This window comes from Lontra canadensis, unplaced genomic scaffold (genome assembly GCF_010015895.1).
Source record: "Lontra canadensis isolate GAN:19392208 unplaced genomic scaffold, GSC_riverotter_1.0 scaffold100, whole genome shotgun sequence".
Taxonomy (NCBI): domain Eukaryota; kingdom Metazoa; phylum Chordata; class Mammalia; order Carnivora; family Mustelidae; genus Lontra; species Lontra canadensis.
In genome coordinates, this window is record NW_022631094.1 from 3178184 (window position 1) to 3322362 (window position 144179).

At 37.4% G+C, this 144179-nt stretch overlaps 1 protein-coding gene and 2 long non-coding RNA genes across 7 annotated transcripts; 1 reads left to right on the forward strand and 2 right to left on the reverse strand.

The window, feature by feature from the left end:
• Window positions 1-69: 69 nt before the first annotated feature.
• Window positions 70-13562, reverse strand: LOC116855246. The gene is made up of 4 exons (XR_004380313.1): window positions 13489-13562; window positions 8026-8036; window positions 6054-6057; window positions 70-80 (listed from the first exon to the last, which is right to left on the reverse strand). It is a non-coding gene; the product is annotated as an uncharacterized LOC116855246 (long non-coding RNA).
• A 15860-nt stretch (window positions 13563-29422) lies between these two features.
• On the reverse strand, window positions 29423-117701 carry EPC1 (enhancer of polycomb homolog 1). 4 transcript variants are annotated; one of them, XM_032837846.1, is made up of 16 exons: window positions 93017-93117; window positions 69859-70005; window positions 57473-57632; window positions 47471-47616; window positions 46882-47088; window positions 46353-46501; window positions 45312-45471; window positions 43706-43882; window positions 43533-43622; window positions 43291-43439; window positions 41766-42118; window positions 34361-34479; window positions 34194-34280; window positions 33239-33380; window positions 32538-32901; window positions 29423-30806 (listed from the first exon to the last, which is right to left on the reverse strand). In XM_032837846.1, exons 2-16 carry the CDS (start codon window positions 69961-69963, stop codon window positions 30734-30736), a joined length of 2481 nt encoding a protein of 826 aa, XP_032693737.1. In that variant the 5' UTR covers window positions 69964-70005; window positions 93017-93117; the 3' UTR covers window positions 29423-30733. The 4 variants fall into 4 exon arrangements, with proteins under 4 accessions (XP_032693737.1, XP_032693738.1, XP_032693736.1 ...); XM_032837847.1 differs by lacking the exons at window positions 69859-70005; window positions 93017-93117 and adding an exon at window positions 117415-117701; XM_032837845.1 differs by lacking the exon at window positions 69859-70005 and having other exon boundaries at window positions 93017-93463.
• On the forward strand, window positions 78405-102207 carry LOC116855271. 2 transcript variants are annotated; one of them, XR_004380326.1, is made up of 4 exons: window positions 78405-78492; window positions 97053-97131; window positions 98624-98990; window positions 101897-102207. It is a non-coding gene; the product is annotated as an uncharacterized LOC116855271 (long non-coding RNA). The 2 variants fall into 2 exon arrangements; XR_004380325.1 differs by lacking the exon at window positions 101897-102207 and having other exon boundaries at window positions 98624-99464.
• Window positions 117702-144179: the final 26478 nt, after the last annotated feature.

Below are 144179 nucleotides of genomic sequence, written 5' to 3' on the forward strand. Positions count from 1 at the left end.
TTTAAAAAAATTATTTATTTGACAGAGAGACAGAGAGTACAAGCAGGAGATCAGCAGAGGGAGAGGGAGAAGCAGGCTCCCTACTGAGCAGCGAACCCACTGTGGGGCTCGATCCCAGGACCCAGGATTATGACCTGAGCTGAAGGCAGATGCATAACTGCCTGAGCCACCCAGGTGCCCCTACCTGATGGTTTTAGTATCCATTAATATTATGCTGTGAGTTACAGAATGGTGGTTTTCTATTTTATCATTCTTCCTGTATTTATTAACTGGCATGCAGTAAAGAAAAATTCTTTCCCTCCACTTTTCTGCATCTATTTTTGTGACTATCCCTACAGATTCATGGATTGTTAAAGTTCAGTAAGTTGTAATCAATAAACTTAATGATTCATTCTTCCTTCTTTCCTTCTCAAATTGTCTCAGATTTGGCTTACAGGATCTCCTTCAAACCAACTTCTATGCCCTTTTTGACATGACCTTATTAGTCTTTGAGCCCTTTCTTCTTTTGGGAGCAAGATATTGATGTTTCATGTTTACCTTCCACTTTCCCTGTCTCAGGGTCTGGAGTAAGTCAAGAGGATTCCTAATTTCTCCAATTCCTTTTAATGGGCAATGGTATTCAGAAATCAAGAATAGACATTAGATATGTTCAATGTTCTGTAATGTTGTTGTTTTAAGACCATTTCTATGGACAGAGCTAGGAAATAAACACAAACAGATACACACCTACACAAAACTGTGAATTTATAGAAAAAAAATTATATTCTTGAGGACAGAGAGCCTTTTTCAGAAAGATAAAACTCAGAAGTCATAAAGGGAAGGTCGACATGTTTGACAATGAACAGCTCTGCACAGTATGCTTGCAAGTTCAAGAAGTGATCATTGGATCATACTCCTTGTGAGTTTCCAATTTTGAGACATGGTGGTGGAGGAAAACTGTCCCCAGAATTTGTTAGCTGTCCTAATTTAGCATTTTTGAAATCTTACACCTGATCCCAGGTTTGGTTACCTCTAGGAGTTTGATTTCTCTTTATTGAACCTCTTCTGCTTCCCTTGGACGGAAAGGGGAAGGGTCCATCATGGGCATATCTGGGTGCTGAATGGCCACTCCGTGGGCAGTACAGAGGAAGGATTAGAGATGCTAAATATTTTAGAGATAAAATGATAAATTTCTTCTTTTGTAATTCTGCCAAGGTCAGCCCTGGGTTGAGGTGTTATGAAGTGGCCTTGGTAGCACCTGTTAGCATCTGTCCTTGCTCAGGAGTCTAAAGGACATATGACAGTTCCTCAAAAGATTAAGCATAGAGTTGCATTTAATCCAATTATTCCATTTCCAGATACATACATAAAAGAACTAAAAACAGAGATTCAAACAGATACCTGGATGCCCATGTTCATAACAGCATTATTACCGTTATTCACAATAGCCAAAAGATGGTACAAACCCACATGTTCGTGAACAGATGAATAAACAAACTGTAGTATATACATCCAATGGGATGTTATTTGAGCTTAAAAAGGAATGAAATTCTGATCCATGCTATAACATGGATGAATCTTGAGGACATCATACTGCACAAAATAAGCCAGGCATAAAAGGACAAATATTGTTTGTTTCCTCTTATATGATGTTACAGACTGAATGATGTTCTACAATTCGTATGTTGAAGCCCCAACTCCCAATGTTTGGTGATAAGACCTTTATGAAAATAATTGCAGTTAAAGGAGGTCATAACAAACCATAAGAGACTCTTAATGTCATAAAAAAAACTGAGGGGGGTCGGGGGGAAGGGGGCGGGAGAGGGTGGTTGGGTTATGGACATTGGGGAGGGTATGTGCTATGGTGAGTGCTGTGAAGTGTGTAAACCTGGTGATTCACAGACTTGTACCCCTGGGGCTAATAATACATTATATGTTTATTAAAAAATAAAAAAATTTTTTAAAAAAGGAGGTCGTAATAAATCTCTGATCCAGTAAGACTAGTGTCCTTGTGAACTGGTCATGAGCACCGGGTTTTGTATAAAAATGTTGAATCACTATATTGTACACCCAAAAATAATATCACACTGTATGTTAACTAACTGGAATTTAAATAAAAGCTAAAAAAATAAAAAAAGACTTGTGTTCTTATAAGATGAGACACCAGAGAGTTTTCTCTTTCTCCGTCTTCCTCTCTCTCTCTCTCTCACTCACTCTCTCTTCCTCTCCTTTCCTCCCTACCTGCTATGTGAGAACAGGTGAGAAGGTGGCCATCTGCAAACCAGGAAGAGAGCTGTCACCTCAACCACACTGGCACCCTGATCTCGGACTCCCAGCCTCCAGAACTGTGAGGAAATAAACGTCTGTTGGTTAAGCCACACAGTCTCTCCTATTTTGTTATGGCAGCCTGAGCTGACTGACATCTGAGGGAACCAGAGGAGTCAGATTCATAGAGATAGATTGTAGACCAGGGGTTAGCAGGGTGTAGGAGCGCTGCCAGCCCTGATGCCATCATGTTCTTCTGTCGGGCACATGGATCGGAAACCATTTTTGATAACTACCCTGTGGCCTCACCATCATGCTCCTCACTCTATAGAAGCTGTGGGTTGAGGTCCGGGCTGGATGGGGAAGAGCTGTGCGGTACCACCTGGACCGTGCATCCATCTCCCCACTGCCTGATGGCTCCTGTCTATAACTCACCCTAAAACAAAACTTGGTGTGAATGGTATGGAGTGGCTTGCTTCATTTTTCCATATTAAAGTGCCTTACTGATTTTCCTCTACCTTCTAAAAACTGGAGTAGTCAGCAAGATACGGAAAACAAAATGAGAGTGGATAAACAGGTGTGCCTGGGGAAAGCCCATTGTTCTTGGGTGAAGGGGGGAGGAACCCATTGAATTGGAATTGGAGCTATTGAGTTGCTTGAGCAAAGGGGCGGAGGAGGGTTGGCAGCTTGGGTGTTACAACTATGGGATACTGGGGGGGATGGTATTATGTTAACTGGGTTTAAAATGTTAGAGATGGCCTCAGTTGCTGCTTGGCCTGTCTCAGACAGAAATACAGAGATTGTGTGCCTCAGGCAGGAGTGAGAATTGCAGGTGCTTAGCTAATTTAATTGACTGGATAAATGTTAGCATTGAGATAACCTAGACTAACGAAGGGGATGCTCCCTCCCCTCCATTACTCTGAACCTCTATGGAAGAACTACAAGAAATTGAATGTGAACTGGGAATGAAGTACGCCATTTATGCCCAGCATTCTAGAAGCCCAGATGAAGAATTAGTTTCCCCTGGGATGAATGACGCTATCTTATATTCAACCCTGGGGTCATGTGTGGGACTTTAGTATCTGTCGTTGCTGCAACCGCTGTGGAGGCCGACTTGAGTGAAACTGAATCTGTCATTAAGGAAAATAGACGGATGGAAAAATGGGGAAGAACAAAAGGTCCTGCCACAATATAATGGTGGAAAGGGGGCCCATTAAGGCTCTCATAAACAAGTACGGCAAGATCTAATATTATCTCGGACCTGGAGAGACAATGTAAAGAAACAACCCAATGAGGTCTTCTAAGCTTATGGAAGGCATTGCCTAAGAGAAAGTTCTCCTTTGAAGGCAGGCTCAAAAAGCCAGATGCATCGCCAAGTGCCCTTCCACTGATGAAGGGATTTCAGGGTTGGCTATTCCCACCCCTAGAGACTAGGTGTCAGGCAGCATTGTCCTCTAGGGCCTGCAACAGCAGGTGACCGGAGGCCCCATGTTGAGTTAACCATTCACTGGTCTTGCACTAACAACCAGACTATACTAGCTCTAACAGACACTGGAGCTAAATGCATACTTATCTAGGGAAAGCCCTCAAAATTTCAGGGAGAAATAAAGGCTTTCAGTGTTTATGGGGGGGGGGGTGCAAATTATCAAGGTTTGACAACAATTCTATCCCCTACAGATTGGCAGGCTTCATCCTGGATGTTTCCTAGTGCATATTTCACCCATTCTGAGTGTATTTTGGGCACAGATTTTTGAATCTAACTACAATGACTAGTGAATTCCAGTTGTGTATCCAAGTAGTGAAACTTGTTCTCACCCGTCATGCAAAACGGGAACCTATATAACCGCCTGTTCCCAGAGAGTAATAAACATAAAACAATATAAGCTATGGGGTGGGGTGGGGAGGGCATGATGAGATTATGGACATTAAAGAATTAGAAAAGGCAGGGGTAATCCGGACTACTCAAGCCCATTCATTAGTCTAGTTTGACCTATAAAGAAATCTAATGGGACCTGGTGAATGACTATAGATTATCAGGAACTCAATAAAGTTACTCTGCCCATCTTGCAGAGGTGCCTCATACAGACTTGTTAGAAGAAGATCATGATATCCATTAGACATATCATCATGTATTGGGCCTACGAAGCCCTTTTCAACATTCCAACAGGACTTGAACCTGGAGTCCAATTTGCCTTCATGTGGAATAGGAGAAATGGACCTTCCAGGCATTGCCCCCAAAGGTACCTCCATAGTCCCATGATTGGTCCCAGGACAGCAGCCAGAGATTTGGAACAATGGATATTGCCAGAGGAGATGGTGCCTTTATCATTAGGTAGATGATGTCATGTTAACTTGGGATGATATTCTCCTTGTCTCAAGTAGCTGTGTCATTACAGGCATACTTCAAGTCAGGAGGAGATCTGTGGGCTGGGTTGTTCAAGGAAGGCCCTAGTGTCATCTGGTTGGGTAAGACAAAGTGATGCCAGATGAGGTCAATGATGAGATACAAGCCTTCCCCACAGACGCTCACTGGTTTAAAAGGTTACTGGGAGACCTTTTGTTCCCCATCGAGAGCAGATATTAAGACCTTCGTATACCTTGGTTAAGAAGGGAAGCTGATGGGATTGGGGTACTCACCAACAAGAGGCTTTCTTAAAGGCAGAAATGGTCGTAAAACATATCGATGGGGGTACTGATGCCAGAGGTGAGCTGTGAATTCGATGTGGGTTCATATCCAGAAGGGTCCAGCTGGGGCTTGCGGCACTGACATGATGGGAAAGGAATCCCATAAGGATTCGGGTCTCATTTACGGAAGGGAACAGAAACCAGGTATAGTCTTCTCGAGAAGTAGCTGTCAGTTGTCTATCCTGCACTGCAACAGATGGAAGGACCGACCACCAACCTGCCTGTGATGACAGGAACCTTCCTGCCAGAGTGAGAATGAATTAAGAATATGTTTAGCAGGCTGAAGACTGCCTGTGCCCAGAAAAGCACCTGAGAGAAATGGTACATTTACCCCCTACAGGAGAGAAGCACACACATGCCACTGCCTGCCGTCCTGTGCCTTGGTTATAGGGCTGGTCACTTATGGCCCCCCCAGCCCAGCAGTATGCCTCCCCTGCCCCAAGTAAAAGAAGGGGAAGGCTGGCTCCTGGAGGACACGTAGCACGCTGATGGCAGTGCCAGGAAAGCCACCTGTCTGGCATTTCTTGGTCACCAACTGGATCCTGATGTACTTTGCTTGGAAAAAGGAACTCAAAGTAGGGAGCAGAACGGAAAGCAGTAAGGATTGCATTGACGGGTGAACTTGTGCCCATCAGTGTGACCGCCAGCAGCCGGGCAGTGTGGAAGGGCTGAACAACACGGCTGCTACTGTGGTGCAGAGAAGGCTGGGCTACATGAAACACACCCCCGTGGGGAGCAGGACTACGGAAGGGTACTGGGGAACATGCACCGAACCCGAGGCCGCTTTCCAAACAGGGCATGTGTCTGCTCGCTCGGTATCCACGCTGCAGGGCCATCGAGAGTCAGAGGAGTTGGCCTGAGCCCGAGCCCTTCTGCGGAGGAAGTGCTGATCCCGCCTGATGGAGCAGAACGGGCCCACCGTAAATCAGGACACTGCGATCCTAACACCACTCGGGGAATAGTAAAAGGATTATGTTTGCCTTTAAAATCTGCAAGCTGGGGGTGCCTGGGTGGCTCAGTGGGTTAAAGCCTCTGCCTTCCGCTCAGGTCATGGTCTCAGGGTCCTGGGATCGAGCCTCGCATTGGGCTCTCTGCTCAGTGGGGAGCCTGCGTCCCCCCGCCACCTGCCTCTCTGCCTACTTGTGATCTCTGTCTGTCAAATAAATAAATAAAATCTTAAAAAAAAAATAAAATAAAATCCGCAAGCTGCTGACAAGGACTGCCCCCAGTGCCCTGCCACGGTGGTGGCTGTGGTGATATATACCTGGGGTGTAAGGGGGTGCTCCGTGCCCTGTTTCTCACTGCAAATAGACAATATAGGTCCCTTTGCTGATATCCCAAGGGCACAAGTAGATGCTGACCTGTGTCACATTGCCACAGGAGTTTACAGGACTTTGCCTGGAGAAGAGCGCATCAGGCTGCCCCTGCAGAGGGATGAACAAAACTAGAGGGCATGGGCCAACACCAACTCAGATAGTGATCAGGGGACACGGTCTACCAGCCATGATGCCCAAGCCCAGGCAGAGGCCCCGGACGTATGATGGACTTCCCACTTGCCCTCCAGTCCCACTGCTGCTGGCCCGATGGAAAGGACGAAGGGACCAATGAAAACCATGTGAAAGAACTGATCTCTCAGAGGATGGTCTCCAAGACTAACACAGGCTGTTCGACTCCTTAACCTCACCCGGGGCATGTGAACGTCTAAGCAGCCACGGCCCCTCAGCTGGCTCTCTGGCCGCAGGTGCTGTGAGGTGGCTCGAGGCCTGTCCCTGGAGGGGGGACTCACTTTGCAATTGCCCGGAGACCTCACACATGGTAAGACTTCAGTGCATCGGAAATTAGTTTGGAGTGTGCCCCCCACCCCACCCAAACCAGGTGGCTTGGTGTCCTGATCCCTTGGGCCGAGGGCTCACGTCTGGTATTAACCCCTTGTTGTACATTGGTCAGGGCCCAAGACACACACAAATAACCGTTGTTGAACCTCTGATCTTGGCACTGAGGTAGGGTTGTCAGTATGGGTCCCAACCAAAATGCCTCTCGATATAGACGTATCCTCTGATAATATTAAGGGGCAAACTGCATGGTATTATCACCCAGGGGAACTACCGAAGCCAAGGGCAGTGTTGGCTCAAGGGGACCAAACCACTACCATGTTGTTGCTCAATGAAGATTTGCCATCTCTGTGGCCTGTAAGCCATTTGTCTTCTCACCTCCGGCCTCGCAGTGTGGATGCTTCCGATCCTGTTGCATCAGGAAGCACCTTCTGGTCACAGGCCACCATTTACCATGAAGGTACAATTGCCCTGACTGTCGGGTCTGAGGAGACGACCTGTGTTCCAGGCCGCTGGGAAATCTCCAGTTTCTATTTCTGTGGTAGCAAAGGGAGAGGGATGCAGGCTGCCTCCTGCTATCTGGCCGTTGGATCATCGTGGCAGAGCTGTGTGCAAAGATTGCACAGGCCACGGAGATGTTGGGGGTGGCACGTGGGAGCGTGGCCAACACTGACTCTGTCTTTGGCTCTGCAGCTCGCTCTCCCCTCTGCGGCACAGGGGCTCCCTCTGGAGATAACTATCCTGTGACCTCACCACTGGGCCCCTCCATAAAATCATGGGCTGAGGGCTGGGCTGGGCGGGGAATGACTGTGTAGTACCACCCGGATCATCCGACCATCTGTCCGGGCGCCCCTGTCAGTAAGTTACAGTGAAACGCAGTGTGGGGCCTCCTGGGCAGCTCTGTCTGTTAAGCTTCTGCCTTTGGCTCAGGTCATGATCTCGGGGTGCTCCCTGCTCCGCTCTCCCTCCTCTTTCTCCCTCTGCCTCTCCCCCCTGCTCTCATGTCTCTCTATGTACCTCTCTATCTCTCTGTCTCAAATGAATAAATAAGATCTTTTTTAAAAAACTCAGTGTAAACCGTATGGAGGGGCTTGCTTTGTTTTTTGATATCGAAGTGCCTTCTCAGTCTGAAGGACACTTTCCTGACACTCTTCCATCTTCTAACAGGGTCGGGGGGAGCGGGAATGAATTTGGTACAGAGTTTTAATGTAGGATGATGGGCGGTAGTGATGGTTGCAAATGATGAGAATGTACTTAATGCCACTGAACTGTATACTTAAAAATGGCTAAAATAGTAAATGTTATGTTAGGCATGTTTTGCCACAATTTTTTTAAAAAGGGTCTTTTAAAAATATATATATTTTATTTATTTAATTGAGAGACAGAGAGAGAGAGGGCATATCAGCAGAGGGGCAGAGAGATGGGGAGAAGCAGACTCCCCACTGAACTGGGAGCCCCATGAGGGGCTTGATCCCAGAACCCTGAGATCATGACTTGAGCAGAGGGCAGATGCTTAACTGACTGAGCCACCCAGGTTTTTGTTTTTGTTTTTTTTTAGTAGGAGGAAAAACTCCAAAACAACAAAGGATGTAAGGGACATCTGGCCCATCTGAAACCCCAATACTACATGATCATCCCGGCCATAGTGTCGCCTTTCCCATCCCCTCACCACGGGCACAGTGAAGATGTCCTCCCACCAGGGCCTTTGGAATCACATAGCTCAGCAAATGACAAACTGGAGAACATTTTAAGTTCCTTCTAAATGAGCTCTAGAGCTCTGCTGTCACTGAATTTAAAAGTCGTTTCCCCGAGAGGGAAAGAAACATTGAGAAGAAGAAAATGTTTGCAGCTGGAGCTTGAATTAGCAGTTTTGTCTCCAAAGACCGGAAAACACCTGGTCCTAGCAGACTTTCTATTGAATTTTATATGGTTTTCAAAAATAGACTAATTCTTAGCTGACTGGCAAGATTGAGTTATGTTAGGTTGTCTAACAATTTTATCTGAGCTCAAGCATCACACAATATTTTTTAGCAGGGAGAAAACTACACAAAATTACTGTCCTATCTTTCCTAGATCAGGTTGTAACTTTGATAACTCAGGAAGCTTATAACAGAGCAAAGCACATATTATTGAAGAACCCCCGAGGGCATGCAATTGATTTAAAAAAACCTTCAAACTCCAGAGCCTTGTTACTCTGAGCCCGTTCTCAGACCGGCAACGTTAGCAGTTTCCCTGAGCTTGTTAGAAGACCCACTAAGACCCAGTGAATCGGAACCTGTATTTTAACAAAATTTCTAGGAATGCTAATTAAAGTTTGAGAAGCCTTGCTATTGATCACTGTTTCTCAGAGGGTGGTTTTTAGACCTACCCCAGCAAAATTGCCTGGGAATACTTATTAAAAATGCATGTTCCTGGATCCTGCCCAAGACCCATGAAAATCATCCCATATGATTCTTGGGCAAACTAGCTTGACAACCACTGCTGTAGCTGTAAAAAAAAAAAAAAAAAAAAAAAAAAAAAGTGTGTTTTAAAAAGCTACTCTGAGGGGTGCCTTGGTGGTTCAGTCAGTTAAGCTTCTACCTTTGCCTCAGCTCATGATCATGGGGCTCTGGGATCGACTCCCACATGGGGCTCCCTGTTCAGTGGGGAGTCTGCTTTACCTTCTCCCTCTGCCCCTCCCCAACTCTCGCTCATGTGCTCTCTCTCTCTCTTAAAAAACTAAATAAAATCTTAAAAAAAAAGAAAAAGCTACTCTGGCGATTCAGATACTCTCCCCCATCCCCCAAAACTCCCTCCTCTGGGAACCACTCTTAAGAACGTGAGGTTTCTCAGTGAGCCTGCGATGGGGGTAGAGAGAAGCAAAACTCTCAGTGATAGTGGGATCTGAGGGGCTCTGACTCCACACACCCAGTGTGAATGAATTTTTAAGGATGTTTCTTTGTCTGAGTCCATTTTCTCAATCTCAACTTCTCTCTCTCTCTCTCTCTCTCTCTCACACACACACACACACACACACAGGCACGCACACATGTTCCTTGATGGGTTTAAGATAAGACTGGGAGTCAGAGGCAGATGACCTTTGCACATGAACCCTCAGAGGGGTAATTCTAGGCTGACGTGGGGTTCAGCCCTGTCACCACACTTGTCTCTGAGCAGCTGCCCAATGCCTTGTGAGGACTCGGTGTGGCTCTAATCGCCTTCCTCTCCCCACGTTAGACTGCAGCCTTCCTGTTCCTGATGTGGCAGCTTCTCCCTCATCATGTGTATCATGAGACCTAACGAGCACCAGGCAGCATCTCCCACCGGTTTGCAGTCACGTCCATGTCATCATTTGGCTCTTGCCTTGTGCCTCACTTGGGGCACATGCGCACATCCGGGGAGCCATCCTGCACAGGCCCTTTCAGCCAACGCTGCAAAATTCATTTGTCGACGCAGACCTTTCCGAGCCGGTCACCCCATTATGAACGTCATCCTATTGGCCTGAGATAAAGGCCAGGAGTCTGGGAGGAGAAGGACCCAAGGCCTCTGGACACAGTGGCCATCACGTGGAGAAGGGGGACATAGCAGAGGTCACTTACTTCGCGGGTTGGGAACCTTAGAGGAAGGCCTACGCTGGCCATTATTTCTCACCCCAGCGCTCCAACTAGCTATGGGGCCTGGATCAAAGTGACAGAAAGCTGACTGGACGCTGGAGCTGGAAGGGACCATGCAGAAGGTCTGTCAGGCCCATCTTGAGCATAGGAGCACACTGACAGCCTGAGGGGCAGGGCAACCACAGTGAAGTGGGCCGTGGGAGTGTGTCGGAGGGGGTCATCTGGAGGACGTGCCCTCCAGTGGACCCGAGAGCTGGATGTGGGCAATGAAAGTCTCACCCCCTCCCTCATCCTTGGAACATATGTTCAGCCTCCTAGTCCCACCCTAGCAGCTATTTCAAGGACATAGTCTTGAGAGAGTAAATTGTTGAGACCATCTAGACCCAATGCATGACTGAAACCAGTGAAGCCTTCTCTATAAACTTTTAAGATCTGGGTGCAAAATGTGGATGCAAAAACATACTCATTTTGTGACTACCCAAGACATGCCCCATTTGTAGGTTCTTTTGCTAAAATGGCCACATACCAATTGGGAGTGGTCTGCCTCTTCAGTCTCTCCTTGCCTCCTGGGTTTCAAGATTTCATTGATCCAGGGAACACCTGTAGTTCTAAACTGACACATGGGCAAAGAGTGACCGGAGCTGTGACACTGATCTCACAGGGCTGTGCACCATGAAATATATCTGCCTTCACGTGGAAGCCGGAAGACTGGCTCAGTAAGCGTTGAGTCCTCATCTCGCATGTAACAGTAAATGTCATATCTACAACAGGACGGCAGTAGCACTTTGGGAAAATGGGCTTTAACGTTAGACATGGGCTCACATGTGGCCTTTCTAGTCATTTGCTCATGGGACAGAGGGCAAGTGACAATTCTAAGAGTTGCAGCCCCCACATCTGGAAAATGGGGCTAATTCTGTTGTTGGAAAATAGTGTTGTTAGAAGAGTTAATGGGGTACTGTGTATAAACTTTGGTGTTTTGCAAACTTGAACGAGCCTATGCATTCTGGTTCTATGCTGCTCTGGCGTTGTCAAGAATCTGCAGTGCCAACAAGTTCCCAGGTACAGCTGACGCAGCTGGACACGGGCCACACTCCAGGTAGCAAGGCTATAAAGCACTTACCAAGTGGGAGACCCAAGTTTCTTTTTAAATTTGTAACCTAAAAAATTTTGGAATAATGATGTCCTTGCAAAAAATAAAAATGAAAGCAGCACAAAGAACTCCCCAAAACCCTTTAGCCAACTTCCCCAAATGTGAGTATCTTCTATATCATCATCGTACTATTATCAAAACAAGGAAACTGACCTTGAAACAATACTATTAACTAGGCTTCAGGTATTTTTTTAAATTTCTCCAGTTGCCTCACTCATGCCTTTTTTTCTGGACCGGGATCCATGCAGGGTCACAAATCCTAGGTCACTGTCTTGTCTCTTCCGTCTCCTTTGACGTGGGACAGATTACATGAGAGACTTCTTTGCAGACGGCCATCACGACAATGACAACCCACCTGAATTTCATACTCATCTTTGAATTCTCTGGTTTTCAGAATTTAGTGTTCGTAAGAAGCACCCAGGGAGATTGTTTTACATGTTTGTTCCCAGAGAAACGAAGTCTGTAAAGCATTCGGCCGACCAGATTCTGCGAAACCATGCCCAGGAGCCGCTGGCTCTGCTTTACTGAGCACTTGCCTGGGATCACTCCTGATACAAGGACAAGCTCTGTTCCTTTAGAATATATTTTTTAAAGATTTTATTTATTTATTTGACGGAGAGCGAGAGAGGGAACTCAAGCAGGAGGAGTGGGAAAGGGAGAAGCAGGCTCCCCACGGAGCAAGGAACCCCATGCAGGGCTCAATCCCAGGACCCTGAGATCATGACCTGAGCCGAAGGCAGAGGCCTAACAGACTGAGCCACCCAGGCACCTCTTTAGAATATTTTTTAAAGCCTGACAGTGATATAGTGACATTTTTAGAGATGGTATAGACCTCCTCTCCCCACTCTGCTTCCTTTCATAACAAAAGAGGAAGTCCAAGGGCGTGCCCTGTTTTGCACTTCGCCAAGTCACTTGACATGCCCTTTGGTTTTCCCTGTTTTCTGGGCAGTTCTGGGTTCGCACCTCCTCAAAGTTTGCCACAAGGGGGCACCAGTGACTTCCTCCCAGACCTCAGACTGCAAATCAAAATGGCCAAATTGGCAAGCAATTAGCAAGAGTTTGAAGAGTCATGGGATGTTTTATCAGGCAGTCTTTACTACCTATGGCCTTGAAGATCTGGATCTTTCCCCCTCGGAACACATTAGGATGGATCCCAGAACTGCTGACTTTGGGCCACGGCTCCATTGATAATGATTAAAGAGGTTATGAACATGGAGATGTGGGGGGTGCCAGGTTGGGCTGGGCCTGGGGACTTCAGCCTGCGGGGTTTGGTCTAGGCTGTGCTGGGCAGAAAGGGTAGTTGTGAATAACGTGGCAGTTGTGTAGAGGCTCAAATAAAGACTTGTGGTTTTGATACACTGTCTCCATCGAGTCCTAATGATCTTTTTCATACATTCTTTCTCCCTGAGAGCAGGGAACAAAAATAACACTCGGCATGGGATCTCAGCACTCACCTTCATCAACTCCCAGCACCGTCCAAGGGGCTTAGAAAAGAAGGGCCTAGGTCAGTGACTATGTCAGGCCATAGTCACCCTATGTCAGTGATTAGTGTGTTTTTCAGTGGCAGAGAGGGCCCAAACCTACCTCTCTGCAAGATTATCGGTGTGCTGGGGAAGGTTCACCAACCAGCACTCCAAACAAACAACTAACGATTTTTAACTTTTATCTATTTCTGTGGGGATAAATACCTTCCTCCTGGCTGATTTCAAGCTGTCAAGGCGACCTTACTAAATGCCAGGCTGAGAAGAGATGCGGAGAAGCCCCCCTGTATAGAGTGTGTTTACCACATAAATATAACAGATGTGACCCCAAGGGCACATATTAGAGTAAAAACAGTAAAATAACTACAAAGTTATTGGATCTGAGTTCCTTGTTCTTAACATCTTTTAGTGGTGCTAAACATACATGACATAAAACTTACCATCCTTACCCTTGGGGCAAGTAATACAATATATGTTAATAAAAATAAAAAATTTATAAAAACCTTACCATCTTAACTATTTGTAAGTGTACAGTTCAGTAGGGTTATGTCTATTCCCCTTGTTGCGCAATCCACCTGCAGAACCGTCCTCACCTTGTAGAACTCAATCTCAGTATCCAAGCAACTCCTGTTTCCCCCTCCCTTAGCCCCCGGCAGCCACCATTCTACTTTTTGTTTCTATGAGTTTGACGACTTTGGGTACTTATGTAAGTGGAATCACACAGTATTTGTCCTTTCGTGGCTGTTTTATTTCACTTAGCATAATGTTTTCAAGATTTATCCATACTGCAGGATGGGACAGAATTTCCTTCTTTTTAAAGACTGGATTGTATTCCAGTGTATGTAAATAACACATTTTCTTTTCTTTCTTTTTTTTTTTTTAATATTTTATTTATTTATTTAACAGAGAGAGACAGAGAGAGAGATCACAAGTAGGCAGAGAGGCAGGCAGAGTGTGGGGGGAAGCAGGCTCCCCGCGGAGCAGAGGGCCTAACATGAGGCTCAATCCCAGGACCCTGAGATCATAACCTGAGCTGAAGACAGAGGTTTAACCCACTGAGCCACCCAGGTGCCCCAATAACACATTTTCTTTATCCACTCGTCTGTTCATGAACACTTGGGATGCTTCTACCCATTGGCTATCATGAATAATACTGCTATGTATATGGTGTATAACTCTTTGAGATACTGCTATACATATATGTGTAATATATATATGTATGTGTGTATATATATTAGAAATATATTACGTATATAATATTATATATTATATATATACATATATATTATGTATATATATGTGTATATATGTATATTATGTATATATATATATATGTACATATGTGTGTGTGTGTGTGTAACCAGAGTGTGATTGCTGGACTATATGGCAATTCCATTTTTAGTTTTTGGAGGGGCCGCCATACTGTTTTCCATAGCAGCTGCACCATTTTACATTTTTTGCTAACAGTGCACAAGGGTTCTAATTTCTCTACTTCCTCACCATTTGTTATTTTCTGCTTTTAAAAAAAAATAGTCACTATCCTAATGGGTATGAAGTGGTATCTCCTTGTGGTATTGCTTTGTATTTCTCTAATTCTCTAATTTCTCTAATTCTCTAATGATAAGTGATGTTGAACATCTTTTCATATGCTTATGGATATTTGTGTAACTTTTCTGGAGAAACTCCTACTCAAGTGTTTTGCTTTTTTTGTTTGTTTGTTTCTTTTCCATTTTATTTTATTTTATTTCTTTTCAGTGTTCCAGCATTCATTGTTTATGCATCACACCCAGTGCTCCACGCAATACGTGCCCTCCACAATACCCACCACCAGGCTCACCCAACCCCTAAACCACCTCCCCTCTAAAACCTTCAGTTTGTTTCTCAGAGTCCACAGTCTCCCATGGTTTGTCTCCCCCTCCAATTTCCCCCAACTCACTTCTCTGCTCCATCTCCCAGTGTCCTTCGTGTTTCTTTGTTTTTTTATTGTTTTTTTTGTTGTTGTTGTTGTTATAGGAGTATTGCATATATTTTTGATATTAATCCCTTATCAGATATATGATTTGAAAGCATTTTCCCCCATTCTATAGACTGCCTTTTTTACTCTGTTGATGGCATCCTTTGATGCATAGAAAGTTTTAATCTTGATGTAGTCTAATATATCAATTTTTACTTTTGTTCCCTATGCTTTTGGTGTCATATTCAAGAAATCATTGCTAAATCCAATGTCATGAAGGATCCCCCCCTATGTTTCCTTTAAGAGTTTTATAGTTTTAGGTCTTACATGTAGGTCTTTGATCCATTTTGAGTTAATTTGTGTATATGGTGTAAGGTCCCAAAACTACTTTTTGAAAAGAGTATGCTTTTCCCATTGAATGGTCTTGGCACTCCTGTCAAAATTCATGTGGCCATATAAATGAGGGTTTATTTCTGGACACTCTATTCTAGTCCATTGGTCTATGTGTCTGTCTTTATGCCAACAACACGGATTTGTTTATTGTAGCTTTGTTGGTAACTTTGAAATCAGGAAGTGTGAGATCTCCAACTTTGTTGCTTTTCAAGATTGTTTTGGCTATTCAGCATCCCTTGAGATTCCATATGAATTTTAGGCTGGACTTTTCTTTTCTGAAAAAATTGGCATTTGGAATTTGAGAAGGACTGCACAGATTCTCTAGGTCACTTTGGATTGAACAATGATAATGTTAACAATGTTAAGTCTTCCAGTCCATGAACACAAGCTCTTCTTTCATTTATTGTTGACTGCTTAATGTCTTTCAGCAATGTTTTGTAGTTTTCAGTGTATATGTCTTTCACCTTCTTGGATAAATTTATTCCTAAGTATTTCATTCTTTTGGACACTATTGTAAATGAATTACTTTTAAAATTGATTTTCAGATTGTTGATTGTTGGTGTATGAAACACTACTACTTTCATGCTGATTTTGTCTCCTACAACTTTGTTGAATTGGTTTGTTCTAAAAAGTTGTTTTTTTTTTTTTAAAGACTTTATTTATTTATTTGAGAGAGAGAGAGACACTACAAGTGTGGTGAAGGGCAGAGGAAGAAGCAGAGTCCATGCTGAGCAGGGAGCCCGATGGTGGGACTCAATCCCAGGACTCCAGGATCATGACCTGAGCCAAAGGCAGATGAATGACTGAACCACCCAGGTGACCTCTAACAAGTTTTTTGAGGAATCTTTAGAGTTCTCTGTGTGAAAAGTCATGCCATCTCAGAAGATATGAACAGACACTTCTCCAATGAAGACATACAAATGGCTATCAGACACATGAAAAAATGTTCATCATCACTAGCCATCAGGGAGATTCAAATTAAAACCACATTGAGATGCCACCTTACACCACTGAGAATGGCCAAAATTAGCAAGACAGGAAACAACATGTGTTGGAGGGGATGTGGAGAAAGGGGAACCCTCTTACACTGCTGGTGGGAATGCAAGTTGGTGCAGGTACTTTGGAGAACAGTGTGGAGATGCCTCAAGAAATTAAAAATAGAGCTTCCCTATGACCCTGCCATTGCACTACTGGGTATTTACCCCAAAGATACAGATGTAGTGAAAAGAAGGGCCATCTGTACCCCAATGTTTATAGCAGCAATGGCCACGGTCGCCAAACTGTGGAAAGAACCAAGATGCCCTTCAATGGACGAATGGATAAGGAAGATGTGGTCCATATACACTATGGAGTATTATGCATCCATCAGAAAGGATGAATACCCAACTTTTGTAGCAACATGGATGGGACTGGAAGAGATTATGCTGAGTGAAATAAGTCAAACAGAGAGAGTCAATTATCATATGGTTTCACTTATTGGTGGAGCATAACAAATAGCATGGAGGACAAGAGGAGATGGAGAGGAGAAGGAAGTTGAGGGAAATTGGAAGGGGAGGTGAACCATGAGAGACTATGGACTCTGAAAAACAATCTGAGGGGTTTAAAGGGGTGGGGGGTGGGAGGTTGGGGGAACCAGGTGGTGGGTATTGGAGAGGGCATGGAGCACAGGGTGTGGTGCAAAAACAATGAATACTGTTATGCTGAAAAGAAATAAAAATTTAAAAAAAAAGTCATGCCATCTATAAGCAGAGATTATTTTATTATTTTCTTTCCAGTTTGCATGCATTTTTTTTTTTCTTTAATTCTTTTTCTTACCTAATTGCTCTGGCTAGGACTTCCAGTATTATTCTGAATAGAAGTGGTGAAAGCAAGCAACCTTGTGTTGTTTCTGATACTAGAGGAAAAGCTTTCAGTCTTTCATCATTGAGTATGATGTTAGTGGCATTGTCATCTAGATCTTTATTATGTTGAGATTGTTTTCTTCTATTCCTAGTTTGTTGAGTGTTTTTGTCATGAGAAAGGGTTGAATTTGTCAAATGCCTTTTCTGTGTCAATTGAGATAATGTATTTTTCCCCATCATTCTGTGAATGTGTTATATTGATTGATTTTTATATGTTGAACCATCATTGCATTTCTAGAATAAATCCCACTTGTCCTGGTATATTATCCTTTTAAAGTGCTATTGAATTCTGTTTAACATTTTGCATTAATATTTATTAGGGATAGTGTTCTGTAGTTTTTTCTTGTATTATTATCTTTGTTATTATATAATTTATTTACCTGTAAGCTTATATAATTTATTTTTTTAATACTGTTTAACAACCAGTTCATAAAATTCCTGAAAATCTAACAATTGGTTCTCATAAGTCAGTGTGGTTCTAACACATTACTGGCTAGATTTTGTGTCTCTTTTCCTTTTGCAATTTGGGGCACATTAAATTGAGAGACTTGCTTAATTGTGCTTAATCACAGGAACAGCAAGAGATAAAGAGTACATCTGTATGTCAACTTACTTGGCGAAGAAATAAAGGTCCAGAGCAAGTATTAAGTTGTAAATTGTTTTCCCAGCCCCCATCTGACTGCATCGTCTTGACAGAATTCAGTTATTTTTAAGGGAAGGCACTATAGATTTTATCTCTTTTTCTCTCTCTTTTGTTTAACATTGGCCCAATTGAATACTTTACTTTTATGATCTCATTCAATTGTCTCAACAAGTAGGTACTATTATTTCTCTCATTTTAGAGATTAAAAACACTGAAGTTTAGATAGGTTCAGTAACTCACACAAAGTCACACAGCTACATAGATGTACAGTCAGGATTTGAACCAGAGCTGCCAGGGTTTCAGTTGTCATCTGATCATGATTGACTCATGGTAGGATATAAATTGCCCCATTGGATGTTGACTGTTGATGTATAACTGTGTTTCTGTCTTCGAATACAGAGTATCTACAGCTCTGGCTCCATCTACGTTCTATCCACACCTTCTTAGGAACTATGGGGTAAATTTCAGCCCAAGGACTGAACAAAGACACACTTGGACTATGGGAAAGGATGTAAGTGTCTCAGGTATCAGTCGCCTAGCTATGCCATACAGCCACTTTTGGGATGTTTCCTACTTGGTCATAATGTAGTATCCTTCAAATATATTTAAAACATTTGATTTATTAAAATTTTTTAAAGATTTTTTTTGTATTGATGTTTATGTTTTTCTGTATTGATCTGTAGTTTCTTCTTTTTTAAAAAAATTATTTCTTCTGGACGGAGCTTTGGCAATTTGTATCTTTTAAGGAATTTTTCTACTTCACCTAAGTTGTCAAATTTATTGACATATAATTTTTAATTTCCTTATCATTTTAATTTCAGTAGAATCTGTAGTGATATTTCCTCCCATACTCCTCATACTCCATACTTCTTTCTCTTTATTCTAATTAGTCTGACTGGAGATTTATCAATTTTACTGAGTTACAGAGCCAGTTTTTGGTATCATTGATTTTCTGTATTGTTTTACTTTTTAAAAATTTCTTTGATTTCCATTCTGATACTCATTATTTCCTTTCTTCTACTTGCTTTAGATTTAATTTGCATTTCTTATTCTGGTTTCCTCTGGGGGTAGAAACTTAGGTCATTGATTTCTTTCTCCCTTTTGCTATAAGTTTCCTTCTAAGCACTGTTTTAACTATATCTCACAACTTTTGATATGTGTACTTCCATTTTCCTTTAGTTCAAAATGTCCTAATTCTTTTGATTTCTGCTTTGACACATATATTTAGAAGTTTGTCATTTAGTTTCCAAATATTTAAGATTCTAGATTTCTGTTAATAATCCTAATTTAATTCCATAGTGTTTAGTGAAAATACTTTGTACGATTTAGTGCCTTTTAAATTTATTGTTACTTGTTTTATGGCCCACGGTATGGTTTATCTTGATAAATATTTCATGTGCACTTAGAAGCAGATGTGTACTTACAGTTGTTGGACAAAGTGTAAAAATGTCAATTAGGTCAAGTTGGTTGATGGGGGAACTGAGTGATTCATCATTTACATGTAACATGCAGTGCTCAGCACAAAAAGGACTCTCCTTTTTTTGTCGTTGTAGTTTTTTTTTTTTTTTTTTGAATATTTTATTTATTTATTTGACAGAGAGGAGAGAGAGCACAGTAGGGGGAGCAGTAGGCAGAAGGAAAGGGAGAAGTAGGCTCTCCAAGCCGACAGCCTGATGTGGGGCTCGATCCCAGGACCCTGGGATCATGACCCGAGCCAAAGGCAGACATTTAACAACTGAGCCACCCAGGAGCCCCAACAAGTACCTTCCTTAATACCCCATCACCCATTTAGCTTATCCCCTACCCACCTCCTGTCCATCAACCCTCAGTTTGTTCTCAGATAGTTAAGAGTCTATTATGGTTTGCTTCACTCTCTTATTGGCAATATCTTCTATTCTGAAATTTACTTTGTCTAGTGTATTAATATAGTTACTCTAGATTTCTTCTGATTAGTGTTAACATGATTTATCCTGTTTGTGTTTTTAGATTTATAAATATCTTATAGGCATGTGTAGATGGATTTTTTTCGTTAAAATTTAAAAAAAAAAGATTCATCTATTTTAAAGAAAGAGAGAGAAAGAGAGTGTTTGTGGGAGGTAAGGGCAGAAGGAGAGGGAGAGAATAACTAAGTAGATTCTGCTCTGAGCCCAGAGCCCAATGGGGGGCTCGATCTCACAACCCAAACTGAAACCAAGAGTCAGTTGCTCAACAAACCACATCACCCAGGTTTTTCTTTCTTATACAGTTGAACAATCTTTGCCTTTCCATTAGGTTGTTTAGCTCATTAACAATTAATATTATTTATGGGTTTGGGTTTAAATCTACTATGTTCATATTTGTTTTCTATTTACTCTGCCACTTTTCTTCTTTTTCTGCTTTCTTTTGGGTTAGTAGAATCTTGTTTATGATTTTACTTTATCTTCTTTCCTGGCTTAATTAGCTATAACTCTTTGTTATTTCAGTCGTTGCTTTTGGACTCCTGGTATACATCTTTAATTCATTATAGTCTACCTTCAAGTTATATTATACCACTTCAAGTATAGCATAAGACTCTTTACTCCTGTCCTTCTCATGACCTTTGTACTATTGTCATGTATTTTCTTTTTGCCATAATGCCATGATACACTGTTATTTTTGCTTCAAAAAGTCAATTATCTTTTAAAAAGACTTAAAAAAATAAAGAAAAGGGGTTTTTATATGTACATACATACTTTTCATTTCTTTTTTTTTAAACCTTTTTTTTAAAGGGGGTGAGAGGGAGAGAATCTTAAGCAAGCTCCATGCCCAGCATGGAGCCCCACGTGGAGTTTGATCTCAAAATCCCAAGATCAAGATCTGAGCAGAAATCAACAGTTGGACGCTTAACTGACTGAGCTACCCAGGTGCCCCCATATTTTCCATTTCTAATGTTCTTTATTTGTATATATATCCAGATTTTAATCTAATATTTTCATCTGCTTCAATGAAAGCTTTAATATTTCTGGTAATGGATGTCTGCTTGTGATGAAGTCTGTCAGTTTTGTATATCTGAAAAAAAATTTCACCTTCACCTTCAAAAGGTAATTTTGCCAAGTATAGAATTCTAGATTAATAGGTTTTTTGTTCAATAAACATATTGCTCATCTGTTTTAGCTTTCATGTCTTCCATGAATATCTGCTTTCAGTGAATACCTGCTGTAATTCTTATTTTTGTTTGTGTGGGTTTTTTTTTAACTAGTTGTTTTATTTATTTACTTTTTTACTAGTTGTTTTAGGAAACTTTCTCTTTATCAATGATATTAAGCAATTTTTTAATGATATGCTTTAATGAATTTTCTTTCTTTCTTTCTTTCTTTCTTTCTTTCTTTCTTGGTTTGGGCCTATTGATTTTCTTAGGTCTGTAAATTGTTTTGATCATATTTGGAAAGGTTTTGGTCATTATTTAAGTATGGCCCTCCTTTCCTATCTTTCCTATACTCCAATTATGTATATATTAGAAATTATACCACAGCTGATCCTTTTTTTTTAAATATTTTCTTCACCCATGTCTTATTTTGGATTGCTTTTATTGTCATGTTTTCAATTTCACTAGTCTTTTCTTTCTTTTTTTTTTTTTTTTTATTTGACAGAGATCACAAGCAGGCAGAGAGGCAGGCAGAGAGAGAGGTGGAGGCAGGCTCTCTGCTTAGCAGAGATGCGGGGCTCGATCCCAGGAGCCTGGGATCATGACCTGAGCTGAAGGCAGAGGCTTTAACCCACTGAGCCACCCAGGCGCCCCTCACTAGTCTTTTCTTCTGCAGTATCTAATCTACTCTTAATTTCATCTTAAACATTGTATTTTTTGCATCTTGAAGTTCTATCTGAGTCTTTGTAATATTTTCAATGTCTGCACTTACTATACTCAAGTTTTCCTTTAATTTCTGGAACATATAAAATATAGTTCTAACAGATTTTACATTTTTTTAATCAACTAATTCTTTCATCTGTGCCATTTAGAACTCTTCCACATGATTCTTCTCCTGATTCAGTTGTATTTCCCTGCTTCTTTCCCTGCTTCTTTGCATGCCAGATAATTCTGAATTGGATGCCAGAAATTGTGAGTTTTACTTTGTGGGGTGCTAAGATTATTATTTTTTTAGATTTTATTTATTTTTTTAGATTTTGTTTATTTATTTATTTGAGAGATGTAGAGTACAGAAGCAGGAGTGAGCATGAGCAGGGGGAGGGGCAGAAGGAAAGGAAGAAGCAGGGTCCCTACTGAGCAGGGAGCTCAACGTAGGACTTAATCCCAGGTCACTGAGATCATGACCTGAGCTGAAAGTGGATGCTTAACTGACTCAGCCACCTAGGTTCCCCTAAAAAAACCTTTTTTTTTTTTTAATTTTATTTTTAAAGATTTTTACTTTTTCAATCATGAGAGACAGAATGAGAGAGAGAGAGGCAGAGGGAGAAGCAGGCTTCCCACTGAGCAGGGAGCCTGATGTGGGACTCAGATCCCAGGACCCGGGGATCATGACCTGAACCAAAGGCAGATGCCCAAACATCTGTGCCACCCAAGCACCCCACCCCTAAAAATTTTTAATTTAAAAATTTAAGAATTTTAAAAATTTTAAAAAATTCTCGAGCTTGGTTTTGGGAAGTAGAGTTCTTGGAAATGATTTCATTCTTTTGAAGTTAGCTTTTCAGATTAGGCAGATCCAGTGCAGCCAGTCTAATTTGCCCTGCTCTTGAGGCAATAACCTTCTGAGTACTCTGCCTGATGCCTCATGAATAATGAGGGTTTCCACTGTACAAAATCTTCTCCCAGTCCTGACTAAGCTTTAAGAATTGTTGCCTCTAAATCTTTCTGGTGGCTTTTCCTCATCCTTGTGCAGTTTCTTCACACACATGCATTAAGTTTACCACTGAATAATCAGGGAGGACCTCTGCAAACCTCTGGTGTTTTTCTTTTCAGCACTCTGTAGTACTTGTTTGGTGAATTCTGGCTCTTGACCTCTTGGACTTCTAGTTCCATCTCCTCAACTCTCTCTCCTCAACTGCTAGGCTCTGAGTTCCTCCTCCTTGCAGTGTCCCCTCAGAACTCAACTGATTTTTTTTTCTCTCTCTCAGGGCTCACTATCCTCTGTTGCCTATGTTTGATACCTAAAAATGAGTATTTTATGTACTTTGTTTGGTTTTGTGTTTTAGGTGAGAGAGTAAATCTGATCTTTGTTACTCCATCTTGGCCAGAATTAGAGACTCACATTCAGAGTTTTAGGCATGATTTAAAGACTCTAACAGTTTGATTTAGAAATACAGATTTTATAATGTGTGTGCAGCACAGTTGGTATAATGTATCTGCTGAATAAATGAATTTTTGTACAAATTGGAGTTAATAAAATTGGTTTACAACCAGCTTTATGTCTTCATTCTAATTTTACCATTATATAAAATACTAATTTGTACATGACTAAGGTTAGTTTTTCTTGTGATTTTAAACTCTTTGAATGTCCTACATTGGTTTTATGGACCAAGTACTTTATTATTTCCACAAAAAATTTAGAAAACAACAAAAACATAAGATTGGGTTTTACTAAATGAGATTTAGTAATTATGTCTTTTTAATATTTTACCTTTCAGTTCAGCCCCCAAATTCATAATAATCAAACTATCAGGATGTCATTTATGTCTCGACTATGAAATTTCTTGGAAGGCCAACAAGTAACACAAAGATTTGCTGCTTCACTTTAGAAAAGGGTGGGCAGTTGTAAGAATTTCTTCCACCTTCAAACCTGATGAAGAAAGAGGAAACATTTCTTCCTAGAAGCGAAACCTCTTCGGTTTTTACAGCTCTTAGCTTTGAAAGTACAAGATTCTACATATGGTTTGTATTATTTATCTGCAAATGTAATACTTTGGACTTGTCCTCATGAAAGCTAGACTGTTATTTAAAATATGGGCTTTGGTTACCTATGTGGACTCAGGAGTGAAAATGGTTGGGAGTTATATCCCACCTGAGGTAGGTTGCTTTCTCATCTGTAAACTGTGCAGTGGGGAGTTGGGAGTGCGCCATTTACATGAGCCCACATATTTAATAGGAGCATAAACCGAACAACTATACCCAGTGGCCTTGGTTGCGAGGATTACATGAGATGATGCAAACATAGTGCTTTAAGCATTGAGCTCTTGGTAAGTGCTCAATAACCATTGGCTATTATTAGGGCCAGAGTAGAAAATGTGAAGGGGAAAATGGCCAAAGATGGTCTTCGATCATGTGAAGAAGTTTGGAACTCGCCTCCAAGAGTATTCAACATAATCAGATTTGGGTTTTAGAAAGAATGCTCTGGCAGCAGAATGAGATTGGGGAAGGTTTAGAATTAAGACTGGGAGCAAGGAGAGCAGTTAGGGAACCACAGCAGTAGTCCAGAAGAGAGATTATGGTGGTCTGAACAATGTGGCAGTAATAGAGATGCAAAGAAGTGTAACAATTTTTAAAAATCATTTTTACCTGATGAATGTGGAAGGTTAGGTAGAAGGAAAAAAATTAAGGATCTCAGGTTTCTTGCTCAGTATGATGGGTAAATGGTGGTGCCATTTACTAAGATAGAGAATACCAGAGAAGAACCAAATTGCACATGTGGATTCTTAAGGGGCGAGGAGGAAGAGGAAAGATGACCTTAGCGTGGAACATACGGAGTTTGAAGTGTGATAAAAGTTTACATGCGATGATGCAAACACAGTGCTTTAAGCAGTGCTGGCACTTGGTAAGTGTTTAATAACCATTGGCTATTATTAGGGCCAGAGTAGAAAATGTGAAGGGGAAAATGGCCAAAGATGGTCTTCGATCATGTGAAGAAGTTTGGACCTCACTTCCAAGAGTATTCAACATAATCAGATTTGGGTTTATTTCAAGTGGAAATAATTGATATATATATATGGCTTTGGACCATCACTGTCTATTAGAACGTTCTGTAGTGACGTAAATGTGTCCAATATGGTGGCTACTATGCCAAATGGCCTTTGAGGATTAGAAATGTGGCTTGTGGACTGAGGAGCTGAATCTTTAATTTTGCTTAATTTTAATTAATTTACATTTAAGTTGCCATGTGGTTAGTAGTTAGCATATGGAATTGCACAGGCATGGAGTTTAGAATCAAGAACTCAAGTAATAAATAGTAAATCTGACAAGTCAAATCAGATTAGTCTAAGGGAAATCAGATGGTTTTATGATGGCTACTTTGGAATAAAGATTTATCTTAAAGAATCCCTAGTTTGACCATAACAGCATATCAGTTTTATTACATATATTAAACCTGTTTTGAACTTAATTTAGCTAACTTCTAAGCACAGTTGATTAAGTTAAATTTACTCACTGTAAGCTTACATAGTTCTTCCTCCAATCATAAATATTTTCTTGTGTGTGGGTGTGAGGTAGGGAGACTCTCTTGTTTTCTAGAATTTCAGTATCTGGTGAACAAAATCAAGTTCATTCTCCGTATATCCATCGTAATGACTTGAGTCATAGCTTGTTTCATCTTTCTAGACTAGAGACCAAATGTTTTCAATCTATCCACAATATAATTCTCTTACATCCATGATCATTCTAGCTACTTTTTCAGGAAACCTAAGGATTTTTTTTCCTTGAGATAGACAAACAAGAATTAAAAAAAAAAAAAATCCATTCTAGCTACTTAAAACAATGGCTTGATACAAGGGTAAATTTTGTTTTGTTTTTTACTACCTTTAGTAGGATGTTTGGAGCCACAAAGTATCGAGATATAGCAGGTTGAATGGTGGCCTCAAATATATACCCAAGTCCTAATCCCCACAACCTGTGAATATTACCTTCCAGGGAAAATGGTGTGATTAAATTAAGGACTTTGAAGGGTTTATCCTGGGTCATGTGGGCGGGCCCTAAAGCAACTGCATGTAAACTATAAAAGATGGAGGGAGTTTTCAGACACACCCAAGAGAAGGAAAGGAAACATGAACACAGAAATGGACAGAGTCTGGAGTGCTGCTACCATAGACGGGAATGCCAGGCAGCTATCAGAAGCTGGAAGAGGCAATAAACAGATTCTCGCCTAGAGTGTCCAATGCAAAGGGAGCATAGGCCTATGGACAAGCTTGATTTCAGCTCACCAAAAACTTATTTTGGACTTCTGGTCTTCAGAACTGTGAGAGAATAAATCTCTGTTGTCTTAAAGCCATCATTTGCTAATTTATTATTACAGCCACAGGTAGCTAATACATGTGGTCAGCAATCAAGTCTTCAGTAAAGATGAATGCTCTGTGATACTAATAGTCCTAAATACCAACCCCCTTTTGATTTATAGAACTACAGAAGTAGGGTGGATTGTTCTCTAAGACTGGATTCTCTTCCAAAATGCAGTTATACATTTGCCTATATGAAACTTTTTTTTTCTTTTGTGCCTAATTTTTCAGAATATACTCTTGTGAGAAAATACTAGAATTGTCATCTGGCTCTTCCAGTGATGACCAATGCATACCCTATGAAAATGTCCCCTACACTGAGGGTAGGGACTTCAGTCATTGCTGGGTTCCCAGCATCTAATAGTGCCTGGCACAGTTCATAAATGTTGCATCAATGTGCTATTTGTCCATTTCTCTATTGCCACTTTTTCCAAACTTTTTAAAAACAGCAGAATCCTTTTGTTGAATTTATATTTTATAAAGAACATCAATATATAAAATAGATACAAGTAAATCTGTTCTTAGTAAGGAGTGTGGAATCCCGCAATCCTGCTTACCTGTCTGTAACATTACACATTAATGTTGTAGCATATTATACATTGTTACAATATTCACAGAACTCTTAAATCTGGGGTTCAGAAAACACTATTTACATAGTTCTTTTCAAGAAACAAAATTTATATTTAAGTAAGAAGTCCGTTTGGGAGGATTTTTGGGCTTCTGCTCATGAAATGAACAAAGTGTAACAAATACCAGGGTAACAGAATTAGCAGTTCTTTAGGAGCACAACAGGGACAAAGGTTACTAAGAAATTATGTTAGAAGTCTGTTTCTGGGTTTAGCCACTAAGTAGGGGGAAGCAAATAGCAACAGCTTTGGAATTTGGCAGTTGAGTTCAAATCCTGGTCTGCCACTCACTGTATGTATAACTTTGAGTGAATCTCACCTATAATATGGTGATAATCCTTGCATCTATATAAAAAGATTATTGTAAGGATTAAATGAAATAATGAAATAATTACTATGCATAGGATGTTACACTGTAAATATTCAATAAACGATAGTTTTCAATAGACTAGATGTCAAAGTTCCCTTGATCTATTTGTCTCTTTCTCTAAGATCTTAGTGTTTAAATTGTTCTGTTGTATTATCCTTCACTTTTGGCTATTATGAACTTGGTAATGAAGGCTATAAAAAAAAACATAAGAAATGTAGAGGCTGGAGTCTCCGTTTTGAATAAACTTCATTATTTTAAAATGTGAACATATGAATTAGTATTCTCTCTGCATCTCAGTGTTGGTATGCTAAAATGAAGGCGTGCCACATGGATGTTGATGATTACTTGACTGTCTCTTCCCTACCTCACTGCAAGACTCATTTCAAATTCCTAAGGTTATGCTTGATGAAGACTCATTTTCTTGTTCTTCAATCCATTTCTAAATTTGCCCATGAACAGTAGGCATTACAAGGGTACTTCGGGAGCCCAGGCCTCACTCTCTCTGCTAGACTTTTGTTTAGAAATTTTAATTCTAACTACTTTTGTGTACATTTAAGCCAGCAGTTTGAATTTTAGTCACACTTACCAGCCACTAGCACCAAAATGCAGCTTTTTGTCTTTTCTCCTTAAAGAATGTAGAACAGAATTAAGACAAGTAGTTATATACATTGGAAGTCTATCCCTTTGAGACAGGGAGTTCTCTTAAAGGTAAGAATGATAAATGTATTTTTACATCAAGATTTAATCCCACGGTCTTGGGAATCTCACCGATTCATGGCTTTAAACTTCATCTGTGAAGAGAACTCTCAGGGTTTGACCTCCAGCCCAGACCTCTCTTCCAAATTCCAGATTTTATATGCAACTGCTTGCTTAACAACTCTATCTGGATGTCTAATGGAGATCTCTAACAGCTCAAAACCGAGCTTCTCCCAAACCCACTCCCTTCCACAGTGTTCTCAACTGTGGCCAATTGCTCAGGCTTAAAACTTGGGTGAGCTTTAAATCTTCATTCTCTCATGTACCTCACGTCTATTCAGTGAACAAAATTTACTGGGCTGACCTTTAAAATATGAAGAGAATCCAAATATTTCTCACTGCTGACACAAAGCAGAGATTGGACTTGGGTCCTCTCAAAGCTGACTGTGAAATCAGCATCCCTAGGCTGCCTCTACATTCAAAACAAACAAACAAACAAACCCCAAACCAAACCACAACAAACAAAAATACTAACAGAAAAAAACAACAAAAACCCAACAACTCTTTTGTCTCTTGAGCAGACTATTTTGCAGGAATGTGGAGGGAGGCTGCTTACTACAAAGACAGACCAAACCAGCCTGCACCAAGATGGACCCCAGCGCTGACATTTCACCAACTTTCCTCATTGTAATACTAAAACCATGCCTGGGGGTAGAGCCTTAACACGTTAATTGGATACATGATGCACCAAGAAGCATGACCTTTAGGGGCACAGGTGCGAATAAATCCCTGCCTCTACATGTTGAGACATCACTCTTTACCCACCTGAGTTTCATCTTTAAAAAACTCTCCATGTTGGGGAGTCAGCCTGAGGGAGGGATCTTTCCTTTGTGCTGGAGCACAAGCCCCTGTAAAGCCCTGCCTGGAACTCCCTTTTGGCCTCTTCTCAATTTCTGTTGCTTAGACAGCCCATGGGCCCACTAGGGTATCCTTACTATCCTTGTCACTCTTGTCTCTCGCCTGGATTTGCTTCCTCACTGGGCTGCCCCATAGTCAATTCTAACACTGAAGTCAGATGCACCTGTTCATATCACATCACTTCTCTGCTTCAAACTCCTTTCTCAGAGGAAAAGCCAAAGTCCTTAAAAATCACCTACCAGGCCCTCCATCAGCAGATTTCCCATTACACCTTAACCGACCCTACACTCCTCTTTCCCTCTGCACAGTCATGGTGCTGTTCCTTTAGCAAGCCAGGTACACTCCAAACTCAGGATCTTTGTACTTATCCTCTGCCTGGCAAGCTCCTCCCCCAATTCAAGTCTCTGATCAATAGTGACCATGTAGTCACCATGTCTGTGAGATTTTCTTTGCCCACCCTGCTTGAAACAGAAACCTCCACCCCGCCCTAGCACAGCTTCTCCCCATTCCCTGAATTTTTTCCCTAATACTTATCATAATACAATTTAAACCTTATCAATGAGATTACAAATTCCACGAGGGCATGCCTTTTCCCACTGTTCCAGGATCTAAGCATATGTAATCATTTAATAATCACTGTTGAAAAAAATGAACTTAAAGTCATCACCTCCCATTCCCATGTCCCATCTTTACTGAGTGATTTTAATTGAAGTCACACGAAGTTCTTGGGTTGGAAATAAAAGCAAAAGACCACTACACATTAGTTTGTCAACATGTAATGCCCTGGGTTTATTTTGTGAGAATTCTATCACAATTTTTCCAGGTGGGATTAAAAACCTTAAGGATAATGTATGCCATTGGACTGGGCATTCAGACTTCGGTACTGACAAAGCACTAGTAGTAGTCTGTTAAGTACCATTCTCTTCACAGAAGAGAGGTCAAATATTTCCAAAGGAAGGCACCCGATATTTGTGGTTCTGGCCTTGCAGCCTTCTGGAGAATCTTAAAAGGAAAAAAGCTGGCTGGCTGTTTTTAGAAACTGGAATGATGATACACGTACAGCAATTACTGCATTCTTCTCCCTTATATCCTTTTTGTAAGAACAAGTAAAGAATGAAGTCTTTTAAACAATTCGACAATAAAAAAGTACAATTTTTTTTTTTTGTGCTAAAAAAAGGGCAAGACAACATAAACTCCAGTTGTAAGGACTCCATTTGCATACTTGATTTAACACTTTTTGGTGTGGAAGGAAATGGGACTACTGGGCTGTTTGTAGAGCAGCAACATAACATTAGTGCTTGAAGTACCAGAAACTGCCCACAGCTTTGTGGGCAAGTGGGGATGGGAAGATTCAAGAGACTTCATTTTTAGCTTGTTACTTGTCCTAATGATAGTAGACCAGGAAGATCCCCATTTAACAGTACATTCCCCATTTTTTTTAAAAACTGATGCCTTTTTTTTTTTTTTTTTTTTTGTAAAATTCTGTATGTATGTCACCATTTTTTTCACATGATACACAGAAAACTCAGGGACCCAGAGGGGAACCAAGTTATGTTATACCATTTACAAAATACCAAGGAGTCCACAGCTACCTAACACATTTACTACAGCACAGGAACCAATGAAGGTACAGTGTACAAAAAACTGTAAACACGGCACAATAAATAGATAAAACAGCAGGTTCCGCACCATGCACATGATGTGATGACACTTCATCTCTATACAATCTCACATCTCACACTCTTTGTTGCAATTTATTTCCCTCCCACCCCCCACCCCCAAGTGCAAAGCATCACAAATGAACATTTCTGTATTCAAGTAACATATATACAAGGGTATTACAAATATGCAGTACTGTACAGATAATTGCTGTATTCTTAATTTACAGATGTTGATTTTCTCCTATTAACAATAAGAAAAGAAAAACTGAAGCATGAGAGATGAGCATTGCTGTCAAGTCCCCACAGCTGCCACAGAAACGCATGTGCTGCATTCCGTCATCCCTTGCGTTCAAAACGCTACTGATGCATAGCACCGAGTCGAGTCCCCAGGCTGCAGCTCGGCTCCTGAGGAAGCTACGTCACCTCCATCGCTACTGTGTTGTCTGCTATGTTGTTCAGTGCTGGCTTTTCTGATTCATGATTTTCCCTGTTGAAACAAAGTTCAATTCAATTACCCATCAGCAACAAACGGAACAAAACACAAATTCAATAAATCAAGACTATCTTCCCTATAAAAAAAGGAAGAATTTTTAATCAGAGGAAGAAATGTGACTCTCTGGGGCTAAGACACAAGTAGAGGACTATGGGCTCTTATAGTGTATTATTAGGCATATACGACCGGAAGTCAGGCTGTTGTCCACCATCAATTCCATGGTCAACTATATGACCAACAAAACTGTAAGAGCAGCCAAGCAACCCGACTGTCAAAAACATAAAGAATTCCCAATTTAGCCGATAGTTTCACTTTCCTCTTCTTCTAAACCTTTCACAAAAGTTTTGAAAAAGGAACAGATATGACTGAGGTTCATTCCTGTCAGGACTTCATATGTGCCATTGAGCAGGACAGCTACTGAGCTGGCAATTAGAAGACCAGGGTCATAGCCGTTCTAGCACCTACACTGCTGAGCGTGCTTGGAGAAATCCATTAACTTCTCTGGATCTCATTTCCCTCATCTTTAAAACAAAGGGACTAAAATATGAAATGAAATGAAAACCAGGTATTATACATTTAAGAACTATAACTGATTAGTTATGACTAGACCCAGAATGCTAGTAAGAATGGCTCTGAATGGAGCAGATGATGACTATTAAGCTGAGAAGCAGACAGGGATGCATGGGTTTGGAAACTTAAGGCTACTGTCCGTTGCTGCAAAGCCTGCTCCTCCTCCCTCCTGGGCCACTCCCAGCTGAGGAAGTCTACCTATCAGCCTGGCATCCAAGCTGTTCCAAAGTCTGCCCTCCTCCTACCATTCCAACTTCAACTACCAGCCTTCCCAAACCTCTAGACAAACTAGTCGTTAACCTCTGAACACATTTGTGTTTGTCAGATTCTCTTCTTCTTTTCTGCTCAACCAAGATCAAATCTGATCTTATTTTGTAGAACTTTCCCAGAATACCACTGGTGTGAAAAGATTTCTCCTTATATTGAAATTATAGCCATAATCTATACAATTAATTTGACAAGGATATGATGCTTTGTAACACAGGAATGATTTTCACTTATTATTTACATTACTTAATTTTTACACTTTTATGCTTGTCTTCTAAACTAAAAATCCCTTGTCTTTCTCTTTTTGTTTCCCTCATAGTACTTTGTAAATAGCAGGACTCTAATTACCATTAATAGTTAAAACAGGAGAGCCCCATCAGACATTGTAAACCATCTGAAAGCCAACAAGACAAATTAGCTAAAAAAATAAGTCTGAGTAAAAGTTGACCTGGCATTAATACTGTAAGCCTAGGCTTTACATTATTTACATTATTAAGAGCAGCTTAGCATAAGCCACGGGTGGATTAAATCAATTGTTCACATGAGAAGCTACGGAAGAAAACAGACAAAAGAAACATTCTATTCTAAAGAGAACTCCCCCCACCCAAAGGTGGGAAATGAGATCACTGTAAACTATCATTATACTAAGACAGTGACATCCAAAGCACATATGCAACATTCAGTACATCATTTAATTAAAATTCTCAACAATACTGAATTATAACATTTATCTGTTTAGTTCCTGAATAAGTAAGGAATTCTCATCTATCCATTTTTAACATATATAAGGAAAAGAACAAAAGGCACAAATAAGTAGAGAGCACTGCCAGAGGATTTAAGTCTGAGCTCATATTTTGCAAACATTTCAGGCTTCAAGTAACTACTGACCTTGGAACTGAATCTACAGAGGACGAAGATGGAACCTTGGAGACTTGACAGTTTGCTGCGGCAGCCAGCTTTAAGGCAGACGATGGAACAGCACTTAAAGTCCTAGGTATATGTCGCGCATTTATAGGGGCAATAGAGTTTACAGTGGCAACTGATGAAGGGACAGTTAATCGAATGTTGTTCCCAATCAGAACCTGAGTTGTTGCAGAAGTGGCAGCGGTTACTTGATGACTCAGTGCACTGTGGGAACTCGAAGTCTGTGTCATGTTTGAAGGCTGTAACAAAGCTGAACCTGCCGTCGATGGACTGGTGTGTACAAGTGCTGTTGGTGTAGTACTACTGAGGTGTAAGCCCTTGTATACTCCTAGAGAAAAAGAAAGAAGCACTGAAACAATGTACAACTTTGTTGTTTATTACAGATATTTTACAAACATCAGAATAATTTAGATGTCTTTGCCCTCTTAAGATTTATTTATTTTAAAGAGAGATTTATTTTAGAGAGAGCGCGCGCATGTGCGTGCAGGGATGGAGGCGAGAGGGAGAGAGAGAATCTCAAGGAGACTCCCTTCTGACACGGAGCCCGAGGGAGGGCTTGCACGGCTCAATCAAATGACTCTGAGGTCATGACCTGAGCTGAAATCAAGAGTCGGATGCTCAACCAACTGATCCACCCAGGTGCCCCTAAATGTCTTTATCTTTACCTGAGGCTGGAAGGACGCCATTCACCCCAATTCCAAGCACCACATCATCCTTCATCTTGAATCCCATCAGTTGTTCTGATGTCACCAAAGCAGAAGCAGCAAATTGAGCACTAGCAGAATCCAAAGTCTTGGAAACAAAACCCTAAAAAGAAAATACAAAACAAATCTAAGCATTGCTTGGTCTAATGAATTAACATTAAAGCTACACAGGTAATCCACAATCAGTCCGAATATAAAGCAAACCACTGAAATATATTCATTTCTTTTGATAGTCACAAATTTGAAGAATGCTCAAGTGATCTAAGAACTCAGACATGATGAATTTTGGTTTTCATATGTGATAATATGTAATATGGACCAGTCTATTACGAAAAGAAAGCTATAATGTGGAAACAGTAAACCTCTGACACAAAGTGTCAGACAAGAAATATGCTAGTAAAACATTTCAGTGATTTGCAAATACATAAAATGAAAAATGAGTATGTAAGCTTCTTTCACCTAACTTACACATATATACATATATAAACAAAGGCACCTTTGGGACAGTAAGAAAACTATCCCTTTAGAACAGAAGTAACAAAATATCATATCATAACTTGGCCTAAAAATTAAGAGGCTCCTTGAGTTTTTTAAAATGAATTTTTCCTCCAAGATGCTGAGATTCAAATTTCAGTCCTTAAGCCTTACGTGTGTTTAAATGGCAAACATTTATCATGCTTGAGGTTTAAAAGTGACTTCTTTTAATAGTAAAAGAGGTTTAGTATGATAACTTCAAATAAATTTTAATACTAATTAAAATATCCAACGTAATGAGCTGGGTGGGATTATATATTAAAGAGGTAAATTCACAGTCTATAGGACAGACTTGGAAGACACGGTCTTGATCTCATTTAACTATGCTTTTTCGTTTTTACTTTTTAAAGTAGGGAGCAGAGGCAACAGCTTCCATACTCACCTGTAATGTTCTTTCTAAACCCTGTATAGAATGGCTATGATGTAGATTCAGGCGAAAGCCACTTTTCTGCTGGTTAGATGCAAGGTTCTATGACAACAGTTGGTAATTAGAGATGAACTCTGGTGGGAAACAATGAGGGATAATCATAAGACAGACAAATCCCTCACCTGTGCAGTGGTGGTGGAGGAATTACTATTTGCTTGCTGTTGCTGAATTTGTGCAAGCTGCTGTTTCTGCATTAGTGCCAGTTGCTGTTGGTGTTGCTGGTATTGTTCGGCTGTAAATGCTGAACATAAAACAAGGAAAACACTTTACAAAAATGCACAGAGCACACACATCTTACAGTACCAAAACAAATTTCAGCATTAAAAAAACTTTTGTGCAAAATTAAAGTATCTGACAAAGGCTCATGATCCTGCTAAAGATCACTTCCGTAGGAAAAGTTCCGCATTTTTACAACCACATGTAACAGGAGTGGCTTGAGTTCAAAGCAACACGAAATTATAAACTTCCCGAGTTATAACAACATAGGAAAGAGAACTCACTTCTCAAGTTTCAGAACCATTATTTTTGTAAGCTGTGACACTTGTGCTAGACAGTGTAAAAAGGTAATCCAGCTTTTTAAATCCACTTATTTGGAATTCAACTTTGCACTGAGCTTGAGAAGAAATCTTGATAGTTACCATTTGGTTTCTCGTTTACTCATATTACTGTCCCAATGCATTCAGATGATCCCTAACAGTTCTGTGTATCAATACTAATTGTTTGACAATTTTTCTAATTTCAGCCATTACATATATTCCCTCTACATGGAATATAAGGTTGTTGGTTTATTACCTTTATTTTATTTTTTTTAAAGAACTCATCCTTTAACAGGAAGAAAAGAGGCTCCAAATGTTAAGGTTAATTAATTTTCCCCACCCAATTAACCCACCTGGAAAAAATCCAGTCAATAAGAACGGAGTTGTTTATGTTGATTTACTGTACAGAATGATGTCTGAGGAAAGACACTGTGTTATGCTACTTATGTTTGTCTATGGAGAGCTCAGTTCTAAAAAAAAACAAACAAAAAAATGTTCATTTATTACCCCCCAAAAAAGTGTGTGCAGTTTTTAAAAAGGAAACCTTTTTCTTTTTCTTATCTTTGCCAATTAAAAAAAGGAAAAAAAAAAAAAAGGGCACATACAATCACAACATCTGACTTTAAAGGCTTCTTTAAGAAACCTGTGATGTTTGGGTAAGGATTATTTCAAAACACAAAAAAGGTTATCATGCATCCCTGAATACCAGGGAATCTATAAATCATGCAATGCAAATTTTCTCAATCTAAAGTTTAATGTTTTCAAAACACTGTCACCTAATTTGTTGTCTTTAGCTGCATTTTAATGATTTAGTTGACAAGAATATCACTTCATCACGTTTTATAATTTTCACTCATAACTCATAAAGCATCTTTATCTTCCATGATACAGATTTTCTGAGTGGTACCACTACAAAATGTTTAGGTAGAAATTCTACCATATTCTGAATGGATCAGAAAATTATGAAATGATATTTAATAGAACTCCAGAAATTATTAGTGTTTACACAGGCTTTACACTTGAACTAAGTTCTTGGGCTACAAGACCAAAAATGTAATTTGTTGTTATAAAAACTTTAGTTGATATCCGTCCTTTGATGAGCTTCTTTCCCTACTGTGTTGTAATTCTCAGATCTGAATACTAAAGGGAAGACTTCTATTGATAATAGGATAACTTCTAAATATTGACAGAAAGTAATTTTGTGTCAAAATGACCATTTCCATATAATAGAAATGTGCTGAATCAAAATTTGAAGAAAATACAAAAATTAGTGTTGCCCTGATTCTTTATAATAAATGTAACATTTATCTATGTTTTTAAAAAATCCATAAAAAGCAACTGTTTAAACCTAAAGATCCTTAGTTTATTAAATAGTTTTTCTAGTATGTTTTTGAGATTTACACTTTAACTTTCTAAGTTTGAGTGAGCTGCCTAAATCTTGAATTTCCTAGCAGGGCACGTTCAGTAAATTTTTTTAAAAAAGGATCATTCCTACAAGGTCAGGTCATTATTTACCTACCTACTATTACCTATTTACCTACAAAAACAGTAATTTAGCATTCACTAAAGCTCTATTTACAAAAAACTCCATTTATATGAATGAAAATACCATCTAGAACTTTGTGTTTGTGTATGCTTTATTAGCAATAATAAATTAGAAACTTGAAAAAAGTTCCAAACATTTCCTCCCTAATTTAAGTCAACATTTTAATCCTTGGTCTGAGGGTCTTGTGAAGTACGCTTTTAAACAACTATTAACTTCTTCCTAATACAAGATTTAGAAATAAAAACGGAACTAAAACTCATCATGATTTTAGAACATTACTGTCAACCTACTGCTTAGAAGTATTTCTATACATATGGAGTCTAGTTACAAAGTTTTCCACAGGCATTTTTCATAAATGATCTAGAGTAACTGTATATACCGAGCAACATATAAGCTGAAAATGTTGGTAATAATCCATGGGCCTAGGGGCCAAGAGACCTTGATTTTTTTTTTTTAAGCTCCCATCTCAATCATAACTAGCTGAGTATACCTGGGCAAGTAACTAAACTTTTGGGGGCTCAGTTATGTTCATCCAAAATACGTAGATCTAAGTTAGGTGATCACTAAAGCCCTTTTCAGCAAAGTGATGCAAGGATTTTATATTTTTTCTGAGAAATAAATCTCCAATCCAAAAGGCTGTCTGAGTAAGCTGGAAAGCCTGGACAAAGGTAAGGTGTAAATCTGGGCAAATACAATCTGAACTGGGGTTTATACTGTTTTTATACAGAAAACGAGGACTTCAGATGGCATTATAATTCAAAGTCTAATCAAATGCTAAGCAGAAATAAATAGAAATGACCATATTTCCCTAATCTCTATCAAGGTAGAAAGTGTTATGGTTCTAGGTCTACCGCCAGATAGGGTGTGGTAGTCAAGTCTGCAATTAACATGAAGATGGACAGCATGGTTTCATGGACAGATGACCAAACCTAGAAGCAGAAGCATTTCATAGAACCCCAAATTTTTAGGTCGGGAGGCATCCTTGGTGATTTCCTCCTACAACTTCACATTAAAGATGAAGAAACTTTCAACTGAGGTCACAAAGATAGATAATAATAGAAGGGGGGGAACCCACCCCCAAACCATTGAAATTTTAAATATAAAAAGAAACCGACCAAAGTTTTAGATTTAATATTATTTACAAGAAATAATTACACTTTTAATGTACCCACCAGTATGAATCAAGAGCTTAAAAAAAAAAAAAAAAACCACACACACCTCACATATATAGCACCTGACTAGGTGTCTAGGTATGGGAGAAGAGTCATGTGAGGGATGTGACTAAAAATTTATTCAGGATGCTTCTAAGGAAAAAGAGGAACCTGTAGATTTAAATTTAAGGAGGCAGCTTTTGTTCATATATGGACAAACTTTTAAACGAGATTCCAACTCTAGAATAACCTGACCTAGAAAATTGTTGAATCTCCCCTCCCTAAGGTATCTAGACAAAGGTCAGAAACTACCATTGTTTGTTAGTTGCTAACAATTCTCTGGAGTAAAGATTCAGGTGAAGTTAAGATGTTACCAGTCCACTTGGACAGGAAACTACGGTGAGGCACGCCAACACCTAGAATAGTTCAGGCTGTTGCCCCTTAAGTCATATTCCCACAGCTGAAGCAGACCAACGGATAATCAAAGTGGGAGTAGGTGAGGGTGACAGGTACTTAGAAAAAAATTAATAATCTGAAAATCCAGTTTGAGAAGACAGATTTAAGATCACTAAAATATACATTGTTTTGTTAGTAAAAAAACAAAATAAAAACCCAAAACCAAAACCAAAAAAACCCAATAAACCTAAACACCTATTATAAAAGATAACACTTGATTAGAAATTTCTTTGAGCAGTACATAAGTACATAGGCAGAAAATTATTTTAATACAGGAAAAGGTAACTTTAAAGAAATAAATATAAAATAAAACGACTTCAGAGAGTATTAAAGTATGATCCCCTAGCCAGTAAGCTTGAATGATAGTTTTGAGGTTCATAAGCACTTAACAGACACCCAGAAATCCAACCTGAAAAGAAAAATATGGTGTATTTCCTTAGATGGCCAAACATGAATTAATCTGAATTCATCTGGCTGCGAATTACGTGAATGTGAGATTATCTGTGGTCTAATCTTGCACTTCAGCACAAAACTATAGAACTATCAATTCTACTACTATGGGTGCTACTTCACATCCTGCTAAGGGTGTAATTTTGAATTGTGAAACACACTTGGATAAGGTCCTACGGATTTATAAACTCTAACCATGAAAATACTCAATGCTTGAATCTAGAGTTCCTTTGAAAACTGAATGTTACAAATTTTATGAAGTAGAATGTATTAAAGTAAGCTACAAATCCTGAGACATAGAAGTTATCATGCCAGCTACATATATTCTATTAATTTATGAAAATAAACCAAATCTTTATTAGAGATATGTGAGCTTAGGAAAATTACTTAGAACACTAATGAATCTCAGTGGGAACTGGGAATTCAAATCCTGAACATATAATGGTGGTTTAAAAATCACTTTTCTATTTAGTCTTTCTAAATTATAGCGTTCTAACTATGAGAAGTGTATTAATTCTGACATGTCATATCCCCTAAGCTTAAACACAAACAAATGAATAGTCACTGAACAAACACTAAATTTTCAAAGGTACTTTTATAGATTAAAAGAAAAAGAAAAGAACCAGTAGACTGTATTCGGAAACTGTCCCAATCACATATTAACTCAAGATTATTAAAATATAATACATACATAATTTGTTCATATGTACTAAAATCTAGTCCTAGAAATTCTAAATACACATATATTTAAATCTTCCCAAGTTCCTCAACATCGCGTCATTCTGCTGTGTGTTATCCAGATCAAGCACTCCAGCACCTGACTAACCAGGTTACCCGTCTGGCCACACTATGCAAAATGGCCAAGACTGGGAAGCAAGCAAAAAAATTCTGAGCACCAGAAGCTACAAGGTTGGTGTGTTAAAGTTCATGCCCTTTACTAAAAATAATGGGCTCTTGATATCCTCATTTAGAATTTCCTATTTGAAAATGAGAAAAAAATGGGCTCTTATAAGTGATATTTAGAAAAAGGAAAATCAGTCCAGACGGCATCACTATGACATAGCATATATATAAATAATAATATTTAAAATAATGACTAATAAAAAATGGCTAAATCAAAGTATTTGGCTTAAGCAGCAGACAAGTAAGTATGTATCAACTGACTCCTATCTCATATAGTGGTTAGGTTCTAAAGTCAGTATCGTAAAAATTAAGCCTTGAATATTCCTTTAGAGTCTCCCATGATGGGTGTATCTCTTTCAATAAGCACAGCAAAGACCGTTTTTCCTCTGGTATCAGACTAGATCAGGTTCTGTGGCTGAGTACCAGATGACATAAGTCAGGCTTGTATTTGGGGGCCATGCTATACAGAAAAATTTATCTTTAAAATTACAATTACACTGATGGAGGTGGTATGCCTAACCTCAGAATGAAGTAAAAATGGAGGCGCAGACACTCTGAGAGCAACAATAACAGATTCACTTCTGCCATTCCCAGAGTGGCCCACTCTGGACAACGTATTCTTGCAGTAGCATTGTACTCAGAACTCTGTATAACTTCTGAACTGTTAAAATTTTATTTTCTTCTCCAGGGACCTATAGCTGAATTCACTTAAGTTAAATGTACATATGATAGGGCCTCTACTATAATATACTTTGTAGAGCATAAAGAGAAAAGCTTTAGGTTTTCGGAATATTCACAAATAGGAAAGAATAAAGCATTACAAAATAGCAATCTGTAGGCATCTATTCTCTAAGTATACAAAAGATCTAGTAAAAATTAAGGGAAAACTGAAAACAATTACGTGCAACAAAAAAATTGATAAACCCACTCTTTAAAGGTTGTATCACATTATATGGGGGAGGACACGATTAAAAAGAAAATCACACCATTACTAAAAATTGTTTTTCAGCTAAACTTTTGTTAATACTACTAGTTCAATGTTCACTTTTTAATATTCTTTGGAAAATACAAATCAAGTAGTTTCATAATATCGATGTTTACTTATGTAGGACAGCAAAACAGTTTACATAAAAAAGATCATTAAAAGATCTCTATTTTTTTTTTTTTTTAAGATTTTACTTTTTAAAGTAATCTCTATACCCAACGTGGGGTATGAACTCACAGCCCAGAGATCAAGAGTCTCATGCTCCACTGACTGAGTTGACAAGCACCCCTAAAGTTCTCTACTTTAAGGGGCAAGAATATGGGGATTGATGAAACATGCCAGTTTTCTACAAGAAATCTCAAGGAATTTACACAGCTTAAATATCTACCAAGGAAAACATATCCCAAATTTACACTTTTAAAATCTCTGAACTCTCATACTGTATGAATCATCCATACCGAAAAGTGCTTTATTTTGATTTTTAAGACTGTAATAGCTAAGAGAAACTGACTCTCCAAAGTATACACTCTGAAGTTAATGGGACTATCCTAATCCATTAGGACTCGGGATAATTTAAATTATCTTCTAGTTGATTTCTGAAATGTGATTATTTTTCTTATGAGCTAAAGACTTAAGTTTCACAGAAGTACTTGTTTTCCAAACACAAAGTAAATTAGTTTATGGAAGCTTTTCTGGAGATCTTTAAGAATGAGCAGCACATTTTGTATTTATTGTAAGGTTTAACTAGAGCCTTACCAGATAATTAGGGTGACACAATAAATATCTTTATAGTCCCTTCAAAATCTGTGTTTAAATTACCTTTACAAAAATCTGTGGTAACATAATTTTAACAGTGAATTTCTGTAGCCTACATGCCTCAAATAACACAGATCTACGCTTTCAAAGAGAAAACTAAAATTTTAAGAATATTTAAAAACAGCATTTATTTTAGAAACATTTCACAATGTAGTCATAATGCTAAAGTAGATGTTATCTGGAAATGTTTCCAAAATTATAATAATCCTAAAAAATTAGAATAATTCTTTAAGTATTGTTCCCTGAAAAATTAGTTTCTTTCATAAATTATTCTGCATTACTGTCAGCGGATAACGCTTTTACATATCTCCTAACTTGCTGGTCTACTTTTAAACAGTTTAAATAAAAGACTAGATTAGTGTCCAAGCATAAAATAGTCATAATTAATGGCCCATTTTCTTTTCGTACTCTTTGAAAATATAGCAGCTGAATTGTGGGTTCACAGACTGTATCCAGGAAACAAATGTCATACATTAACTAGTAATAAATCACCTTTGCATGTGGGTGTATTTAAGTGAAAACACATGTACAAACAGAATTCAAATAGATACTTAACCTAGGTCCTTTTTTTCTCATTATTTTGAGAGAAAGGAACTTTTAGCCTTAATATAATAAACCACATATTCAGAAAATGGATGAACCTGACATTTCTATAGAAATGTACACCATAACAAATAAACATACCAAAATGTGCTGAACCACTGCTACTTTTACTTTGCGTGGAGGTACTGCATGTCTGGGTCCCGGGTTGTGCTGTTCCTGTTCGATTTATACTCCTATATAATTTTCTACAGGAGAGTTCATCATTGTCACTGTCATGTAGGGATGGTGTCCGAGGCCTAAAATGCCGCCATCTACATGATTTGATATTGACTAGTATCTGACTGAGGTCTTTAGAGAAAGATTTGTCCGAGGTATTTGTTTCTGAGGTATTGGCAAACTGATTGACTGGAGAATGTTGTGGAGAGGAAAGCATTTCCAAATCCAGATGGCGAAACATACTGTCATAGTCTGAGTGAGCTCTGTCCAGTAAGACCCTGTTAAAAATAAGGCAGGAACATATATGTAAAAATTCAAAAATTATATAAAAAAGACCCTCCCAATTCCCCAAAGCCATAAGCTGTAAATTTGATTATTTCAGCATTTGGCCCTATAATAGCTACATTCTCAAATTTTTTTTGTAAATTCTCAATTTCTGATAAAAGTTCTTTTACTTTATAATGATCTGACTAAATAACAGAGTAATTCACCTTAAAGAATAAGGTACACTATTCATTTTACATTAGCAAGTGCCTTCTAACAGTTCCTGAGTTGGTCTATCAGTAGAAGTTACTGATAAAACATGAGATTATTTTTCTTTCCAAACTGCTTCTGAACCAAAGATTTTTATTTCCATTACAAAGCACCAAAACACTTTCCAAATATCTGTTCTCTATTAAGCAAAACTTTTTTTTTTTTTTTTTGCAGGGTTTCTGAAAACACCCTGATATTATGTTCTGCCTTTTTTTTTTTTCACCTACATGAGAGTATCTTTCTGTTTTTCACTTTCATGTGCTCTGTAATTCCTTCCTGCCTCCCACACAAATTCTCACATAAAGGCATACAGAGGTACAGGAGTTCTATCATGTTTAAACAAAAGAAGAAGAGTAATAAGATCCTGATAAACTGGGATGCCAAAGTCAGGTCATGCATGGATCCTGGAGCCTTTTTTTTTTTTTAAAGATTTTATTTATTTATTTGAGACAAGGAGAGAGAGAGACATACACAGCATGCAGGGGGAGCGGTGTGGGGGGGAGACAGAGTATCTCAAGCAGACTCCGTGCTGAGCCCTGAGTGTGCAGCCCCATGTAGGGTTCCACCTCACGACCCAGCAATTATGACCTGAGCTGAAACCGAGAGTCAGACTCCCAACCAACTGAGACACCCAAGCGCCACATTCTAGAGCCTTTTCACTGAGGATTTAAACAACTTAGTGTACTAGTTACATGACATTTCTTAGCTTATTCAACCCTTTGTCCTAATATCTCCCAGAACTTCTGAAACAACTTTCTGCAGTTTCTTTAAGCATTTCAGTCAAAAATCAGTTAAGAATAGAAAATGGAAACCAATGAGCATATTTAGAAGGATTCCCTCTCTTTAAGCTCTAGATTTGATTACCCTACTGTCTATGTCCCTACTGTCCCTATGCTAGGAATACAGAAATACTTACCTTCCACCACGCCCAACCCGTCTTCGTGCAAATCCAATACACCTTTGGGGTACGGTGAGGGTAGTTAAGCAGTATCTATATCGTACATCCCCTAATCCTCCATCTTTAGGACTAGTCCAAGGCCAGTTGCCAGTTTGGTCTAAATGAGGCTAAAAAAAAAAAAAAAAAAAAAATCCAAATTATTTTAGTTTGTCAGTTAAAGGTGAACAGTTTGTTATTTAAAAAGAGAACTTGAAACTTACAGCATAGTACTGACAGCCTGCTTTCCTACGGAAAGCAAAAGGACCATCGGGATCATTGTCTTCTTCAGCTTCCGAAGAGCCAGACAAAACCTTTAAAATAAAGTGAAGTGAGTCAAAACGTGTGACTTCCTCCATTTCTCCTCTATACTCACAGAGAAATTTGTTATCTTTACCTGGGAGAGAGGTTCTTCATCTGAGCTGGGAAAGTCATACTGATTTAAATCTTTAGCATTAAAGACTGGCAGTGCAGCAGGACTCGTCTGTTGAGGAGTAGCAGCAGCAGACGATGGTAAGACTTTGGGCTTCTTTTCATATTTACGTTTAGGTCGGATAAGATCGGCCTTATCTTGCTGCAATAAAGTCATATATGAATCAAAACTAGAAACCATGTTCAACAAACCTGTAGTTTGGGTTAAGTTTTAAAAAAAGAAGTTTAGAGCTGAGGGTGGTTGGGTTATGGACATTGGGGAGGGTATGTGATGTGGTGAGTGCTGGGCAATGTGTAAGCCTGACGATTCACAGACCTGTACCCCTGGGGCAAATAATACATTACACGTTAATAAAAATAATGAATTAAAAAAATAAGAAAAATTAAAAAAAAGAAGAAGTTTAGAGCTATAATGAAGTCATTCATACTCAGAAGACATGTAAAATGCTTATGTTTTGTCATCTTGTATTGTAAAATCTTACAGGTTGATCTCTGTGAAACATGGGTAATGTTCCTACAACCTAAACATAATCTCATAAAATATTTTGTTGCAGTTGAAGTAAAAGAAGAGAATAGAAGTTCTTCAGCTTCTGAGATCCTGTAACTGCAGTTAGTAATTTCCATTGGCTCCTGTACCATTTTCTTAATTTTCTATTAAAATTCTAGGAGAGAATTAAAAAAAGGGGACCTAGTCTTTATTCTAAAGAGTAATAAATCAAATTTGGGAAAATAATAATGCAAGTAATTTTACATATACATAAAGCAAATCTCAGATAACTTATAATGTGGAGGTGTTATGGGAAAAAAAAAGAGTAAGGAATTGGTAGCTAAATAATAATGGCTTTCTGGAGTGAATCTGGACAGTTTTAGGTGATAAAGAGATGAAATCATGAAATAGGGACAACACAAGGATAAAATACAGAAGCAAGAGTGACTGAGCTGATGAACACAGTGCTTGTTAGAAATATGTATGCAGGGCGCCTGGGTGGCTCAGTGGTTAAGCCTCTGCCTTCAGCTCACTCAGGTCATGATCTCAGGGTCCTGGGATCGAGTACCGCATCGAGCTCTCTGCTCAGCGGAGAGCTTGCTTCCTTCTCTCTCTCTCTGCCTACTTGTGATCTCTGTCAAATAAATAAATAAATAAAATCTTCTAAAAAAAAAAAAAAAAGAAAGAAAGAAGAAAATATGTATGCAGGTGACAGACAGCAAACAAAGGCTAGAAGAAGTATGAAGTATGCACAAGGCAAGAAAGGTTAGAGGCAAAAATGATACTTGCTGGGAAGAAAAAGATCATGGGAAGTTATCATGGTTATATACATATGCCAAATATTTGTATCAAGTTTTAGGTAGTTTATGGCATTATGGTTCTTTTTGGAAAAAGTAAATTATTGAAAAGTTCATCTATATGGTATCTATCTTTACAATTCCTACTGGTGCATCGTTCTGCCCTGAATCAAAAGCTGACTTTGCAGCATATTTCATGGTAGGGTTTATATGTATTTTTCTTTTTCACTCTAATGATAAAATGCCATTCTGTTATCAGCTACTATTATCACAAAAATGTTTATCACCTTATTTGCTTTGAATTCCTTCACATCCATTGCTTCTTGATGTTTAAATTGACTGCTATTAGTAATAGGGATGATGGGGATGGCATAAGTAGGTTTCATTGGCTGTCTCTGTGCCATAACCTCGGACACGATCTCTCCATTGTAGTCACCCAAATTATACCTGAAATAATAAAAAAGAAAGCTACAAAAGTTAAAGTTAGTTCTGTAAATTCTTAGGACTTTCAACACCTAACTGAGATGTGATTATAAATACCAAGTATAATTAAGGTAAGATTAAACTCTGACAATTTGCTGAATGCTTATTAAAAATAAAGATTATATAATCTTTTTGTCTTTTTCTGTTTCGTTTTTGGCTTATAGCTTTATCTTTGCACCATGAATATATGACTATGGGAAAAAACAAAGGTTCGAATTTTAACTGAACAATTTTGGTGAAAAATTTGGTGGAGATGCTGAAATTAATGCCTAAAATGGTGCTGAGGAACTTTCTGGTAATTTGAATTATTTGTGCCCTAAAACTAATTTTCCTAAAATGAATTATGAGAAACTTAATAGTGGTTTTCTTTGGAGATACTGACTAGGATATAGGAGAGTGAGGCTTGAAATTTTCACTGTGTACATTGACAAATGGATGAATGTTAAGACTATGGGACTTTTCCCCTCCCTTCTTTTTACTTCTGTTGAAAATCCCAGCATGTGTTAAAAAAAAAAAAGAAAAAATCAGTACCATCTAGAGAGTAAATTAAAAACTTTAGAATTGACAAATGTCCTCTCCCTTCCAGCCTTGTTCTCAACTCAAATGAAGACAAAAGAATAAGAGTATACCTGCCATATTTTAATTTTACTGAACCCAATCAATTTTAATGAAAATAAAGAGAAACACATGTAAAATTATCCAAAGTGTATCATATTGCACATATAACAGTCTCTACTTATTATTAAAGGAAGGTATTTTCTAGGGTTAATTGCTTAAGTACGATACCTTAATACACAAAATGCTAATGGTACCATACTTCCTGACCATATTAAAGTATACTTTACCTCTTTTCCATAATTTCCAGTGTTAAGTGCAATAGTTCCCTTTTACTCTTTTCTCTTCTTTTTATCATCTCTAGAATAGTAACAGCCCGACTCAGATCTCGACGCAGTTTAAGCATTTTTTCATAAGAGGCTTCATCATTCTTGCGATTCTGCAAATATGAAGTTGCTTTTTGTCAATAACATTTCCAACTAGTGGCATTCTGAACACAGCTACTAATATATAAGAATACATATATTTGTATGGCTGGTTAGAATTTAAAGACACTGAAAGGGAATATGGATCACCAGCAAATCAGTTTTATATTTGATTTTTAAAGAGTTTAACATTAAAATTTATCATTGATAGCTGTGCAATGAATCCTAAGGTTGATTCATTTTAAATTAATACTTCTCTCATTATTTTGTATAGACAGTGTATTTAAATATAAATTAAAATACAACCTTCCAATGCAGAGATATTCATAAGTATAAATAATTTTTCTTACATCAAAAAAAAAAATTACAAAAAAAGTTTTCTAAATTCACTTACTTTTCGAGTCTGCATTTTTTCAGTACGTCTTCTAAAAGCCACATAAGGATCATTTGTGCTGGAACCATCTCGCTTTTCTTGTTTTACTGATGGGATAAGAGATGGCCCCCGACAGTTTTTTCTCTTTTTAATCCAGTATTCATAAACTTCTCTAATTAATTCATCGTCTTCTTTTAGCAGCAGCTTGGCTTCCTGCAGACTGACTGGCTAAATGTAAAATCATTATGTCATTTTCATATAAGGTTCAAAAGTACTTCAAACTTTAATGACAATAATCAAAATAACAACTGTATCAACAACAGCAAACGTGGAGTGCCTTATACATGTCAGTCACTGACACTTTATATACATTAGTTTAGTTAATTTTCACGTTTCATGTTTATCATCTCTATTTTACAGAAGGGAAAACTGAGGCACAGAGACTTTTTTTTAGACTTCTTGCTCAAGATTATACAGGTTAGTACTGGGCAGAAATGGGATGTGAATTCATGCTTGTTAATTCCAGAGTCTGCTCACTTATCCTCACCCCCACATTATCCTGTTTCCATATATATGGAAACACATACTTATATATACAGTGAAGTTGTACCTGCTGACCACTGCCTTTTTCTAGACGGTCAATCATCTCCTCAAATTGCAATGGGCAGATGTCCATTTTCTTTTTCAGTTTATTCACAAATACTTCATCTTCAGAATCCAAATCATAATCAGGCTGTTCAGCATCCAAACTAAAAGCTGACAGAAGAAACCATAAGCAATCATTTACTATGTGAATCCACTGACAAAAAACCTCTCAACAGATGTCTGGATAAGAACAAAATCCAGACTTTCTAAAGAAAGAAGAAAGTTATGCTTCCCACATTTAAAGTTACTGTTAATAGACATACAGTCATAAAAGACAATGGATGTGACCCCTTCTCCCATCTCAGAAACAAATAAACTAGAAGCCCATTATTAAGAACATAAAGAGATTATTAAATATACTGGATTCAGCTGTATGAAAATTTGATAGCTAAAAATGATAAAATAACAGCGATTTCATATGGTTTGATATAATATAAAAGGTCTTCAAATAAGATTGTTTCTTGGATATTTAAATCCTACTTAACAGATTATATAACTACTTTACCAAATGCTTAGGGAATAGTATTTAAAGCTGAAGTGTTAGAAGCCACTGCCAATAACAGTAATAGCTATCTCTCAATGTGTGCACTTCTGCTAAGAGGGCTTGTATTAGCATGACAATCATTGTTATGGTGACAGAAATGTGATGTATTTCTTATATTTGTTAAGATTTGAAAAAAAGGCCAAGAACCACTGCTCTAAACTGTATTATCAAATGCCAATTATGTATCAAAATTAAACTAGGCTAATAATAAGTAAACTATTAAACAGCTTGATATCAAAATGTCTCACACCTTTCCCTAATATCTCTTAACTTCCCATCATCTCAGAATCCAAATCCTTAGCATTGTATGAGGACTTTTTTGACTTCATCTCTCCAGTCTCATCAGTACTCTTTGAGGTAGCAGTATCAAATTTCATATATTTCTTTTCTTTTCTTTCTATTAAGTAATTTCTACACCAGCAGGGGGCTTGAACTCACAACCCCGAGGATCAAGAGCCATGTGCTCTACCAACTGCGCCAGTCAGGCGCCCCTCAAATTTCACCTATTACATACAGCATGCTATTTATTTCATGTCTTTAGGCCTTTACATTGGCTGTTTTCTGCCTGCCCACCTACCAAATGACTGCAAATAGCCTGACTTCAAGTCCTGTGGTATTCCTTCCCAACTGCCTCCAATTAGGAAGTGGTTCCCAGTCACTTTTATCTTTTATTGATGCTATGAACCCTCTCCCAGAAAAAGACTGTGTGAACATGTAACATTCTGCATAAATTACAAGGCATTCAAATATCCCTAAAAACTGTGGCACCAAGGTTAAATATTCCTATTCTAGATCGATGCCCTTCTTTTGTACTATTTTCTATATATACTTTATAATCTACTTGATAAATATTAGAATATGAGGGAGCTCCTTGAGAAGAGGCATTGTGACTTATTTATCTCTGCAAAGACAATAAACATGTTCATCTTGTATGCCAAATGTGTTTGCAGTACTCTACTGAAAAGCATTCTGATACTGCCTCTATTAACGTGGGGAGGAGGGAAGCCCTCAAAAAATATGCACTCATCCATTAGTGATATTTGTGATAGGTACAAAAGGGGACCCTTTGGCTACCTCAAACCTGCCCTCCCTGCTTCAAGTTTAACAAGGTATCTGGCCTACAGGAATCCAATAAATATTTGTGGAATTGAACATATTATATCATTGTTCATTTTCTACTTTGACCTATATTACACTTCTGTTACTATTCCTAATTAAACTATTTAGATTCCTTCATGAAAATCTCTAACACCTCCACATCCATGTTTCTTACACCCATACGCCCTCCAATGACTTTCCATGATCTGTTTTTTCTGTTATTGCAATGTAAACAGAGCTTCTGCAGATCCTAAAGTAGATTTAAATACTGTTTGTGAAATCAAAACACTTGTTTTTTTGGGTCCCTAACCAAAACAATTCATATCTGCATTGTTCAACAGAGTAACCATTAGCTAATTTAAATCAATTAAATTAAAATTGTACCTCAGTCACCTTAGCCACACTTCAGTATTAAATAGCTACATGTGGCTAGTGCTGCACCAGAAAGCACAAATTATAAGACATTTCTATCATCATTTAAAGTTCTATTAAACAGTGGTGATCCTGACAACCCAGAGAGCCAAACCGATAGGGACCATCTAGCATTGTTCTGCTTCTTAAGGGCATATTTTATATATGTTTAGGGCCTTATTTATATATTACTTGGTATTTTCCACTATAAATTTTTTCAGATCAAATTATACTACAAAACTTAATTATTCACAGAACAAGCTAACCTAATAGCGCCTTATCTGACATATACTGTATCACGAATGACAAGTCACATCCAACATACTGGAGAAGGCAATCAAGACTGGAAAGGAAGATCCCTAGGTTAGGGAGCTCAGTGTCTTTTCTAAGGAAAGTTAACAAGCACCTGAGGGTCAGACTGCTCTCACCTCTGCAAGAAGCTTTCCTTTTACAGATGTGCAAACACATGTAAGATCTTAAAATATGAGAACCAAATCTTGTTTAGACATAAAAATACTAAAGCCCCAGAAAAATGCTAACATGTAAAATTCACTTTAGGATTTCATTTGACCAAAAAAACCAGAGCCAATGATGAAAGTGTAATTTAGCTTCAGCCCAACCTGCCCCTTCCAAATAACAGCTCAAATGCAGCTGATAAAGATGTAACATAGCTATCATGCTCCTAGAAAGAGGAGAATCTTCAAATTTTCTGGGTCATGTTACTCAGTGTGTTCAAAGTAGAAAACAGGGTCTACAGAGAAATAGGCAAATGGATTGCATCTTGTAATTAAGTTCTATCAATTAAAATGTGACCTAGCTAGCCAATAATTGTTTAAGAACAGGAGCCATAATATAGAAGCTAACTCTTTTAAAAATATTTTGATAGGGATAAACCCAGATATGTGTATGGTTAAACAAAATACATAGAGGAGAATGTATCTCCTCCATATATGGAGGAGAAAATACAGTAGAAAATAATTCTAAGCAAAAAGAACACAACAGTACATACATATAAGTTGATTGTTTTTATTATTTTTATGTATTTATTTATTTGAGAGAGAGAGAGAGAGAGAGAACACAAGCGGGGGAACAGCATAGGTTGAGAGAGAGAAAAGCAGGCTCCCTGCTGAGCACAGAGCCCGATGCGAGGCTCGATCCCAGAACCCTGGGAGCATGACCTGAGCTGAAGGCAAATGCTGAACCATCTAGGCCCCCCAGGAGCCCCTAAACTGATTATTTTTAAAGAAGATAGAATATTACACAACACAGTCCTTGCCCTTATGTTTAGAGTCAAGTAGCACAGATGAAATGTATATAAATATTTATGTAACAAATGACATATGTAGCTCAGACTCAGTATGTATGTCTATAACACCAACAGTGGAAGGATATTTGGGCCCTGAAATGGCACCAATTGTGAATTAGAAATAAAATGTAATCCCTGGAACATATCCATAGCCTTTCTTTGTCTTTTAAGACACTGATGTTTTGAAGAATATAGCCCTCTCCTCAGAACATTATTATTATTCCCATTATGATCAGACTATGCATTCTTAGATGGCATACTGCATACTCAACTTTCTTAGACCTTCTCATGGTATCACGTCTAGAGGCACACCGTGTTCATCTGTTCCTCACAAGTAATGATAATCTTCATTGCCAGTCGAGAAATTACCTAATTGTTTCACTGCATAACTATTGTTTGTTGCCCCCTCCTTGTAACTGATGAACATTTGGAAGGAAGAGCTTAAGATCATGCAAATATCCTGTTCCTCATCAAAATTTCCTCTTATATTGAGAACACGCTGATGAATCTTAAACAATTCCATCTTGGTCACAATAATTGCAAAAATGATCTTCCAATTCCAGTAATCTCTTCATATTATACCACTCAGCTTTTGGCTTTGTACTACAGAAGTGGCATGAGATTACTCTTCACCATTTTTTATTATCAGTATGGACACCTGAATTCTTCCATTTTTCAATGCTTTACAATTCATTATTATGTTTAATTATCCTGTTGCTTAAATTGTCCCAGAACCAGCCAGTGGAAGAAATTCCTATGTCCTTGTGATATGCCCATCATTTTTTTTTAAATGGTTAATTTCTGACATAATAAGAAGTTCCAGGTTCATCTCCCCCCACCCCCGCCCCCAGGTTCATCTTGCACCTCCCCTTCCACAGTCCTGGAATTAGCCATTACTCCAGATTATTGGTCCTATTTAATGGAGAATGGATTAAAGAAGAGGTGCTAGGTGTGCTCATTGCTACTGAATAATCTTGCTTCTTGGCTCTTCCAGTTGACAGAGCTACAAATGTGTGTGTGTGTAAGTGTATATATACATACATGTATGTGTATGTATATACACATATGTGTATATATATGTATATACATACACATACATGTATGTATATATCTCCACACACAGGCATATATACATATATAAATGTACATCAAGATTACCTTTTAAAAAAAGGCTTCCTTTCAGGATTAACAGGAGAGCCTGGAAACCCAAATGCAAAAAGCAGGGGGTAAAAAAATTACTCCCGTCTATTCTGTTCAGAATTGTTTTGTCCTTTCTTTCAGTATAAATAGGAAAGAAGTCCTATCTGTATAATCTAGAAGCCTTACAGATCAGCAGCAAAAGAGAAACAACATTACATGATCCTTGGGATCAGGAGATGCTGAGTGCCAAGCACTCAGTGAAATAGCTTACAAAGTACCCAAACTCTGGAACTAAAGAAGGGGATAATGGTTATAAATATGGGTTTCTTCCTTCAAAGCTCTGACTGGATAAAAGGGAGAAAATTATGATCTCTTCCCTAAGTCCCTAAGTCAGTTGAAGATAAGGACTGAGTTGAACTTTTCCAAACTAATGTTCAATGAAGAGTTAATAGAGAACATGTAATAAATAAAACTGAAAAATGCTGGGTTAAAAAAAATTTTTTTAAGCCACATGACTTCTAGAGCCTATAAATATAAATATCATAAATATGATAATATGCCTTATGACTCAGGGGGCAGGTAAGGGAATAAAATATGCAATCATTCTCAAACATGTTTGACCATTGCTTTTTTTTTAGAGAATAGTAATTATCACTTTTTTAAAAACTCCCATGGAGGGACGCCTGGGTGGCTCAGTTGGTTAAGTGGCTGCCTTCGGCTCAGGTCATGATCCCAGAGTCCTGGGATCGAGTCCCACATCGGGCTCCTTGCTCAGCAGGGAGCCTGCTTCTCGCTCTGCCTCTGCCTGCCACTCTATCTGCCTGTGCTCACTCTCACGCGCTCTCTCTCTCTCTCTCTCTCTGACAAAAAAAAAAAAAAAAAAAAAAAAAAATCTTTAAAAAAAAAAAAAAAAACTCCCATGGAGAGTTTGTGTAACATTAGCTTAAGAGATTTACACAATAGAAATTCGGGAAACTAAAATAAACCAGTCCATATATATAATTCAGGTAACATATACTTTGTAAGTAATTCACTAGACCACCTGGCAGACAAAATTCAATTTTAACTTTGCAGAAATCTATACTCTAATAATTTTTTATTTATTGTAGTGTATTAAAAGCCAATACCAACTTTTAAAGAATTAACATAAATCTTACACAATTTCTTCTAGAACACAGAATAAGAGAACACTTTCCAACCTGTTTTATGGGGCCACTATCACTGATACTAAAACCAAATAATACAGAACATGCACATATGCACACACACATGTACATAGCCAAACAATCTCTCATGAACCTAGATGCAAAATTCAATAAAATAAAACAAATAAAATCCTCCCCAACAAGGTATAAAAAAACAAAACAAAAAAACCCACTACAGTCAAGTGAGATTTATTCCAGGTATGTGAGGTTGGTTCAGTATCTGAAAATCAACCAGTGTAACTTAACGTATCAACAGGCTAAAGAAGAAAAATCACATGATGTTATCCATTGATGTAAAAAAAGTATTTGACAAAATTGAACACCGATTCATGATAACTCTCGGTACATTAAGAATAAAAAACCCAATCTATAAACCAGATCTCAGCAAAAAAACCTTTTGCTCTGTGAGAGACTCTGTTAAGAGGATGAAAAGACACATTATACACTGGGAGAAAAGATTTCCAAATCACACATATGACAATCTCATAAAAAGCAAATACAAAAAAACCTACAGGTAATATAATACATAATGATGAAAGACTTAACTATTTCCTTTTAAGATCAGGAACAAGGCAAAGATGTCTGCTCTCACCACTTATATTTTAACACTGTACTAAAAGTTTTAGCCACTATAGTAATGGAAGAGAGAGAAATTAAAGACAGAGAGACTGAAAAGGACAAACAAAAGTGTATTTATTTGCAGACTTCACCATGACTGTCTACGTGAAAAAAACCCAAAGAATCTGCAAACATCTCCTAGAGCTAATAGGCAATTCAGTTAAGGCCATAGGACATAAGATAAATAACTTCACCTGCATTTCTGTATACTGACAATGAACAAGTGGAAACCAAAATAAAAATGCAACACCACTTTCAATTGCTCCAAAGAAAATAAAACACTCAGTTATAAATCTAAAGAAACATGGTCAGAATATATATGATGAAAATTATAAAGTTAATGAAAGAAATCAAAGAAGACCTAAATCCTTGCAGCGTCATACCGTGGTCATGGACTGAAAACTCAACATAGTAAATATGTCAATTCCCCTAAAGTGATCTATAGGTTTAATCTAATTCTTATCAAAATATCAGCAAGTTTCTCTGTAGACACAGACAAGCTTATTGTAATATTTATATGGAAAGGCTCTAGAATACCCAAGACAATTTTGAAAGAGAAAAATAAAGAAGGAATGACTCTCCCTGATATTAAGAGTTATTATAAAGTTGCAGTAATCAAAACAGTGGTATTATCTTGGAATAAACAGAAATCAAGGGAATAGAACACAGAACCCAGAAATGGATCCATATCAATGCCTAACTGATTTCTGGCCAAGAAGCAAAAGCAAATAGTGAAGGAGGGAGGGCTGTTTTAATAAATGATGCTGGAACAACTGCACATCCAGAGGTAAAAACCAAAACCAAACCTAAAACAAAACCCCCCGACCTAAACCTCACACACTCAAAACTGATCATACACTTAAACGTGAAACTGTAAACTTCTAGAACAGAACACAGAAGAAACTCAGACCCAGGGAATGGCAGAGTTCTTAGAGTTGGTAACAAAATCATGATCTGTAAGAGGAAAACTGATTAAACTTGATCTCATCAAAATGAAAAGCTTTTTCTCTGTGACAAACTCTATTAAGAGAATGAAAAGACAAACTATATAATGAGAGAAAATATTTCCAAATTACATGTATGACAAAGACTTTATGTCTAGAATACATAAATAAAAGAATCCTAAAACTCAATTGTTAAAATAATCTAATTAGAAAACGGGCAAATACATGCACAATCATTTCATCAGATGGCAAATAAACCCATGAAAAGATATGTAACATACTAGCCATTTAGAGAAATACAAATTTAAAGTATAATGAGATATCACTGCATATCTACTAGAATGGCTAAAGTAGAAAAGTGATAACTCCAATTGCCAACAATAATACAGAAGGAGAAACTGGATCACACACACACTGCTCGAGATAATGTAACACTGCACAGATACTCTCGGAAATACTATGGAAGTTCTTGTCAAACTAAAAACGGACCCAGCACCTGATCTCGAAGGTATTTATTCCAGGAGTAAAAACTTACATTCATACAAAAACTTGCAGATGAATGTTCATAGCAGCTTTATTTGCAATAGTCAAAACCTAGAAACTATTCAACTGTTTCACTGGGTCAATGGTTAAACAAACGTATTATGGAGTACTACTCACCAAGAAGAAGAAATGATCTATATTACATGAAACAAGTTGGACGGATACCAAGGATATTACGCTAAGTGAAAAAAACCCAATCTCAAAAGGAAATACACTGCATGATTCTGTTTATGTTATAATCATGAACTGATGTAATTGTAGAAATGGAGAACATATTAGTGGTTGCCAGGGTCTAGGTTTGGCTATAATGGAGTCACACATGGAATCTGGTGGCAATGGTACAGTTGAGTTATCTTGATTGAGGTATACAAAGCTATATATACTGTCCTGTGAATTTATAATTATTTAAAACAAAATATTAAAAGAAACTCAATGGTAGTTAATATTAATTAGCAGACTATCTTGATTAATATTCCAATGTATATATCTTTCCAGAAGCAACATACTTCAAATTTGTACTAATTACTTTTCTCCCCAAATAAACTATAATTCTGCTGCCATTTTACTGCTGTTATTTGATTACTAATTTAATAATAATTTTATTATCTATATGCTATTATTTATAATAATAAATTTAATAATAATTTGATTAATATTGGTCAAATTTGTTTAAGATGTCTGTGTCTATGTCCTATATGTATTAAACATGTGAGTGGGGAAGAAAGCACATGCCACTTTATTTTAGTTCACTTCAAAGTAACCTTTAGTAAATTAGAAAAAAAAATTTTCTTTGAAATGAAATCAATAAATTAAGGTGCAAGTTAGAATTAAAGAGGAAAAAACATGAAGTTAAAAATAGCAAATGCCAATACAGTACTGATAAAAGCCAATACAGGCACTATGTTTATTTTTGGATTTTCGTATTTAACAAATAGTAAAATAAATATTTAGAATCCATGACAGAAACTAGATCATATGGAGGAAAGGTTAAATGAGAAAAGTAGTTAAGTAGTTTTAAATAATTTCTAAAAACAGCACACATTTACATGGTCCTGAAAAAAGTTTAGACAGGTCACTGGAAAACCCTCTTCATTAGAAAGGTCAACAACACAACAATGAAAGCTGTCCCAATTTACCTTAGTAAACTTTTTAACGACTGAGCCACCTAGGCGCCTCTTACCTTAGTAAACTTTCAACTCTGTTTTAAAGTTGTCAACTACTTGGGGACTGAGTAAATGAAATGTATTCTCTGAAGTTTGTAAGCTCTCAGTTATTCACCATCAAAGGTGAGAGCCATCGAAGGATTAGTGCTAATGAAGAACTCATCACTACCAAGAGAAACCAGTTACCACCTAGAACACTAAAAGCTAGTAGGATCACAGATCAGAGGTTGGCAAACTATTGGTCCATTGGCCAATACTGGGTTGCCATCTATTTTTTCTCAATAAAATTTTCCTGAAGACATAGCCATGCCCATTTGTTTACTTATTGTCAACTGCTGATTTTGCCTTTCTTTCAACAGTACAGCTGAAGGCCTGTGACAGATTGAATGACCCAAAAAGGCTAAGATAAACACTGACCCTTTTTAGAAAAAGTTTGCTGGTTCATGACTTTTACTAAGATGTTCTTTAAGGCTACTCATATCACTATTTCTTTTTCTTTTCTTTCTTTCTTTTTTTTTTTTTTTTAAAGATTTTGTATATTTATTTGACAGAGGGAGAGAGACAGTGAGAAGGAACACAAGCAGGGGGAGTGGGAGAGGGAAAGCAGGCTTCCCGCTGAGCAGGGAGCCTAACTAGAACTTTATCCCAGGACCCTGAGATCGTGACGTGAGCCAAAGGCAGATGCTTAACGACTGAGCCACCCAGGAGCCCCCATTATTTCTGAATAGTAAGAAAACCATTTCTACATCTCAGGTATATTCTTTATCCTATTTGTCTAAATAGGATAAAGAATATGTCTAAAGTAGTATAAGATCACATGTTGAGATGAAACAAAAAACTTAGGATGAAAATGCCATCTCTGTTGTCAGGCAGAAATCTCAATTTTAAAAGTTGAAAATAGGCACCAAAGATGGCCTTGAACAGGTAAAAATGTGTCAAGAGTTAAGCAGAAAATAGCTATAGAAAATGTAATAATTAAAAGAGTAATTACTTACGCTGTATGTGAATGAGCTGCTTTGGCATCTTAAATTCCCCAGGATATATAGACTCATAGTAAGCAATATTACTTTCTGCTTCTGGGACTGGTATGACCATATTATCCCTCTTCTCGCCATATACCTGCTGTGCTGAAATAGCCCGCTGAAGATGGTGTTCCTAGAAACAGAAAGAAATAGATAAGTTTATATATTCAAAAAATAGTAAACAGAATGTATAGCCTTATTAAGATGTTTTTGTTCATATGTTTTAAAACCAGAAGGATTTTAGTAGCCTTGAGAGGATGCTAACAATACAATCAGTGGTAAGCACATTTTAAGCAGAATTAAGGTTTTGTTAGATACACCACATACTTCCTCAATTTAGGAAATGTGCAATACTGAAATTGAGTTAAATTATACTAAAGATTCCAAAAAACTAACTAAACTGTTACTTTGAGTTTGCATTTTACAGATGAGATTCAAAGAAAAAGGGTTAAAACATTTACGTTTGTATGAAGAAAGCAGGCCATGGATGATTAAAAAAAAAATTATTCTAATCTCCTTTACACAGAATGCTCCATAAATCTGGAAAGCACTTTCATACAAACCAACTAATACGATCTTTTCAAAGGAGGGCAGAGTATCCTTTCCATTTTGATTTGATGAAACTGATACATTCAAATCCGGTCTTTTGTTTCAATAACCCCTTATGAATTTCCAGAGTCTGTGACTCCTGGAAAGACACTTTAGTCTTCTAAATCTGTTTCCTATAGAATGAGAAAAATAATCTACTTTATAGTGCTGGTTGGAGATTTAAGTAAGATAAATGTGCAAAAAATGTTTAGTATAATGCCTGGTGTATAACAGGTACTCAAGTAAACTCTGGTTTAGTCACCACACAGGAAGATTTTAGCCGTTTGTGGTACCACCAGCTGCCATAAAAATACCTGTTCTTAGCCCTATCATCACTGAATTTTGGTAAACACTTCATTAAATTTAAACTAGCTTTTAAAAAACATATAAAACATAAGTTCAGAGATGAAAAATATTCCAATGGTATGAAAACAGAAAATTCCGGTTCTCACAAGTACCCTATTTTAATTAAAAATATATATTCATATAGGATTTAAAAGTCATAAAGAATTCTACCATGCAACATATAGAGCTTTATCACTAGGGCTTTGGTTCACTAGCTAGATCCTGGAGATCCTTCTATAATGACACTTCTACAACTTTTGCAGCAGCTGCACTGTATTCCACTATATGGATGTACCATAATTTATTTAACGAGACACTAATTAATTGGAAAAAATCTCCTGGAGACAACCTAAATGCCTGTTCTTATCCCTGAATGCTACAAAAATCATACCTGTACTATTATATACAAAACATCTTTGTGGATTTGTAAAGACATCTGTAGGACAACTACAAAAAAGTCCTCAAAGGGCATATGAGGTTCCAACAACATACACTATCATTCCTTGTAATATCTTTTTTTTTTTTTTAAGAGTTGAGAGAAAGCAAGCATGAGCACACGAGTGGGAGGGACAGAGTGAGTCAATCTCCAGCAGACTCGGCATTGAGCATGGACCCTACGTGGGGCTCGATCTCATAACCCTGAGATCAAACCTGAGCCAAAACCAAGAGGTGAAATTTTTAACTAATGGCACCACCCAGGCGCCCGTCCTTATAATATCTTCTTAAAGACTCTATTAAATTTTAAAATCACCCATCTTGTCATTTTAGGTTAATTTTTTTTTATAACGATGACTTTTTTCTTAAATGTTGCTGCTGTTTGCTCATTTTCAAAAGAACTACTTTTCTTCTTCAACATTTAAATATATTATCTCCTTTTTAATATTAAGGAAATTAGCCCCCTGTAATAAATTTTCCAAATATTTTCCTGAAGTGTGACTTTTCATTTTGTTTACTTTTTCCATGCAAAAAAGCTCTATTAGTCACATTAATCTTTTCCCTTATGATTTTGTCATGCTTAGTAACAGGTATAAATTGTACAGTCAAAAACTAGGGTGTAAACAAATACTCTCATTTTTATAACTTAATTTGATCTTTGATTTGGCTCTCTAATGGCTAAACATACCCTCTTATACTTTAGTATAGTTTGTTTTTCTATCTACTGGCCCTAATCTATTGACTAAGGGTGCCTCTGTAAGCTCCAGCTGGGAAGTCAGTCACATGTATACTTATTCTACTCTCAGATTCCTTCAAATGTCAAGACAAATTTCCTTTAACCTATGCCCCATATACATACCAAATTCAAGGAGGGCGTGGGAAAGCAAGGTACAGTACTCTTAATTTGCATTTTGTTCCTAATTCAGAATAATTACTCTATCATAATTTCTTATGTAAGTGAACACGTGAGAAATACAGTTTATCTTTTTTTTGGTATAAGGAGAGATAATGGCAAGCCACTTGTTCTACTGTCATGCAAAAAAAAAAAAAAATCTATTCCCCTTAATGATTAATGTACCTGTATCATAGAATAAAATTCCCTTGCATTTGAGAGTATTCCTAAGCTTTTTTCCTACTCTACCCAAACTGTTTCTCATGCCAGTATTTAACTTAAAGTTTAGCCTCATACTACATTTTATTATCTAGTAAGGCAATTCCTCCTTGGTAATTCTTTTTCTGAATATTCCTGGCTTTCTCGTTTATTTTTCTAGGTGAACCGTAAGTTACTTTCTAGGTGGGAAGTGGGACCTCTAAAGTGTTTTGATTTTTACAGGCAATATAGAGAGCTGGTTAAGAACGTGGACTTTGGTAATCCAGAGGCTCTGGGTTTGAATTGTTGGCACGATGGTTTAGTAGCTCTAGGACTTTAGGACTTGAGACAAGAGATTTAACCCAGTATGTTTTATTACCTGTAAGTGTACACTGTGTACTACCATATGGAATTGTGGTTAAGACAAAAATGCCTGAGACCTACTAACTCTCCAACATATGGTAGCCAATGTATCTTTCATTATTAAAAAAGCTAAAGAGTCTTCCATATGTTTAGTAGTTACCATTTATACTTTCTCTAGTATGAACAGTGTTCTGTAGAAAGATTTTTCCTTATGGTTGTATCCATTTTCCATAACTGTGAACTCAAATTTTTGTTTATCAATATTAGAGTGAATACTTACTGCTTAAAAAAAAAATCTTATTTGTAGTTTTTTGTTTTATAAAATATTTCACACAATTTTCTCCTATCTTTAACAGTCAAGAAAATTATTTCCCCTAAGGTGGTGTCATGATGTGTATAACATACTTTCAAATGGTTCAATTATAAAAATATTTTATTACACAATAAGAAAAAATACAGCAAACATGGAACAGTTTTGGAATGAGTTTGAGTATATAACTGTTCAGCTTCTAAGTTTGAAAATTCTTTTTTTAAAATTTTTAATTTTTTAAAGATGTTATTTGACAGAGAGAGACACAGTGAGAGAGTGAACACAAGCAGGAGGAGTGGGTGAGGGAGAAGCAGGATTCCTACTGAGCAGGCGGCCCGATGTAGGGCTCAATCCCAGGACCTTGAGATCATGACCTGAGCCGAAGGCAGACACTTAACGACTGACCCACCCAGGCACCCCTGAAAACTCTTATAATAAAAAGTTAGATCAAGAAGAACAGGGTACTAAGGATCCTAAAAGTGTATAATATACAGCATTTATGGGTAAGTTCTTCTGAGTCTTACAAAAGTATTCTTCAACAACTGAGGTATAACTGTAACTTTATATATTCCTATTTATGCTTTTCCATGTGTATCTGTGAACTCTAAGACAGGAAGGGGATCAAACATTGGCCTATATGGCCAGCGCACAGTGAGTGAGGAGGGAGAGTAACAGAAGCTATCTGCTCAGAGGATTAACACCCTGTCATGTAGTCACTGATCATGTTAAGGATCTGTCCTTTTATGAAGAGCAGGAGTGGCTGAAAGGCTTTAAAATGATCACACTGGTTGCTATATAGACAATAGACCATACTCTATAAAATGGAATATATGTAGCCTGTAAATAGTTCAGAATAATATTCATTATATGGAAAAAACCATCCATTTATTAAGTAAAAAAGGATCTGAAAACTGGATGTTCAGAGTATATGTATTACTTTTTTTTTTAAAGGAAAAAATGCAACTGAACAGAAGCACATTCAGAAAAAAGTCTTAAAGTAGATAGCATATATACAAAAGAATCCTTCTCTTTACACTCCTTTGTTCCTTTCCTTGACCTATTTTTTCATAGCTCCTATCATCCTCTGACATGTCCTATACTTGTTTACTGTTGTCACCCCCTTTTCCCCGCCCTACCTAAGTAGCATGAAGAAAGGGATTTTTGCCTGTTTTGTTCACTGCTAAACAGCCACCCTAAAACAGTGCCGGGCACAAAGCATAGTGCTTAAGTATTTGCTGAATAAATGACATATGTACATATCTATCAATTCATGCACAGACGTATACATAAAGTTTCAAAGTATGTACACCAAGAAGTTAACAGATTATCTCCAGGTGGTACAATTTTGAAATGCTCTTTTGTAATTTTATTTCTCCTATTTCCTAAAAGGTACTTGTAATACTTTTTGACAAAAAAATATGAGTGCATTTCACTAAATGATTTCCTAAAACATCGATAATTTCTAGAAGACATTTTGGTTGAGTAAAACCTTTCCCATTTTAGTTAGTTTAAGAGTAAAATACACTTATAGCTTTCCAGGTAAAGAAAGTATTTTTATTTTATTTTTATTTTATTTATTTATTTTTTTTAAAGATTTTATTTATTTGACAGAGGGAGATCACAAGTAGCCAGAGAAGCAGGCAGAGAGAGAGGAGGAAGCAGGCTCCCCGCCGAGCAGAGAGCCCCATGCGGGGCCCGATCCCAGGACTCCGGAACCATGACCCGAGCCGAAGGCAGAGGCCCCAACCCACTGAGCCACCCAGGCGCCCCAAGAAAGTATTTTTAAAATCCAAAGTTATATTCACCTATTTCTAGGAAACAGAACGTTAAATTACATAATAGTAACATTAAATTAAAAGTGGAAATGAGATTCTTGCTTTGAGTAGGAAGATACAGAATGGTGAAGCCAAGTAACAAATGAAATAAACTAGAATGAGTTCTGAATTCAGTAATTATTGAATGCCTTGACTAAATACCTAAAATATCCCAATTTTAAATTACAATTATGTAAAAAGTTAGAAGTTCCTTGAAGGTACTGTCATTGAAATTTCTGAATAATCTACTTGCAACAACAGGCCAGTTGTGTTCAAATAACTTCAAATAGTCCAATAAAGAGTTTGACAGTTAAAAAAAGAATGCTGGACTCTAAACTTATATATTTTTCAAACTTTAGGACTTCTAAGAGCATTTAACATGCTAATGTAAATTGTACTTGTTCCAGAGCAGGGACAGTCATTCAGGCCTGTGACCACGGAAGTATTTTTTCAGAAAATATCTATTAATAGCTCAGAGAACTTTTGTAATAGAGTTTGGGAAATGTTGGTATAGAACAAAAACTAGAGATATGGAACAGAATATCTAGGATTAAGCTTTTATTCACTTATTAACTTAGTCCATATTTATTTATTGTGTGCCAACCATGTGCCTGGCACCGGGAACATAGCGTTGTAGCTAAAACAGACACAGTTCCTAACACTGCACAGCTTACACTCTAGTAGGGAGAACAGATACTAATAAAACAGTCCTAAAAATAAACTGTACAGTGTGATAAGTTCTATGAAGAAAAAGTACAGTGTATTATGGTAAAAGGAAAAGGATTTCAAGGACAATACCATTTTCACTAGTGCCAAGGGACATTTAAGCTAACATCTACAGCAATGGGAGTTAAAAGTTGTTTTAAGAAAAGGGGATAACTATATTTGAAGACCACTTACATGTTTGACATAGTGGTTAAAAAAAATTTCTTTATATTATAGGATATTTATATTAAGCACAGTTTTAAGAATTAATCACCAAAACACCAAGAATAATTCAAAACTTTCATAAAATAACAGAGGCATAAATTCTCGTTAGGTTTTAGAAGAAAAGTAAATAAAATTAAATAATCTAAAGACTTCTGTAATATTTGATCTTACAAAAATGGAATGAGATAAACTATAATTTATGGTTAAGTTATTCAGCAAATAACTTAAAAAAAAACTTCTAGCACTGTAATTATGTTTTCTATACGCAGCAATACAAACAATAAAAGAGGATCAGAAAAGACTAAGCAGTGATCTTTAGACTGAAGTTCAGAGCACACTGCCATGTCTCTATGAACCATGCTATTGGCGCTGGGCTCTAAAAGTATTCACTCCTGTTACTTCAGCCTGCCTAGCACACCGAAAGGGCATGGGTCTCACAGACAGACACCTACTCAAGAATCCTAGCTTCCTCATTAAACCCGAAATCCAGCAAATCACTCTGCTACCTATTTGTATTTTTTTTTTTTTACCCCTACTCCTTTTCTTTGCACCAGTAGTTAATGTTTTTTCTTTCAATCTCCTCTTTGTTATTTTTGTTTACCCCGAGAAAAATATTGCCCTTCCAGGTGGCTTTTTGTGGTCTTTGTTAAAAGCATTGGCAGTTAATGTGAAAGGGTTAACTGGCTCTGAACAGGGCATGTCACTTGTATTTGAGAAATCAGAAAACACCATTTTTATTGATTAAATGAGAGTGACATTAGCTACGTGTAGATAAAACCTGTCTGAAGAGACATTACTGCAAATGTATCTTAAACATCTGCTCTGTGCCTTTGCTCATCTGGATGGATACATCTCCTGACATCACCATTCACCATGCCCCACTCCACCATGGAAAATTCCCACCTGTTCTTCAAAGTCTGGTTTAAAATTATCTTTCCTCCCTCTCCCCTCAGCAGAAATGCTCCCCAATTTGTGCTTCTACAGTACTAGAGTCTCTACTTAGAAACTGTAATTATTTGTTTATATACGGATCTCCAAAATGTAGACACTATGTTTAATTAACCTATGTATTTTTCCTTTAAAAGATGTATTCTCTTATATTATCTGGGTGCTCTGATTATTTTTTAAAGATGAAGATAATATAATGATCTTGTTAACCTGCTCAGCATCTAGTACAATATTCTGCCTTATTACAATACTTTATAAAATATCATTGTAGAAAAATGATTAAGTATCAGTCTAAATAAAATGCATGAAAAAAATAAAAAGAACATTTCTATTTACTTTTTAATATCTAATACATATTAGCAAACCAAAAAGAGCTATTCAAAGTTATATTGTACAAATTCCCAAACAAAGATTAAATTATATTCACTTAATCATTAAGGTTTTATTTAAGCAAATAATGACCTTACCACTTAGACATAATAATTAAGACTACATTTAGACTTTTCAGATTATGGAATTAAAAACAGGTTATTATAAGCAACAATGTTTAAGATTCCTTATGCGGAAATAAGTGATTACTAATTTGTAAAAAGCCACTCAAGAAATTTAATCCCGATTACTTATGCATGCAGAGCTAGACTCCACTGCTACTCGAGCAAAAGCACTGAGCTGAATTACTTTCTCTCCTATTTTCTAATGACATTTCTAAGAACTAAAACATCAATGCCTGTTCAGGAACATGGCTCCAGCAAGGACTCCGTAGTTTTTCTACATCCAAATACCCTAATTCTTGACTGGCTCATTACAATAACTTTCTGACTGGTTTCCCTTAAGTTCAGAGCCCATTTTTGGCCATTCTTCTACAGAATAGCCAATCTGTTAATATATGTCAAATTATGCCATTATTCCATTTAAAGTATTCCAATTATTTTTATCTCATTCAGAATAAAAGAAAAGGTTCTTAAAACTGTTTATTTATGAGGTCCAGCATGATTTGCATTCCCCTCTCCTTATTACCTTTCTGGCATCATTTACTATTCTCTTCACTCACTCTGCTCTTGTATACTAGGTTCCTTGCTTCTTCCCCCCAAACTTAAATAGCTTGCTCACTCACCTTCTTCAAGTTTGTTCAAAAGTCATCTTTGGATTGATTCCTTGCCACCTCCCCGACTATACACCCACCAGAATGGCTAAACTTGAGGCTGACAACATGGTGATGCTGTCAAATGGTGGTGAGGTTGTGGAATAACGAGAACTCTCATACACTGTGTTAGTGAGAAAAAGGTACGGCAGATCTCATAAAACCAAAAATACACAGTCCACATGGCCCAGCAATCCCACAGGTAGGTATCTACCCAAGCCCACAAGACCTCAATAACACCATTTATATGGTTTTATTCAATAATAGTCCCAAAGTGGAAAACAATCCAGATGTCCATCAATAGAAACAGGAGAGATGAACTAATTATGGCAGAGTAATACAATGGAATATTATTCCACAACAAAAAGGAACTAAAAGCAAAGAAAAAATTAAGATGAACATACTTTGCTTTTGTCCTTAAAATGCTCAGGGTGAAAAAGTCAAAACAGCTGAAGATATGGACTACTTGGGAAGAAAAAGAACGATTCAATACTTATCTTCTACAAGGAATAATGACAAAAGGTCTTAGGGACTATTACCCTCTACCCCTCCTCCCACTTAAAGCTCAATATCCTGAAATTACTTTTATTTCTAGAGTATAAAACAGTAAAAGATTGCTAAGGTACAGGTAAAACAGTACAGTCTTGTTACTTCTTTTTAGTGTGAAACGTGTCATTTTAGTCCTTTTATCACAAAATATTTAGGACACAAAGTTACTAAGTAGCATGGTGGTCAAAGGCAGCCCTAGGCAAAATTCAATTCAGTTTTTATGCCTGCCCTCTCATGTCCTTTATTTGTAGCCCTTACATCTCTTTAGACTTGGGTTGTGCTGCATCTACTGAGAGCCTGCATGCCCATGTGATAACTGGCAATGGGAAGGGGAAGGGACTAAAATTAGTTTTTCTATTCTCACAAGTGACAATCTAAGTGGAATGCTTTCCTAAAAATTAAATTTAAAAAGGCTCAAGAAGCCCTTATTTTTGGTTATAATCTTTATGCTGATGATTTCTAAATCGCCAACATATCCTGGAGAGCTAGTCATCTGCCATTATTTAATGCCTTTTAACTTACGCAGTCAAATAAAATACAAATGATGTTTCTCATTTTGGAGGGTTAACCTTAAATCAACAGTCTGAGTAATTTAAGCTCGTCTAAAACTAAACATGTTTATATAATCCAACACAAACAAAAGCTATGCCAAGACTTAGTTCTTAGCCCTTGCACATACTCACTCTTGTAATTTCATCCACTTTCATGGCTTTAACTGCCATTTGTGTGCTGATGACATGATTAGAAATCCTCATTTCTAGCCCAGATTTCTGCTAAACTCTAGGCATAGTATAAAGACCTCTTACTACATGCTCTACAAATAGACTTCATATAACACGAACATCCTCATCTGCTGAGTCTCCAAATCTGTTCTTCCTCCAGTATTACCTAGTACAGTGAATTAACTGCTTCCGACTTCCCCGTTTCCAAACAAGGCCATCAGATCCTCTAGAATTCTCACTCATTTTAGGTCTAGAAATTATTCAGTGCCTTTTTTGTTGTTGTTGTTGTTGTTTTTAATCCCACTGTCTTCAGTTCAGGCAGCAACTAGCCTCCTTACTTCTGGTATCACACTATTCCCCAATTACCTTCTAGAGCTGTAGCTGCCAGGGTCTCTCTAAAGGTTGGATTCCATCATTCTCACATTTAATCCTTGGCTCTCTACTGCCTTCATGATGAAATTCAAACTTCTTGGCATGGCAAACAGCATCCTTCATGATCTAGCTCTAGCTACTTCTTTTGGTCCAACACCTTATCTCACCTTTCTACTCTGAATTTCACTCTCAAGCCACAGGGGACATCTAACAGACCTTTCAAGTAATACCTACATGTAATGTTTCCTGTCTTTAAGTCCGTCTAAACCTCTCTCTATTCTTTATAATTCTACTAGGATATCTACCCCTTTCAGAAATTCTCTTACAACTATTACATAACACTATTACAGTGGTAGAATAGAAAAGAGGTATAGATGATTTTTTAAAATATTTATTTCATAAAAATTCAATTTTAATGGAACTGAACACTCAGCAAATCAGAACTCAGAAAAAAAGTTCCTGATGGCAGTTTCATCCCTAAGCTACTTGCCTCATACATACCAGAAGGGACGAGGCACAACAGACAGGAAAGAACACCAAGAGTGAGAACAAGCTCAATAACATTTTAAAGAGTCATTCACCTTGGATAAAATATGAATTTACTTGGAAGAAAAGACTTTGTGAACTCATTTCTAACTTTGGATTATAAAGCTTTAGGCTTTATTACTATGTCTGTTAATTCACCTTTCCAGAACTGAAAAAGTAATAGCTAACATATATGGAGCACTTACCAATGCCAGGCCCAAGCTTCATATATCTTACTTCATTAAGAGCTCATTACAATTTATATTCTCTATATATTACATATATATATTGTAGAAAGACGTGGGAATTATCATCCCTATTTCACATATCACTAAACTTGCCTAAGTTCATATAATTAGCTAGATTCAAACCCAGCTGTGGCTCTAGTATGAACTCTCTCTTTTTTAAGATTTGAGAGACAGAGAGAGAAAAAGAGAGAGGGCAAGTGGGGAGAGGGGCAAACAGACTCAATCCCAGGACCCAGAGATTATGACCTGAGCTGAAGGCAGATGTCTGCTTCACCTGGATGCTCCTAGTATGAACTCTTAACAACTTCACTATATTAATTCTCAAAAGGATGTAGATTCCCCATAGATTGCTTATTAGTTCCAAGGGAAAACTAGTAACTATATAGTGGAGAAGCTGGCCCATACCTTGACTGGGTTATCAAAACTAATGTTACCAATCAGGGGCAGATAAATTATGTGTCTCAGGATGTGGTCCTATGAGACTACAACATCCTTTATGTAAAATTCTACCTGGGAGTGCAAAACCTGAATCTACTTGGGAAAACATCAAACTCAAAATGGGATCCTCTATTAAGAAAAAAATCAAAGGGACTGTAATCTTCAAAAACTGTCTGCATCATAAAAGATTAAACTCCACTGAAATATTTAGGAATAAAGCGCCATGATGTAGGCAACTTACTCTTAAATGGTTTGGAAAAATATGTTTTTTGTTTACATGTGTCTATGTATAAGTTTGAAAAAAAACCAACAATAAAGCAAATTGGGCAAAATGTTAACAATAGTTATATGTGGGTATACTACTCTTTTTCCTGCAAACTTTCTGTAAGCTTGAAATTATTTCCAAATAGTTTTTTTTTTTTTTTTTTAAGGAAAAAAGAAAGTCTCCCTGAAAGTAAGAGGAAGAGATGGAAGTACTTCTTCCAGAATTACTGCCAAGTAACTGCACAACCTCTGATCCATAAGTCAGTGAAAGTTTTCTGGCTCTTAATTTCCTTATCTAAACCAGACATTACCAGAATACTGTCTTCTGAATAGTTGTTCTAGAGCTATCATTGTTATACAAAGAGTTCTGGGATTAATTTTGGGAAATGCACAGACAGATAAGCAATGTCGAGCAGTTTCTTTACAGAAGAATCCTCACAGATTTTGCACGTATTAAAATGCACCATGATTTTCCAAATCAGTAATATAGAAGTCAACATGTCCTAACTATTCACTGACCACTGTTAGTGTGATTCATCTAAATGTTTGGTGGGACCCAGCTTTTAATTTTCAGGACTAAAAACTATGATAAGCATTAAAGTTATAATGTTAAACCAAGGCATATAAAAACCATTTTCTTATAAAATAACAGTCTATCAACTTTGGGAATCATAACCTTATGACTTCACTGTTCAACTTCATACGGAGGTATTTTTCAGTAAGTTTATTTTTAAAATGGGGGGCTATTTTTAGGCTACAAAATCTGACAACAGAACTCTGCTTCACGGACAGTAATGCAGATTAGTAGTTGGCAAATTATAAGGGAGAGAGTGGGAAAATTCAGCTCCCCACATGTTTTTGTAAACAGTTAGTAGAACATAGCCACACTTATTCATTTACATATTGTCCATACTGCTTGTGCCCTACAATAGCAGAACTGAGTAGTTGTGACAGACTGTAATGCCTGCAAAGCTTAAAATATTATCTGACTCTTACGCAAAGTTTGGAGAATCCTGATATTGATATAGTTATTTCCGCTGTTTACTTTTGAAGATTCAGCAGTTGGGCTGTAATAAGGTGGGTCACTGACAGACATGAAAGCAACCATGCTCTACTATTTACATGGTAAAAATGACAGAAGAGGGAAGTAAGTTTATTATATAAAATTGTATCTCTATGTTGAGACCCTATATTAGAAACATCATCTTCATTCTTAAAATGTATTATTATACCTATTTTACGGGGAAAGTGAAGCTCAGTAAGATTAAGTCACTTGCCCGAAGTGGTAGAAGTAGGATTTGGATTGAGGTCTGACTCCAGAACCCTATGGTCTTTCTACTGTGGCTTAATTCCTCCTTCTTGTCTTCTTTTGCCTTCCCCATGTATGGCTGAGTTCTGGTTGGTAATCAAGGGAGGACTCAATACTAAGAGAGAAGCAGAAAGGATTTTTAACAGCTGAAGAGATGAAGAACAACATTAAGGACTTCAAGGATTAGTGGAAAGTTATAACCAGGTACCTTGAGAAAGTAACAGCAATTTTCTAACTTCTCTTACAGGATTCTCTTGGAATGCTTTATTAAATCATTGCTCAAAAAGGTTAACTCTGGTAATACCCAGGCACTGCGGATATGAAGAATGGAGTTCTAGAAGATTAAGTCCTAGGAGAACCAAGACTACATACATATGTTTCCTGTGTAATTAACTACTTTTAATCATCTATCATCCCTACAGATATAGAGGTCTACAGTAAAGAGTAAAGTTTGTTTCCCTTTATTTAGTATTGTTTTATTTTATCTTGCTGAATTAGGCAGTAGAGTTACATCAAAATTTGTACTTCTTCTTCTGGACTTCGAAGACTTCACTTACTATACATCTGACATCACATTTACCAAATGTGGAAACAAAATAATCTTCTTTTCACAGAAATAGTAGAAATAGGAGTTTCCCCTCTGAAAAGAGAATCAGCTTTGAATTAAAAGCAAATTGGGAAGGAATTCATTTTGGCTTTAAAGTACTTTATTGAGGTACAATTATATAATCTACCATAAAAGAAGTCAAAAGAATACTAAATGATTTACCACCCTGGAGAGATAAGGATCTACATAATAACATATTGAAACAGTCTCAAGTTAGACTAAATTTGACCATTCCCTGTTCCTTCATCAAAAATAACAGATTTATTTTATTTTCCCACCAGTAAATGTACCAATTGAGACTTAGCTGTTACACTGTTCTTATTAATATTTTGTATTACCCATCAAAAATATAAATTTTCAGGGTTCGTATGAATGCTAAGATTTGTCCATGTTTAAGGTAGCTGTGGAAAACATTATAACATGGCTAATATAGGAAGAAATCATAGTTCATAATACACTAAACTAAACACGCAAAATTTTCTCCCTTAACACCAAGTCCTGTGGTTTCACCAAAACCACAAAACCCCCAGTGTAATTTCTAAAACTGTGTCTTCTGTAGTGGCTAAAAAATAAAAGGAGCTCTGATAGTCTCAAAGCTTTCTTGTTTAATTATATGTCTGTATCCTTCACTTTCTCAAACTTAAAACTCCCCCTTTATTTAAACTAACACATTGTTAGATGAAAATAAATATTTTATAATCTCAAATTATCCTAATTAGTTTAATGCTATTTTGTGCCAGAAATTATCTTCTTGTAATATTGTATGGAAATAAAATGTCTGATTTTTTGTTTTTATTAGAATACTCTACCAAATAGGAAGATATACAAGGTGTATTTTCTAAAACCACACATTTTGATGTAAAAAACCTGGAAGGGAATCCCAATTCTGACAGTTACTAATTGTGACTTAACTTCCCTAAATCTACATTTTCTTATTAGTAAAATGAGGTAACTGCTATTATCAAGGTAAAATGAGACAAGAAATGCAGGTAACCTTCTAGCGTACACCTAGCACACACTTTTATTAGCTTTTCATAATATAAATAATGACATCAACTCAGCCTTTTTTCCTTATTAGTAGAAGGCAGAAAATGCTACTTAACTTATAAAGACTGCATTGAAGAGTGAGATTATGTCTATAAAGTGATGTATTGTTATTATAATAGCAAATTTCAATAGATTATGGCCTACATTATTAACGATAGCTATATTTGGATCAATAAATTAATAAGACTAAGTCCAAATTTACCTTATGTTTTCTTAATGATATCCTGTCTCCTATTAATCCTATAAATGAGGATATTTTATTTTATTTTATTTTAGTAGGCTTCAAGCCCACCGTGGAGCCCAACACCAGGCTTCGAACTCATGACCTAAGCTGAGATCAAGAGTCTGATGCTTAACCAACTGAGCTACCCCAGTGCCCAAATGAGGATATTTTAAAACTCCAGTTGATTTTTATTGGCAAACTGTCACTGTTAAAAAAATTTAAACCTCTGAAGACAGTCAAATCTCATTCACTGTAGAACTTAAATGACATTGTTCTTTAAATGACAAAGTTCAGGCACCATACTATAGTTACCACACTCACTTTTTCAGCTTTTGCAGAAGAGTGAGGTCTCTCTAGACATTTTAAAGTATAAAAGGAAAAAAGAAACATGCACTGCAGTCTTAAGGAAGCCCTGTCCTCCCAGTTTTCCTGATCAAGTTAAATTAATGGGAGTACTTAATTTCAAAGATTATTTTTACCATACACTTTACCCCACAATGGATGCGAGATAACTCACTGGAACATTTTTAAACTAATGAATGCAATGCTACCTAAAATAAATCTGGTTTCATGGAAATGAGAGAAATATGCAGAACTTTTATTTGGGGAGGAAGGGCAAAAGGTTGCAAAACTTGAATAACATACCTAGAGCAGTTTTAGATTTAATTCTAACACATTTAATTATTATCTCTATTTAGTTGGTATTTACAGCCATAAGAGAAGGAAAATCATATTCTTTCTTGCAAAGGTCTTTAGGCTCCTAGAAACATTATACAAATTCTCTTATTTCATAGCAGAAAGAGATGAAATAACTAAATAAAGTTTCCAGATAATATTTAAGACAAGTTTCCTACAAAAGTATTATGTAAATCATGCTAAAAATTTTGTATCATCTCAGGAGCTGCATTAAATTTGATCAGAATGAAAGTCTAAACAAGAGTAAGTCATATACTTCCATGATCTCATTTTAAAGAAGTAAACTGTGGCAGACACTCATTTTTTTAACCCCATAAAGGCGAATTAATTTTCCAGTAATAAATGGTAGTACAGGGGTTGTGTTAGACACCTGTACTTAATTAGGGATTTATATTTATATTTCCTCCAGTCTGATGATGACGACCAAAATAATCATCTTAGGTAAGTAAAATATTTATATTATAATTTGACCAAACCACGGTCAGAATGCAAAATTTACTATTTAAATGGAGTGAAGGATAGGTTAAAAATCTTAAGTTCAGAAGAGATAAAACATAGCTTACTGAAGGTATACTTAAAAAAACCAGAAGATTTATTTATGTATTTTAGAGAGAGTAAGCAAGGAGGGGGAGGAGCAGAGGGAGAGAATCTTAAGCAGACTCCCTGCTGAGCATGGAACCTCACCTGGGGCTTGACCCCAGAACCCTGAAATCCTAACCTGAGCCAAAACCAAGAGTCAGCTGCTTAAGCAACTAAGTCCCCCAGGTGCCCCTGAAGGTGTACTTTTTATCTGTCTTCACAAATGTCCTCAAATACCCCTTCTTCATTTTCTTCCTCCAGTACACAAAGATAAATACTGAAAGTGTAATAGATAGCCTTTAGTTTTGTTCATCAAATTATTCCTGGCTGGCTTCCAGACACACAATAATACTGCATTCTGGCTCTGCGGCTGGTGGGGCTAGGTGACTAATCCTGGTCAATGAGTTGTGAATCAGAGCAACTTACTATTTCTAGGCTAGAGTATTTATCTGATGGTGAAGATCTGAAATCTCCCCCCACCCGCCACCATACCTGACTGCTACATATGCCTGGTTCCCCAGCTGATTCATGAAAAAAATGTTACATAAAATAAGAAATGAACTTTTAAGCTTGTTTCTTATTACATCATAACCTAGTTGATCCTCAATGACATAAACTGGTTCCAGAAATGGGATACTGTTACAACACAAAGGCTAAATATATGCCATTAATTTGGGGGCCAAGAAGCAAGGAAACTTGCTTGAGTTTCCTGAGAAGTAAGGAAACTTCTCAGAGGATGGAAGGCTAGAATCCATATTAGGCAGCACAAAATACTTGGTAAAAGTCAGTTATGATAGCTTAAGAAGCAAATAATGTACTTAATAAACCTGTAGCTCTAGAAGAGGTTAAAAAAACCCCTAACCATTAAAATGGTGTGTTGGTTGCTCTGTGTTTGGTATTATAAGAAACAAATTTTTAAAACTGATCAGTTGGTAAGCAGGAATGAAGAGTCCAAAAATTCAGCGACTTGTAGCATTTTAAGAATGCTTCTCAACCCAAGCTGTAAGTGTAAAAATCAAGAAGGCCTTTGATGAACAAAGGAAGAGCAATCAACCTTGAAGCCAAGGTTTAAATCAGAGTGCTGCCATGATACTTACAATAAAACATTTGAATGGATTAGAGTCTCAAAAGCAGAGACACAATTAAAACTGCATTCTTGCTTTCAGCTGAACATAATCCTCACAGGAAAAAGAGAGTAGACACTTAGAGTGTAGCTTTCCAGCAAAAGTTAATAGGTTTATGCTACTAGCAATTAGGAGGCTGACATCTGATGAAGAACTATAAATACAGGCTACTGGCATTCAGAACTAAATGGAAACACATTAGAAGCCTACCGAGCTGTGCTGCTGACAATCAAAAATCAAAAGCCGAGATTAAAATCCGATTTAAAAGTACACTTGCATTAGCTCCCCAAAGGGCCTATTTTCCAATATCACGTCAGATGAGGTGAAGAAAGACCATGGAGAATGAAAGAATGTCAAAAACCACAAAAAACAATGGACTGAGGAGACCCTCCAGGAGAGATCTAGTATATAAACAAAAATATTGCCCATAGCCAGGGGAAGGGGACCCTTACAAAGTCAGCCTGGTGCGATTTTTGAGTTGCTATGGATTATGGAGTGCTAGGTTTCCCTCAATCTTCTAGTATCCAAATGGGAGTGTTTATTGTGGTTATCATGGCCCTGTTTTTCTCATGTATATGGGGTATGCGTACAGCAGAGGTAGAGATAGTATTTTCATTCACAGATCTCCAGATCAAGGGGAAACAGATCCAAACCAATGTAGAGAATTATGTGTATCACCTGGAAATCCTAATTTTTCAAGCTTGATGCTGTTTAGCTGGGACTTTGGGGATGGGTTCACTGTGGAGTAGATGAGTATATTTTGTGGTAAAGACAGTGATTCAAATCTTTGGTTGACCAGAAGGGCAAATCTGTCATTAGTGTTGTTTGCCAAATCATTTTTTTTCTTTGCCTTCTGGTCATACGGTAGGATTGTATCTCTTGGTCCCTTCATAGTTAGCTAGGTGCAACCATGTGGCTCATTCTGGCCAATGAGCTGTGAGCCCAGGTGACATGTAATTTCTGGCCAGAGCATTTGAATAACTGACACAAGATATGAGATCTTTCAGAGTTCTTTCCTCTATTACAGTGTCCAGCAAAGTTCAGGATAGAGGCTGCTCTGTCAGCTGAATCCTGGAGTGGGGTCACATAGAACAGAACCTCCAAATCAACCCCATGGACAATGAAGTTAGAAATCAGTCTCTGGGGGCACCTGGGTGACTCAGCTGGTTAAGCGTCTGACTTGGGCTCAGGTCACGATCTCAGGGTCCTGGCCCATGCTGGGCTCTGCACTCCGTGGGGAGTCTGCTTGTCCCTCTCTCTCTGCCCCTCCCCCCCACCTGTGCATTCATGCTCGCTCTCTCAAATAAATCAATGAAATCTTTAAAAAAAAAATCAATCTTTCTCCTGATGATGAAGGGGAAACCATTAACATCACTGAACATCCAAGTCAGAGCGAGCTTACAGATCAACTAGTTCCAGTTTCTTTTACAAATGGTAAAAGTGAGGTCTAGGAGTTATATGACTTGTCTAATCACATAGTAACCGTACAGCAGGAAAATTTGATGGAAACATCATTACTCTCATGTAATTCTAAATTACAATGGGACTTATGCTGTTAATCTCTAAACACCAATTCCAGGATAGACTGAATTAGAAACACACACATAAATTAACTGGCCAATCCAGCCTTTAATGCAACAAATAATTAAGGCATAAGTTCCAGTGCTAAAGGTACTTAGAACTAAGAGTCATATATAAAGATTAATTAAGTAACCACACAAATGAAACGGAAATTTTTAACAGTAATTGCTAAAAAAGTTATGTTACAGCAGCATGTAACAGATCTACCCTAATAGGTAGATAACTAAGAAGTGACATAGAGCTGTGATGTGAGGATCTGTGGGAGATTACTAAACCAATCTGTACAGAAATAATTAATCAGTACATGGCAATAAATGAGAAATGATCCTGTGGATGGTGGGACCTGGAAGGCTTTGGAGGAACTAAAAGCAGGCAGGGGCCAGATTACAGAAGGGCTAATATACAAGTCACTTTAAAAGCAATGGGAGCTCTTTATAGGTTTTCAGCAGGAAGTGACACAATGAGATTTCAGTTTTCAAAGGACCACTGGTTTTGATACTGGCGAAGGCAGGAACTGCAGTCTTGGGAAGACTTGTTAGGAAGGTACTTAAATCTGGGCAAGAGATGACAGTACTTTGAATTAGGGAAGTAGCAATGGAGATGATAACATGTGAACTACTTAAGAATTTTTATTCAGGGTATTTTATGCTCTTGCTAGCCTAGGTGAACTTTCATCCTCATTCTCTAACTTCTCCACTGTAATTCACATTAAATCTGAATGCATTAAACTTAGTGAAAGGACAGCATAACATCAAGATGTTATGGGTAGCATAATATATTTATATCGTAAGGATGCCTCTCCAACAGGCCCCAGTAATATGTTTAGAAGATGCATATATACTAGGAATGAATGGTTATCTTGTTTCATGCCACTTTCTTAGAAATTACAGATCTTTTTAATTCAAACTTAAGATTTATTCCAGGAAGGACTTAAGGTAGCTGGGCGTAATTAAAGAGACATTATAGTTATTTAATTGGTTTCTTCCAAGTGATGCAAAGTATTAGGAATTCTTCCTAATATTTTTAGATATTAACAAAAACCGAGGTTCAATTGAGAAATTTCATATGAAAAAACCCAATCCTAAAAAGATAAAGACCAGGGGAGAATGTTAATCCTATCAAACATTTCTTTACTCTGTTAAATCTTCAAAAAAATACCAAGAAAATGTTTCATCACTACAGAAGTTAGGAGGAATTTCTACAGCATATTCTACAAAATCACAACACTGAAGTTTGAACAACAACAAAAAAAGAATTCAATAGATGTTTTTAGATAGTGACAGAAAAACTCAAGATGAAAGAACACTTTTGTGGAGTTGATTCTATGATGTTTACCGATACACCAAGAAAAAAAAAAGACTGCTCTTATTTTATTGGAATTGCATTGCAAAGGAAAAATTCACTATAGGCAAAAAATTCATACAGAATTCGTATACAGTTCAAGATGTCTCTATGGTAGAGAAAAAGGAAACTTCAGAGAAGGTAATAAAGTGGTATTTGCAGCCAAAATCTTGGTTTGCAAGAACACCTTTAGATCAGAGAAAAGGCATTTCAATGTAAACACTGAATTAAATGACTGATTTTGACCTTACTTGATTTTACTCGTATTTACTTCCAACGGGGGAAAAATGACTTTTTAGGAACTTAATGTCAGAAGTCAGTTTCCACAGTTTTATTAGATTCTGAGTGATAAACTACCCAGAGTAAAAATAGGTATTTCTGCTCTTTAAAACAAGGACTTAAAACAACTGCCTCAGATTATTTACCATATGAATTATAAGCCCTTGAAGGAAAAGACATGTCTACAGAGCCCATAATACTTATCATTATACTCTGTAAGTGTAAACTTACAATAGTTGACAAATCAACACAATATAAAATAAGTACTTCTAGCACAGTGCTTCACAACACATATTTTTGGAAAGGTCATGACATTTTCTCTGGCTTAAACTTTTTGGTGTAATTATTAGAATGTCTCATGTTCTTCCTAATCTGACAAAAGTATACAAAAATTATAGCTTAAACCCTACTTCATTCCTCACTCCAAAAGCACAGATAGTTAAAACAGATATCTGATTACCATTTTAGAACACAAAAAAATCGTGAAATACCTAGATCTTCTCAGAACACAAACATTAAGAAACATTTGTGTCGGAACAATATTAAGTGTTTAAGATACAACTTTGTTTCTGTGTTCAAAGGGCTTTCAGTATAAGAAAAACCGATATAAGTGAATTTATTTTCTACAAGTTCAGGTTTTGTATGACAGGGCTTGGGAGGTGTTTCAAGAAAGGCTTCATCAAAGCTGATAGCAAACAGGAGTTTGTTGAGTGAACCCATGGAAAGAAAAGAGGAACAGTGTAAGCAAAGGCAGAGCTAAGCAACTAAGAGTATTAAGAACAGTAAGCAGTTTATTGAGCAGAGGGTTTCTGGTAGCATAGAGCAGAGATGATGGTGTATCACTTCCAAGATAAGCTTATAAAAAGACTGCAGCTTCTGTTTTAGGCACTCTCTGACATAAGCACACTCTTTCTATTGCATCATCTGCTCTGGGGAAGCCAGATGTCAAGTTGCGAGAACAGACAGGTAGTATCAGGCCCATGTGATGAGGAACAGAAGGCTCCTGCCAACATAAGTAAGCCTGGAAGCAGAATTGAGATGACTGCAACCCTGAACAGCTTTCTGTAGATATCCAGCCAGAATCACATAAAAAAGCAACTCCTAGATTGCTAATCCTGAGAAAAGGTAGGTCAGACTGTTTTAAACTGCTAGGGTTTGGATAAGTAGTTAGTTATGCAGCCACAGATAACCAACACATATGTTGATATTAGGTCCTCACTATGTAACAAAAACTGAAAATGTTAGAATGGCTTTGGAACTAGACCAGGGCCTCTAAGGACAGTATTAGTGAAGAAGCTGTTAATAAAAGCTTCATGGTGTTTCCTTTAAGAAAAGGGATGATTTCTGCAGATGAGGGCAGGAAATTTAGTAACACTGTTACCTTTAGTTATGTGAAAAGTAGAAAAATTTACCTAATAAAGCAGGTGATTTAGCTAAAGAGATTTTAAACTGAGAGCTGAAAGTACTGACTTGTTTTTCTGCTTTATACAGTAAAAAAAAGAAAATGACAAAAAATAAACTGAATGAAGAACTGTTAAAGAGCCAGGACTTGATGGTTTTGAAAATGCGCAGTTTCTCCAGGATGCAAATGCTGAAATTTAGAAATGGACTCTAAGCCAAGATCAAATCCACAGCACTAACAGAAAAATGTGGTCTAAAACTAAATGGAAGGATTGACTTATTATAAATCTTGTGTTAAAAACCTCAGAAAGATCAAAGACTGTTCCAGATAAAAGGCCTGGTAAAGAGAACTACTCACTTCAGATTCTCTCAAACAAAAAGACCGACCCCCCCCCCCCCCCAAAGGAGGCTTAATGGTGTGGTCTCTCAGCAGCAGCTCAGGATAGTAAAAAGGCTTATCTGGACAAGTACGGGTGTGGCATTCAATTAATAAAATAGATTCCAATAAAATACATAGAAGACCTACAAACTTTTAAAAAGAATTACATATTCTGAAACACAGCCAACTTGAACAATAGACAAGAGACAATACAGAATGAAAAAAGATCTTCAGAGTCCCAGAATGTTGGCAGGAAGCAAGCTAAGAAAACTCAGTAACAAACACATTCTACCTTTCATGAAAAAGGAGTAAGAAGAGGGCAGAACCAAATGCCAAAAGGGCAAAGCTGAGGGTCTTATATAAATTATACTCAGGAACTGACATCCAACCAAGGAACTACTGTAATTGTGTAACTGGATTTCAAAAATGCTTTGGACCAGGAACCTTCTTGTGTCTACCACGCTCCATCTTCTGCCACCTGGTTTGAATGGGGAATGCTTTACAGGATTATCCTAAGCTTTACCCAGTATAGTGTTTTGGGTATGGGGGGGGCAGATATTTCTCTTTAGCTTAAAAGATTGAGAGAAATTTGAGAAGCTGTACCTAAGGAACTACATCTGAGCAGCATGAATATATCTGAAACTGATTTGCATGAGATTCTGGACGATAAGGTGATACTATAATGGGATGAGACCTGTGGGGGCTTTGAAAGAGTATTCGCATGTGGCTACTGTGGTAGCTTGCCTCCAATGATGCGTGTCCCCTGGCATTCACAGCCTTGTGTGGTCCATCCTACATTTACCAGACTTGGTAATTCCTAGCCCTTGGAAACTGTGTGAGATAATAAGTGTTTGTTGTTTTAAGCTACTAAATTTAGGAGTGATTTATTATGCAGCAATAAATAAATACTATAGAATGTAAGCAGGGGAAAGGGAAAAGACTAGAAAAAGAGGTCAGATCATCAAGGCCCAGGAAACCCCGTTATGGAGTTTTTGCATTTTATTCTATCAGAAAAAGGAACAATTTATGGATTTTAGATATCGAGCAACAACCAAATTCAAATTTTAAAAAGATCTTCCTGACAACTTTGAGCAGGGGCTATAAATTTGAAAACCAGAGTAGGGAGATCAAGTAAGAAGCAATTATAAATCTTTTAGACTAAGAGGCTGTCCCAACCTTTTAACAGGAATTAATAGATTCAAATGTGTAGATTTGTGTGAAGGAACAGCCTTAAAAACTATAAATCACTAAAGCGTACAGAATCTGTTAAAAAGTGCAGAAAACTTTTTCACCTGATGAATTCTTCAAAATGCATTTTATACATTTCAGCATTCACCAGGAAACCAATCATGTGTTTAAGTTGAGAAGACAATCCATTTGGCTGACACACTTGTCTACTTAAGGCCATGTTTTTTGCTACCCTGTTTAGTATTTCACATTCTGTCATAAATACAGCTACAGGTGTATCAAAATCCATACTCACTATCAAAATACTCTGTAACAAAAATAATTTGTTGTAATGGAAATTTGTTGAAATTTTTTAAAACAACCTAAAAAACATGTTTCTATCCTTCAAGGACTAAAAATCCTTCAAGGACTAAAAGTGAAGCTAAAATAGTAAGTTAAAAAGATCTGAGCACTTACTATATGTAAGCCACCATGCTATACTTTACAAAGGATCTCAATCAGATCAGACTTGGGGTTAAGTGCACAACCAGATCTTTAACTAAAACCTAATTACATAGCTCATGTTTTGAGCCCAGTTGAGAAGGTATTTTCAACCCTATCAGACCTAATGCTCCTTTTTAAATTATTTTACTATTCTACTTTATGCATTTAGAAAAAATATTCAATCTAAGAACGTAACTGCAAAACAAAGGAGAATAAAAGGAAAGTAATTTACAATAAAGTATGTACTACAACACGTAAATACTTGGGATATTACTTAGGAAGACAAAATGAAGCCATCACAGATGCTACATGTCCACAAAGAATCACTGTGAATGTAACAGTTAAAAAAGAACAGACGCTACGCTTTAGGTCTGTTGACTCAAATCCCAAAAATGATGTTGACGAAGTTATTTCCAAAATGGTAACAACCCCTACAAAAGTTCTAAATGAAATACAACATTTCCCTATTTTATATACATATATTACTTTATATACTAACAGCAATCCTAGAAATGTTAATACATGTGTAAATATATAAAAATAAATATAAAAATAAATACACTGCACAAAAAACACTTTACATGTAAAATGAAATTAGGTCCTAGACTCAGATAATTTACAAATGGAAATTTAACCTGTTAGGATATTCTGGGGGATAGTCAAAATTGTAAGGGCAATTCTTTGCGCTGCAGGGCTACCCTTTGCACAGTGGAACTCACAATGTTCTTAACCCCAAAAGCATCTCCCTAAAATTGTGACTATCAAAGGCATCCCCACAATTTTCCAGAATGTCCTGAGGATGAAGAGAATACTAGAGTCCCCGTGGAGAACCCCTGATGAGAATACCAAAGGTCCACTTACTGGATCCTCGATAAGCATACTGTACCAAAATCCTTCACTGTAAAGATATTTACATAGAGCTTCACAGTTTTTGCAAACTGAAGGTTTGTGGCAACCCTGAACAGATCAAGCATATAGGCCTCATTTTTCCAACTGCTTTTGCTTATTTCTTATCTTTGTGTCACATTCTGGTAATTCTCACAATATTTCAAATTTTGTCATTATTATACTTGTTAATGAATTACAATTCACTGAAAGCCTGAATGATGGTTTTCATCAATAAAGTATTTTTGGGGGGCTTAAACTCATGGCCCTGAGATCAAGACCTGAGGCTGAGATTAAGAGTCAGATGTGAAACCAGCTGAGCCACACAAGTCCTCCAGTAATAAAGTATTTTTAATTAAGATGTGTACTTTTCTTTTGACATGTTATTGCACACTTAACTGACCCCAGTACAGCGTAAACATATATAACCCACATACTCAGAGATGGGTTAACTATTCACCCTCCTTGCTTTTAGTGAAAAGAAATCCCATACCATGTTGTCTTCACTGTCCTTTCAAAAATCATAACCCCTCTGAAATTCATACCTATCACTCTTCCCAAAGCTGACTTACACACTCTCTTGGTCAAGTCAGAGCTCCCAGTCTTCTTCTCAACTACTAACACTCTTCTACCATCATGACTTCACCCACATTAATCTGATCCTTTATTCCACCTTGGGCACCACTTGTGATTATACTCTAGCTCCTGCCTTCACTGGTAATTGTACCACCTCTGACATCTAAAATCAAGCGTCTCACATTTTAACCACCACCCTCTCCTGACTTAGTTTCACCCAATCTAGCACATCCCTCCCACAGAGCCTTTTATTTCAGTGACTGCTACCACTCCCCCACTATTTATCAGCTCCCTGATGTCCTTTCCCTCCCCAACCAGCTTAGATTCCATGGTTTATCATGATGATCTACCTCTCATCCCTCTCTCCTTCCTCTGTCCATTCTGGGCAAACCTTTGCCCTAGAAAAACTCCTACTGTATACCTAGTTGGTGCTTGAACTCAAGTTTAATGCTTGCATTCAACTGCTTACGTGAGCTGACTGGTCTCATTTGAAATGATCATAAACACCGAGCTGTCAGCTAGTCCTTCAATCATACCACATTTCTCTAGTAAATTAGCTTTCCTACACATACCTTCGTCTCTCTTAAGGTCCCCCTGACAACTCTGAGGTGATGACCTCACCTCATACTTCACAGAGAAAACAGAATCATGGGATGCATTACCGCATTCTCCCACTGCCAATTCTAATAACGGATCTGCATTTCCCCATCACATATCTGCCTTACTTTTAAAGAGGAAGAAGTACCCCAATTAATGACCAGCTGTTCTAATTAATGACCAATCCCCATCGTGAAACTGATCCAGAAGAGACAGTCTGAAGGAAATAGTTTTAGAAAACAAAGTGCCGAGCAGAAGAGGGGATAGGATCATTTTATCCTTTTTGACAACATCATTACAACTAAGTCTAATAACTACTTTAACATTTTTAACTACTAATTCTATTACCTGGGTTATTTCTGTCTTTTTCTGTTATTTTTTTCCCTTGGTTGTTGGTTGTATTTTCCCATTTCTTTGCATGCCTGATAAGTTTTTAATGGATGCCAAAAACTAAGTTTTATGTTGTAGGACCTTTTAGTATTCCTTTGAACATTTCTGGGCTTTTTCTGAGACACAGTGAAGTTCTCCAAAATTAGTTTGATCCCTTTGAGAATACTGTTTAATCTTTGTTAGGCTGTATCCAGAACAGTCTTTAAAGCTAATTGGGGCCTACTACTAAGGAAGTAACTCTTTTGAGAGCTTTTATCTGACAACCTGTGTATTAGGATGTCTTTCTCCTCTGGCTATTGAAGACACAACATACTCCTCGCCCTATGTGAGCTCCCTGTACTGTCCTCCTGAGTTCTTTCCAACTGCTTTTCCCTCAGCCTCTTTAGTTTCCTCACAGATAGGCTCTGATCAGTTTTTAGCCACACTCAAGGGGATCTCTGGAACTTTGTGCATGTCTGATATCCCACCCTAAAGTCACTTCAGCATCCCCAAACTCTGAATTTTCTCTCTCCAACTCAAGAAGGCTGCTGTCAGGGTCTACTTGGGATCTCCCCTACCTCTGCTTACAGCCTGTAAACTCTCTGGGTAGAGACAGGGAAACCAAGGGCTATCTCCGCTTCCCTCATTTCTGTCCTATCCTTCCTTTGTGCTTGCTGGAAATTTGTGACTGATTTTTTAAAAAATTAATTTATGTTAGAAAGAAAGAGGGAAAACACATGTGGACACACACGGAGGGGCAGAAGGAAGAGAGAGAGAATCTCAAGCAGACTCTGGAGCTTGGAGCGCGATGTGGGGTTCAATTTCACAATCCCGAAATCGTGACCTGAGCCAAAATCACAAGTTGGATGCTTAACAGACTGAGAGACCCAAGCACTCTATTGTGACTCATTTTTAAAAGAAATCATTTTGTTGCTCCCTAGCCCACTCCAGCCACTGTCCTACTTTTCTGCTTCTTTTCACAGCAGAACTATTGCGAAGAGTCATCTATACTCGCCATGACTCTTTTATCTTTCATTATTTCTTCTATTCTCACTGGGTTTTCCTTCCCATTACTCCACCAAAATGGCCCAATGGCACACATCCGATCAATCACCCTCCCCTTACTCATCTTCTCAGTGGACATAGTTAACCAAAGTCCCTTTTGTGAGACGCGTTGATCCTTGTTTTCTTCCTACTTCTCTATTAGCTACTCCTCTAGCCGAGCCCCAAGGCACAGCTTGAAAAACTATCTCCCAAAGACTTTCAAGTTTATAGTACCAACCCATGACTTCTAAATTTTACAGTTGTAGTACAGACTGTTCTAATGCACTATGTTCTTACTAGCCAGTTAGTTATGGATAAGAGGCACTTCAAACCAAACATGTCCATTCTTTCAGTATCCTCCCTCCTCCAATTTTCCCTATCTCAGTAAGTGGCCCAATTATCTACCCATCCAGGTGCTCAAGGTAAAAATCAGGAGTTAATCCTTGATTTCTCTCTCCATCTATCACATTCAGATTTACCAGCAAGTTTTGCTGACTCTACCTTCAAAATATACCTCAAACCTATCCATTTTTCTTCATCTCCACTATCACCACTCTAGTTAAAGTCACCATCACCCTGCCAATATGGCTCATTCTCCCACATGGTGGCAAGAATACTCTTGAAAAGACACAATTCCTATCATGTCACTCCTTTGCCTGAAATGCTCTAATTGCTTACTTCATTTCAAAACAATACAAACTTCATGTAGTAGCCTAGACTATCTAACCAGATATGGACCCCTGACTATCCTTGGTCCTCAGTCTCATACTACCCTACCCTTTCTTCACTTTGCTCTCGTCATATTGGCCTTCTATTCCTACCTCAGGCTTTCTGCATCTATGGGTTTCTCTGCCTGGAATGTTCTTCATCCAGATCTTCACGGGGTTGGCTCATTCCCACCATTCAAGTTCCAGATCCGTGTTCCTTGACCACATATGCAAAGAAAACTCAATCTTCCTCCTTCCACCTGAAATTAGCTTATTCTACTGCCATGTAAGTTGTACTTTTTACTTTTATTTGCCTTCTTTTTTTGGTGTTCTCCCATTAGAATTCATTCAGTTAAACAAATCAAACCCTTATTACATGCCAGGCACTATTCTGGGTGCTGAAAACACATCAGTTAAATAAAGCTAGACAAAAATTCCAGCTCCAATAGAGCCTACTATATATTCTAGGACATAAGATTCATGAAAAAATGAACCCTGTTTATTCACTGTCATATCCACAGGGCCTATAACAGTCCTTGCCTCAAAGCAAATGCACAACAAATATTTGCTATAATAAAAGTGAATGAAAATGGATTATCTCCATTTTCTCAGTCTTTGTACAACAAACATACCTCACCTCAAATACCTCCACTTATCTATTAGAATAATGATCACATTCTTGCTTTAGACTTCCAAATAGCCATATTTATATTTAGTTTCCCTTCACCCCCCATTACAGGTAAAACACAAATTTGCAACCATCACTGTAAGATTCTGGCTCCAATTTTGAATTCTCATAACAATAAAAGCATTGTGACTATAGCACCCACTTAGATTCTTTAAATCCTTTATAACTTGTGAGCCTCCCTAGACTAAAATGAAACTAATTATCCATGCACCCAGACTACCTTTATTTCTGTGTAAATTATGTTTGTATAATATGCAAATAAAATCATTAACTAATTCAAGATTGAATGACTTTTCTATAACCACATAAAGCACATCTGGAAACAGACTTGAATTTATTGGTAACATAATACACTCATTACAACAGGAAATTATCATAGCCTTGCTTCATTTTGCAGTTACAAAAACCTCAGTACTCGGGTGTGTACATGCATGCACTCAACTGTTGGAACCTGGATGAAGCCTTGAGTCCAAAGCTGATTTTCCCAATTATTACCTAAATTTAAAGACACCCTTTTTGCAAATATATACAACTGAACAAGAAAAGAACACATCTAACACGTTCACATCAGATAATCCCCAAACACAAGGGATTGTGTAAATGTAACTGTTCTTCAGAATCAAGAAAAAGGCCATTCTAAACATTCAATTAGTACTTGGTAATAACAAAAGTCATCTACACAGCATTTTTACATACCCTGCCTTATTCACTCGTTGGAGCTACCTTGTAAGAGTAAATCAGAGACCGCAGACACATAAAAAGACTAAAGTTCACTCAATAAGGTTAAGTGATTTGTCAAAGGCCAAAAAAGCCAAACTACATTTTCTCAGAGAATATACGACTGCTACTTGTGATTTCACAATTATGAAAATAATTCATCCCAATATATAAAAAGATTTGAGACTGTATTAAATCATCAATAGGATGCTTTATTTTATTTATTTTTAAAGGAGATGGAAGTTTATTGAATACACCGTAGGAAGCAGCAGGCAGGACAGCAGAGAGGCTGTCTGCCCATCCACAGGATGTTTTAAACCTCACATTATCTTTGCCCCTGGATTCACTCTAAGGCCACGTTCTATTTCTTCAGCCAGAACTTGCTCTACTGAAATAAATTCAAACAAAATGATTTGCTTTAATATGTTGCAAAATTCAGCAAACAATGCCACCACGTATAACTGAAACTGAACCAAATTTTCAAAGATAACTTCTTCAACAACAAATAATTGAGGAAGAGGTTTATCTTTTGAAGAACTGATTATACTCCCATTCATCACAGCTACAATTCAAATAATGGGTCATGGTACACTTAATTACAACATGTCTTTGTTTTCATCCACCTACTACTAGAAAGCTGGTGGATGAAATTCACTTCATATACATTTAAAGGAACAGAGTTGGGTCTCCATTATGTTTAAAGTAACTATAATAGCTCAAAATCACTACCTGTAATCACAGGCATTAAGTTACATAAACTTGATCAGGGAAAGACTTGTCCCAATGTGTAAATGTGCTTGAGACAACAGTTAGCTTCAAGTAACTGATGGAAAGTAGTTTTAGCAATTTATTGAAAACATATGAATCATTTTTCTCATTGACTTCTCAATAAATGATATATTCTTACAGAAAAGGTATTATAAAATACTAACATAAATCACACGTTAAGGATTCAAAAATTTACTTTAAAAAGTAAAAGACATACTCTAATCCCTGTCTTTAGAAGTATTTCATATTTTCATATCACTTTTGCACCTAAAAACTCACAACTCATTTTATTCCCAAATTACAATATAAAATTCTCTTTTCCTTGTTGATTCTTTTAAGAAGCAGAATTACAAACTACGCCATCATTCCATGGTATTACTGCTCCTTTTATAAAGCCATCTTTTACTTTAAACTTACTGTTTTAATCAACTGCTTATAACAAATACCCCTAACTTTTCAGGAAAACTGAATCATATAGTCAGACTCCACATTTTTATATATACAAACAAAACTTGTCATTAACGATGTATGTACATACACATGTTAATCTTTCATCTGTTTAACTTTACTACTACCACATACCATGATGCAAAATGAATGCAAAATATAAAATTGAAATCTTGTTTTTAGGGGTGTTGGTTTAATATTCAATCTAACCACAAACCTATGAATGTGTAAACACAGGTTATTATTCCTTGTTTACAAAATTTAAGCTATCTTACAATTAGATAGTACTTTTAATTAAGTACTGTTAATTAGGAAAAAGAAATGGCAGTTCAGCACAAACTCCATTACAGATCACAAAGCATTCACAAAACATGATTAGATATGTAAGCCTGTCAGTTTTATAAGAAAATGAAGTCTATGTACAAATGGTACTAACCCAAAATTTTAAATATCAAACAGTACATTGAAATAAGAGCTCTTTAGGGACCTAGGAATTATAATTTTCAAGAGGCTCCTTTGGCAGTTAAGAGTACTCAGTCTCTTCCTAAGTTGCCTATTAGCTTTTTTCGATTATCCTTCTCCTAAGTCTATCTAATTGTCATACTGATAAAATCAAAATAACTTCATTTGAAATTTCTAGAAGTAATGCTTAACCTTGAGCTTCCTGCTCCACCTCATTACCAATACTTTGAGGAACTGATGACACATAGCAACTTTTCTCCTAAAAAAAATATACAATCACAAAATTTTATGTGCGTACTGTGGGAATTCATAACTTTCAAGATTATTTCCAGCAACCCTTAAAACACTGACTTAGAAACTTCTACTTAAAAATATCTTGGTAGGGGGGCACCTGGGTGGCTCAGTGGGTTAAGCCTCTGCCTTCAGCTCGGGTCATAGTCTCGGGGTCCTGGGATCCAGCATTACGCTCTTTGCTCGGCGGGGAGCCTGCTTCCCACTCTCTGCCTACTTGTGATCTCTGTCAAATAAATAAATAAAATCTTTAAAAAAAAAAATCTTGGTAGGGAGTGGCACCTGGCTAGCTCAGTCGGTAGAGACATAGTTGAGCCTTGATATTGGGGTCATAATTTCAAGACCCATGTTTGGTGTACAGCTCACTTAAAAAAGAAAAAGAACAAATAAAATGTAACAATTAAAAAATCTTGGGAGGGTAGAATTAAATTTTACTACTGCTTCTCAGTTATCTTTGATTTTAAATAGACTACTACTTAATGCAAAAAAACTCTCGATTTCTTTCTAATGCAAACCATTTGAAAAAATTGAACCTTGCTCCTACAGTAATTGAGATTTCACATATTTTCTTCACTTCCAAGACAGAAGGGAGAAAGCTAGATTAATTTTACAGCTTCAAATACAAGGACTAAAAGCTCTTAGTTTATAAAATTTTAAAGAAAAAAAGATTCTTGGTTTCTTTCAAAAAATGAGTAATCAAACTTTTAAGTTGATCATTTAAAGTCATTTAATTTTTTTATAAAATAGAAAACTTTAAGTTTTGAAAATGTAGCACTTATTTTTCCTCATATCAAAGAGATGTACATATTTCCAATTTCTCCCTAATTAAAAATGAAAAAAACCTGCCCACTTTATAAATGATCCTTAACTTGGGTTTAATAACATTGTATACAGGACCAATAATGAAAGGTGGTAGTCTTAAAAGGGGAGAAAAGCACGTGTAGGAGACCATTTTGTCTGGTTAGAACCCTATTAAAACAAGGTGTTGGATTGTAATGGCTAGACCCTACTTCTGACAGTCTCAAAGGTGGCTGTATAAAGTAATATCAATGTGATATCATTAATATGTCAATTACATCACATACCCTACCCAAACCAGAGTAGGTAATAGAACTAAAAAGGTTAACTCCACTCCTAATGAAGCCACAACACCCTAGACATCCCAATGAAAATGTTAAACTACTGGAACCAGGTAGCTCCAATTTGTTGGAGCTTTAATATCACTTTAAAACCCATGTTTTCAGTATGTCTTTCCTAAGGGGTAAGTATCCATATGGGAAAATTATAATTTAACATAAAACTCCAATTTTGACTAACATAAGTCAACTTTAAGAAAAACCTATCAATAGTACTGACATCTTGGAAAAGCTATCTTTTCAATTAAAGGTGAAGCTATGGCACTAAACTCAGTATTTGAACATTCCTAACTTCAAAGTTATGATCTCAAATTTAAGATTATAATCTTAATAAAAATGTTCAAGTACTATAATGGTGAAACATCTGCCCTCTCCACTTGCTTAAACTTTTATCTTTTAACCCCCAGAGACTCATTTATCTCATTTTAGAGCTGACAGTCTTTTGATTTCCTATTTGAAAATTGCCTCGGGGGCGCCTCCATGACTCTTGACACCAGCTCAGGTCTCAGTCTCAGGGTCCTGAGCTTAAGCCCCATGTTGGGCTCTGCCCTGGGCATGGAGTCTACTTAAAAAAAAAGTTATTTTTTGATTTGGCAAGTTATAAAGTATTACAGTGTATCAATTCAAACACTTAATCCCTAAACGTCTAAAACTCAGTCAAGTCCTTCAATTTATTACAATCTGGAGTTATTTTTCAATCCTACAGTAATAAAAATAAATTTTAAAACTGAGTTAAGTTATTTTTGGGTGGGGAATTGAGGATTTCTGCTTAAAACTGTTTCTTAAAAATTAAGAGGCAGGCCTAATTAAGTCAATGTGTTCATCTTACATTATTAAAATTGGTTAAATGGGAGTACATTAATAAGTTTTATTTTCAGTGTTAAGACCTAGGTTTCTGTTATTCACCATAGAAACAAAATACGGTAAAAATTACCAGACACAGTTTACATGACAATTTTGCAGATACATTTTGATCATGAAATGCTTTCTTAATCAAGTGGTGTATACAAAACCATCCTCATTTAAGTCTGCCCTATTTTTCATGATCAACATACCATTATACTTCTAAACTAGACCCTCAATTCAGGTTCTAGAGCACTCCAAGAGACACTATAAATAATGCATCAGTCAAAGGCAAAAGTTTGTTTTAACCATTCATCTTTTTAAGAAGTATATCATGCTTCAGCAAATTATCAAGAAGTTTTGTTTTTCTAAGGTTAGCTCAGAATTCAACTACATTTATGCTTAGTCTACATTTTCAACAGCGTGTAACATGCTACTTTTAATAGTGTGACTTACATGGCCTGCTACTACTACTGACAGCATGAACCGTAGGACTGTACAGCAGCAGTTTACCTGGTACTGTTTACATCCTTCTATTAAATTCGGTATCTGTTCCTGAGGTCTGTGTTTCACTGGTCATAGTTTTGGTTGTATGTAAACTGAAACAAATTTAAATAGATGATGGAAAAAGAAGTCTGAAGGAAAAAAGTCCCTGATGTCCCTGAGAAATAGATTCCACATGTTACTAACTAATGATATCCACTGCACTATGTCAAATTTATTTCTGTGAACAAAATTATCTGTAAAATTTAACAAGTATTAATACTTCAGTTGAGTTCAGCTCTGATTTCAGATTGTACCTCTTGGACTGTTCTAAGTATTCACAGAAGCAAGACTCCACTAAATGTCTAAAGTGTACTGTAGTGCTACTTTGCTTTTATCAAGGCTCTCCCCACCTTCCCTGGCTGCAAAACAAGAACTATAAATTAAATTCCAAGGCAGTGTAACACCAGCACCCCAACTTGAGAGTATTATCTGTAAAACTTATAAACAGAAACAAAAATAAAACCAAAAGACAAGATTCTGCAGTCACAAGTACTTTAATTTTTAAAAACAAATCACTTATTAAAAAATAAACAAATGGCACCAGTCTACTCTAAAGTTGATACATGTAAAATAAAGAGGTTCCGTCTCATAGATAAAGGGCTGAAAAGTCAGTACTACACTAGACAATCTCAACTACTACATAAAACTTATCACTTGGCTTATCTATAAAGTTAGATTTAAAACACTACTCTCAAAAGTAACATTTACTGTCACAACTGTTTTACTTGAAAAGGTTAAGTAGCCCAAACAGTTTAAATAGCTTTATTTTCAGAATCAACATTACAAAGCATAATTTCTACATTTAAAATTCTTACAGTACCAAATAGAAGTATTACAGTACAATTTTCCACAACAAAATTGTAGCACACAAATCCAGCGACTCCTTGATTTCCTTGAACTGTCAATACACTGCACCCTGTTTAAATGGCTGTACCTGAAAACCAAGGTATGCAATTCCTTAGGATTAGAAGTCATCAAGTTATACTGTCAAGGATCTGGGGGAAATGAGAGGAAGATTCTATTATCCTTGTGTCTGAACCCAATTTCTACAACAAGGTAAAGCCACAGCTATGATAAAATGTCTATTAGGTGTAAACAGCTGAATACGGAAACCCACCCGATTTACACACCTCAATGTTAAGATTTCTGTAAATGAACTCAATTAACTTTAGTTCGGTTATCCATAAGGACCCCCTCTTTCGAAATCTAGATCTATAACATCTTCTTAAATTGGGTCTTTTCTTCCCCTATGTTGAGAAACCAGAAAGAAGGCGAACTTACACTTTATTTAAAAAAAAAAAAAAAGGCAGTAATAAAGTTACAGGCTTTAGGAAGAGCTACGTACTCCAAAATAAGTCTGCAACATAGTCTCACAGATCAAAGAAAAGTCAGGAATAGTTTATTACCCTCCGATTAATTAGAACTTGGGAGGATTAAATGCAAAAGTCCCAGAGAGAGGATATTAAGTCTTATCTTCTATGAAAGTAAGTCATCCGGGCAAACACGCCGCACCCTCGACATTCTACTGCAGGGGGTGAAGGGAATATAAACCTCACAGACGTGCTGTCAACATTACAGGCCCCAGTGAGCCCAGCCACCTTTCCAGGCCAACGGGAAGTGAAATTCCCCCACAGTGCACGGAACCTGCGCTCCCCGGCGCCGGCAGCGCGCGAAGACCGAGGTGGCCCTAGAACGCCACCCAGCGGCCTGCGGAGAGGGCTGCAGGCGGGTCCTCCGCGGCTCCCGGCTCTCCGCACCCCCACAGCCACCCAGCCCGTTCCCCTCTCCGGATGCACAAGGCCCAACCCAAGAACTAAGACCACAAAATGGCTGCCGGCAGCTTCGTCACGTGACCCCTTTGTGCCTTTCGGGCTCCCGAACTCCGCGGGACCCGGGTACAAGTGGCCGGGGTCGGCGGGTGGCCTCAGAGGAGGCCCCGCCGGGCCGCAGCGGCCGGGGGTCGAGGCCGGGGGAGGCGGGGTAAAGGCCCGGCCGGCGACTGAGAGTCGGCGGCGAAGAGAAGATGGCGGCCATTTTGTGTGGGTATGCTGCTCCGCCGCCGCCGCAGGCAGCAGAGGGAGCGGGGCCTGGCGCTGGGTCGGACAGGGGAGTTAACACGTACCGACTCCTCTTCCTTCTCCATTCCGGTGGGCATCTGCGGCACGGCCCGGTTTATCGAGGCGTATTCGTGCAGGTCGGGCAGATCCTCACAGCGGAAAACCGGCAGCGGCTTCGAGGCGTCTAGCGCCCGCGCCCGAAACGACAGTTTACTCATCTCAGGCGCAGCAGATACCTCTCCGCTCTGGGGAAACGGCCCCGGCCAGCGGGATCATGGAGAACCGGGGGTTCGGTCCCCACTCGCCTACCGCTGCCGGGGACTTGAGGGGCGGAGCGCAGAGCCCGCCGTCCGGGTACTAACACCAGCCGGGAGGGTGGGAGGCTGTGCCGCTCCGCTCCTCTCTCGCTCGCTCTCTTCAATACGCCATGGCCAACATGGCGGACATTAAAACTCCACTGTGCGCTCTTCAGCCAACCCCAGCCATTCCCCACACTGCATCGCGCAGCGGCGCGGGCACGCGGGGGGGGGGGAGCGCGGGCTCGAGGCCGGGCGCCGGCACGGAGCGCGCGTCCCGCCAACCCCCGGCGCCCGCCGGCCTAGCTGCTCGCGGCCCCCACCCTCTGCGGGCCCGGAGGCGGACGGGCGGGACGGGGCAGACTGGGCGCTCGGACGCCGGGAGCCGGCTCCTCCGTCCTCCTCTCCCTCTCGGGCACGCGCTCACTTTCTCACGCTCGCTCCCTCCCAGCGCCGTTTTCTGACAGGCGAAGGAGCAGGCAAACTATCTCCACCCGCACGCCGGTTTTGCGAAAGGCAACGGCGGGAGAATTGCGGGGTGGTGCTATTGCCCCGGGGTAGGCGGGCTCGGCACCTGTCACCCCAACCAGCTGCCGGCGCGAGGGGCGGGGGAGACGCCGGGGGGCCAAAGCCGCCCTGAGTGGGGGTTAGGAGGGGCGCTCCAGAGGCGCAGCGCACCGATGGGAAATTCAGTGGGTGAATGCATGTCTTAGCGGGCTTTCAGGTCTTTAAAACAAAAATACAAACGAAATTAGGGGCAGAATGCCTCTTCGGGTGAACTTTTACCAGCGATTATTTTTACGTCTAATGAAACTCTGGATTATAATATTTGACAGGCTCAGCCGCAAACCATTGGTCAGTTCCCATCCATTGGGCTCAATATAAACGGTAGACATCCTACTCTGCTCCAAAGTAGGGTTTTTTGTTTTTTTTTTAATCTTGCATTTTATCTACCCATATTCACTCTTATTGTAATTGAAGCAAAAGGAGTTGTTATCGGACACTGTTATCTTAGGGGGAAAAAATTTAAAGCAAGACCTTCAGAATTTTAGAGCCAATTCGTTACATGTAGTAGCTCATGATTTTTTTTTTTTTTTTTTTTTTTTTACTGAAGGAAAATGCTGCTTCAACATAGCCATGGGTTCCACTTATCACTTGTTTTCTGAAAAACTTTCTAAAATTGAATCATATAAAGATCTGTAGTGCTCCTGTCAAATCAAAAAAGAAAAAAAAAGGCGGGGGGAGACCGTGTTGTTATAGAAATTTAGATGGATGTCATCTATTAATATTTGGTTTATAATACACGTGAAAATTGGTATCTAGAAAGCTCTTTCCAGTGGGTTATTTAAAAAAATCCAGAAAGACTGTTGTGGTGGGTTTAGTAGGTTTGCCAGCAAAATTACAAACATTCACTGAGATACAAAAATGTTTTATAAATCTGGTTTTCTTCCTGGGAGCTACATAGTAAAAATAATCACTATCCTTAAATACCGGGTTGGATAGGAGCTGTTACTTGCTTAAGGCACATAGGCAAACTGCTGTCTTCCAGGTTGGTTTAGCTATGCTCTACCAGGTGGGGAAAAGACAACTAGTGCATAGATTGCAGTTCTCGAAAATTACCCTGAAACTCTTAATACTGGCAACTTCCCTCTATGAGGCAGAGGGACTTTCATCTACATTTCCCATACTAAGACTGCATTTATTTAGTGAGCAAATATTTAGGAGTCCTCATGGCCTTCTATGTATGCTGCTGATTGTCACAGAGCTCTCGGAAAAGGACCTTTAGATGACAACTGCCACACCTGGAGTGTTATGATGAAAGCGCAGGCTATTGTGGGAACAGACGGGAGTGGCACCCAATGCACAGGCAGCGGCTCTAATGAGAGGATTCAGGGAAGGTTTTTTGGAGGAGATGATATCTGAGTCAAAGTTGTGTAGGATAAGTATGAGTTAATCTTGCCAAAAAATGAAGAGAAGGAAAAGTATATTAGGCAAGGGAAGCAGCATGTGCAAAGGCAGCCACGAGAGCCCATGTCATATTCTGGGAGCCTCAAGAATCGCCAAGCATACTGTGCAACAGATACGTATTTAGGCAGGTTTAAGAGGTCTGGCTCAATATTTGTAGAGTAGTCCTCTCCAGCCTGCAATATTAGATTTCTGAAAATCCTGAGAGTAGAATTCTGTTGATTTTACAGAAGACTTTGTAGAGCAAAGTCTTTACAGACTTTACGGACTAATAAGACTTTCTAGAACAAAATAGGGTCTTAAATTATGAATGAACCACCAAGGAAACAAATACAATATTTTAAAACTGCATTAAAATAACAGCTAATGAATAACATTTTCTTCATCCCTAATGGGCACTGTACAAATCAGTTCCTTGCTCCCTAGAAATTCTAGAATCACCCTCCATGGCAGGTTTGGAGATATTTACAAATTAAGCTTACCTTTTTGCAGATAATATACCTGCTGAGAGGCATTTTCTTTTTGCATCAATTCTCCATCCGGCTCAATGCCCTGGATTTCTGACTCCCAGTCCTGGTTTCCCAAAGACCCAAAGGCTGGAGTCCCAAGCCTTATAACTCAATTCACTTCCCTCCCTCCTTAGGGGCAGGAATGCAGTAATAACGGTTCAGGTTTCAATGTAGGGAATACAAGTAAGATTCTGATCAAAGGATACCCAGTTAACCAAATGATCAGCCCAAGGCAGTATGGTGAAGTACAGTGTTATGGGAGTTCAGAAGGAAAAGTCAGTTCCCTCTGGGGTGATCGGAGAACATGGAGAAGATAGTGTGTGATTTGGTTGTGAAGGATGACTAACATTCCAGTTGGCAATGGCAATGAACCGGTAGAAGAAAGGGTATTCATGGGAGAAAGCAACTGTTTGAACAAAACAGTGAGAGGAGGCAGCTGGCTGGTTTATGAAGATGAGAAGGCTTATTTGGCCAGAATTCAGTAGGAAACTCTGACAACAAACCAGGTATACAGTAAAATGGGTAGGAACTTAGGTTGAAGGAATAGGGGTAGAAAGAGATAAAGTTTTAATGGTGATAATAATTATAATATCATCATGCTCAAATGTGCTTCATTTCAATTTATACCAAATACAGAACTTCTGAAAACAACAAAGAATGTGTGAAATGCAACTGCTGTGGCACTGCTGTTGGCTATATATAATAAACCTGGAATATGGTTCTGAATTTTAGTTCATGTCCAATATGTGCCCAAGTCTTATTATTTATTCTTGGACATTGTACCCAGGATTCGTTTCCTTGTTTCCATTTCCATTGTCTCAACCATAGTCCCAGCTCTCATCACTTCCTGCCTAGAAATGACCTCCAATCCAATGCATCCTTTATTCATGCATTCCTTTGAATTCTTAACCACCTACTTTACAGGAAACTGCAGGTACTCTCATAGTGACTAGTGGTAACCAGCAGTGGCTGGACGAAGCTTTGTTTCCTGGGGATATCAAGAAGAGAGTACAAACTGCCCTTCAGGGGTTCATACTGCATGCCACCAAATCAGTGTGCCTAAATCCCCATTCCATATGTATCCTCCCCTCCCCAAGTCACTTATTTGTATCTGCTCTTTGTTTTGCCCATTAGATAAAGCCTTTTGGGGGTATATGGTTGTTAGGGTGCCTCAGTAACTTTGACTAACTCTGTCTAACATAGTTTCCCATTACTGCCTAAGACACGCTCTTCACTGCCTCCTAAGTCACACCACCATCTTTAGAAATCAGCATGTCTTTCCTGCCTCCAGATTTTTATTCATTCCTTTCTCTCTATTTTCACCCATCCAGCTTCAGACTGACTATATATTTCTAGCTACCAAAATGCTACCTCACAGAAATGATTTGAAGATTCAATAAAACAATCCATGTAAGTATTTAGAATGGCCTGTGATCCACAGTAAACCTTCAGTAGTTGTAAACTATTGTTACTATCCTCCAAAATCCAATTCAAATATCATGTCCTCCATGAAATTTTGACTACTTAATCTCTCTGGGTTCTAATTTCCTAATCTGAAGAGAGGTTAGGTGAATTCAAAATAATTCTTCTTAAGCTTACACCATTCTTTCTCCTTTCTGAACTCCTATTACACTTTCAATCAGTAAGAATAATAGCCACATTTACTATGTGGCAGGCAATGCAGAAGTACATTTTAAATGCATTATCTCATTTAATTTTCATGGGAGTCCTACGAGATCTGTCCTGTTAGAGAGGTTGCAAGACCAGCCTATGGTCATGAAGCTGGTGAGAGGCAATGCTGAGACTGAAATCCCTGGTGTCTAACTCCAGAGTGAGGCACCCATAACCAGATTATAAAGTGAACTGAGGAGTGAATGAGAGGTGAGGAAAGATGTTGAATATGGGTTACCCTTTTAAGAGCCTTAGCAAGGAAGGGAGGAGAGGCAGAGACAATGGGGTAACTATTTGGGTCACAAATTTTGTTTATGAAGGTGGGAGAGATATGGGCATGTCTGTACGCTGAAAGCAAAAATCATGTAAATGGATTAACTTTAGCGCTATCTTCCTTTGAGGCAGAAAGGAAGGAGAGCAAGAATGGCTAGTGATCCAAGGAAGTTAAACTCTCTGATGGGACAGTAAGATTTAAAAAATCATGATGCCAATTTTGCTAGCAGCAGTCCAGATTCTTCATTCCTTCGAGCATTCAATAAATACTGACTGGATGTTTACTAAGAACTAGGTAAAGCAGCTTGTGCTGGAGAGCAACCTATTTAATCCAATGACTGGCACTTACTGGCAGATTTTACACCTGTGTATAGGCCAGGTGTTAGTCCAAGGTTGTAAGGGGCAAAGGTATAACAATGAGAGAGTTGGGAGACACCAGAGGAGCAGGCCGAGGGGAGGAGGAGGAAGAAAACGGAGGTAGAAGTAGGGAAAGGGAAGGTAGTAACCCTTAAGGTGCTTTACAGTCTCAGCACATAAAATGTATTATATTTCGAAATTAGTTCTACTAAGCAACATATCCAAATCAGTATGGTATAAATGGTACATGGGGCGAAGAAATGAAACTTGGAGAAATAAGAGAAAAACCATTAACAAAGTAGAATTTTACGTTGGAAGATTTACGTCAAATTTATTAGTGTATGGTAGACCAAAAAAGATTGACAGGGAAAGGGGATTTCAAGAGAGACTTATGTGAGTTACTATTGCTTCTATGACCCAAGGAAGGAAATCATTTTCCTTTTGAAACTTGGGGCACAGAATTATATTCTCTATTACCTAATAATTTAGGATTGTTGAAATTAAAGTTCTACTTTCACTCTATTCTTCTTGATGACTGTGAGTAACCGTTGTGCCAATTACTTAGATAAGCACCTGGAATCCAGTTTTTCTTCTCTTCCAGAATAGGGAAGGGAAAGTGAATAATCTCAACCCCATGGACTGAGATTATAGGTGTGAAGAATGATTTATGGAGTAAGAAGAGGAGGGCATGGAGAACAGAGCCGGAGGAATACCAACATCTAGGAGACAGAAGAAGCACAAGAGCCAGGGAGAGAACAGAGAAAGAGGGACAAGAGGCTGGGAGAAACATGAAGGCCAGCTGATGTCCATATTTCAAGGAGGACCAAAAGGGTCAATGATGAGGACCAAAAATGTCAATGAGGAGGACCAAAAAGGTCAATGAGAAGGACCAAAAAGACGGAGGTTGTCACTGGAGATCATAAAAAGCACGACTTCTAGAGGACGCTGTGGGCGGAAAGTACACTCTGGTGAGTTGAGAAGTGAATTGGAGGAGGCATGGCTGAGTGGTGCCTGAAGAATGTTCATTAATCATTTACCAGGCAACCCAAAGCCAAGTAAAATTTTGAAGTGATTTCCCAGTACTTTTCTATGATACTATTATTGTTACTTGCCCACCCAAGTGAGAGTACCTCCAGGCCAAAAATCAACTTAGCTTCAGGACATACCCAGGGACAGAGCAGCTAACATCATCAGCGCCTCCCAAATTAGACATATTAAGAGAGAATGTGTTCCATTATTTCACAACAAAATCCTGGTTACGGGAGGAAGTAAAACTTAACTACCATCTTTAAAGTTGCAGAAGCCAGTGAACAAAAAACCGACCCAATCAGTGATAAGGATATACGTCACATCCATATCTTCAGATTTCTTCTGAATTAAGTTTCCCAAACACTAGACTCATCAGCCAAAAAACAACACGGGTGCACTGTGGTAGAACGTGGACTTGGATATTATATTTGGTTTAATTGATTTCTTTATAATCAGGTTAACACTTTGATGTTTTTGTTTCTTCCGGTCTTTCCTGGGTTTTCTTTTATTTTTCATTTGCTTGTTTTGTAATATTGGAATAAGAATGAATATTGTTTTGTAGTCCTCACTTCCAAATATAATCTGAGAATATTCCCACCTCATTAAATAGTTTTATAAGATTATTTTTTTGATAGATACTTATCCTATGTATATACCATAATTCCTTAAGCGCCCCCTCTTTGGGAGGTTTACAAAGTGTACTGACTTTTCTTTATTATAAAGAACACATATTGCCTTAATAGAACATTTAAAATAAACAATGGGCTTGAATTTTCATGGCTTAAGGCTCAGAACAAATATCTGCTGTTCTTTATTTTTTATTTTTATTTTACTTTTAATTAGTTAATCAATTAATTAATTTTGGTGGGCAGCAAAGAAAGGTTTAAGAGATAGCAAAAAGACAGTACAAAGCTGGGTTGCCCTGTTTTTTTTTTTTTTTTTTAAAAAGGATTTATTTATTTATTTGAGGGGGCAGAGAGAGGGTGTGAGCGCATGGCACATGCAGGCAAGCAGTGGGGAGGCGCAGAAGGCAGGGGAGAGAAAGAGAGAAAAGTCAGGCTGACTCCCTGCTGAGCACGGAGCCCCACTCAGGGCTGGATCCCAGGATCCTGAGATCATGACTGAGCTGAAACCAAGAGCAGGATGCTCAACTGACAGCCACCCAGACACCTCTTATCTTTCTTTGAATAACAATACAGCCAAATCTGCGCAAAGGAAGGCGGACGATTTTACTGCCATTCTGAGTTGATGGCAAAATACAGATCTTCAATATCTTAAATATCAATATTTAAGGTCTAAAATGTAAGTATTTCTTCCCAGATATTAGTTCAGCATTTTTCAAAAGTATGATCCGTAAAACATTAATCCCAGAGGTTACATTCCGAGATGAGGTACATAAAAAAGTTACATATAAAACCAGTAAGTTAGAAAAATACTGTCTATAATATGTTTCTTTTACAAATATGGATGGGCTCACAAGGCGTAGGACCAGGACAAGTCCTGCAGAAAATAAATCTATTTACTAATGCTTATCACAGTACTTTTCAAATTTACCAAACCATGCAACCTCTTACTATATACTATTAATTATTACCTTTAATTCTATAAAAGTACACTTTGGGAAATTCTAATCTAGGCAACACAGGGAAATGAAAGTTTTTCTAATCAAGTTTTTCATTTAATTGTTTAAGAAGCCTGACATGCTAACTTTGAAAGAAGCATGAAGATCTTATAAATGCAAAGTACTATCCTTATTACCAGTTAAGAATTTTATCCTGCTAAACAGTGCAAAATAAGACATTTAGTGTAAAACTGAAACAGAATTCTAACCAACACAGAATTAAGCAGATTGCTACTCTTTAGCAATATATTTGGTATTTAATACCAAATTAACCAAATTGTTCAGCCACTTTTCTTTCCAAAGTTTTCTGTATTAAAAAGAACATGGTAAGCCACTTTGATTCAGATTTTTATTCTAACTTAAGCTCTTGGAGCTGCAGTTTCTTCATCCATACGATAAGAATCAACAGAATCCACTGTTTAGGTTGATACACTGATTCAATAAAATCATTAATGCAAAGAGTTTATCATGGATCTGACACAAAAATAATGCTCAATAAGCATGGGTTATTTTTAAAGGACATTTTAATCCTATTTTATCCCATTCATCATTTTATTTTTCTGGGCTCCACCATCCCCGTTATATACAGTATAAAACACTATTAATTGTAAAGGCTTTCAAAACTCTTAGCTGAGGCAACAAAACAAAACCAAGCTAAAAATGTCCTCAAATGAAACCAAAGACCTATATTTGAGTGTATATACATATACACAGATACACATATACAACTAATTTATATAAAACATTTTACTCATTTTCTAGAGGTTTTTTTGTTTGTTTGTTTCCCTTTAGTAGTTTTGTTCATTCCTACGTTTAAATCTACAAGGACCCCTGGCAGCCAGCACAGCCCCCACCAACCCCACCCCCTTGCCAAATGATTCATTAGGCTGGCTGCCCAGTGACTGCTTGATCTCCAAATCTGGTCAAGCAAGTTCCCCAGGGGGCCAGGGTCTCTCTGTACAGGCTGCTACTGTTTCCCTTAGGGTGAGTGCTTTGGGTAAAAACAGTCAAATGATAAGTAACATTTTGCATTCAAAGTAGCAACATGGTGCACTGAGACACAGCATTAAGTCTTGAAAGGAACACTGGCTTCCATGTTTGAAGAGCTAGATGCTAATCTAGTACCTACCATTTACCAGCAGTTGACCCTATAGAAATGATTTAATTTCTGAGCCTTAAGTATCTCATAGACTCGGTCTAAATACTTGTTTTCCTCTCTTTCAGGCCACTCTGATGAACAAATGAGATAATATAGTGAAAAATCTTAGACAGCTGCAACTCAAATATAAATATTAAGGAAGAATATATTATTTCAATTCCACCATAGTGGTTAGGAAGGGCATACGTGTCTACATGCCCCAAAATAACACATTGGAACAGAAAATCTATGACCTATCCAAATTGCAGTTGATCACAGATTTGATTGAGAAACTAAAGTGCTTTGGACATTGCCGTAAATAGGAAATCTTCAACACAACACTGAGATTCACCCATTTATTTATTTTTCAGTAATCTTTTTTTTCACCCCTTTTAATTTATCCAGCCATATTTTTTTTTCAATTATTCTAAAGAGTGTCTAGCACAAACTAAAAGTTCAAAAAATCTATCATAAGTTTGGATTATTTTAAGAAATGTACCTGATTATAATTTTTATAATTATAAAGTTTTATAATTTTAATGTATTTTTCTAAAAAATCTCTCTTCCTCATCATCCCTTTAAGAACAGAAAATCAATAAAAATGTTTTTTTTTTCTGAATCTTCTCTGCTCCCTAATTTCCCCCATTTTAAAAGCAGCATTCCAGGTTTTTAGCAGATGACATGCTAAGAAAACAAATGGCTAAAATACAGTGGTTAAAAATACTAGCTCCAGAGTTAGACATGATTTGGCTTTTGTAGCTCTGTGAACATAAATAAAATTATTAACTTCTATGAATTGCAGTTTTCTCTTCTGTAGCATGGCGACAGTTTGGAATACATAAAGAAGATAAATAGATAAAGAAGCCACATGACCAAATTTACGGAGTTCTTACTTTGGCTGGGCACTTACATATACTATCTCATTTAACCCCTATAAAATGTTATAAAACAGCTTTAGTGCCTGTCATTATAGCAAGATTTCAGTAAGTATTCTTAGATAATACTCTTTCACAAAATAGCCGAGCACTTTTCTCAAAGAAAGATTAAGCAATAGTTGTCAGTATAGGGTGGGAAGTTGGTTGGCCCTGAGTAGGCTGAACCAGGTCCTAATTATCTTCATTTTAACATAAATGGTAAACTGGGTTTATACAAGTTGTTCAGTCCTTCTTTTCATTGAACAGAAACACTCAAAACCCAAACCTTCAAAAGAAGGAAATGCTATGGGAATGAAAAAGTATTCCTTCTTGAATAATTTTTCAAACCCTATCTTTTGTCCTTCCATTCACAAAAATGCTAATATGTACACATACACACACACTTTTTATATCAGACTCATAGAGGACACTATTGTGTGTCTATTTAGTATCTAGTTTCATTCTTCCATCTTAATAGAACTCCCTGCCTTTATTTTCTTGGGTTGTTCCAGAATCTGTGCTTCTTCAAATAAACTTTCATGGTCTACTTGAGAAATAATGGCTCTTAAGGAATAATTTTGAACTGTATTCTGTCTAATGGCCTTAAAATTCTATTTTGTTAATTCTCGGAATAAAAAAAAACAACTTTAAGTGTAGAGAAAAGGATAACCTTATGATAGTATTGCCTCCATCATGTGGGTTTTTAGACTATTTTTAGAAAGAAGAGGTTTTAAAAAATTTTTCAATTAATTTTTTTTAAAGATATTATTTATTTGATAGAGAATTCACAAGCAGGGGGAGCGGCAGGCAGAGGGAGAGGGAGAACCTGGCTTCCCACTGATGTGAGAGCTGATCCCAGGACTCTGAAATCCTGGGATTATGACCTGAGCTGAAGGCACTTAACCAACTGAGCCACCGAGATGCCCCCAACTAATTTTTAAAAAAGATTATCTGAGAGAGAGCGTGCACGAAAGTGCAAGAGCACGAGCACGAGCAGGGGGGATAATGGAGGGAGAGGGAGAAGCAGACTCCCTGATAGGCAGAGAGCCCATGGGGGTTCATCCCAGGATCTCAGGATCCCAGGACCCTGGAATCAGGACCTGAACTGAAGGCAGACACTCAACTGACTGAGTCACCCAGGCACCCCAGGAAGTAAAAGATTTTTTTTAAACCATGTTATATTTTCATAATTGAGTCATCAGTAAATTAAAATATAATGCATGCTTGGCGATCTCACCTGTATCAAGTGGTTATTTATGAACATTTTATGTTAAGAGATGTAGGCTCCAATTCTCCTTCTACCCCCAGCTTGCTGCATGATCTTGATCTTAATGTCCCTTGGCCTCCATTTCCTCAACTTTGAAAAAAGGACCCTGAAAAAAAGGACTTTGAAGAAAGGACTTGATGGTCCCTCCCAACTTTTCCAACTGTCAAATTTTATGACTATCTCCCTTTTCCAAATAGATGGTAGGAAAAAAAAGGATATATGAAATTTTTTAAAAGTAAAAAGCGAAGAAAAGATCATTCAATTTGAGATGTACGATTTCTATAGTAAATATGCCTTTAGTGTTTCCTGACTATATGTTTACATAGTATAGAAAGCCGTACAAAGAGTGTAAGAGCAAATAGAGTTCTGGAAGATACGCCCTAGAAGAGTAATGTCACTGGGTGAGTCAAAGATGTAGTGCTCTGCTAGTTGGTAATTAGTAACACTTGATGCTTAAACAAAAGGTTCTTAGAGGATGCTTAGTAAAAGTAGCTTTGTCATAAATATGGTCAAATGTGATCTGAGAAATCCATGTAGCTCATATCATTAAAACTGGAAAATAAAGATTCAGAATTAATATCAAAAGGAAGAGACAAACTTCAAAATAAAAGCCGAAGCAGAAATGACCGAAATAAGTAAGCCCAGTAATAGAAGATCTGCAATTAGCCTGAAATTCTCAATGGAAAAGGGCAGGGAATTTCTGGGTAACAAATTGAGAAAATAACACAATGCTACTATCCAGGCACTGAGAAAAACACCAAATAGCAACAACCAGAACAGTAATAACAATTTAACCAGTTTAACAATTTGAAAAATACGATGCAAGTATGAAGAGTACATTTAAATCTTACATCAAAGAACTAGATTGTGTTACATATACTTTAATAAAATTTCCTAATGTTTCATTTATTGGGCCTTGCCTCTGTGCAAGCATTGTATTATGAACCATAGGAGACACAAAAGAAAAAGATATTATTTTCCTTAATGGACTTAGTTCCTGTAAAAACAAACAGGGCATGTCCTGTGTATATCCTGGTCATCCTAGCTTGAAAGGTAACATTTTAAATAATTTTTTAATTTTTATATTTTCAGATTTACAAATGATGGAAATAATTACACAGGAAATGCTTCATAAATTTATGAAGTTGTTCTCATTTCCTTTCATGATATTTAAGAACTAATTTTCAGGTAAACTATCTCTTTTTTTTAAATTAATTTATTTATTTGAGAGAGAGAGAATGAAAGAGAGCATGAGAGGAGAGAGGTCAGCGGGAGGAGCTGACTCCCTGTGGAGCAGGGACCCCGATGTGGGACTTCATCCTGGGACTCCAGGATCATGAACTGAGCTGAAGGCAGTTGCTTAACCAACTGAGCCACCCAGGTGCCCAAGAAGAGAGAATTTTAAGCAGACTCTGTGCTGAGCATGGCACTGGACAGGGGGCTTAATACCTCGACCCTTGGATCATGACCTGAGCAGAAACCAAGTCGGATGCTTAACTGACTGCAGCACTCAGGAGCCCCTCAGGTAAACTACCTTAAACCAAAAGTTTGTTCATCATTTCAGATGTTCCTGAATGAAGGTGGCAATCGATATTCCACAAGCACGGAATAGTAAGCCATCAGTTTATGCGGCTATTTAAAGTGACAAGTATAACATGTTAATACATGGAGAGAAGCATCTACAGAAAGGTGAAAGGAGGGAACAAAAAGCAGCACCTGAAGGATGACCCATGCAGGGGTCACAACTGTTTAAACACGTGTGATGGGCATTGAAAGAATCATGAAGGAACAAAGAAAGTTTCTATGTATGTTGTGTATGAGCATTATTATACCTCTTCCTCACATTATTATACATCTTCCTTACACAAGGAGAGAAAGAGCTATTTTCTGGTGGGTGTAATGCAGCATTCACAAAGGTAAATCCCAGAGCTAAAAAACAAAAAACAAACAAAAAACCAACAAAACTACATGGAAGCTTCTCATTTTTTACTCTTACTATCATGAACCATCCAAACTTAAAGTATATTTTATTTACTTATTTATTTGAGAGAGACAGAGCATGAGAGGAAGATAGAGAGGGAGAGAGAGTGCACACACGCATGGGGGAGGGGCATAGGGAGAGGGAGAAGCAGACTCTCCGCCAAGCAGGGAGGCTGAGGTGGGACTCAATCCCAGGACTCTGGGATTGTGACCAGAAGCCAAAGACAGACACTCAACCCACTGCGCCACCCAGGTGCCCATGAACCATCCAAATTTTTGAACAGGTTAGTAAGAGATGAATTTCACCTGAGAAATATAATGTAGATATATAGTGTAGATAGTCTCAAATTTTACTTTATTTTTTAAAAGATTTTATTTGTTTAACACAAAGAGAGAGGGAGTGCAAGTGCCCCACAGTGGGAGAAGTAGGTTCCCCCTGAGCAAGGAGCCTGATGCGGGACTCAATCCCAGGACCCCAGGATCATGACCTGAGCCAAAGGCAGATGCTTAACTGACTGAGCCACCCCGGTGTTCCATCGAATTTTAGATATAAAGAAAAAAACTTCATTTGGACGTCCAAAAATTTCATGAGCATAAAAGCCAAAATTTAAAATTCCATATACTTGGTATGTAAAATAGGGTGTGTATTAAAATTTCTGTTCATTATTTAAGTACAATTTTATTTTCAAGTGTTTTCTCTCTCTCTTTTTAACTAGTTTCTTTAAGGAATGCAGGGTATCAGTGTAGCTGAACAAGGGTACTTCAAAAAAAATGTAGAATCTTTAAGAGTCATAAGTTTTCCAAATGAAAACTTTTAAATGAAAATTTAAATTGCTTTCCAATTTAAATTTAGACATTTTCAAATTTATATGAACTCTGAAAAGAAATAACACATAGACAACTGTTCATTTCTATGCTCTCAAATAAACAGCAATGTCATTCTGCCATCAGCCAGCCTGTTACTTTTCTTCTTTTCTCTTTTAATTTCTCTTCATTTTGGGGGAAAGAATGCTAAGTTATTAATATAAGTAGCCTATATTATGTAAATTTATAATTGTCAAGAAATATTATAGAAGCAAATGCCCTATGCATTCTTTTGACTTTTAGGTGCCCTCCTGCTGCCCCCTGCTGCCCAGTGTCCACACTTACTAAAAACTGTCTCAAACTTTCCAACCTTTCCTACTTCTCTATGTTCTCCGCATCAAAACTTACCTAGCAAGAGATCCAGACCACTGAAGTTTTCCTCTACTCAGGTTAATGGGTAAATGGTAAAATAAGAAAGAACTAGTTTCCTCCTATTTATCCCATCACCATTTTTTGGCTAATTACAAGAACTTGAATTGGGGTTCTTTTGGAAATGACTGACATCCAGATTCCCTAGCCTGGGATTCCAAAACCTCCTTTTGTTGGTTCCAAGCTACCATTGCAGGTCCATCTCTCCCAGTCTCTAATTCCCACACATTATATATAGCTAACTTTCTACCCACACTGGACTTCTAGCTGGTATTTCCAAATGCCATGTGTTTTCTCTCCTCCTTGCCTGTGCCCACACTCCTTTCCTTACCTGGAATGTCTTCTCTCAATTTCTACATATCGAAAGTCTAGGTGTCTTTCAAGGCTCTGGTCAAAAGTATCTTCTCCATGAAGTTCACCCCAATTCCCAACTGCTTCTCTTCTCTCTAATCTGTTAAGGCTCAGGATAGTGTTGTTGCTGTTGTTTTTAATACAGCAGAAGCCTGATAAAGATTTATTTAGTGAATGAAGAGCGGGTAACAAAGAAACCTTAATCACTGGAGAGGCTATTGGACTTACTGACTTTTGAGAGTAACTGCAGAGGATAAGGAGAGCCTCTCTAATAATATTGTGATACCAATATGCCTAAATCAGCTGACCTTTTTAATTCCTAACACACTGTGTAAAGCCTGTTTTGGTCCTTGAAATCAGGGGTGTCTATGAAAAAAAATGAATGCATGGCATATACTGAATGTTTACAACATATCAGGCACTTCTTGGTGCTTTCTCGGTGCTTTAAGTGCTTTAACTCATTGTAGTCTCAAAACAGCCACACAAGGAGGGTAACTGGGCCAAGTTACTTAACTGTGCAGACCCTCAGTTTCCTCTTCTTTGAAACAAGGTAATATTCCTTCCTCACGTGGCTGCCGTTAGACTACAGTGAGTTAAAGGGCAAAGCTAGGAACACAAACAGATCCGGCAAAGCTGTGTTCTCATAATGTTTTCAGTAGAAATGTGTACGTACGGAGAGGCTTCTAGTCAGCTATTCTAGGGGTTAAAAAAAAAAAAAAACAAAACTTGTCAATAGAATATGCTGGAAATTGTAACCGCATAGACAAAGTCATAGAGAGATTCAGTGTCAGTTAAATATCTGTTAGTATCTCCAAGAGTTGATTGTACTGTAAGACAGAATGTGAGAGATTTGGCCAAGTTTAAAGGTGTCTAGATTAAGAAAAAAGGACAGTTATCTATTCTAAAGGATTAAGAAATGTACAACATAAATATTTGTTCATTGTAGCCATTTGTGTGTGTGAGGATCAAAGATCCTCGCCTGACTTGGAAAAAGGTAAAGATATGACTCACTTTTTGTGGGGGGTGGGGTGTAGGGATACAATGAATATAAGTAAGGTTCAGAATGTTACATCAGTGTCTCAGCCAAGGATCTAGTCTGTTCCAACCCAAACCTCTGCTCATCAAGAAACCAGTTTATTGAAAAGGCAGATCAAAAAATTTACTTGGGAAGGCATCACCCAAAATTGTTTGGTAGGACATAACTGTTTTCTTAGCAGGTAAGAAGCTTTTAACTCCAGAAAGATGTAGAATGAGTACAAAAGTGTTTTTTAATGTAGATTAATTGTTCTGTTTAAGAACACTTGACCTATTGGAGTAAGAGGTCAGCCTATTAGACTTTAAAGTACAATTCCTACAAAATTATATATAGTGTTGAAACATTAAAGAGAACTTAAGAGTCACCATACTTATAAGTTAAATTTATTAGATATGTAAGACTTTCTTGACTTCTTGAAATTGGTTATTAGATACCAAAAGAGGCAGCTGTATGCAGTAAATTTATAAATGCAGTATAAAGAGGAATACAAAGTTGGAAAGTATTTAATCAAGTAATAGTATAAATAAGACCAAATTTTAAAGGACCGTGATTTCTAAAATTTGCCAGATTTATAAATATGATAAGATTTGTGAACTAAATTTAAAAACATTAGGAAGAGTTTCCTTGGATAGTAATATTAATAAATTTCATATTACCTTTTGAAAACTCAAATTAACTTCAGAATGGTCTTTCAGTATGCAAAACAAATAGTGGTAACTGGGCTGTTTTTCTCCCAGCTAAAGCTGGTGTTCATTAGGCAGTCAACTTAATGGTTTATCCCACAGAATTGGCCACACTGTCCAGTTATTCTTTACCTGGGTTTGAACCTTCCTCACTTTCTAGGAGATGTGACTGTAGGTTTTGAACTATTGAGATAAGAAGAGCAGCACTAATTGACTGACGTCTTCATTTTTTGGTTTAGTGGCTTACTTCAGTAGAGGAACTTTAGCAATTCTCAACTCCAGCTGTATATTGGAATCCTGTGAATAGCTTTTGGAAAATGCTTATGCCAAGATCTGATCCCAGGCCAATTACAATCTCTGGGCATGGGGTGAGGGCATTTTGTTTTTAAGTTTCTGGATGATGGTAACTACAGGAAGCTGAGCAGCACTGGTGTAATAATAGTGTGAGCCAAGCACAGGCTGGGGCACCAGTGCTGTCCAATAGAACTTTCTGCAATTATGGAAACTGCTATAGACTGAATGCTTATATTCCCCCCCAAATTCATACACTGAAATTCTAACCCCCAATGTGATGGTGTTTGGAGGTGGGACCTTTGGGAGGTGTTTAGGTCATGAGGGTAGAAACCTCATGAATGGGATTAGTGCCTCTGTAAAACAGACCCCAGAGAGCCCCCTCACCCCTTCGGCTGAGAGGACACAGCAGGACATTATTACCGTCACCAGACACTGAATCTGCCAGCACCTTGATCTTGGACTTCCAGCTTCTGTAACCACGAGAAATTTTTGTTGTTTATAACCCACCCACACTATGGTATTGTTATAGCAACCTGAACAGACTAAGACAGAAATGTTCCATAAATCTGTTGTCCAAGATGGTAGCCACCAGATAGGTGTAGCTTCTAAATTTTTAATTTCAATTCAAACTTAAATTTACGTAGCTACAGAAGGCTAATGACTATGTGTTGGACAGCACAGTTTGGCAGGCTTAGACCATTTAAAATGATCTGAGTTTATTATATATAGCAGCTGAATGACTCTTTTTGCTACTGGACCACACCAATCAACACTTAACTACTCTTGTCTCTTGGGGTACTTCATGCTAGTTTCTTGATGAAGCCTTCAGTGCTATGAAAGGATAGCTCAAAGTTTATATAGGCTCTGGGAACATTAGGACATTGGATTTGCTGATTGTCTTTTACTCATTTATGCTGGCAGTTCGTTTCTTAGACTTTAATGAAAAATGAGCAAAGACCTTCAGAATTAAAAATTTCTTAAGTGTCAAAGCAGTGGAGCAATTAAACTCTTGGAAAAAGTCTTCTTCACTCCTTGGCATATGATAGTGTTTTTCAACTGGAGGTTATGACCTTTGTCTTGGATGATGGAGTGTTTCCAGTGGATTGGGGCAGTGGCCTGAGTTTCAAAGCTAAATATAGGCCATTGATGGCAGCTTCTTTCTCAGTCTCATCGAAACCATGTCCCATTAATGAATATGGGGCATTCGTGGCTGGGGGATAAAGTCAAGAAAAACCAGAAAAATACCAATACAGAAGTCTTCTTGTATGTGACCTGCGATTGAGCACAACTACGTTCTATTTTTACCTGCTTTTAAAAATAATTTGTAAATTGTGGATTGCTATTTTTTTTTGAAAAAAGGGTTAAAAAAAACACACACATATATGATTCACTGGCAAATCTGAAATGTGATATTCGTGCTGAGGCATAAGAAGAATTGCCCTTCAGGTCATTGCTCAACTCTTCCCTTTTCAGTGAGGTTATCCTGACAACCCTATTCAGTATTTCAATATATGTGTATTCCTAAATTTGCCAAATAGTAAATGGCATCCTTTTAAGTTTGGCATATTTCAAAGTCAAAATACTTATCATGGCAGGTGCCATCTGATTCTCTAGATCAGGGGCTCAAAGGGACCAGCAACATCAGTGACATCTGGGAGCTTGCCAGAAATTCAGCTTCTCAGGCCTCAATCCAGACCAACTGAGCCAGGAACCCTAGCTGTGGGGCCCAGGAATTTGTGTTTTAGGTGATTCTGGTGCACAGTGACGTCTGCGATCCACTGATCTAGAGTACACTGAATCCACCCAAAATGTCGCAGAGGGGTAGACTTCCATTCAGCCCAAACTTGGTTAAGATAAAACATTTTGTACATAAAACTGAACTTGTAATTTGTGAAACAGATCCCAATATTCTATTTGGACCTAGTGTTATGAATCATGAATTTATCCAGTTTAACTAAGCCTCGCTGAATCTCTAGTCTTTGATCTTTCTTTTCTCTATAAAATTAAACTTCTGAAAGAAATTCATGAGATGTTCCTAAAGAGATAAGATGCAATACAAGTGTGCCTTCAGCAAATTCAACATATAAAAATTCAGATGTATACAACTGCTAAGTTAGGTGGCCAATTACTGTTTTTATGAAAATACTAGATTTATAAAATGATTCACTAGAAGATTCATTTAAATAGTGACATCATATAGTGCATTTAAAATATGTCCATTTACAGAACATAAATTTTACAAATGTCTAATGTGATAGTATAGAAGTACAGATAAGTACACTGATTTCAAATGTCCTCTGATTTCAAATGTCCCAGGTTCAAACTCCAGCTTTTTCATTTACTGGGTAACCTGGGTCAAATCTTTCTAAGCCTCAGTTTCCTCATCTGTAAAATGGGTATAATAACTGTCCAAAATTTGTGTGAGAATTTAAGTATATAATAAAAGTAACATTTAGCTAGAAGCTGGAACATGTAAGCTCTGATTAAATGTTTGTTTTTAGTGTAGTTTAGTTTTTAGTTAGCTGCCTTCGTGTCCAGTCTGGTCTCTATGAAAACAGATATTTATGTTTTATCACTCAAGAATGTTCACACAAAGCAGTTAAAGTTCATACAAAGCAAATAGGAGCTAACCATACTGAGTTATCACACTGGATACTGAGCTGGTATTCACCCTTCCAAGAACTCTTCTCTAGCCAAACTAATCACGGGAACTTTAATCTCCTTGTCCATGACTGGATGAGGTATGAACATGTCCTATAAACCTAGTCAATGAGCTGTAAGAAACAGTGTGCTGTGGGCCACTGGGAAAGAATTTCTTCCTTTATTTATTTTATTTATTTTTTTAAGATTGTATTTATTTATTTGACAGAGAGAGAGATCACAAGCAGGCAGAGAGGCAGGCGGAGAGAGAGATGGGGAAGCAGGCTCCCCACTGAGCTGAGCCCAACTGATTCCAGGCCATGACCTGAGTGAGCCCAAGGCAGAGGCTTAACCCACTGCGCCACCCAGGCACCCCAAGAATTTCTTCCCTTATAGAAGGATGTATTAAGAGAAACTATCTCCCCTTTGGAAATTGTAATATCAGGCTACGATGCTTGGAACTGCAGCAGCCATATTGTTACTATGAGGAAAGACAATTGCTGACATTGTGGCAATGTAAAAGAATGGAACCTGCTAAGGACCTTGGTAACACTGTTGAGCTACTGAACCAGATGTAGAATTGGCTTGCTTCCTGTTACTGATTTAGTTGAAATAATACATGTCCATATTTTCTTTAATGTCACTATCAGGAAGGTTCTGTGTTAGTACAAAAGCAAACTAAATGCCATAATACATCTATACCTAGTATGGATTAATTGGCTCTATGACAAAATAATTTGATGACTTTATTCTCAAATTCACCTTAATCCACATATAGAGAATCCTTAATGAAGAGATCCTTAATCTACATACAACAGCGGGCTTACTTTCCTGCTCCATGTCTCATGTGCTTAACTAATTAACTATTAGCTAAATGTGTGATTATGTTCTTTTAGTAAATGAAATTATTTGTTTTTATTTAAAAATTCTGTTTTATCTAACATTAAAAATATTGCAGGAGATTTTAAAATGAAAATAAATATTTTAATTTTGATATAATCCTTTACACTGTAATCCTATTTCCCTGTTTCATTTCACAATTTATATTTACATTGACAGTTTTTTCATGACAAAGTGAATAAAATGTACAAAATGAGGCTCTACCACATTCAAAAGTTTTCATTAAATGGACCTTACAAGGACACACCCCAAATTCCCACTACCAGAGTGACCTCCATCTCTCTTCACAAGTAAGTAAGTTTATGTTTTATTTCTCATTTTGCAATAGAAATTGGTATTGGTTAACCATTTATGTAGCATCTATTTGTGCTATATCTAAAATCTGAGGGCTATTTCCCCCTCAGTGTGTGAATATTTGGTGCCCAACTAATGGCCCCTCAATAGAAGGACAGTTGTTAAATCCTATGACTATATTTAAATTAAAAAAAAAAAAAGTTTTTTACTCTAGAAATCTCATGTGGTCTTTATTTCCAAATGGGCGGCCTTCATATCTAATACCTTAGATTAAAACTTGAACCTTCTTGGACAATAAACTCCATGAAAGCAGGGATGCTGGTCTTGTCTTAATATTATACACCAGCATCTTAGCATGGTAGGAAATAATAGGTAGGAAAAAATCTAAAATAAATAAATCTCCAAATAAAAATAAATGGTTGAACAAATCCAGTAGCAAGTAAAACCCTTTTGTTTTTTTCACAAAGAAATAATTTCTTTGCTTTATTTTCTTTTTAGACTCTTCATTTAAGAATCTTTTTGGAAATATAAAAAAATGTATACTGCAAATACCCATTTTTGTCTATTACTTTCCCCTTCTCTTTCCTTGCACAACCTAAGGACAGCAGTGAATCTGTATGGTCTTGTGGAAAGTAATGATATGTCCAAGAAACAGCAGAGGTAAATATGCACAATAAGTGGGTGGAATTGGAAACGTACAATTTCAGGTCGGTACTGAACTTGGTTTTCTGAGAACAAAATTTTTAGCTATTTTTCCTTCTTCTAAAGAACTTCATTCCAAGGTATATTAGATTGGCCCTGGCTAATATTTTTAGCATTTATATTAGGTCATCTTAATATTTCTTCCCTTTGTTATCTCATCTTTCCTAATAGGTTTGGCTAACCTGAAAATTTCCTCAATTTTTAGCAATACTAATGAGTACAAATTAATAAATTAGGAAATTGCATTGGTTCATTACATTGTCATAATAAAATTTCCATCTTATTTCTGTTATTGACCAAACTCTGTAATTTCAAATTTACTTTTCTGAGGTTTATTGTTTAGAATTTGATTTACAGATTCTCCATGTCTTTGGCACCATTTATTTATTTTTTCTGCAACCTGTTTTTGGCGATTTCACTACTCATTGACCCCTCCCTTCCACCAGAGGGATGGGCAGAGTAAGAAAATATGATATGACATTTTAATGTAGTCATTTTTGCTACTTGTTACTATCTCTGATAATATGGTGTGCAAGAAAGAAATAAATGTGTAATTATTAACTGAAGTGATATTTCAGGATTTTTTAAAATGATTTTTTTATTGTTCATGATCTAGTAACTGTTACTATGGAAAACTGAGTTCTCTCTAGACTACATTTAATAAATAAAGATTTTTTTTCATGATAAAAACATAGTTTATAATAATTCTAATCTAAATCCCACCAAACTCATGAACTAATGCCCACAAAGATATTGTCAGTTAAAAAAAGAATTAATGTCCAAAGAATCCAGAGCTAAAATGAAGCACAAGGTAGATTTAAAAATGGAGAATAATATAAAATAATAAATTGTTTTTGCCTTATAGATTTAAACCTCCCTACCTACCTAGTGATGTAAGAGGAACATAGAAAAGAATATCTTGAATATAAATATATACGGATGATTTTAAAAAGTGAAGATTTAACTCTAATGGTTACTTCATAATCAATGATGTAATAGTCAATGATGTAGGAGAACAAAGAGCATTGCATAGCTCCATATGGACTTCATAGAATCAGTTTGTTTTTAAAAGGGGGGCTACAGTATATAAACATTTTTAGTTTTTACAAATAAAAATTAAATATGTCACCAGTTGAATAACAGAATATTTTAGCAACAAACATATTGGGAAGTATATTTTATTCAGTAGATCAACTTCGGAGAACTAAACTCTCCAGAATAACCAGAGGGTTCGATAGTATATTTACACCTGCTGTATTTCATTCTATAAATAAACTATAATGTCAAAACTAGTCTTGATGGGGCATTTAAATTGTATAAAGAGATAAAATGTTACAGTGGACATTTTAAAATTTTTACAGCATGGTATAAACAAAACTATGGACGTGATACATAATTATTTTTGAAGTCCAAGGAAAGAGTCCTATAGAAATAAATTATATGGACACAAAAATGAGAAATACTATTCTTAGACATTTTCACATATTCTTTTACTTAAGAATTTTAAATGATTAGTGAAATAAGCATTTACCTATTTCAAAGTGAAAAAAAAACCAGTAACTCCAGAAATCTTCACTCTCTCAAGAAATTATTCAATCATACATTAAGGTGGTCTAGGACAGTATTTCAGTTGTTTTTATTTTATTTAGCAAAATAATCTGTTTTAGCTACAGTTATTGATTCTTCCCACTTTCTTTTCGAACAAAGGATATACTTACTATTTTCACAAACAACTAAAATGTTCACAGAGACGGGTATAACCTATGTCATATCATAATGTACATTTTGTTCTTGGGAAGCTTTGGGCCTAAACCCCGTATTCTCTAATCAGATAATTCTCAATAAGAACAAAGATGAAAAACATTTTACCTGCATTCAGATACACGAATACCAGTATTTTTAAAGTTAGAAACAGTTGTGTACATGTTCTCAAAAAATTACCTTATTCCAAAACATTTGCTCTTTTCAAAACAAGGATATACATAAATTCAATTGAGGTATCATTTCAAAATAAATAATAATGTAGGCATTATTACATGCCAACCTAGTAGAAAATTCCCTGGAGAAACTTAGAATAGTTATTTAAGAAATCCCTACGTTCAAAACAAAATTCAACTTTTACAATGTTGAGTGAACTAAAACTCAAACATTTTGTTACACTAGAAAAACATTAACATGCATGGTATTGTAATATAGAGAAAATGCAAAACGTTACGAAGGCAAGAGAAAGTAAACCAACAGCTAATTATTGAAAAATTCTGATCTAGAGATAATCAGATCAGATAAAACACAACTGCAAACTGCTCGCTTGTCCCTGATGCTCCCTGGACGGGTTGTGACGACATGTCTGCTCTCACCCACAGTTCACAGTTCACAATAAACATTTTAATAATACAACTGAATAATTCCCCTGACCAGATTGAACTTTCTTTAAGGAAATAAAGGGATAAGATAATAGATCAAATCTTGCCCCACCTCTTTTTTTTTCCTCCTTTTTTCTTTTAGTGAAACTGACAAATTGTTGAGGAGCACTACAGCGCCACCAACACAGATCAATGCAAAACAAAAAAGATCTCCCACCGTGTGCAAAAAAGAAAAAAAAATTAGAAAAATGCCAAAAATTACAAAATGTCTCCCAAATGTACCTTTTTGGAGAAAAACAGGCTAGATCTGCAAAGATTATCTAATGAAGAGCTTCAGGGAATTAATATCATGGAATACAAGTTTAGATCTGATCAGCAAAGAAAAGATCCACTATTTAGTAACAGCCATAACTTAATATAAACCCGGTTATGTCAATCTCCACCTTCATTATACCAAGGGCAGCTTTTCTGTAGTTTGTATCCAAGTAATCCATCAAGAAAACCACAATAGGCCTATTTTAAAAAAGAAAGAAAGAAAGAAAAGAAACAAACAAACAAAACTACATCCATAGTTTGCCTGCTGATAATTTAGTCCTGGACAAATTAGGTAATACATAATTTTTATAAAGAGGATATGCACATATTTGGCATTACCAACATTGCTGGCACAAAACAAGTCCATCTTGAAATAGCTGAGTTCCCCTGTAGTTCACAGTAATTAAAGTATAATTTATATTTCAAATATTTGGCTTTAATAATGAAAAAAAATGTTTTTTTTTCTTTTAGTAAAATTTTACCATACGAGATTAGGTGGAATATGCAGAGACCAAAAGCTAAAAGAAAAATACAAAGATTGGTTTTGTTAGAAGAAACACAATGAAAATCCTCTTCATCTGGCGGCTCATTCAAAGATTTAATGACATAAATGTTTAAAATTACAAACTTACCATTAGTGTAGGCAGAGAAGAAGCCAGTTCTTGAAAAATAATTGTAACAATATAGGCTGAATACTTGTGTCCCTGGAAACAACAGCCTCTGGGCAGCATATGGATCTTCAAACATCTTTAAAATATTTGGTAAATAAAAAGTAATACTTTCTTCCATGATCAGTGGCTGAATGGGGTGGCTTCCCCCAGGATCTGTGGGCGTTTGGAAAAAATCGGAGAAATATCCACGAAGATTAAAAGCAGAGGAGGCAGCGGCAGCCAGAAGACTCTGGGGTTAACAACTTTGCGATGGCAAGCAGGCGTGCTCTGATTGGTTAGGAGGGCAGTGTCCCTACAGTCTGCACTATCCCCCGCTCCCCCCGCCTCCTGCAGCTCGGAAAAAAATGCAGTGTGTGTGCCATTTTACACTGGGCTTTTAAAAGCACAGCCACCAAATGACAAAAGTCTAAGCTCGCTATTAAGTGACACTGCAAAACAATAGCTCCCACGACTGCCTGGGAGCTCGGGAAAATGCCCTTTGAACGTCTCAAGGAACACTCTTCCCTCCTGTGTGTGGGTTTTTACGGAATATAAAGCTTTCCATAAGCAAATCGTTTATCACTTCCCGAACGTCGATATGTAACTGGGATACAAATATGGCCATTTGAAAACTATGGCCATCAAAACAGTTTTGATTTGACATCATTGGGTCCCTAAAGAAGGCGGTAATCCGTGAACGAATTTCACGACTCCTGTAGCTGGGGGAGCTTGGATTCCTTGTAAAAACAGAATTCGTTAGCCGCAGTAACTACCATTTGTGCAAGGAACGAAAATAAAAGGGCTTTGGTGGTTAAATTTAAAACAATAGGCATACTTTTTTTTCCCCCCTCCTTAAAAATTCTGTTTCAAAAAGCTTTACTGGCTGACAGAATTCTACCACTCTGCCTTACAAACAAAATGGCTGTGGTACTGAGTTTTTTTGGATCCTCCCACTGTGCCTCCTCCTGGCCTCCAGGAAGTGGTAAAAATCCAAAATAAATACAGTACTAAAAGTACATTGTCCAGGCTCAACTCGGGTGAAACCTTTGGTAAGGAGGGGGTGGGGCTCTTAGAAATGTGCTGCTTTTTTGAGGTTTGTTTTTTTTTTTTAATTGTTTTGAAAAGAACATCAATCACTAGAGATTTACTTGACTGTAATTCGAACTTCCTGCTTTACATATTTATAAGGTCTTTCACCTATCTTGGCAGGCTTTCAAATTAAGTGGGCTGGGAAATTTGATGCTCCGTCTCTAGTCGTGAGCTGAGTCAGGTATTTGGTAGTTGCAACTGGGCTTTTAAATAAAAACGAAGCCTGAGACTTAAAAAAATGTGATGTGAAATGAATGCGACACGACATTTGCAAACGTGAAGTCAAAAAGCCAGCAAATATCGAAATGTGTCAAATACTGCATATATGTATTCATTGAACGTGTTAAGGATAAAATTCTTTGCATTCTTTGCCAACTAAATTTCTAATGAGGTAGAACAAGGTTTAAAGGAGTTGGATGAAGACAGAGGTGGGGAATTGCCTACCTTTTCCCATACACACACACTTGTTGGCCTGGCATCCCTATCCCTGCCTGGCATTTAAGGAGCTATAGCTAGGGTGACTATATAATTTACCATCTTAACCAGGACACTTGAGAGTGAAAGGGGACATATTATTAGTTATATGACAACTGGAATAAACAGGGACTGTCCATGGTAAACCAGGAGGTAGAGACCATATCTTCAAGCGAGACCTTTAACTTTTGCCACAGGGGGCTCCTACAGGCATGGGTTCTAGGCCAATTTAGATAGAACCTGAGCTAGACCCCTTCTCTGTCTTTGCTGTAATGTCAACCGAAGGAGATGACAGAAGACTTGGATTCAGATATATTTAGTGAGCAACCATGGTAAAAAGAATATATGAACACCCATTTTATTTTGAAATCTCGTCAATAGTGACCTGATGAGAGTAAAATTCGGTAATATTTGATTATCATCTGGAAAACATCCTTAAGAAGTCCTCTAACGAGGAGAGTAGACTAAAATTCTTTAGTAATTTTTAAGCAGTTTTCCTTTCAATAGAAAAACATTGTTAGAAGCCAGTTTCACTATGTCCTTTTGTCTTTCTACCACCCTAGCCCTGTTCTTTTCTCTCCCATCCCTTCCACCACCCCTATATACACATGCACATTCATATTTGCATACATACAATTATACATATATGATTATATATGTACATCCATATATACATATGTAGATATGCCTGCAAGTGTATACTTTATTATCTATAGATTAGAATCTTCTGTTCATATTCCACAATGTGCTTATTTCTAATTGTCTGCTTTCTTATAGGAGAATTTTCTTCAGAGCTTTTGAGCCGATATTCATCATTTACAAGATTTGAACATCTTTTGTTTTGGTAGAGGTAAAATGTAGAGTGAGAAGTTTTGGAAAAATTATTACTGAAAGACATAGGATAAATTATTCTCATGTTGCTTATTGAAATAGTTCTTAAGAGTTTAGAATGTGCCAGGCATGATGCTTGGTGCTATATATTAATGAATAGGAGATAGTTTATCATCCCCTTCAAAAAGTTCACTGTCTAGTGGGGAGACAGAGAAATAAGCAAGCAAATTATAAGTACTTTTTAAAAAATAATCAGAGTGAAGTCTTAGTCAAAAATAGGCAACGAAACATATAGATAAGGTGGTAAGGAAAGTTCTTTCTAAGCTGGTGACATTAAAGCTAGATTTGATGGATAAGAAGGAGCCAAACTTGAAAAATACGTGAGAAATAGCAGACCAGAAGTAGGGCACGACATGTGCTAATGTCCTGAGGCAGAATGGAGCTTGAAGTATTCCAGGAAGTAAAATGAGGCCAATGTGGGGGCAGCATATTGAGAGAAAAGGAAAATGACATCAGTTGAAGTCAGAAATGAGGTGATATCCTGCAGAGGTTTGTAAGCTACAGAAAAGAATTCCATATCTCAGCAAGTGAATTATATTCAGAGAGTAGAATGTTGGAATTTGAGATTTTGGAGGTTTTAGTGGCTAAAAGATCCAAAGAAACTTTAGTGAAGTGGAGAAAAACAACAACAACAACAACAACAAAAAATTAAACCCATGCAAATTGTGAATTTACACAGCTGGATCACAGTGTTTTGGTATTATATTTTTTAAAAACTACATTTCAAGGATGGCTGGGTGGCTCAATCGGTTAATTGCTTGCTTTGGCTCAGGTCTTGATCCCAGGGGTCTGGGATCAAGTCCTGAGTTGGGCTCCTTGCTCAGCTTTTCTCTCTGCCTGCTGCTCCCCCTGCTTGTGCTCTTTCTTTGACAAATAAATAAAATCTTAAAAAAAAAAATCTACATTTCATCTCCATCATTATAGCCATTGATTGATTATGTCTCAGTTCATAAATGAATATGAACAAGAATTTTAAAATATAGTGGTCCCCCTTACCCAATATTGCTTTCTGCAGTTTTTAGTCAGTCACACGGGACCTACCCACTGACAGGAACCAGATGATCCGCCTTCTGACAGATCATCAGAAGGTCAGTAGTTGCCTGATGCTATGTCACAATGCCTCTATCACTCACCTCACTTCATCCATAATGTAGCATTTTATTATCTCACACCATCACAACAAGAAGGGTGAGGATGGTACAGTGAGATGTTTTGACAGAGAGAGACCACATAAATGTAGTTTCTATTAGAGTATATTGTTATAATTGTCTTATTTTATTATTAGTTATTGTTAATCTCTTACTGTGCCTAGTTTACAAATTTAATTTTACCAAAGGTATGTATGTGTAGGTAAAGACATAGTATATATAGTGTTTGGTACTGTCTGAGGTTTTAGGCATACTTTAGGGGTCCTGGAACATATCCCCCATGGATAAGGGGGGGTGACTTCTGTAATTTTAAAGTAGTAACATGATGCAGCACCCCATAACCAAATATAACAAAATATATGACCAATCATACTAAATGGGGTAAATAAAGACTCTAAGTAGCTCCATGTCATTTCAGGTCAACTTTTGTCACCAAACAGGAAGTTCAACTTGTGAAAAAGTTTTCAGTTTTCAAATTTTGGGAATTTGTAAGGTAGATAAGAGAGTGTGCATCTGTAGACTCTAGTCCCATTCAGTTTGTTGAAAAGAAATCATTCTTAGTTTAATTCAAAGTTCATAATCCTCATGAACAGTGTTACAGACTGAAAATGACCAAACTGGGGCGCCTGGGTGGATCAGTGGGTTGAAGCCTCTGCCTTTGGCTCAGGTCATGATCCCAGAGTCCTGGGATCCAGCGCCCGCATTGGGCTCCCTGCTCAGCAGGGAGCCTGCTTCCTCCTCTCTCTCTGCCTGCCTCTCTGCCTACTTGTGATCTATGTCTGTCAAAAAAAAAAATATAATAATTAAAAAAAAAAAGAAAATGACCAAACTTCCATCTGTGGGTCCTAATGAATTAATGTACACCTGCCATTAAATTCCTTTAGTTATTTGTGTGGTCTTAAACAAATTCTTTTAATTTTACCCTTTAATATTTTCCCTGTATTTTCCTTCTTAAGAATAAAGTTATACTTTCTTGGGAAACATATTTTGAAGCAGTACCTCACTAGATTTCTTCTTTTCCAAATGCTTTAATATTATATCTGTAGCAGAGGTTATAGGAATATTTATTTCAGAACACATTACCCATTGTGGGATGATTTCAGATTGCATTGATCCATTACAAGCAAAGTGGCATTTTCAAGCAAGGTCATTCATGGGAGCAATTTGTGACCATTGGTGTGGCCGGACTGCTGGCTAACCAATATCCATACTCCCGTCCTTTCTTACTCATAAATTCCCATTTATTTTGGGTTTGCCACCCAAAACTATTTGCCATGCAGTTTTTGCCAGTGAGGTTTAGGCAGCCATGATTTGGTGGGGCTTCTGAGAAAGCACTGACAGGGGCCTGACTCAGCAGGGAGGGCCTTTTCCTCCTCAACTTCGCCCTTCGTCCTGCTTCGGGTGTGGTCACCATACTGGGCAGAGTCGGAGCTACATGAAAACCAAGATCGCTCATGGCTAAGGGTAGCGGCACAGAAGGAAAAAAACTAGGTCCTCTGGAACCTTCGCTCCATCTGGACTTCTTTTCACAAAAGGGAAAAAGAAAATCGTTAATTTGTCTGAGGCACTGTTTTATAGGGTCTCTTCTTCACAGCTAATGCGGTTTCTGGTGCAGTTAGTGTGAGTAATCTTCAAAGTATTTTCTCTGTTATAATCAGCTACTTTTTAATTGTTGTGTATACTAGACTGAGAAGGGGAACAAGGGGACTTCAGAATACAAGAAATCTTTGGTCTTAATCTGGGCTGCGGTGGCCAGTATACGAGAATGCACATATGTATGTGTATAGATGTGTGTCATGTATCTACACATATGGATGTAAAAGTTACTGAGCTATACATTGATTAGTACACTAAATCTGTTTAATTGTATGTATGTTCTCTCTCTTCTTCCTAAGGAGGCTCTATACCCAGTCTGGAGCCCAAGGCAAGGCCCAAACCCACGACTCTAAGGTCAAGACCCAAACCAAGATCAGAGTCAGATGCTTAGCCAATGGAGCCACACAGGCTCCCTGTATGTTATCTCTTAATTAAAGAAGTTATTTTAATTATTACAGAGTGATGGGATCTGATAATTTCTATGTAGACATATATAGTAAGAAGCTAGACAGATATGATTCTTTTAAAAATATTAACCTCGGTTCTAAGGGCTTAAGATGACTACTCATTTCTCTCATTAAAAAATGGCTCTCCTATGTTTATACGTTACTCTGTAATCATGTTGCTGACAAGCATTCTAGAGCTGCATTTTCCATCACTATTCACTTAGTATTCTTTTTCTTATATACTTGACAGCTACACGCATGCCTTCTTCAGCAGCAGCCATTTCATTTTATGAACCTTAAATCTTGGATGATCTCAGCTGGTGCTTAAGTTTCTCATTCCTATATGGCTTATTGGAATTCTAGACTCTCTGGTGATTGACCTATTGTGGACCTGTGGACATGAAGTGGTTAAACAGGAAGCTTAACTCCTAGCTTGGAGTTTTCTTATACTATGCTATAGGAGTATCATAGTAACAATACAACAAAGAGGAATTTTTCATCTAGTATTCAATAGGAAAGTTATTCTTTTAAAAAAAAAAAATTAACAGGGGTGCCTGGGTGGCTCAGTGGGTTAAAGCCTCTGCCTTCGGCTCAGGTCATGATCTCAGGGTCCTGGGATCAAACCCTGCATCGGGCTCTCTGCTCAGCGGGGAGCCTGCTTCCTCCTCTCTCTCTCTGCTTGCTTGTGCTCTCTCTCTCTCAAATAAATGAATAAATAAAATCTTTAAAAAAAAATTAACATATAATGTATTATTTGCTTCAGGGGTACAGGTCTGTGAATCATCAGTCTCACACAATTCACAGCATTTACCATAGCATGTACCCTCCCCAATGTCCATAACCCAGCCACCCTATCCCTACCTCCCAGGAAAGTTATTCTTTTTGTTATTAAAAAAAAACCCAGGACTATAGAGAACATGTGTCCTTCCATGATCCCCTCCACTCCAACTTCAGATTAGTGATGAAAAAATTCATACACTGACAGAGACTATCCTGCTTAAAATTTAAGCCTTGTATAGATTGAGGTAAAAGAGGGACTAGACTAGCCAAAGCAGTTGAAGTCCACTTGGTAAAGACTGCTGCTTAAAGTATGAACTTTGAATAATTATAGAAAGATAAATGAAAATTTCTGTAAGAAATCATTAAAGTGTCCATACAAGAAAGATCACTTACTGTTATGGAACATGAATTAACTGGAAAAAAGTCAGCAAAGTAATAACAGGCCTGGGATGACAAAGGAAGAAGGGTTTAATAGGATCAAATTGTAAATAATTTCCCTAGCTCTGTCTAGCTAAGGATTCTTATAACTCCTCAGTGTGGGGGGTATGGGGTTGATTTTCATGACAGAATCTGTCTGGTTTATTGTATTTTAATATTTAGGTCAGTTATTCATAATGCATTTTACTGTCTTTGTATTGTACTGCATGAAAAGAACCCTCTAGGCATTGTTAGAAGTTAGATTTGGGGATTGAATGGCACTCAACCGACCATTGCTATAAAAATTCTGGCGCTCAGAGTAGAAGGTGCAGAGAAACAACATCCCTTAAAAATGTGCCATTACAAGGCTTATTCCTGTCTGTCTGGGTTTACACCTTAAGGTGACACACAGTGAGAAGCGGGGGAACATTCTCTTGCTAATAAGAGTAACTGATACATGAGAGGCAGTTCTTGCAAAGCTGGATTGCTAGGGTGATGACTCACTTTAACTTATTGACCATTGAAAGAAGCATTATTTGATATATACATGACGTAAATATATGTACTTAAAACCAGCAGACTATTATCCAATGTCAAATCTAGCTTTTGGGTTTTCTTATTGATAAAAATAAGCAATAGTTTAAGTGACCTTTACTTTTATCTTCTGTATTATTCTCTTCTATTGTATCCATTCCCCCCCCCCCCAGATGGTTAAAGTAATATAAACTCAATTCCAGCCATTTGGAAAATATGGAAATGTGTAATAAAGAATATACTAACCACTTGTATGCAATTCTGCTTCTCTGGATCTCTTTCCAATGTCTTTCCTTGTACTTGGTTTTGTGTCGGCAAACTTTCAGAATACAGGGTGCCAAGTCAGAGATCCCTATTATATAACTGAACAAGTGTATATGTCATAGCAGTCACAAAAATAACTCCGACAGAAGTGATTACATAATTAACACAACTGCACCTTACTTTGACAAATGGCAGAGATTTTGCATGAGACATTAGAAAACAGTCCCCCCTCCCATAGTTGTAAATTATTTGTAAAATCACAGATAGCACAGATACAAACTACTTCACATGTAATAATCAGATTGCTTGCCTTCACATCATCTACCAGGATCACTTGAGTTGAATGAATTGGGTTACATGGGAGTGAAGAGTGAATATGGAACAGAGGGGTAACTTTGGAATATGAAATGCTTGGAAAACAGGGAAAGACAACCAATGGGCAAAAAGAAGATAAGGCCTTCCTAGAAGATCAGAAGAGGAAGCGGAGCATAAAGTAATGTGAGACGGTGCCATAGGTCAGCTGTTTAAATCATTTATAGTAAAATCCAGAACAGTTTGGAGTTCAAAGAGTTTAAAGAATGCAAATGGTACTATTAGTAATTGTACTGGTACAAAAGGCTGGATTATACAGGGAAAATCAGGAAGTATGGTCATTTTAGATCAGCTTTTATAAATATGTCTACAGCTCTGGTGAGAGCCAATTGTTTGCCACCTTTATTATATATATGATAAGTTCTTGATATTGCCTTCCTTAATTTTTGACTCACCGTCATTTACCCTTATGAGTTTTCACTAGCAAAAGAAAATGCCAGGTGGGTGTTATTTATCCTTACTGAGGGTTCTTTAAAGAGATTGCTTATGCAGGAGTTAGTGTAAAATGTGGATGAGGCCAAGATCAGGTTTCTGTCATCATGAGATTGAGTTAGTCACTCTATTTTAGGGCCCAGACTTCATTCTCAGAACTGCTAGTAAAGATCTGTGCTATTGGTTCTTTATTTTATGGTAGTTTTAAGCCAGAAGCTGGCAAGCTGGACTCTTGTCTTTGCTTCTCTGTGGAGATTGTTGCAATATATTTGCTATCCTCACAGATGTCTTCATATGTAATTTTCAGTAGCAGGGATCTTAACCTGTTTGCATCTTCAAATCAGTATGCTGTGTCCATTGTATGTATTTGGAAACTAATACATCAAACCTGAGTTTGGAAATCATAATTTGAGGAGTACTTACACTAGACAACAAGGCTCCTTTCCTACCTGGAAGTAGTGCTTCTGGATTTGATTTCATCCTGGGGCTGAACTGTTCATCGAGAACCACAACCCTTCCAGCTTGGAACTCAAGCTGAGCATGATGCTGGGTCTTTGCTGTTGCCCAGAGAACCCCAAAAGAGCCCTTTGTCGGTCTGAGTTCCCTTAGGGTCAGTGTGGGGCACGTGGTATCATCAGAACAGATTTACTGTGACCAAGTCTCTCCCTAGTGTCTCTCTTTGCCCCTGGTCTATATCAAAATAAAACTCAGACTAGCCAGACTCTCCAACTGAAGATGCCCCCAAGGAGCCCTGGGTACATGATAGAAAGAGGTGGAAACTTGGCGGAGTATAGGCATTGCTTAGAGACTTTCTTCCCTTATCAGCAGGAGGTGGTGTTCCCGTGCTGGCTCTCTGGTGATGGACTGGGGTAGTGCAAAGAGATTATCTGCTCACCTGGTTTTTAAAGACTACTCTCTGGCGGGATTTTTCCAGCGAGAGACTCTGGTGTCTGTGAGCTCTCTGTGAGAGTTTAACATATTTTAATTTCCATTTAACAATAATTTAAAAGTAATAAGCATATTGTGGCTCCTCTGAATGACCTCCTTCCAGCCAAGAGCTACTCAGCAATTTCAGTCTGTTTTTACAATTGAATTAGCACCAAGCGATTCTAGTTTAATCAGGGAACGAATAAGGAAAGAACCAAAGCAAACTTAATATGTCAATGATGTGTTTATACCAAGTGAAGAGATAATATCACTACAAGCTGCATGAACAAATGGCTTACGGTAATTTGGATGAAACAGAGTGATGAGGTAATGTTGTTTCACAGCACCTGGTTTTGACCTGTCATAATATCAAATTCGTGCTGCAAGAGGCAATGAGGAAAACAGTATCTTCTGTCACATAAAATTAATGCTTTTAATTTAAAACTTACTGGTTTTATTACTCGGTTTATATTCAATTTATAGATTGGTATTTTTTATAGTTACATGAGCCCTAAGTATAAGGGCTTTATAAGTATAAGGAGTATAAGCCCTAAGTAAAAGGGCTCCTAAGTATAAGGAGTTTATACCTAGTTGTATCTGTGCACAAGGATGGTTAAAAGTAGGGACTCAAGGGCTCCTGGATGGCTCAGTTGTTAGGTATCTGCCTTTGTCTCGGGTCATGATCTCAGGGTCCTGGGATTGAGCCCCACATCAGACTCCCTGCTCAGTGGGGAGCCTGTTTCTCCCTCTCCCACTCTCCCTGCCTGTGTTCCCTCTCTTGCTTTGTCCCTCTCTGTCAAATAAATAAAAATCTTAAAAGAAAAAAAGTAGAGACTCAGGGGCTAAATTTCTAAGGTACCACTCTTAGCACTGTCACCTACTAGCAGAGTAATCTTGGGAAAGTCACTTAACCTCTTTGTGCCCCAATTTCTTCATCTGAATGGGGAAATAAAATAGTACCCACTAGTACTGTGAGGAGTAATGGGATACATGTAAATTGTTAGAATAGTACCTAGAAATGCTAGATATCCCTATAGTAAAAATAATTTAGCTCAGTAACTTAAGATCCCAAAGTGTGAGAAGCCTGCTCCGTTAGACAAAGTACAAAGAACGGTAAGTGACATTTCTATAGCACGTTAAATTATAAAGTACTTTTTCATATGCATTATTCCACTTGATATTTAGCATCTAACACCACTTTGCAGATGAGGAGATTAAAGCTTTGAAAATATGATTGCAATGAGCATTTGATATTTTCTTCTCTCTTGGAGAATGAAGGGACATTTTATAATCAAATGCTTTCCCATTTTCTTTTGGGTTGCTAGGAAGCCCAGAGCTAATTTTGTACTTTAGTACACATTAGTACTTGTGAAAGACTTAATGGTCTGAATGTCTTGTTATACTTTCTCTTCTCATCTTGGTTTTTCTATTCTAATTTATATTTTCCCTGATTATGAAATTTTATGTATACCATTTTGTTATTTGGACTTTTTATAAACTGCCTCATATACATTTTGGAAGATTTTGAGCCATTCCAAACTGACCCATGGTAAGATTCAGATCTTGACCTGAGTTCTTTTGGTTTCATGGGGAAGTCACATTTATTGAGCATTAGTGTGACCGGCTGCTTTATATTCATTATCTTGCATAGTCCACACAATAATTAGTGTGAGGTATGTTAATTATTGCTGTCTTTATTTTCAGATGAAGACTTTGAAGCTTATAAAAGTTGTAAGACTTTCCCAAGGTTAATATTGTTCTAATTTTTGGTATAAATTTTTCTTCAACAAAAGCACGAGCTTCCTCTTCTAAATTCTGCTCTGTTGTTAAGGGTTTAGGGCCAGATCTTTGTATCAATCTCCCTACCCCTTCCTCTTCCTGTCCCCCACTTATGGCTTTGGCAGGAACAAAATCACCATTCCAGCTACTGCCACTTAAATAAGATATTTATCGTTATTTTTAGTTGGAAGGAATACTTGCTATAACAGAAATACCATAAACACCAAGCAAGAGTCCCCAACAATGTCCTTAGTAGACTTTGAGGGTTCCCCAGAGCATAGAGCTCTTTATATCACTGTTGTGCACTTGCCCAGGATCCCATCTGCTTTCTTGAAAGAGCCAAAAAAAAAAAAAAAAAAAAAAAAATACTGAGGCCACTGCCCCAAATGTGAGGTGGGATGCAAATCTATGCTCCCTGATCCTGGCCAACTTACCTGTTCATTTACTTGGGTCAGTTTTATATTTTATAAAAGGACTTGAAGATTGTCATTGAGATTGGCTCCTGTCAGCATATTTTCTGGCTGTTCCAAACTTGTGATGGGATTCCTTCTATCACTGACAGCCAGCAAGAAGGGTAGAGAAGTCAGCTTTTGGCTAGATGAAGGCATGGGATTGGCTCTTGCCATCGTGACCGAGATCCATATCATAAGGAACCACAGGAAGTATCATTAACTACCATTCAGAGAACAGAGCAAGTGATACTTGACTCTCAATTGCCCTGCCATCATTATACACCAATCTTTTTTTTTTTAAAGATTTTATTTATTTATTTGTCTTAGAGAGAGAGAGAGAGACAGACAGAGTACAAGCAGGGGGAGCAGCAGGCAGAGGGAGAAGCAGGCTCTCTGCTGAGCAAGGAGACCTGTGTGAGACTCGATCCCCGGACCTGGGATCATAACCTGAACCAAAGGAAGCCACCTAATGGACCAAGCCACCCCAGCAACCCCATACATCAATCTTTATAGTGTTTCCCAAATAGTGATGTTTCCCAAACCTCAGTCATTTGATTATCACAATTTTTGCTATATCCTCGTATCACTTTTGCTATTATTTATTTAAATTTTTTTTAATATAATGATATATTTTAAAAAGATTTTATTTATTTATTTGTCAGAGAGAGACACAGCAAGAGAGGAAACACAAGCAGGGGGAGTGGGAGAGGGAGAGGGAGAAGCAGGCTTCCCACTGAGCAAGGACCCTGATGCAGGGCTCCATCCCAGGACCCTGGGATCATGAACTGAGCCGAAGGCAGATGCTTAATGACTAAGCCACCCGGGCACCCCTAATATAATGACATTTTTACTTAAATATCTTATTTTAAAGGGAGACTTTATATTGCCATCATTAATGGGAGAATAGTTTCACTTATTATTAATAGAGGATAATCTTAAAACTAAATAAAATGACAGTAAGACAATAGTATTGAATTCTTTCCAGACCCAGGGTTTGTGAATTAGGAGGTCTGTCATTTATTTCTAACAATCTCATAAATTATTACATAAAATATAGCACAATATGCAATTAATATTACTTTTGGTGCTATCATTTCCCTCGTTTGAAAAAGCTTCAGAACCATTTACCATGTTACCTGTGAGGAAAGAGTAGAGATTTCTTATGTCAGTTGCAGGTAGTAAGTTGAGACTATGGGGCGTTGGGTTGTGGAGCAAAGGAGCTAATAGAGGTTTGAAAGTACAGATAAAATATCAGCAGCATGATACAGACTAAACCAGAAGTTGCCAGATTTGACAAACGGTCCCCTTTGGTTACACCTAGAAAGTTTGTGAAACCCTACTTTCAAATTTTGAGTATTTTTTATTTTTTTAAAAGATTTTATTTATTTATTTAACAGACAGAGAGATCACAAGTAGGTAGAGAGGCAGGCAGAGAGAGGGGGAAGCAGGTTTCCCACTGAGCAGAGAGCCCAATGAAGGGCTCGATCCCAGGACCCTAAGACCATGACCTGAGCTGAAGGCAGAGGCTTAATCCACTGAGCCACCCAGGTACCCCTCAAATTTTGAGCATTAAGATGACTAATGAAAAGCAAAAACAGGGTAAGATCTTAGAATAAAGAGCTTAGAAGCTGTTCAAATGAAGAGAAGAATCACAGCAGTGGAGAAATTAAAAGAGTAGAAGAAAAAAGGATAGCATATGTTGTCAGTGTTAAAAATGACAAGTCTTGGTTCCTAAGCAAAATTCTGCTTCAGATGATACTTCTAGATTACTCTCTTGACTTTGAAAATATACGCACATCCTGAAGGGTTCCTTTATTCTTTTTGTGAGCTTATAAAGTAGATGAGATCCTCAGCTTGTAGCTACATTTGTGGATATTATTGGTCACTGGATGAACAAAGAAAGGCCAGGAAGGAGTCTCGTAGGAAAAATACACAGATCACAGAACCATTCTAAATATAATGTTATTCAAGAAAAATTCAAATAAATTATTCATTGCCCAAATATAGGGATTATTTTATGAAAGCCCTGATAAACATGTCGGTGGGAAGGATTATCTGACACATTCTTTCAATGATTCAGCTGTCAAGAATGCAAGACTATAACTTGATTAAACCTTGGATAACTTGTTGTGATTTATTTTGGAAAAAAATATATGGAGAAGAAAGTGAAAATTGCTAGTTAGATATTGTGGCAGCTATACGAAGTGGGCTGGGAAAAAGGAATGTTTACAAATAACAAAGGAAAAAAGCTGCAAAGATGACATAGTAACAATGAAAAAAGAAAGTGTCTTTAAATCAGTTGAGCAAGGTATAGGGCTGTGAATAGGTGTGATGATAGTAAAAGTAAGAATAAGCAGGGCAAGACATCAACTTGCAGCTATTATAGGGACATTCCTCTGGAATATATTCAGTAGGGGCGTATCTTCATTAAGTGTGGATAGGGAACAGTCAATATATGTGTTACCTTCAGGTTACATTGCTTCCTAAGAAGATAAACGGGAGTTCAAAAACTTAAGAGATTAACATTTTTTGATTCCTATGGAAAAAAAAAAACCCACAAACTTTATCTTTTTTTCTCTTCTCTAAAGCAACAAAAATCCAATTTTCCCTATCAATTTAGGCCCCATAAGTATTAATGTGGTTGTAAGCTCACATCATTTTGAAGGGCAAGGAAACTCTTGGGGGTATGGGGAGCTTTCAAAACTTTCTGCTACTTAAAACTAGAAAACGGGCTATGAGCTCAAGATTTCTGGATGTTGGAAATCTTAAATTCAAGATATTAAGGAAGATTGTTGCATTTTCCTGCTTTCTAGAGATGTTTACCTGTCATGATTGCATTTCACCACCTCCTCAGGATGAATAGTCTCCAGGCCCTGAATGTGCCTTGGTGTTCAGTAGGCTCTCAGTCAATTATTGGCAAGTTTGACTTGAAGAGAGTCAGCTTTCTCAAAAATATAGGTGTAAGCACAGAGGTTCCCTCACCTCCAAAAGTCCTCTAGTCATTAATGGTACCCACATGGTCTTAGAGCTATCTGATTCAAATCTATAGGACTAGAACCAGTAAGAGTAAGCTGGCATTGGAACAGAGGAGAAGACCACTGCCATAGCCAAGGGATTTAAATATTATGACCTATATATGATATACTGGATATGTTAGAAAGTGACCTAAAAATGATCTTTTGTCCTTGAAAACTTCTGGGTATTCTTAAGGATCAATGGTGTTTCACTCAAGGAGTCTTTTGAGGTATACTTATTTTATTGAATTTAGCATACATACTAAAAATACACAAATTGATGACATTTTACAAAATGAATAGGACCCAGATCAAGAAACAGAATAGTATTTTTTAAAACTTTTAATTTTTTATTAACATATAATGTATTATTAGCCCAAGGGGTATAGGTCTGTGAACTGCCAGGTTTACACACTTTACATCACTCACCATAGCACATAGCCTCCCCAATGTCCATGACCCAACCACCCTCTCCCTCCCCTCTCCCCCCAGCAACCCTCAGTTTGTTTTGTGAGAATGAATAAGAGTTTCTTATGGTTTGTCTCCATCCCAATCCTATCTTGTTTCATTTTTTCCCATCCCTACCCCCCAAACCCCCACATTGCCTTTCAAATTCTTAATATCAGGGAGATCACATGATATTGTCTAAGAAACAGGATAGTATTAGAATTCTGGAACCCTCCTTTATGCCCTCTTCTAGATATTCCCCCATGAGTGACTAGTGTTCTGACTTGCAGCACCATGCACTGGCTTTGTCTAGGTTTGAACCTTGTATAACAACAGAATCATACAGGATGTGTACTTGCATGTTTGGTTTTGTTTGTGAGATGCAGTGTTGCTGCATAGTTGTAATTTACTCATTGCTGTAATATTTCACTTTTGAACATACTATAACTTATTTCTCATCTCTATGGTTAGTGGACATTTGGGTACCATTCTGATCCCTTACCGGACAGATCTGGTCCAGAAATTTGGCCTCTGGACTTGAAAGAAACATTTCTAAAGTTGGCTTGAATGTTGAGGAAGGCTTAGTACCACCTAGACTAGAGATTTCTGTGAAGGGTAAGTTATTATCTCAGGAGGGATTCAGATTTATCAACAGCGTTTGCTACAAGTGCTCTAAGAGGAAGTGAAGAATGTTATCCGTATTTTGGAATTTTGCTGAGGTCTTCTAAGTGTAATCAAATAGTCATACTCCTCACATGTCTATAAGGTAGTTTCCTACCTCTTCTTAAATGAAGTTATGAATGCCCTGGAATTTTGTACATTGCAGAGTCTGTTATGCATCATCATGACCCTGAAAAAGTCAGAAATTATCACTATTTCTCTCTAAAAAAGAATATCAAGACCTTTTCTAGGGAGGATAAAGGCTAGTAACTTCTCATGTAAGTATTTGTGTCTTTATATTTAGTCCCCAAGAGCTTGAGCTTTCCATATAAAAACTTCCCTGGGGAAGGGTGGGGTTTGGCACTGTGTGTAGCTTCCTTTTAACACAGATATTATGGCATGGTGGTTGATCATGAACAGGTGTGTGAGGATTAATTAGAATAAATATAACTGGGGAGCCCAAATGGGGACACTACTGTGGCAATAGTAGGATCCCTTCAACCATAATCACAGTGTCTGTAGAAAGCCTCTTTAGGGCTCTTCGAAATTATTATTGACAGGAGTTTTGGGTTTTCTGCAGGAAGCACAGACGGTTAAATAGTGATCAGACTCCATTTCTTTTTCTACCTGGCGTTTGGAAACACAACTGAACCCTTCCCTTTGAGTAAGCCCTTGGTTTTTTTAACAATCTGTAGATGAGAAGCCTTAAAATGGAATTGGTCCCTCCCTCCTTCCCTTTCTTTCCCTCTAATTAGGCCACTCTTTCTACCCATTCTTCTCCCTTGAAAGAAGCGGTTGCTGTGGAAATGGCAGTCCCTGGGGTTGAGCAGACAACCAACATGGTAGACAGATCAATTACATGTAGGTAGGTTGAGCAAATAAATAAATACATTGAGGATCATGGGAGTCAGATTTCTCACCGTTGGAGAAAGAATTTACTAATATGGAAAGAGGGAGGCTGGAGAGAACCCTGAGGTGCTGGATTGGAATCTTAAGTATTAATATGCGAACTAATCAGTTAAAAATATATTTACATGGATAAATATAGAAATAGATATAGATGTATGTGTATATACGTTTGTATGTCTATGTGTACACATTCATATATTTCCTACTTCTCTTCTTTTAGAGGGCTTTGAAACATGACAACTCAGTAGAAGTAAGCATCCCGAGTGCTTAGATCTTGGTTTCCAAATATTAGTATCCACTAAAAGGAATCAGTACTTGTTGGAAAGGGCTGGTTCCAGAGCTGAGGCAGAGAAAATACAAGATGATTTGGATCACCTGTTGTTCAAGAACGTAAAGAAATGCTCCAAGAATTTAAAAACACTTGTCAAAGAACACAGAAGCTAATTAGAAGGGGGTCCCCACTGGCCAAATCAGGATCATTTTGAACATCAAATAAAAAAGGATAGTAAGAGAGTATACAGCACATTAAATAAAATAGGAAAACACATGTCCATACAGAGATGTACGAACCAACAATAAGTAGAAGTGAAAGCCTTTCCTTACAGTAGAATGCCAAATTTTTTAATTTTTATTTATTTATTTATTTTGATTTAATTTTATTTTTTTCAGTGTTCCAAGAGCCATTGTCCAGGCACCACACCCAGTGCTCCATGCAATACATGCCCTCCTTAATACCCACCATCGCCGAATTTTCTATAAATTTAAAATTATTTCAAAAAAGTATTCTATGCAGTACAAGTATGTAATGTCTATGACACAAACATAATTCCAAAATTATATAGTTTTAAAACAATAACAGAGTATCAGCATCATTCAAGGAAAAATGATCACAGAAAAACAACTCACTGATGAGATAAAATGGACTCTTCTATTTTTCAGTAGGAATGAGGGTGTTTCTTCCATTTGGAAGAGAATTCCCGTAAGAGCTTCCTTCCCTGCTGCCACCCACTGACACTAGCACCCCACTTCAGCAAACCCCATTCCTAGAAGAAAATGAAGGGCTATTTTATCATTTCCTTTGGACATATGAGAGAGAAGGCAAAATAAACATTGAGCTCTCTATTCATTAGAAAAGAAGTTGTTGGACATTAAAAAACAGGAGAGAGAAAATGAGAGAGAGAGCTGAAAAAGGGAAAGAGAAAGGAAGATGGAGGGCAGGAGGAGGGAAAGAGAAGAAATAGAACTTTATTTCTCATTGGTGCCCCAAGGTGCAAGTATATAGGCTGTATTAGATACAGATCCTTCTGAATGGGGCCTTGGACCACTTGTATGAATGTGGTGGCTAGAAAACTCTCCCCACAGGCATAGGCTCAGTTTGGTGCTATTAGTAGGTGGAAAGGGACAAGGAAACTGGGCCTGATAGTACTCCCTGGCCAGTCAGTTGCAGGTGCTTTGTCCACCACGTGGTATGAAAATGCTCTTAAAGATCTAGTCCCTGTTCCCTGCTCCAGCCCCGTTTCCCAGCACTCTTCCTGGTCTGAGCTCCAGCCATACTGAACTACTTGTAGTTCTAGAATATGGTATATTCTATTCATTTCCCTTCAGGATGTGGCAATCTGTCTTAACCTTCTGAGTATCTGAACTCTCCCTGAAACCGTTTGGGGGCAGGGACTTCAGAATAAAGAGTCCTGGCTTGCCTCCCGGATGTTTGAGTGATACTTGCTTTGCATGCCTTACCGCTAGGTGCTGCGGCTCATCTTGACAGGCCAGGCTGAATAAACCTGTGTTCTCATGTAGTTGGAACGCCTGCTTGCCAGACTGTAAGCTGCCATAGAATCCTGGACCTCCGAGTAGCACTTATCACACTTGTGATTATTTAATGTTTATCTTTGTCTTTACTCTTGATGAAAGCAATGACTCCGTCTCGCTGACTACTCTGGTTTTGGACTTAGCACAATACCTGGAACATGACACATACTTGGTAAACGTTTAGACTTAATTTTCTAGCGCCTGTGGAGATAGCTATTCTTCCGCTCTCTGTCCCACATGGTTGGTGGTGTGGCTCCCGATCCCAACCCCTTCCTGTCTGTTCTGCCTGGAGAACACAGCCTGGCTGTGTTCTGTTGTTTGATAGCTACATAGATGGCATTAGAGATCTGATTTTGATTACTCGAACCGTTAATTAGAGTTAGAAAACCAAACCCCTGGCAAACAACTCTGTGATTCTTATTAAGGTTGTAAAGGGTGTTTGACAAGTTTCAATCTGATCCAGGGTATTGAGAAAATGGAAAGACCAGAGAGAAAATAATCAACTATTTAAATAATTAAAATAATTAATAAAATAGTTACTATTATCCAGTGCTAGGTACTGTCCGAAGTGCTTTATATATGCACTAACTCATTTAATTCTTGCAATAACCACACAAGTGAGGTTATTATCATGCCCGTTTTAAAGGTGAAGAAACTGAGCCATTTGAGAAACTTGTCTAAAGTCAAGTAAAATGCTGAGCTGGGATTCAAACTGGGAGTCTGGCTCCAGAGTCTTGCTTGTAACCTCTGTACTATTCTGCTTGTCAAAACTGCAAAGCTTAATGCTCTGGAACAAAATATGTTGTGACAGGAGATAGAAAATTAATATTTTACAGTTTAAAATAGCAACAACAACAAAACATAAAACTGACCAGTGAGGATTGACCTCAGATATCAACATACCAAAACATAGGGTAGGGAAAAAAATAAAGGAGACTTTAAATTTTAGTATGCTCATAAAACCAGCAGACCAAATTCCACTCAACTCTTGGGTTCCCATCCTGTCCATGTCCACATACATAACCATAAACATAACAGATACAATTTAAATTCTGCTTTTTCATTTAACGTTGTCATAACCATTTCACCATAGTGCTTTCTAACTGTCAAGACAAGGATACTACACGGTAGTTTCCATTTGCATTTTTCATTAACTGATTGAAAATTTTTTCCATGTTTGTTTACAAATTGTGTATTCACTCTGTAAATTATCTATTCATACCTTGACTATTTATCTCCTTAAATCTTAACCTTTTTCTTATAAATTTGTTTGATCCCTTTTTGTGATATATTGTTTATTATCCTTCTAGTGATAAGATAAAATTCTACTTTCTATAGCTTTACACCATTTAAAAATACATATATAATCGACCTAGATTAATTTTTGTGTAAAGTATGAGCACAGATAAAAACTATATTTTCACATTATACAATACAATTTAAATGTATAATTTATAATATATTTTCTAAAATTTTAGTTGTTTGAGAGAGAGAACACTAGAGGGAGGGTTGAAGGGAGAAGCAGAAGGGGAACCTGATGTGGGGCTCAATACAAGGACCCCAGGATCACGATCTGAGCCAAAGACAGACATTTAACCTTTTGAGCCACCTGGGTATATTTTCTTCAACAACATTATTGACTTTTTTTCCTCACCTGTAATCCCTCCCTCTTGTTTTTACCTCTAGAAATCATAAACATCTAGAAATTGTAGACATTTCTAGGATGAGATGACTTCTGGTAATTAAAAGATGTATCTTATGAACACCATATTATCAGATCTGAATGTTGGGAAGGAGGATAGCAGTGCATTTATTCATTTGTTCCACACATTGAGTATCAGCTGTTCTCCAGGTGCTATCTTAGATGTGTGGGACATACCAGTAAACAAAAAAGAAAATTGCTTATGAGGGAAGCATTACATTTTTGTAGTAGGAATCAAACAAAGTAAATAAATAAATAAAAAGCTTATTAAATGATGATGACTGTGATAGGAAAAAATAAAACAGGAGAGAGCATTAGAAGAGTCAGACTGGCCACAAAGATTCTAATTTTAAGTAAGTTGATCTGGAAAAGGTTCACTGTGAAGAGGAGAGTGAATCAAGTGGACATCTAAAGGAAGAATATTCTAGGTAGAGGAAATAGATGGCAAGTGCAAAGGCCCAGGGGCAAGAAAATACTTACTGTGTTGGATGAACAACAAGGAGGCCAGAGTGATTGGAGTGGAGTAAGAAAGGAAAGGAAATCAGACGGATGGTGGCGTGTACAGGTTGTGCAGATTTGTAGAGCCTAAAAAGAAGATTTAATTAAGGGTCTATAAATTGAAGCATGGAAACACAGAGAACATTCGGCTTAGTACAAACAGAGAGAGAAACGAGGTGGTACAACTCTGGAATAGCTTATAGGCTGCCAGGGCAAATGCAAGATATGTATGTCACCTTCCTAAATGGATTCTAAGTCTATCATACTTGTGACATTCTACACAGAGAGAGAACTATTGTCAGCGTGAGTACATGGGTTTTGGAATTACGTGAATGGGCTCAAATCTTAGAAAAGCTGCCAAAACTTCCAAGATTCAGTTTCATCATCTGTAAAATGGTTACATTAAAACCTGTGCTGGAGTCTTAAGTCATAACTGAAGGAAGCCATTACAGGCTACCTACTTTATTCCATGATCTAGAATCAAATCTGCTTTAGTTGGCATTTCTTTTCTTTGTTCTTAAGAATGCCATTAGCTGTACCCTTTCAAACTGCATTTTTAAAATCTATTAACAGAAACGCTTGAGATAATTTGCACTTGTTTTTGTCATAGGGGGTTTTACCTTCGCCTTTCTTCTAGTTTACAGGTAGTTGTTTTTTATTTGTTTGGTTTGTTTGTTTTTTATTTTGATGTTCATCTTAAAACACAGGCCTGTTTACTACAAAATAAGGTCATTCTTTTCATATTTGAAAAATGATGATTTAAAGCCCCCATACAACTAGTTTAGCAAAGTCCATTCTTTTACTCATATTACATGGCAATGTTGCTTTTTGGTGTTCTTTGTTAAAAATATCTTTCCTTTTCTTTTTTAACCTGCCATCCCTGTTTTTGCTTTTCTCTTATACCAGAAGACATCCCATCTTCACAGTCTGGTGTCTGTATCCTAATATACTTTTTCTATGTTCACATAGCCATTTAAGAACATATTTGAATGTTCATATTTTTGTTTCATTTGTTTTACATAAATGGAATCATATTATACACACCTCTGTGCATCTTACTTTTCTCACTCAAGAATACCATCTGGAAATCTCTTGGACTAATTTCACCCATTTTGCCCTCATAAGCAAACCAAACCAAACCAAATCACACCAAACCAAACCAAACCAAACCAAACCCCTTGTTCCATGCTACCACAGAACAATCCACAGAACACTTGGGAAATACAGTTAAATGGCTCCTTCGTGTAATTTTTTCAAAACAAAGAAGTCTGTTTCAAGGAATAATGGGTGTTGCTACTGGTGGTGCAGAATATGTCTAGCAACTTTTAGATGAAACTCCATCAGACTCAAAACAAAAATGCTAAAATAGGGCCTTGCCTTCACCAGGTACCCTCTACCTACGTGATATATTAACTGATTTTGGGAAAGGACCCAAGTGATCATTGTAATGTAAGATATTGGAAATGCTAGGATCTACCTGGAGGTTTTTCAGTGTTCACAAGTGGGCAATGACTGTAGTTAGATGCCAAAAATTCACCTGCATAAAAATCATGCACTGTGATCAATAGACCCAAATCAGCAGGATAAAAATTACAAGTAATACATGTTGGATGGTGCACTTACATCAGTAGTGAATTTCACAAGTTTAATTAGCATGGAAAGGGGAGAACTGGTGGTAGGAGTGGGTCTGAAAGATGGCTAGGCAGTTTTAGTAAATTTCAAGTTTAACATAAGCAAATAGTGTTAAGCAGTTGTTAAGTAAGTAAGGCAATCTTGGGCTCCGTTATTAGAACTTTACTGTTTAGATCCCAGTGAGTAAGAGGCTCTGTTCTCTCATGAGTAGTCCTTACTTGGGTTTCAGCTGTAGGTGCCATATTTTGAAAGGAATGTTGAAAAACCTCCTCTAAGGAGGGTAAATATAAGGAATGGTCATTTTTTATAAGGTACTATGGCTTTAAAAAAATGTAAAAAAATCTGAAGTAAGTTCCCAAAATACTGACATTTATTCATTTTGAGGGGCAGATACAGAGGACTTTAATAATAATAATATAATTTATATTATTTACATATATATGTATATACATATGTATATGTGTGTATGTGTGTGTATTTATTTATTTATAAGAACCCCAAATACTTTCCAAAACTGATTGTGATTTCTCACCACTCTTTTCATTAGTTTCTTGTCTGAGGCATATTTATCTCCTCTCTTTATGAGTAGATTCTTTTAGGCTACGCCACACATGTCATTCTCTGTACTGTGAATTCCAACAATATTGATTGAACATTTTCTAAATGACAGATATCTTAGGGCAAAGGATGAGTTGTTATAAGAAAAGACCCAATGATAATGTCGCCTAAAGAGCAAAGAAGTTTATTTCTCCACATAGTAATACAAGAGATATAGTCCATGTGAGTGGGACAGCTCTGCTCTGGGGAGTCAAAAAGGGACCCAGGCTCCTTCCAACTTGTGGCTCCACCCCAAGTGGAGCATAGGTCACTTGTGGCCTTGCTGTTGTCTGCACTGTTGAGGCTGGCAAGAGACAAAAGGGCAAGGAGGAAACACAACCACCTCTGAGACAGAAACACAAAAGGATAGTCGTTACTTATGTTCACGTTCCATTGGTGAGAACTTAGTCACCAGCAAGGGAGTTATCTGTGGAGAAGGGAGGCTTAGTAATGTAGCTAACCATGTGTCCAGGGAGAAGGGGAGATGGACTTTAGTAAACAGCTACCATTCTCTGTCTACCACATGAGATAAAGCGCTATGTGCTGGAGGGCTTTTCCCTGCTTTCGCCATCAATACAGGACCCTTGTTTTCTTCAGCTTAAATTCTTTGGGGAAATTTTTTCTATGTAGGAAGACAATGTCACTCTTCTTTCTTTAATTATGGTAAAATTTGAATTTCATTTTATTCAACAGCTGAAAATCTGTCAATAAATACTAATAGCTACTGCGTAGCAGGGGTTATACTGAGAGCAAGAAATAAGATGGTGAGCAAAATAGAGTTCCTGCTCTTAGAAAACTTACAGACCAGTGGAAGAGACAAATATTATAGGTAAAATTCAGTTATTAAATGAACATTTAATAATTTAAATATAATTTAAATTAGATATACATGATTAATTAAATTTATAGATATCAATAATATATAATAAGTACTAAAAGGAATAGAATAAGGTACTCTGCAAGAATCTAATGAAAGCTATTTTAGGTTGGATGTTTGGGAAAGGCATAGTGAATGTGAATCAATGTAATGTTTAAAATCTGGAAATAAATCTCCCTGAATGTTTTTTTCTCATCAGAATCTAAAAGAGTGCAACCAGGGTGAGAAGAGTTCTGGAGACACTGATAGAGCAGGAATTTTCGAAAGAGCCCTTGTCTTAAGAAGAGACTAGAGCACCGGTGGGGTGGGAGATGGGGTTGAGGAAGGAGGATAGCACATGTTCTGGCTGTTTCCAAATATGAAGCATCTATCCTAATGGAAGAGGGAATGCATTTGCTTTACTCCCAAAGACAAAACTAGGAACAATTAGAGAGGAAACTGAAGAAAGGGAGATTTGGGGTCAATTAAAAAAAAACAAAACAAGTGGGGTGCCTGCCTGGCTTACTTGGTAGAGCTGGTGACTCTTGATCTTGAGGTCATGAGTTTGAAGCTCCACAGCTGGTGTAGAGTTTACTAAAAAAAAAAAATGAGTAAATTATAATATTTCATCAAAGCGAGTGTCCAAAAGACTACTACATTAGATGGTGACCGTCTGTCACCAGAGCTATTAATCAAAGACTGAACAACACTTTGTCAGGCACACAGTGGAAAAGAATTCCCAAACAGGGATTATACGTTTACATATATAACTGCTTAAGTCCTTGCTGAGGTTTTTGTGATTTTCCTTCTTTCATGAATAGTGCATAAATTAGAAGATCATGGTTCCTTGAGGTGTAAAGTTAGGTTGTTTATTTGAGATCTTTCTTTTGTTCTTAATATGGGCATTTATTGCTATACAATAAACTATTGTATTGGAACTGCTTTTACTGTGTCCCATAAGTTTTGGTAGCTTGTGTCTCCATTTTAATTTATTTTGAAACAATTTTTGATTTCCCTTTTGATTTCTTCTTTACCCATTGGTTGTTCATGGGTTTGTTGTTTAATTTCCATGTTTGTGAATTTTCCAGCTTTCTTACCGTTGTTGATTTCTAGTTACATACTATCGTAGTTGGAAAGAATTCTTCGTATAATTTCAGTCTTTTTTAATTTGATAAGACTTATTATGTGACCTATACTATGGTTTATCCTAGACTCTGTTTTGTGTGTGCTTGAGAAGAATGTGTATTCCAAGGCTATTGGATGGAATGTTCTTTATAGGTTCATTAGATCCATTTGGTCTAAGGCATTGTTCAAGTCCAATGTTTCCTTGTTGATTTTCTGTCTGAATGATTTGTCCATTGCTGAAAGTGGGGAATTGAAGTCTTCTACTATTATTGTATTACAATCTATTTTACCTTTCAGACCTATTAGTATTTGCTTAATATATTTAGGTGGTCCCATGTTGGGTGCAAATACATTTATGACAATTATATCTTCTTAATGAGTTGACCCATTTATCTTTTTAAAAAACTATTTTATGTTTTTAAGTTTTAAAAAAATTAATTTTTTTGAAGTATAGTTGACATAGACCCATTTATCTCATATAATGACCTTCTTTGTCTCTTGCTACCATTTTTGGCATAAAGTCTTCTTTGTCTGTTGTAGGTATAGCTATCCTTGTTCACTTTTGGTTTCTGCTTTCATAGAATATCTTTTTCCATCGTTTCACTTTGAGCCCTTGTTTTCCTTAGACCTGAAGTGAACCTTCTATAGGCTGAATATAGTTGGGTCTTTTTTTTTTTTTTTTAAATACAGCCAGCCATACTGTGTTTTCTGATTGAATAATTCAATCTATTACAATTAAAGAAATTATTGATATGTGAGGATTTATTAATGTCATCTTATTCATCATTTTCTGGCTATTTTTTTTTGTGTGTAGTTTCCTTGTTTCTTTTTTCTTCTCTTGCTGCCCATGTTAATTGGTAATTTTCTGTGGTAGTATGCTCTGATTCTCTCTCTTTATGTTTGGAAATAACCTAATTTTACACTTCAAGGAACTAGAAAAAGAAGAACAAAATAAGCTTAAGGTTATCAGATGGAAGGAAATAACAAAGATCAGAATAGAAATAAATGAAATAAAGATCAGGAAAACAATAGAAAAGACTAAGAGCTGTTTTTCAAAAGATAAACAAAATTGAAAACCTTTTGCTAGATAAATGAAAAACAGAGAAGGCTCAAATAAAATCAGAAGTGAAAGAAGAGTTATTACAACTGAAATACATAGAAATCATAAGAGACTAGTATAAACAATTACGTACCAACAAATTGGATAACCTAGAAGAATGGATAAATTCCCAGAAACATTCAACTCATCAAGACTGAATCATGAAGAAATAGAAAATATGAACAGACCAATAATGAGTAGAAACATTAATCAGTAATCAAAAACCTCTCAGCAAAGAAAAGCCCAGGACCAGACTGTTCCACTGGTAAATTCTAACAAATATTTAAAGAAGAATTAACACCAATCTTTCTCAAACTCTTCCAAAAAATTTCCAAAATTATTTTAAAAGGCCAGAATTATCCTGATACCAAAGCCAGATAAAGACACTGCAAGAAAACTACAGGCCAATGTCCCTGATGAATATAGATGCAAAAATGAAAACAGGATATTGATGAAATATCTGCATGTCCATGTTAACTGCAGCATTATTTTTAATGACCAAGATATGGAAATAACTGTCAGTCAGTGGATGAAAGGATAGAAAAATGGTTATATATATATTATATATAATATAATACATATTAATTATATATAATTATATATTATATATTATGTATTAATTATATATAATATATTATATACGATATAAAATATATATATTATTCAGCCATGAGAAAGAAGAAAATCCTTCCATTTACAACAATACAAGTGGACCTTGACAGTGTTATGCTAAGTGAAGTAAGTCAGACAAGAAAAGACAAATACTATGATATTACTTATATGCAGATATAAGAAAAA

Bases quoted from the DNA above. Each gene is read 5' to 3' on its own strand.
- EPC1 (XM_032837845.1), bottom strand. From the start codon at position 93,169: ATGAGTAAACTGTCGTTTCGGGCGCGGGCGCTAGACGCCTCGAAGCCG. The intron at 46,502-46,881 runs GTAAGTGAATTT...TCATATTTGCAG, and splicing joins AAAAAATGCAGACTCGAAAA to AATCGCAAGAATGATGAAGC. The intron at 32,902-33,238 runs GTAAAGATAAAG...CTTTTTCTCTAG, and splicing joins TGGCGTCCTTCCAGCCTCAG to GAGTATACAAGGGCTTACAC.